A 144,179-nucleotide genomic window follows, 5' to 3' on the forward strand; every position below is an offset into this window, starting at 1 on the left:
CACTGTGCTGAAACAGAATTTAGTCAGAGAACTAAGGACCAGGGGAAAATGGGGCAGGGCACATGTGTGTAGTTGCAGGCCTGAGGGAAAGAGTCCAGCTAGAGTCAATTTTGTCCTACTAGAAATCACTCGGGGAACACTTAGGGCAGCTAAAATTGATTTGCCCAGCAATGGGAGGAAGATGAACCAACTTTGAAGTCTATGTCCTAGTAAAATAATCAAAGAAGGAGTCAGAAAATAAGCAATAAAGGAAAAGAGAAAGGACAACAGCCTATAGATGAGCTTAAAGAGTCTAGATATCTAGGAACATTTAGCTCAAGATGAAGGAAAATTAATCTATGCCTGATGAGGCAGAGGATCCTCTGGATTCTCAAGAGCCACAAGTTACCCTCGAATGATTTAAAAGAGAAATAAGAATTATGAAAGCAGAATGTATGGTTTAGCAGAAATAAGTGACAAAATAGAAAAAAAACTTGTATCCACAGTTCTAAGTTTCACCAAAGATATAAAAGAGAAGATAATTGATTGGAATGCACACAAATAAAAGCAAAGGATAATCTGGAAGAATAGCAAAAATAACATTAAATGAAAGTATGCTTTAAAATTTTTTTTAAATTAATTTTATAATTATAACTTTTTTTGACAGTGCATATGCATAGGTAATTTTTTACAACGTTATCTCTTGTACTCCCTTCTGTTCTGAATTTTCCCCTCCTTCCCTCCACCCCCTCCCCTAGATGGCAGGCATTCCCATACATATTAAATATCTTATAGTAAGTATATCCTAGATAGAATATATATGTGCGGAACCAAATTTTGTTGTTGTTGTTGTTGTTGCATAGGAAGAATTGGATTTGGAAGGTAAAAATAACCTGGGAAGAAAAACAAAAAATGCAAACAGTTTACACTCATTTCCCAGTGTTCCTTTTCTGGGTGTAGCTGATTTTGTCCATCATTGATGAATTGGAATTGCATTAGCTCTTCTCTATGTTGAAGATTTCCACTTCCATCAGAATACATCCTCATACAGTGTCATTGTTGAAGTGTATAATGATCTCCTAGTTCTGCTCATTTCACTCAGCATCAGTTGATGTAAGTCTCTCCAGGCCTCTCTGTATTCCTCCTGCTGGTCATTTCTTACAGAGCAATAATATTCCATAACCTTCATATACCACAATTTACCCAACCATTCTCCAATGGATGGACATCCATTCATCTTCCAGTTTCTGGACACCACAAAAAGGGCTGCCACAAACATTTTGGCACAAGTATGCTTTTTGTAAAAGTAAAATTTAGTGAGCTCAAAGACAGGATGCATAGAGATAGCCAAAGGATTATAGCTCTCCCAGAAGAATACAAGTCAAGAAACCTGAACACCACAATGCAAAAAGTAATACAAGAAATCTACCTAGAATTTCTGGACACACACACACACACACACACACACACACGTCCCATCCAAAGAATCAACAAATTGACTTCAGGGGAAACAAAAGAAAACACAATCTATGCTGCACACTCCAAGACAGATAGTCATTAAGTTTAATAATACCTATGTCAAACAAATTGTCCAGTGACCAGGAGACATTCAAGTGTAAAGGAAAGGAAATCCAAATAACACGAGACTATTCTGTCCTCACAAGCAACTACAGAAAAAAATAGAATGTGCGCTGAAGTGGAAAAACCTCGAGATGCAAACAAATATGACAAACTCGGCAAACCTGAGTATAAAAATTAATAAAAAAGATGAAAATTCAATCCCAAATATCATTTGAAGGATTTCTAAAAAGAAAACCAGGCCCAAACAGACTCTTCGCTTTTTAAAACTCCAGATAAAGAAATGTTAGAATAGTAAACAAATATAACAACTAAGGACAATAAAAACAAAACAAAAGAAAAGGAAGGCAAAAAAAAAAAAAAAAAAAAAAAAAAGTACTCAAGGAACCAAGGAAAGAAGCAAAAAAGGAAAATAGAAATGACAGTGTAAAATCAGGCCTGAAACACCATAGTCTAAACCTTCAACAGACCTCTAAAAAAGCAATGTTTTTCACTAAATGAATGGACTGGAATGAATGGAAGACTTAAAAAAAAAAAAAGAAAAGGAGAGGAGAGAAGGTAGAGGGAAACACTGATGAACCTAATCTAGTGAGAGTTTAACAATAACAAAGTTTAACAAAGAAATGTAACTCTTCTACTCTATCAGGAAAAGGAGTTGAGAAGAAGAGAGCTAGTAGCAAAAAAAGTTATCTTAAAGATTAAGCTAAAGTAACTGAAGAGGCAAAAAATAGTTTTTAATAAAGGAAGAGAAAAATAATATTTGAAAAACTATTAAAGAGAAATGGGATTGGTTGTTGTGATGGAAATAGCATATCCATCACAACAACCAATTCCATTTATATATACAACAAATCCCCCCCCCCACATATATAGGATATATACATTTATATATATAATCAATCATATATATGCACATATATATGTATATATTATTAAAGGCTGGGAAAAATGACTAAGTATCAGGTGAATCCCAAAAAGTACAAGTGACAATCATGCTAAAATATGCAAAAAACATTCCCCAAATAACAAGGGAATGATTTAAAAATAAACAACCTATATTATGCTGAAAGGAACAATACATTAAAAAAAACACCCTAAATGGCACATGTCTTCCTTAGTCTTAGCATCTAAATTCATAAAAAAAAAAAAAAAATGAGATGAAAAAATACATATAGAATGTAAAAAATACTAGCAGGAGATTTCAATATCTGTCTCTCAGCTTTGGATAAGTCTAAAAAAAACATATAAAAGAGAAAAATATAGAGAGATTTAAACAAATTCCTGGGGAAAGGAATATATTTATTTCTTAGCACCACATGGAACTTTTAAAAAAACTGACCATTAAGATGTGGAGATATTACAAACAAATATAAAAAGACAGAAATAGTAAGCATATCCTCTAAAGATCATAACTCATTAAAAAGTATAATCAGTTTAGGAAGCATAAACAAAAGATAGACCTAAATAAAGATTTAACAATAAAATCCTAAATAATGAGTACATCAAAGAAAAAGCAATACATTTCTGTGGAAGAAAATCATGATGAAATAATAAAAAAAAAGTTCTGGGATGCAGCTATAGCAGTCCTCAAGGGGAAAAATATATCCTTACAAATATCAATTAACAAAGAGGGGAAGCTGGGCTCAAGGAACTGAATATGCAAATAAGTAAACAATATGCAAATAAGAATAAACCTAAAATAATTGCAAAAGATGTTAAAATTAGAGAATTAGAAACCAAAATCCCTAAATTGTAGAAATGATAAAGAAAACAAAACAAAAAAAAAAAAATCAGATGATTCAAACTAATAGTAATCTTCAAAAAGAAAAGAGCAGAAAATTAATTCAATAACAATTATTTGGGAAAAATAAAGGTATTTTGTGCTTTATTTACTCTGAAAAGTGAATTCAGAACTAAACATACTATTCTCAGTGTAGTAATAGTAGGGTAATATAGTGCAGTTATTGCCTTCATTATCCAAAGCCATATGCATCCATTAATTTAGATATTAGTGATCTTTTTTGTTAGTTCCTACTGGGCTTAAAGTTTAGATCTTGTTTTATAATAACTGTTGCCTGACTTTGCTCCACCCTCTCCATCCCTCCATTATGCAGTGGCCATTTTGAACCCAAGAGTAGGAATTTGCAATGATCTCTATTAAATTTCAGTTGATTAGATTCAGACTTTCAAGATCATCTAAGATCTTCACTTTTTCATTCAATATATTAGCTGTTTCTCCTGATTTTCTGTCAGGTGCATATTTTATATCCATATTATCTCTGTTTTCATCCAAACTATTGATAAACACATTAAAGAGTCCAAGGGCAAGTCATTGGATTCCCTAGGTACTGCTGATGTGGATCCATTAGTCGACACTCTTTAGATATAGCCATTTAACTACTTGTGATTCTACTGAACCTTACTATCATACAGTCAATATTTCTCCATAAAACAGTGTTGATTTTGGAGAGTATATTCATTTAGGTGGTCATTGGAATCCTTTGTATGGGGTGTTCAGGGAAGATGAGTCCTTCTGTATGAGGGCTTCTAAGCCCTTTTCAGGGTGGCTCATCCATATTTGGGCTTTACCTACTCTATCCAACTCACACTATGGCTTTAACAATCTATAGACTGAACAGTGGCCACACCCTAGGAAAACCACCTCAGAGATGGGCTAAACAAGGTGGAGGGTAAGTGACAGACCTCAAATCCATTGGTGAGTTAAGGGGATGTCTTACCCCAGCACGTGAAGACTTCTCCCAGCAGAACGAACCAACGAGAACGACTTGTTCCAACAGTCATGAAGGCAGGTGAAGCAATCGCCAGGGAGGGCCACTCTTAGAGCTTGGTCAGTATCAATGATCCCAAGGTCATCCATTGCATCCCAGGCCATCATTAGTCATCCTAACTTTTGCCTCATCACTGGAAGACAGACTGAGGCTGATGACTTTGTGCAACTCTGCCTCCCTTAAATACATTTCATGAGCAAGTCACCACCCCGTGTTATTATCGGTCTTCAAAAGTAAGGATGAACACCTATTATATTTACTTATTTATATTCATTTTATTTATTTACAGTTCCATAAGATGAAATGGTGAATGAGGAATAGACAAATCCAAAACTGACGGGTCTTTGGATGACTAAAAAGGATTATGACATTTGATATTTATATATTCTGATATATCTCATATTATAAATAATATATTTATATATTATGATATTTTACATTAAAATTCTCTTGTCTAAGTGTAAGTCAGAACTAAGAATGTTGGATTGGTTGTGCTGATATTCAAATTAAATTATTTAATAAAAACATCTCATTTTTTAAAATAAGCATCATTGAAGAATCATAAAATAGCAGAACTGGAAGGAACCTGGGAGATAGTCAAACCTTCCTGTTTTTCCAATTGAGGAAACTGAGCGTGGAGCAGATGAATAGCATGTTCACGATCACACAATCCATTAGCCACGGAGCAACTAGAAGCTGGCTCTCTTGACCTAAGGGAGAATATTCCCGAACAAGGCAATCAAGAAGAGGAACCAGTAAAATGAGATACTAACGGGGAGCAGCCCCTGAATAATGGGCAACACTGAAACGCATAAGACGGGCCCCATCCATCTGCAGCGGACTCATTTTTCGTTCAGCAACACATGCGCCAAGTGCCCATAACTGTACCGAGAGAGGCTGGGGATGGGCTCTGGTTACAGAAGCAGCCTCTGTTGCCAGGCAACCGGCTCCGGCTCCTTTCTCTCTCCCAGCTGGGGAGCAGAATTGATCCCAGGGCCTTCCTTGGTAGCAGACTTCCGAAAAGCGATTGCCTGAAGCTTTAATTAAGGTTCAGCGGGAGGTGGCCAAAAATGGGGCAAAAAAGTCGGGCAGGAAATTGGGAAGAATGAAGTTGTTAATTGAATATTTTGTCATGTGGCCACCAGGAAATGGACATGAGGTGTCCGGGAGCCTGAGAGCCCAAAGACCAGGGCTCTAATCTCCAATGGTGGCGTAAGTCAGTCTCTGAGCTTCAGGGAACTCCCCCAAAGTATCTACTGACTTGGAGACGGCTCGCAATCTGTTTGGCGGAAGGATGGCCCGCAAAGAACCACAATTAAAAACAATCTTTAACTCCTGGCCCGTGTTCTGCAGCGTACTGTGTTGGTCACTGAATCAGGTCTTCTCCCCAAGAAAAGTTCACTCCACTAGAGAAATCCACTATTACCGGAAAGTAGACAAAGCCAATTCAGGAAGGAGTGAGAGCTCTCTGGGGAAGAAATGGGCCAAGCTGAGTCCGGTGGGGAGGGCAGGAAGGTAGGGTCCTTTGGCTCAAACAGAGCATGTGAAGAAAAATGACCCCAAATTAAGACTATCCGGGTTGCAGAGGTCTAAATGCTGAGCTGAGAAGTGGATTCTAGGCCAGAGTCAGCAGGGAGCCATTGACATTTCTAGAGCAGGGAGGGTGACATACTTAGAGCTCGGCTTAGGAGCATCAATTTGGCAGCTGAGGAGAGGAAGGGCTGGGGAGCAGCGAGGCCAGGAGACCCATTAGCCAGGTGAGCTAATCATGAGGTGTTGAACAAAGATGCAGTGTGGGGGTGGACAAAAGGCCACAGGGAGGAGAGATGTTGGAGAAAGTCTGGCAACTGATGGACTGGCTGAGCCAGAGAGAAAGGAGACCAGCACCTGGAGGTGGTGAATTTGAGTGGAAGGAGGAGGCTGGGGCCCTCCCCAGGAGAGATGGTATCGGGCTATCAAAAACTGAACCTGTGAGTGCAGGAGAGAGGGCGCCCCCAACCAACATCCCCTGCTCAAGAAGTGCTGGCTCCCCAAGGCCTCCAGGATCACCTCCAAGCTCCATTTTGATTATTCAAGTCCTTCGCCATTTGGTGCCCCATGCCCCTTGGCAGACCTGGTGCCCTCCAGGCCCACTCAAGCCCTCCAATTTCCTGCCTCTTGTTCCCCCACTGCCTCCTTGCCTGTCTCCAGCAAACCTACAGTAATATGCTGAACAAGGCCTGTCGTCCCAAATTCTGCACAGCCCCTGGATGACTAGGGAGAAAGGTTCTGCATTTGATTTTATGAGAAAGACTTCCCCGGTGACTTCTGCTGAAGAGTCCCAGGAAAAGTCTGGGTGGCAATCTGTAGACTTCCCTGGGAATTGCCGTCCTTCCTTATTCCCAAATCCGTATTGATGCTTTAACCAACCCAAACCACTTCAGAAAGTCCTGGTCGCTCTGTCCTGCTGCTTGCAGCTGGGCCCTGCCCAGTCCATAAGAAGAAAAGGAACCGTTTCCTGTGACACCTGGTCCACAATTCCTTGAGCACCGGGCAGGAGGGGGGCTCATCCCCTAGGGAGAAGGATCCTTCTTCAGGGGAGAAAGCAGGCCCACTTGACTTGGTACTTGTGTAGCAACCTCTGGCTTGTGGGGTCCTTCTCCAGCAGCTTTCTCACCTGGAGTTCCCTCCATCCTTGTCTCCTTTGATCAGCAACTTCCTCCAGAACTTCTATTTTGGACAAAGGGTCCAGGTCAAGCTCGTCTCAGTTCCTCTCCTACCTTTTCCACTTCCTTTTATACACTGGCTTCCTCCATTCGAACGGAAGCTCCCCACGGGCAGCCGGGGTCTTTTGCTTGGCTTGTATTGAGCTTTGCTTTATTGCATGTCACTCTCCGAGCATTCAAACTTATTATTATTATTATCAAATCCGTTGTGACGATAGGTGATCTTTGATGTCATCAGTGTAATTGTTTGGGGACACCACAAACCACATCCATGCAAGACAGCGAACTTAATAAATGTTCACATGCTCGGATGGCTCCACTGCCTGCCTGCCCATCCCCAGCCTCTCAGCTTCTCCTCAAGCCTCCTTATTTCCTGAGACACATTAATAGACCAATTAATAATCCTGATCTAATGTGAAGGGCAATTCCTTAAGAAACCCGGGGCCCCTAGGGGGTGCCACAGTGCACAGCACCCTGGGACTAGAGGCAGAAATATCTGGATGCAAATCCTGCTGACACAAAGTAGCTGCGTGATCCTGGGCAGATACTTATTATCCATGTGCCTCAGTTTCCTCAACTGGAAAATGAAGATAATAAACAGCACCCACATTCCAGTGTAACGATCAACTGACATTTCATCTTCCTTGCAAGGAATAGTAAATGATAATGATCATAATTATAATAGCTCTAAGATTTACAAAATGTTTTATAAAAATTATTTTATTTGAGCCTCATACTGGGCAAATACTGTCTTATGTGCCTCAGTTTCCTCAAGTGGAAAGTGAAGATAATAAATAGCTCCCACTTTCTAGAGTTGTTGTAAGGATCAAATGACAACTGTAAAACACTTCATCTTCCTTTCAAAGAATTACTATTATATATATATTATATTATATATTATACTATTATATTATTATATTATATATAATTATATTATTATTTTATATATTATATTACTATTGTATTATATATTATACTATTATATTATACTATATATAATTATATATTATATTATTACTATATAATCATAATAGCTCTAAGATTTTCAAAATATTTTATGAAAATTACCTCATTTGAGCCTCGTTATAAACCTGCAATAAGTACTATTGCTTGAACCTCTTTTGGTGGTCAGAAGACAGAGGTAGAGAGTTTCAGTGACTTGCCTAGGTACCCACAGAGTGTCTGAGGCTGCCTTTGAACTTGAGTCCATTGGGTTTCAGACTCAATGGCTCAGTGGCAATAGGAAGAGAGCTGTGGCAAAAAGGACTCTCCTTTGCACCGATCATATGCTCCTGAGTTTTGTTCATCGATCAGTGCCACCTTTGGACCAGGGATGGATAAGTTGGAGGGTCCAAGAGAAGGGCAGTCAGCATGATGAAGGGCTTTGGGGTCTGGCCATATGTGGATCAGAGGGAACAACGAGGATTTTTTTAGTGTGGAGAGGCTGCTGGGAAGGAAATGAAAAATTTAGATTTTACCTCCAAATAAAGAAAATATTAAGAATTGAAAGGATTGGGGCAGCTAGGTGGCGCAGTGAATAGAGCACTGAAGGACCCGAGTTCAAATGTGACCTCAGACATTTTGACACTTCCTAGCTGTGTGACCCTGGGCAAGTCACTTAGCCCCAATTGCCTCAGGGGAAAAAAAAGAATCGAAAGGATCCTTGCCTAGAACTGGCTGCCTCCTGGAGGTCGCATGCAAAGCTCAGGTGCCCACTAGCCAGGGATGCTGTGAGATCCTAGTCAGCACTGGCTCAGACTAGATGGCCTCTTGAGTATACAAATCATCCATACATCAGTGTTCCCCAGGGGTATTCCTCGATGGACCGCTCACTAATCTGCCAGTAGGTAATCGCTGGCTGGTCCACATGGAAAAAGGAGTGAAGTGATACAGAGGCAGAATGAAGAAATCCCACCTTGATGGACCCAAAAAAGGAAGTGGGCTGCAGAGGAGCTTCTGGCAGAAGGCTGGGCCTTCCCTTCCCTTCCCTTCCCCCTCTGCTGGCTGGACCACAGGCTCTGTGCATCTCAGCCGAGGAGCAAAGCATTCAAAATCCCCCGGAGTTTGGCAGCTCTCTGAGCAGTCTGACAATACAACTCATCTCCAAAGGCGCCTCCTTATCTGCAAACAGCTTGCACACTCAATCAGTTGCCTGCTAGATATTATGTAAATATCCCCCAGAATTGAAGCCCGATTTTCAATTTTATTAGGAAGCCAGATGAGGTTTTTCTTTTTTTAAACAGGAAAAATAAATTGGAGTTTAAAAAGGAAACTTGGTCCAAGAGTAATCCATTCTCAGGATAAGGAGTCCTGGGGTGGGCACGGGGGAACTCAACAACTGGCAAACAATTGCGATGGTTTTGTGGGGTCCTCATCCTCTGGATTCCTCACTGTGCTTCAGAGTGACAAGAAGGACAGAGAAATGGGTTCGTGCAACCTCTTGGCTGTACTCATTTCCGGATCACCGCTCTAGACCATTTCATCCAGTGTAACATCAAACACTCCATCGGTACAGCAAGAATTGTTTGGTCTTTCTCCTATTCTGGAGAACTTAATGGCTTTGAAAGCTCATGGAGGATGAAGGAGAAGATACAATCTTTATGAGATTGCCTGGATGGAAGTCCAAGAGAGTGGGGGTGGGGAGTGGAAAGCAGAGATGTATTGTCTAGAAGTCCTAAAGAATCAGACCTGGAAATGATCTAGAGAAGTAGAACCTTGAAGAGCAGGATCTGGTGACAATGGAGGTCATTACCCATTAAACAACGGACTTTGTTTTGTCCCTGATAACTCTCAGAGTTGCATTACATTAGAATGATGGCTTAGCATCAGCAGAGACCTGGGTTCAAATTCTAGCACTTCTTTCTCCTAACTGGATGATCTTTAGACCCTGAATTTATTTATCTGTGAAATGGGGGTTGCCAACTTCAATGAGGTATAAACTTGAAAGTGCTCAGGGAGTGTGAGCGGTAGTGATCAGGAAAGAGAGCTGTCACTCCAATGGAGTGGCTGAATCTTAGTGGAAAATCCCTAGAGAGTCACAAAAGAACAAAAGTAAATTATAGAATTCTCCAAGTTGGCAGCGTGATGGAGTAAGTCAGTCGAGCACACAGAACTCTGTTCCTGCTTGAGAGAAAGTCTAAGTCCTGTCCCGTGACCCAAGGTAGAGGTGATTTGGCAAGGTTGCCATAGTGCACAGAAGGCTGGGCCTGACATCAAAAAGGCCGAGTTCAAATCTGGCTATGTGACCCTGAGCAAATCACTGTTTGCCTCAGTTTCCTCATTTATAAAATGAGCCAGGAAGGGAAATGGCAAATCATTCCGGTTTGCCAAAAAACCTCAAAAGAGTCACGAAAAATCAGACATCAGTGAAATGAATGAACAGCAAAGGTCAAAGGACAATGATGGGATATCCCTTGAGATGTGATTCACCCAGCCTTATCCCTAGCATCCTTCCAAGCCCAGATCAGAAGCCTCCTTCTCTACACAGGTCCTATCAGTTCTCCCTCCTGAAATGACTCTGGGGCTAACCTCAAAAGGATCAATAACTCACTTCTCTGGATTGTCTTCACCTGAAGCTTGCCAGGAAGATTGCTTAGAGAAAGTTTCATTTGAGCTCGAATCTAGGTTTCCTTAAATGTAGCGACCCGGATCCCCAGTTCCCACACAAAATGCAACATGGACATTAGGAAGAGATAGCCATGGACCATAGACCCAAAGAGTTTTCAGGGGGTAGCAATTACGGAAATGGGTTCCATACAGGAACACAAAGCTTTCAAATGGTTCAAGGTCTCTTAGTGGCTGGCCCGACCTTAGGAAAGAAAGCTGGCGGAAGGTCCTCAGGAAACATATTCCAGGAATCACTTTCTCAGGTGTAAAGCATGCACAATGAGCTGCTTCTGTAAACCACCATCATTTCCCTCAGCTGGGGGAAGAGGAGGAGAGATACAGAAAGAGATTCACAGAATTTTAACCTTTGACAGGACATTGGCCAATTCCAAACTGAAAAGAATCACTGCTGCTTCAGAAGAGATCCTCAAAGGAGAGGGAAGCCATCATTTCTTGAGGCGGATCAAAGCACTTTGGGCCAGTGCTGGTTGTTAGCAAAGGGACTCCTGGTGTTAAGCTTTAATTTGCCTCTTTTTGAGCCACTGCATGATACCTTTCATGGCGACTCTCGGGGCATGCAGGGTAACCTGTCTCCAATCCTCCTCCCGATATCGAGTTCAGCCTTTGCTATCTTCAAAGCACTACAGAAATGTTAGCTGCAGGATGGTTTCAGAAAGGCCTGGAGAGACTTACAGGAATTGATGCTAAGAGGTGAGTGGACCCGAGAGAACCTTGTACCCGACAACAAGAATATTACACCATGATCACCTCTGATGGGCGTGGCTCTCTTCAACACTGAGATGATTCAGGCAGTTCCAATATGGAGAGTGCCATCTGTATCCAGAAAGAGACTGGCGGGACCGAGTGTGGGTCACAACACCGCGTTCTCACTCTTTTTGTTGTTTGCTTGAATTTTGTTTCTCTTTTTTGAGCTGATTTTTCTTGTGCAGTAAGATAATTGTGGAAATATATATCGAAGAACTGCACTGTTTAAGATATGTTGGACTACTTACTGTCTGGGGAAATGGGTGAGGAAAGGAAGGGAGAAAAAATGTGGAACAAGCTTTTGCAAGGAAATTATGCATATATTTTGAAAATAAAAGCTATTACTTAAAAAAAGAAATGTTAGTTATCCTTATTATTGCCATAGATTCAGAGATGTAGAACTGGACATTAGGGGCCATCCGACCCATCTTTCTTATTAAAAGATGAGGAAACAGGTCCAGAGCAGTGAAGGACCAAATGCAACTTACCTTAGTGATGGTAGAAATTCCATCCTGATGCCCGAGCACATGCTCCCTTCTCCAAATGGGCAAAATGAAAATGTGAAAAGTGAAGAACTTTCAAGCTGGTGCACTTGAGGTAGCCAAGATGTGCCTTCTTCATCTTTCCTTTCCCATGTAAGCAGATTAACCAATGGAGATCATTGTGGGGTTGAGAAGAGTTGGAGCTGACTAGGCATACGCCCAACATCTGACCCCTCTACAGTGGGGTTTCTTTTTTTGGGGGGTTGTATAGGATGTACAGGCATATGTTTATTTTTAGCTTGTATATATATGTGTGTGTGTGCATGTGTTACTTTGAAGTACAAGACCTTTAAAGGTGCTCTCATTTGATCCTCCATGAGAAAACCATTCAATAAAATCCCAACCATGAAAGGAAAGACTCAAAAAGTATAAGTCAAGGCTGGGACAAAATGGCGGACACAAAGTAGACAAGACATGGGCCCTTAAGCTCATAGGGAACTGGATGGGAACTCAGGGGTCAAGTCCATCCCAATCTTACAGATGAGGAAACAGATGTGGAGGGATGATGTGGCTCGAAGGCGATCATGTACAGGAACGTTTGGAGATGGAAAGGTTCTCAAGGAAGCCCTAGCTCAATCCCTTCATTTTATACAGGAAACAGAATAACTTGCTCAAGTTCACACAGGTAGGGTTAACGAATACACTCTGTTAAGGATCTCAGAGCCCTTCTAATTCAACCCCCTTATTTCAAAGGGGAAACTGAGGCTTAGAGAAGCAACTACTTGCCTGAGATCACACTGGCAATTAAGTGGCCAAGCCCAAATCACCCACCCCAAATCCACTCCACTGCCTTTCACAGCCCTTGACTGTCACACCCAAAATATGACAGTTGTCACCTCATTCTCAAAGGAAGCTGGAAAAATGGCTTCTCGGAGCACTCTTTCTTCCCTTCCCTCTCCCGGCCCTGACAGTACTTCCCCTTGCCCCACTTCAGACACAAAGCTACAACCGATTCATTTGAATTTTATTTAGATTTTGGTTTGGTGGAGGGGAAAAAAAAAAAAAAACTCAACAGGTTTGTAACATTCAAAGAAAGCTTCTGCAACTTGGTGAATTTTGGTTGTGCTACAAGGTAAAGTTGCATAGGAAACTACTCGAAGCCCCTGAGGAAGAGATGTGAGTTTAAGGTGCAAACGGCCATTTTGTTTTCTCTCTGCTCCGAGCTGAAGCCCAGGATGCCCTGGGCCGGGGTTAGGGAAGAGGAAGGTTTTGCTCAGGGACAGAGACTCTCTCATTTTGAGTCAGGAATGAATTCCCTTGTTTGGAAACATCTGCATGGTTCACGGAGAAAAAAATCCCCCTGGCACTAGTTTGGGGCAGACTTTCCTCAATTGTGATAGCAGCTGCTCTGGCTTCCCGTTGGCGCCCAGCAGCAAGACAAGCCGATTAAGAGGGAGGGTGGGTGCTCAGGGAGCAAGGCTTTCTGGGACTTTTGACAGGAGGGGGATCAGTTGCTTGGATTCTGGAGCTGGCCCCTCAGATCCCCCCAACAGCCATTGGAGACCAGCCTCTCCCTTCCTAGACCCAGCCATTCACCAGCACCCAGAGACCCACCACCAGCCTGCACCCACACTCAGCTTAGTTTGCTACAAAGCTCTTTTTTTTCCCCCTGAGGCTGGGGTTAAGTGACTTGCCCAGGGTCACACAGCTAGGAAGTGTTAAGTGTCTGAGACCAGATTTGAACTCAGGTCCTCCTGAATTCAAGGCTGGTGCTCTACTGCGCCCCCTAGCTGCCCCAAAGCTCTTCTTATAGGTTTCAACCTTCATTTCCCCCAGGGACTTGATTTTTGCTGTGTGGGGTAACCACTTTTCCTTTGTGAAAAAATATTCTTACTCCAAATTACATCTCCTCGTTATGCTAAAAACCCTTTTCACCCCCATTTTTTCCAAGGACCCACAGGAGAACAAAGAAGACGATAACCGACGGGATTCCCAAAGGAGCCCGGTTAAGTGTCGTTAATTTGGTAAATGGTGCTCCCAAAGGGAGAGCCAGGGAACGACCATCGGACGGTCCTAGTTAGGCTGCCTTTGGACATCGGTGGTGAAGGAGGAAAAATTTGGAAAAAAGCCAGAGTCCGGAGGAAGGAGTTTCTCTCGATCACATCCTCCGATTATGTGACGAGCTTCTTAAGGACCGATTTGTCTGTCTAGTCTAGGGGAGAGAGATTCCGGCAGTTCCTCCCTGCTGGTAATCCACGCCTGTAAACCATAGGGGATGTACGTCTTTACACCAAATATAGGGCGGGGGTTCTGAGTTAGGTACGACAATCCCTCCACTGCGTTTTCTTTCCCTGGCTGCTTCCTGATCGCCAGGAACACAATTATAAGGTCAGCTGCAAAGCTTCCAGCTAAAGCTCACCGGCTGATTCGCACCACGACAGATCCCAAAAGGAACAAAACTCCCATGGCGCAAAACCCCAAAGAACAAAGCCTGGGCCATTCTCAAATGAGGGTAAACCGGGCTTTGGGTTAAAGACATTTCAGAAGCTCTTACTTCCCTCTCTCAGAACCTTAGAAGCTGGAATCCACTCCATTAGCCTAATCATGCTGGATTAACAGTCTTGTCAGCCTCCCGGAGCTGAAATGCAAAACTGGGGAGGGGAGTCAAAAGTAGAGAGATTTTTAAAAATATATATATTTTACAAGATCAAAAGAAAACAAAGCATATCATAATTTTAAAAAAAAAGTCTTTATACAACTGAAAAAAGTCCACATCTTCCTCACCTCATCTCATCAGTGGTTTTATTTTTTTTTCCTTTTGTCTGTTAAAAAATTAGATATTCTGTATGTTTTCTCCAAATAGCTATAAAAACATGATTTTTCATTTTATACTTTACAAGTAGAAAGTCCGTTTGATTGGCAACAATATACAATAGAAAATCTCTTCAGGATGGTGCTGGGTCGGGAGACTAGCGAGGAAGGGGGAGAAATGGGATGGGAAAGAAAAGAATATGGAGGTGCTTAGTCCTTGGCCATGGTACCGGTCTGGAGCAGAGCATTGTGGTCTGTACCGAATGGCCTGTTTTTCGTGTTCAGTTCCACCCTGGGCTGAAGGCCATTCATCATAAAGAGAAAGCAGCAGAAGGGATTGGAAAGCCCACGTATCAGATGGCAAAGTCTTCATGGTCCACGGGGCTGAAGGCAGCTGCCCTCAGAATATCTAGGGAGTTCACTAGGATCAGGGTCCCTGTGAGATGTTTCCAACGCTTAGTAATGGGGTTCTTCATCTTGTCCAAGCCCAGATGAAGCTCCTGGATGACATCCCGATAGCTGTCCCCAATCTGATTGCTCCATGTCAATAAGAAGTCATAGGCAGGCTTCCACATGGCCTAGAATGTTAGCCCAAGACAAAGGGTGAGAGAGATGAAGTTAGGAAGCAGGAGAACTATTATTTCAACCTATATATTTAATACAAATAAATTACAAAATACTTTTAGCATTTTGGGGATGAAATAGTAGAGAGGGGAACAACAGATAAAAGAAGCTTCTAACAAGAGGTGACTTGCAATAATTATTCACCATCCTCTACTTTATAGAAGAATAAACTATTTCAACAAAGGGATGGGGACTTGACCATAGCCACTTGGTCCTCTGTTTCTTTTGTCCACACTAAAATGTCTTTAATGGTAGGCTGACCGCCTTTCAAATTTAGGGTCAAGTCCATATACAAGAAAATTAGAATACGATGATGGGTCTCGGAAGAGAGACCTCACTGCTGCAATTCAGTAAGGGGTTTCTACTGGGATCCTAGAAGCCATCACTTTCTTTAATGGTACATTTCTAGTCAGGCCCAAGAAGGGGACTTAAATGTATCTCCAAAGGGCCTATTTATGTAAAGCCCGAAGCCCTGATCTAAAGATGGAATGCAAAATAGGCATCTTATCTGCCCAGAAGACTTAGGGAAAGAGCTATCTTGAGCTCAGGAATAAACCCACAAACACCCAGTCCACAACTGGGGCAGTTGGAAGATAAGAATTCTCCCCCCCCCCCCCCCCCGACCCCTCCTCTCTCATCATCCACTGGGCCATCTCCATCCTGTGCCCCGTGGCTTGGCTGCTCCTGGGTCAACGACGGAGCCCCTCCTCACCTCACTGTCGACCACCCCGTTCCTGTCCCGGTGGGGAGATTCATAAGCATCCATCTGTTGCTTGGATACTTTGGCGAGCTTTTCGGCCAGCTCCCTCCATCGCTGGGCCACCTCCACCGCGGTGGTCAGGAGCACGAAGTCCTGGATGAGCCGGACCACAAGGCCCTGACAGTCCATCTTCAACAAGGCCTAGGGGAACAAGAATACAGCGGTGAGGCTCTGAGCACCAAGCCAAGCACGCTGCCCATGGCCATCAGACTTCAGACCCAAGGTAGCCTCCCAGAAACCCAGGGGACCACGTGAAGGTGGCTTAGACTTGAGAATCAGGAAGACCAGCTCAAGTGTGGATTCAGACTCCAGCTGTGTCCCGCCGGGCAAGTCACTAACCTCCCTCAGCCTCGGTGTCCTCATCAGTAAATAATATTCTCCCCCAAGATTGTTATGAGACAACATTAGTCTTTGCAAACCTTAAAGAGCTCCTTGCCTTTTAGCTGTTATTACTATTATCACTGGACTTCAGATAACAAATTTAATCTTAAAGGAAGCACAGATGGTTGTCCGCACGAGGTAGTGAAACAAATGCTGGCTCGACTACCCACTCTCTGTGTGTACTTGGGCGGTCGCCTCCTTATCCCATCACCGTGCTCCTAACATCGCCACCATAATCATTACCGTGGCCACCCCCAGCACCAGCTGCCTTTGTGTAGCACTTTCCTGTTTGCAAAGCCCCGTAGGGATGGCAGCCACTTCCATTCTCTGGGAACCACGTTTTTTTTTTCTCTTTGCAAATACAATGAGGGAGCAGACAAGAGGATGGCCAAGATTATTTCCGATTCTAAATTTATGCTCCCATCATCCTCTGCCAGTACAGCTGTGAGCTATGTGTTCCCTGCTAATGGCCCAATCAATTCAGTGACACTTTTGACCATTCTGGGCCATGGTCTTTCATAAGTTCCCACCCAGATGGGGTCCCTGCAAGCTGCTGGTGCCCTGTTTTCCAAACTATCATTCTAGTTATTTTGCACATAATTACATGTTTATTTTTCTGAAAAGGTGTATTGAGATCGGCGGCTCACACTTGGTCTCCGAGTCCCCAGCATAGTGCTTGGGACTAATGCTCACATGATCAGAGGATTTCAATATTCCTGGGACACATGGGAAAAAACCAATGATAATGCATGGAATACACTGGGCTCACTCGCCCGTGTGGGTGTCAGGAAGTCTATAAAGCAGAGGGCAGAAAGGAGAGCGCCCTCCCAAACCTTAGATGTAACAGCTTCTTTTCTCCTCCAAGTTAAACAAAGCTGCTAATCCCTCTAACAAGTATGTGAGCAGCTCAGATAAAAAGAACTGAACCCGGGTCTCCCGAGACAGATATCTTTCCCCCGTGGCGCCATATTGTCTTTTACAAGCCTTCATTCACATATTTTGGAGGAGTCTTTTCTGAAAGGCAATTTTCCTGAAAATTGTCACAATCAGGGTGTTGGAAGGAGACACAAAGAAGGGGCTGATGATCAAAGAATGGCCAATGTCACACAAGTGATAAATAGCGGAGCAGGACTTAGACCCATGCCCTGAAAACACCCAGAAATAAGGAGACCCCAAATCCAATATCCTTTCTACTACCTCATAATGTCTCCCACCATCAGCAAGCCTTTGTTAAGTAGTTAGCCACATGTTGTGCGAGGCCCTGGGCCTACAGAAGTAAAAGTCTAAAAGTCCCCTTGACCTCATGGATCTTACATCCAATGGCGATGGGAAAGCGTACAGGCTATTCTCAGGACCCCAGGTAAGCACGTTATCCTTGCCTAGCTCACTGGCTGGCTGGTACGAGAAGGTCAAGGAAGGAGCTGGCGTGATTTCTTTCCTCCCCTTCCCCTTAATTCCCAGAGGGATCAATAAAATTATCCCACTTTCTTGGCTCCTATTCAGAGAGGCATTTTGAGGGATAAGAAAAAAAAAGGTGGAGGATGGATGGGTTTCTTTCTACTAATCAGTCATTTCAGAACCAGACGGACCAGATGTAAACTGCTTTCTCTGGTCAATTAAAAAGAATAATACACCATCAAAAAAAAAAAAAAAAAAAAAAAAAGTTAAATATACACACAAAGGACTGTACATAAACAGAAAAAACCCACACAGACCGGTTATTTATTTGTTTTTTGGGGGTAGAAATGTGGAGTACTCTGGATATAGAACGACGATTACATGGAAGCAGAATTTCATTGGTTGGTTTTGCTGAACTGGCTTTCTCGTACAAGAGGAAGTTTCATTGGACAAATAGGGGAAGAAGAGAACTATGTCTAGAAAAGGAACCAATAAAACTTTAAGAAAACAGAGCACACACAAAATCACACTTTGGCCATTTACTATTTGACATAAATGTGCCCATTTAGAAAAAGAAATCTATTCCTGATTTTTCCATATTTGTCTTCTTCCCTGACCGGCCATTTATTTGTTTATAATTTATAATTTAGTTCTATCCCTCTTTGCCTTTTCAGGGGACCCTTCAGGACTCCTATTTCTGACCCCAGAAAGGCTCTATTTTGGGTCTTGATTTGTGGTTTGGAACCGTCATATTCCAACTATGCTGTAATCTTTCTCACTGTACCTGCCCTTTTTGAACCCTTTTTTCAAAAGTAAGACATTTATTTGGTTCCTATGGAGCTTTTTTTGTTTTGTTCAGAGTGAAGTCTTACATTCATATTAATCCTTCATGACATGCAAGGCAGTGGCCAATATTAGGGAAGAAAGTTGAGGGCTGGAGAAAATAAATTACAGTTCAATCAAGGTCATGGGGTCAAGAATTCAAGCATTATAAACATCATCTCCCATCTTTTCCAAGTTCCCCTTGCATTCATGTTAAGAAAGCCAAGATACTAAACTGGAACTTGGAAAGATCTTTTCCAGAGAAAATGGGATCAAATCCATCCCCTCTGTGAGATTTTGATCCACTCTTTACTGAAGGTGAATGTTGTAAATCTTGGAAAAACAAACTCTGGTGAATGTCTCTCGGCTCCCACTTCTGAGATTTCCGACTTAATGAGCACTTATTTGCACGTTTCTGAGGATTCTGGGACTAAATGAGGTGGAGTAAGGATGAACACTGTCTAATGGGTTCATTGCCGCAAGCCCAAACCCAAAGTTCCCCCGTGAGCCAGCTGCTTCGGTAACTGGGGACTGCCCGCACCATTTGGTAGGCCCAGGAGCTGTGTGATAAGGCAAGCAGGCCCGGGTAGTCACTTGGGTGGATTCTGACAGTGCACATTATTATTTCCCTCTGTTCCGGAGCCATTATTCCAGTTTGGCTATAAAAGAGAATATGTCATCCGAAATAAGGCTGGAAAGGGAAGATGTGAAGGAAGAGCTGAATGAACACTTGAGTGTCTGAATGAAGCCATCTTTCACGGGGTGAACATGGAGGAGGGCAGCCTTGGGCCCTCAGGATCTCAGCAGGGGTCTTCCAAGCAAGTGGTCAATGGTTCCCACCCCCCCCTTAAAAGTTCACACTAAATTAAGGGGGTAGAAAAGGCTCTGGGGACATTTTTCCTGCAAGCTCTTTATTTCATTTTCTTCCCAAACGTCTGTATACCTCTGCGAGCAAAATCAGCTGAATCTTCCTATAAAATCTCATTATTTTTATTATTTCACTTCCTCTCCTCCAAGCCTTGAGCAATAAATAAAATCACATTATCTGTGCCCTTCGCTGGAGTCCTTATTGCCAACAGGATCAAATTCAAGCATCCCAGCTCGGCCTTGAAGTCCTGGCATTTCCCAGAAGGTCAACGAGCCATCTCTCTTCTCCCCTCCACCCCCCTTCCTCTGGACACCCTCTCGACATTCCTGGCCTCCTGGACAGCCGGAGCCATGCACTGCCTGGAACGCAGCTCCTCCCCACCCCACCTTCCAGATTCCTCCGACCTTCACCCCAGGACCCCCCCTTCTCACGATCATTAGCTGGAAACCTGCTTTATCAGACGCCCCCCATGGGCCAGAAGAAAACACTAGTAAATCACAGGCTTTGGTTGTCAAGTTGCTAACTGCACCACCTTGGACTTTGAGACGTCATTGGCAGGAGAAAAGTCCCACAAAATAAAGCTGCTTCTTTCTCGGGTCTAGACATTCTAGTTCAATATTTATCCATGCTCTGTGTTTGGAAAATAAAAAGCTTTAAAAATAAAAATGGAACTCTAATTAAAAAAAAGAAAGAAACAGGGGAGTAAGCAATTGTAAATATGTGTCCATGCTCCTCTCCTGAGTTGATCACTCACTGATTATAGATTATATTATAGATGAACTGATACAGATAAATGAGCTGGACAGGGCTTGCTTAGGAAGCCATCTACACTGGTCATGACTGAGCCCAAACTGGCTTCTTCAAGTCCAGCATTAACTGGATGCTGTGAAGTGGTTGGGAACCACGGCACGTGGCCCGTCGAACCATGGACTGTGGGCGCACACGGTCACACAAAAGGGCTGAAGGAGACCCTCAGTCACCTCGTCTAGCGTTACAGAGGAAGAGTAGTCTCAGAATCTGTGAGCCGGCTCCATTCGAGAAGTCCAACCCATGCTGAACAAAATGGCAGCTTGGAGAGAGCTCTTGTCTACTCAGGAAGGTCCAAGTGCAAATCTTGCTCCAGATACTTATTAGGTACCACTGGGCAAGTCATTTAACTTCTCATGGTCTCACTTTTCTCCTCTGTAAAGTGGGGACAACCCTAACACCTACCTCCGGGGCTGTTGTGAGGATCAAATGGGATAAAACATACAAGGGCCCAGGTGGTTCAGTAAATAGAGGACCAGCTTTGCATTTGGGACCCAAGTTCAAATCTGACCTCAGACACTTGACACTTGTTAGCTGTGTTACTTAATCCCAAATGCCTCTCAAAAACAAAAACAAAAAAACGCCAAAAATCCCCAAACTCAAGTATAACAAGATAAAAAATAAAAGATAAACACTGAATTGATCCAATTATTCTGGAAAATAATTTGGAACAATGCCCCCAAAGTCACATTCAGCCGTTTGTATTGCTAGGCTCGTATATTAATGAGATCCAAGATCTTATCTATACAAAAAATAAATACAGCAATGGGAAAGTGCGAGCGAACTCCCCACACCGGGAGGAGAATGGACCACCCCCATTATGTCCACATCACGGATCCTGTATCACTTTCCAAAAACACACAGAAAACAAGCAACGGGCACCTGTCTAAACACTCCAAGACAAACATCCAGGCAGGTGGGTTTCTGGCAGGTGGCGTTGTGTGGATCGGAGCCATCAGCTGCAAACATAAGGCATCACCATGGATACACAAATTGGCCCTCCCCTGAGGATGGGTCACTTTGTTAGACAGGGTCGGGGCCCTCGCCAGCCTGCTCAGGAAACGTTCCAAGCTACCTCTTCGATCTGGCACGGTCTATTATGCCCCCTGGGAAACGATGCACTGTGTTGCCCATCAGTCATGACTTAAGAAAAGCTAAGATGAGACTATTGCGGATCCAGACCCAGCACCCGTGATTCCTTCCAGTGAGGAGGCAAGACAGACAGACAGGCGGTGGGTTAATACAAAATGAGGCACACATTTGTGGACAGGGCCCATGGGGCACTTTGTTTTCTGTGACTATAATTCTATGATACAATGCTTTTTTTTTTTTCTTCTTTTTCTGTTCTTTCTCTCTTTCTTTTTCCTCCAGTGAGTGGGAATGGGCAAGAGGGGAAAAAAGCCTAATTGAAAAAAGTACATTTAAATAAGTTAAAAACAAACAAACAAACAAACAAACAAACAAAAAAAAAAACCACAACCCAACAGTGCGTCAAGAATCCTCCAAAGCTGGAGTTCAATTTGGGTTCTCACTCTGCCATAACAAACCTATAATCAATCTGTTTGCTAAGTCACTAGCCAAGCTCAGTCTCCTTAATCTCATCTCCATCTTTCAGGCCGAGTGAAACTTAATTATTGGTGTGAAATTGTGCGAGCTCGTGGAACAAAGGTTCACAGAGCATTACACTTTCAATTCTGCCATGAGTGGGGCTGGAGCTAATAGGATTTCATTTTCAGCTCAAGACACGGGGCCATAGTTAGTGACGTCACCCTCTCCCCCATTTCCCATCTAAAACAGGTGAAAAGAAGAGCTGGGAATTGATAGATGGCCCTCCCCCAACCACACACACACACACACACACACACACCCCATTTGGGAAGTTCATTCCTATTTGCAGAAGAATAGTGACTCACTGGGATTTTCACACCAATTAGTGGCAATATGGTAACCTTAATCAGTACCTCCTGCTGGCTGGTTCAGGGGTGGGGCTGCTGGTGACAAAGAAGCTGCCGGGGAAGGAAGGAGAAAGACAGAGACCAGGGAAGGCTTTCTGAAAAAGCAGCATTGAAATCTTGCTCAAAAAGAGGGGCAGGAAGTCAAAGGACTAAAAGTGGAAGAAAGACCACTTTCTGCACCAGAGAACAGCTTGGGCCAAGGTACAATGACGGCAGAGGGCAGACAGAAATGATTACGGGGAGCATTTCCCCCTGAATGACAGTGTACGTTATTACTTCCCTTGATTACAGAGCTATTATTCCAATTTGACTATAAAAGAGAATATGTCATTCAAAAAAAAGCTGGAAAGGGACCGTGTTAACTGGAAGGGAAAACAGTTGGTTATCTTTGGCAATTGGGAGCCAAGAAAAAATTTTTAACGAGTTGAGATTTCCAGATTTCTGGAAGGTCAGCACAACCACAAGTCCGGGAATGGAAGGTCAGAAGGGGACTCCTGCTCCAGTCCAGATAAGCACTGAGGAGGATGAGATTGAAGCCTTCTGGAGGAACCCCAAGGCGCAAGGAAGCTGAGACTAGCAGGGAGAGCAGGCCAGAAACTCTCTGCATCTCTCTATGGTCTGGGCTACTTCTTTCTAACAGGCATGAGAGTGGGGGATTAGGGGCAAGGAGCAAGCCAGGGCAAGGCAGAAAGGGAGGCAAGAGAATGAAGGGAAAGAAGCGCTCGATGAACAGAGAAGATAAAATGGATCATTTCACTGACAAAATCCAAAAGCTTTATTTTTTTTTTTGGAACAAGCAAAATCAATGCAGGTCTGAGTGTGCCGAGCACTGAATTTCACGTCCTTTTTGCTTAACTGCTTTTGTTTGACTTTTAAATTTTTCATCAGAAGGGGTGGAGAGAAAAAGACTATGTGGGGAATTATGGTGATGGAAAAACAGGTGGTATGAATAAAATATACATTTGAACCAAATTGATGCAAGTAGAATCAGAAAGGAGACAGTGAGCTGAGAATTTCAAGCATGTTTCCTTGATAAACAGCCAGTAAATGGGAATGGAGAGAAATAGAAGAAAGAGGAATTGCTCAATAGATGAATGATCAAAGGCTACGGAGACAGAAGAGTTCTGACAAGAAAAAAAGCAAGCCATCAGGCAGCAGAGTAAGAAGTGTTCCAAATCACGAATAAGCAGAGAAATGCACCCATCATGCGTGTCTCCTACTAATCAAAACCTACTGAGAGCTCGACTGGAGAAAGATTCAGACTTACGTGGATCACATTCACGTCATCCAGCCCCAATTGGGTTCTCACTATAGCAACTGCTATCTTCTTGTCCCCACAGAAGAGTCTGAATCTTTTCTTCCTTCCTTGATTCACCCACCACCGACTCTGAACCAGTCCAAGCCCTCATCTCTTATTTTAGGGAGAAAACTGAAGTCCATCAGCATGAGCTCCCTCTTCCTGCTTTCTCTTCCTCTCAAAAGCCCCTGGACATCACCTCCCACTCTTTCCTTCTTCTCTTAGTCTCTGACACTGAAAGCCAATCTTTTTTCGTCACTTAATCCCATCTTCTCCAGTAGATTAAACCTCACTTGTCTCTCCTTGGGTATTAACTTCTTGCTGATGCCTTTAAGGTCCCCAAATCTTTAATAAACAACAATTCACTGGATTCTACCACACACTCAAGCTCCTTTCTTTGCCAAGTAAACTCCTGGTCCTTTTACTCTCATTCGGTCCTAAATCCTTTTCCACTCTCACCTTCTCCTTAAGGATCTCTGCCAACTTTCACAAGGATTCAAAAAGGATGGACATCTCCCTTTTTGACTGAAGACAGCTTACTAACTACTGGATGTGACCCATTACCCATGAGCCAAAGGGACCTGGGCCTCGAGCACCTCCTCAAAATGAAAAAGTCTCCAGAGAGCATCCCTCTCTATCCCCAAACAAGGAAACACACCCCAACCTTGGGGTGAAGAAACTACTGACAAGTGAAGAGGAAGCCTGCGAAGGCCTTCTGGGAGCAAAGCTGTCCAAAGGACTGCTAATTAGTACAGTTCACATGCCCAAAGGGCCATCACTGTACATACCCTTTGTTCCAGCAGTGTCCCAAACAGATCATAAAAGAGGGAAAAGGAGCCATACGTGCTCCAACGTTTGTGGCGGCCCTTTCTGTAGTGGCAAGAAACTGAAACCTGGCTGGATGCCCATCAGCTGGGGAATGGCTGAACAAGTTATGGCTCATTAATGTTATGGAATATTACTGTTCTCTAAGAAGTGACCGGCAGGATGATTTCAGAGAGGCCTGGAGAGACTGACGGGAACTGATGTTGAGTGAAATGAGCAGGACCAGGAGAACGTTATACACGGCAGCAAGATTATATAAAGATCAATTCCTTTGGACGCGGCTCTTTTCAGCAGTGAGCGGATTCGGACCAGTTCTGATGATCTTGTGATGAAGAGAATCATCTACACCCAGAGAGAGCCTGGGGGAACCGAGTGTGGATCATAACATGGCCACTCGCTTTTTTTTTTTGCTTTTATTGCTTGCATTTTGTTTTCTTTCTTGTGCAATAAGATAATTGTCGAAATATATATAGAAGAATTGCACATGCTTAACATATACTAGATTACTTGCCATTTATGGGAGAAGGTGAAGAGAAGGGAGGGAGAAAAAATTTTGGAACTCAAGATTTTGCAAGGGTGAATGTTGAAAATTATCTGCATATATTTTGAAAATAAAAAGCTTTGATTAAAAAAAAAAATGAATACGGTTCAGAGCTCTAGGGCTTTCTGGAGCCCCGATACCCAATCCTTTCAGCAGTTGATGGAAGCCGATATGCACATTCCCTTATCTTTGGAGACAGATGCCCTTAAATCACAGTCCCCTGGCAGCGCGCCGAGCGGCCCCAGGTCTACTGCTTGGCCAACTACCGCGGAGGGTGGAATGTCAAGTCTGTTGATGGAGTGCTCTGATAACAGACCGGTAGGTTGGCATTTCAGGGCGGGTCAGTTCTCAAAACACTGAGTGCCATCTCGTAGCAGGGGTTCTGTTCTCCCTTCCAACATTTTCAAAGAAAGGAGCAAGAATCAAGACACGGAATTATGCCATCTAGCTCCAAAAGGCACTCTGGGAATCCTCAAAGGCTTTCCTTTGAGATTAAGGAAGGAGACATGACTTATTTCTCCAAGGACACACGGAGAAGTAAGCCACCAAAAGGATGGCTTTACTATCAGTTCTTTGACCATTTACCCTGAACATGAATGAGGAAGACTGGACCGTCAGCACAACTTACACTCCGGCTCCTCTTTGAAGCACAGAAACTGGCAGTCAGTCCATAAACACTAATTAAGCGCCTATGGTGTGTCCAGGAGTGTGCTGAATGCTGAAGAGAGGAAAAGAGGGAAAAGATAGAACCTCCCCTTCAAACTCTGCCCTCAAAAAGCCCCCATCCTCAATCTAGTGATCCAGCAGGTAGTTCAAGAAGGTTTGCTGAATCCCCGAGAGCAGGAGAAGAAACACTTCCGTACTTTTCAAATTCTATCAAATCCTAGGAAAAAAGCATTAGAACTCAGGGGTATCTAACCATGGAGATCACCTCTGAACCCGCTTACTTTTCTGATGAGAGGCCCACCGGAGAACACGAGGTCTAACAGGACGCATGGAGTCAGCAGTAGAACTGCCCGAAGACCCAAGGCTCCCCACTTTGCCCCCAACATGTACAACCCTTCCCACTCTGGGCTGCCATCAAAGACACATTTATGATGAATCCATTGTAGAGGAACATACTATTAAAATCCATAAACTAATGAATAATTAACTAATGGCCACAGTTTTGGTTTTCAGGGTTTTGTTTTTGTTCTCGTTTACGAGGGGGAGAAGGACCCTAACATTTCCTTTCTACCGGAAGGAAACATATTCCGTAAAATCACAGAATCTCAGAGTTGGAAAGGAGCTTGTCCAACCCTTACCCGAACCTAAGACTGTAGGCTCTCATCAATACACTTAACATTCAGCCTTTTCTATTTTTATTTATTTATTTTTGCTGAGGCAATTGGGGTTAAGTGACTCGCCCAGGGTCACACAGCCAGGAATGTTAAGTGTCTGAGGCAGGATTTGAACTCAGGTCCTCCTGACTCCAGGGCTGGTGCTCTAGCCACTGTGCTACCCAGCTGTCCCCAGAAGTGAGGGAATTTAGTGAATTCATCCTTAGGCTGCTGTGTTCTTAAATGCATCAGGGCAGTAACATTGTCCTTTCCTTTCCTTAGTGTTTGTTACTAAAACATAAATAGTTGGCTATGGCAGCACTTGAGAAGCTTTTATTTTCTCCTTTGTAAAGGGCTCCCACCCAAAGACTCCCAGCAAGACGGGGCTCTAGATTGCCTTGGAAGCGCATGCCGACTTGCACTCCCGGGAAGACATTGGGAACCGTGTTAAGATTTAGGCTGAAAATCAAGAACCATTCAAAACTACGGCTTCATCAACGGCAGCTGCTGCTCCCCTCTCATTGTGCATCCATCACTGACATTTCCATGTTAAAAAGCATGCTAAGGGAGTTATTTTTGCTGTGCCCAGGACCTGTCAGAATGCCCCGGATGGCCCGTGATGGATCCAACAGAGCCCTGGAGATCTCCATGAGACGGGCATTATTCCCGTACTTTGCTGGGATCCGTTTACAAGCAGACATCCCGTGATGGGCACGGAGGGGACTAGCTAAATCTCAAACGTTTCCGGACGCTTTCCAAGTCCACCCCGGGGATCCGATCTGCCGAGCACTTACCATCATGAGCTCCTTCTGAAAAGACTTTCTGTCCTTATTCTCAGTATTGTTACAGTCTTCCTTCAACTTTTCCAGGACGGAGGCCACGCGCTCAGGCTCGCTGTCCAGCTCCGCCCGGCAGAAGAAGGTGAGCGGCAGGTTGACGTAGCCCAAGGCGTCCGCGAACGAGCGCCAGCTGCTGATGTTCTCCATGAGCAGGGTCCGTACGGAGGCGTAGATGTACGTCAGAAACTTGCAGGGCCTCAGGATCTGCTCCAGGAGCACGCTGGTACTGAGGTCGGGCCCGGAGAAAAAGCACGGCCGGATCTTCCCGACGACGAGCACGTTCTTGGTGTGCACGAGCCCGATCTTACCCTGGTAATACCCGATGTACCACTCTTTGGTCCACAGCTGCCCTTTCAACTTGATCTTCTCCTCGCTGAGCAAGGCTATGACATCTCCCTTCTTATACTCCAGCAAATAATGGTTTTTATTCTGTCTCACAACCGTCTTCAGCAGTTTCCCGAACTTGAGGCTGGCCACGGGACGCTCCTGAAAAGTCGGGTACTTGGTGGTCGCGGCCAGCGGAGACAGGATGATCTTCCCGATCTCGTTCTTCTTGAGGAACCTCCGCGGCCCCGAAGGCTTGACGGCACTCTTGGGCGGGGGCTGGGGGGTCTGGACGCAGAACTGGGTGAGAATGGCCTCCTGGTCGTCCTTCACCTGGATCCTCAGGGTGAAGTCGGACAGGTCGTTGGGGTCGTGGGAGGTGATGGGGAAGATCAGGCGGCTCACCTTGCCCAGCTTCATCTGGAAGCCCCGGACCACTTTGGCTTGCTCGCTGGCTCGGACCTCGTAATTGGTCATGTTGGAGAACATGCACAGCCTGAGGTCCTGGGGCCTGGACAGAACAAACTGGTGCTTGCCCCACAGCTGCAGAGCCACCGGAGAAGTCCCGTGGACCTGCCGCGTGACCTCGCTCACCAGCAGCGTCTTGGGCGCGCACTCGTGCCCGAAGAGCGTCACCACCGTCTTGAAGGAGGGATGGATGTGCTTGGGGCCGTACACCCCCACGGTGATTTTTTTATGGATGAAGTCCCAGACGGTGGAGGGGTACAGGATGTTCTGTCCGTGCGCCACGATGGCTATGTACATGCAAGGCTCCAGGTTCTCCAGGTGGACCTGGATCGTGTCGCCGTAGTTGTAGAGCAGGGGGACCGGCACATAGGGCCCCTCCTTCATGTCGCTGCGCAAGCACTGCACGGCCACGGTGCTCTTGCTGACGACGTCCTGCCGGACCTCGGCCGAAACCTTCATCTCCAAGATGATGAAGGACTTCACCTCCATGTTGCTCAGTTTCACCTCCAGCACCGGGCTGATGGTGCTCGATTTGTCGCTGTTGAGCTCCAGGGGAGGGTCCAGCAAGGCTTTCATGGAAATCTGCTGCATCTCCCCGGGAGCCACGTGGCCCTCGGGCACGTGGATGGTGATGTTGGTGTCCGGGAGCTGGACGGCCCCCCCCGACGTGTCCAGCTTGCACACGATGTTCGTCTCTACGGGCTGAGTCTGGCCCCAGCCGGGATTCTGGCCGAGCAAGTCCAAGTCGTGGCAGGAGCGGGCCAGCTTCCGGTGGTTCAACCAGGCGGCCCGAAAGTCCTCTCGGCTCTGAAATTGTTCGGGGGTCGGAGACTTCAACCCGGTGAAAAACGTGGACGACGAGGGGGCTTCCGACTTGGCTTGGAGGACGGAGAGCTCGGACAAACTGTACGAACGTTTGCTTCTGAAAAAGGGGTTGTCCCGCTTGACGGGGTGCTCGGTGTCGGAGAGTCGGTTGGCGGATGGCAGCTCGTCAAAGATATTGCCGACGCTGTTGGCGGTCACCGAAGCGGTTGTGGTATAAGAAGGGGGGGGCGCCTCCGTGTCAAAGAGCAGCAAGTCCACCGTGGTCTTGGGGACCGCTTCCTCCAGGCTGGGCCCGAGGGGCACGTTCCCATTCAGAAACGGGTTTGTCTGCACCCCATTCAAGAAAGGGTTATTATTGTGGGCCTTATTCACCCCCTTCTTCTCCTCCGTCCAGCCCCCTCCCAGCAGTTCCAGTTCCTTGGCTATTTCATCAGGGCTGTCCAGGAGATTGTCGATCATACCGCTGTCGCTTAACGTCGAGTTGCGGTAGTTGACGGGCTGCACGTAGGAGGAGGGGATGTAGCCCATCTCCGTGGTGTTGTGGGCGTACCACCACTCCCCGCCCGAGGTGTCCAAGACGTACAGGCGGTCCCCTTTGGAGAACTTGAGGGTGGTGAAGTTGGTGGGGCAGTAGTCCTTGATTGCTATCACTTCTTTCGCGTTTCCAAACGGCGTGGGATTGTCGCCAAGCAAGGCACTGGGGGAAGGCACTGGAAAAGAGAAAACAGAGTCAGTGAGCCGCCGACCGTGGGGGCTTTGACAGACAGGGGAGGCGTGGGTCTGAGCGGGAAGAGCCAGAAAGGTCTCAGTGAGCAGAGGGTCACCACTGGAGACCCAAGACAGGGGTTCAGATCCTGGCTCTGGCACCGCAAACTCAAGGTTCTGGGCGGATCATTCAGTCTCCCTAGACCTCCGTTTCCCACCAGTCTCAGGCTCCACTGGAAAACAGAGCTGCTAGGGCCTAACGAGATTGTGGGGATTGTGAAAACCAAAATGTCAAGGTGGAATTATTTTATTCTTTTTCCTTGTCCCCTCTGTGCCTAGCAAAGTTCCTGACCTTGATAGAGTACATCTAAAATGGGCTACAAAAACGGCAAGCATCATTATTTTTTAATAGTATTTTGTTTTTACAAATTCATGTAAAGACGGTTTTCAACATTCATTTTGGTAAGACTTTGTGTTCCAAATGTTTCTCCCTCCCTCCTCTGGTATAGTGTGCAATCGATACAATCCTTTTAATCATAATTCCACCTCTATCATGTTGTGCAAGAAAAAGCAGGTCAATCAAAGGGGGAAAAGAATGAAAAAATAAACAAACAAATGAAAACGCTCTTCTTCAATCAGTCAGTCTCCATTCTCCATCGTTCTTTCTCTGGATACAGACAGCAACTTTCATCCCGAACCACTGGAATTGCCTTGAATCACCACATTGTTGAGAAGCATTATTATTGAAAAAGCAAGAGGAAGAGGAAGATGAGTGGCCGGTGGCTTCCGGACGGAGAGTTTCCATTTTTACTCATTCAATACCATTCAGGATGTCAGACACCAGCAGAGGGTGAGTTGGGCAATTCCCAAGTTTTGTAGCTCAGGGACCCAGAGTAAAAGGGAGCCCAGGAGCCATCAAGTCCAAGCTCCTCAGTTTCCTTAAGATGAAGACTCCTAAGCCTAGCCCCAAAACTAAGCAGATGAGGTGGGATTGGAAATCAGGTCCGTGGACCCCAGGATTCATTTCTGATTAATTCAATTTAATAAGTGGTTATTGACTAAGGGTTCTGGTGCTGAATATGTGCTAGGACGGGCGCCATTGGAAAGTGTTCCTTCCCCAAGAAAGATCTCAACTACGATGAAGAAAAAAATCCCAACTTGACCCATGAAGCAACATTTTCAGGGAATGAACAAAAGGCTCCATGATCCCCTTCTATTCATCCCTGCCTGTCCCCCCATGTGGGTAGAAATCAGAAGGGGGAGGTGGTAGCTAGAAAGAATGCTGAATTTGGGGACCTGGAACCAAGTCCCAAACTTGGGGCGGCCGTTCGTCGCCTGCGTGACCCCTCCAACCAATCCCTCCAACTCGGCGTGGCTCGGAAATGCAGAGCTTTGTCTCCGAGATTCTTTCAGGTCTGCACCTAGGAGTCTAGGACAAAGGCTCTTAACCTGGGTCGAAGAACTTAAGGAAAAAAAAATAGGTCACTGTATTTAAACACTTTCTTTGTAATTCTATCTTATTTTAAGCATTTTAAAACCTTATTCTGAGGAGGGTCCATAGGTCCCAGAATGCCAAAGGGTCTGCCTGTAGTACACACATGTATATGTACATGTATATATATGTATATACACATGTGTACAATATACATGTGTGTGTATGTATAATATATATATATAAATAAAACATACAAAGTAAGAACCCTTGCCCTTGGATTTTATTCCTTTTCTTTTCTGCAGATACCTGAACATTAGAATGATCTCGTCAGACGGGGCAGCCTCTGGATTGGAGGTGGTTTTGGCAGTTGAGGTGACCTCAGAGTACTGGCAACCTCTGAGTCACGCAGGCCCTCGGGCCTAGAGATAAACCTGACCAGGAAGCCTCCCTGTCACATGCCCGGCCAGTGTTTATGAAGTGCTGCCCATCCCGGGAGCTCTCTACCTGCCAGGGCCAGCCCTCCCCTCGCCCATCCGCCACCAGAGCGTCAGGACGGCAGCCACCTACCTGGGCTAGGCCTCTGGCACCAGGCGGGGGCAGCCAGGCCCTCCAGGAGGCTCCTGCCCCCTCCCAAGCTTTGCTCTTCTCCGGGAAACGTCCCCTGGCCCCTCCTGAGAGCTTGATAAGAGGGACTGTCCGCCAGACTCCTTCCCCTCTCCCACTTTCACTTGCCACGCCCAGAATTTCTCAAATATTTTTGATGCCATTTTTTTTAATCTTGCAAGTACATGTAAAGCATCTTTCCCCAGCCCTCCCGCAAGGTCACCTGACCTACGTACACAGCCCCATTCTGCCTTTTGGGAACCAATGAGCTTTGGATGCCAAGCTGTCCCATACCATCGTGCTGTTGGACCGGTTTGTTGTCACAGCAGTGGGCACCGTTCGTACTGGCAACAGGCAGTCGGACCCTCCTCAGGAACTGGGCATCTTGGAATCCAAAGCAGTCCAGAGTCCCCTCACTGGAAGCCAGGGTCCCGAGGGCCAGAAAAGCCGGATCGCCCAGGCTGGGCTTCGAACTCGATGCTCGGACTGCAAGGACAGCCCTCTTTCTACTGCATCGGGTCATCTCAGCATAAAAGGGGCCCATCCCTCGCCCAGGACACGCAGGCAGAGGCAAGGCCAAACGTCTGAGACAGAGTAGCGCGGCGGACAGTCTGGACTTGGAGTAAAGAAGCCCTGGGTTCAAATCCCTTCTCCTCCCTGCTAGCAAGGGTGACCCTGGGCCAGCCACCCCGCACTTCCGCTTCCCTAGGACTAAAATGGGACTTTCACCGGGCCCACTGAGGTCTGTACATACATTCCATGCAAATGGCAGCTGCACGGAAGGGGAGCCGGCCACTTCCCAGGATGCATCCAAGTGCATTGGGAAAGGCAGGTGATCTGCCCTTTTGATGAAGAATAGGAGCTGGCCAGGCCAGTGTGGGCGGGGGGCTCATCCTGTGACCCCAGGGACCACGCTGTGCTCAGTCTCTACTGACCAGTTTCCTCTCTGTGAATTAAGGAGTTGGTACAACGGCCTCTCGGTCCCTTCTGGCTTTGGATCGAGGGTCCCCCATCCATCCCTGGGCGGGGGGAAGTGCAATGGAGAGAGGGATAAACTTGTATCACCCACCCCCACAAAGAGAGACTGGAAGGAGAGCGTGGAGGAAGCCACGGCAACTGCAGTCCTTCGGCGAAAGATCAAGGCACCCATTGGTGGACCCCAACATTGATCTCCTTGCTTGACCTTCGTCCTTGGGCGCCATTTAAATGATTGCTTGCTATCTCCCAACCGGGAATACTGACTCCTCCTTCCCCACCAGGAATAGTGACCCCTCCTTCCCCACTGGGAATACTGACCCCTCCTTCCCAATGGGGAATACTGACCCCTCCTTCCCAACCAGGAATACTGACCCCTCCTTCCCCACGGGGAATACTGACCCCTCCTTCCCCACCGGGAATACTGACCCCTCCTTCCCCACTGGGAATACTGGCCCCTCCTTCCCCACTGGGAATACTGGCCCCTCCTTCCCCACTGGGAATACTGACCCCTCCTTCCCCACCGGGAATACTGACCCCTCCTTCCCCACTGGGAATACTGGCCCCTCCTTCCCCACTGGGAATACTGACCCCTCCTTCCCCACCGGGAATACTGACCCCTCCTTCCCCACCGGGAATACTGACCCCTCCTTACCCACCGGGAATACTGACCCCTCCTTACCCACCGGGAATACTGACCCCTCCTTCCCAATGGGGAATACTGACCCCTCCTTCCCAACCAGGAATACTGACCCCTCCTTCCCCACTGGGAATACTGACCCCTCTTTCCCAATGGGGAATACTGACCCCTCCTTCCCAATGGGGAATACTGACCCCTCCTTCCCCACTGGGAATACTGACCCCTCCTTCCCCACTGGGAATACTGACCCCTCCTTCCCCACTGGGAATACTGACCCCTCTTTCCCAATGGGGAATACTGACCCCTCCTTCCCCACTGGGAATACTGACCCCTCCCTCCCTCCATGGGAAGAGGCTCTTTATAATTCTCCCTTTCAGAATCTTTGGCTGACATTTCTCACCTTGAGCCCTGACATGATCAGGTAGAAAGTCAGACAGTGCCTACCTACTAGGTGCAGGCCTGGGGAAATGAATAAGGGGGAAACGCTCCCCTTGCTCTCAAATAGCTCGGAGGCTAACAGGTAAGCAGTAAGGACCCGCACACGGGGAAGCCCCATCCTTCCCCGCACCGGGAGCCCCCCCGAGGCCGCGGCCGTGCCCACCACTCACCTTTGACATCGTTAAAGCTCGTCTCCGAGAAGCCCTCGCTCAGGTCTATCAGCGTCCCCTCGGATTTGCAGCGCGGGAGCCCGTTGGAGTTGGCTGCGCGGATCCGCTGAGCCGCCATCTTGAAACCCTTTCCTTGGGAGGGGCTAGCGCTTCATGTTTCCTCCCAGGCTCCGGCCGCTGGCGCTACGACATCCGTCCTGGCAGACCTGGCCTTCCCAGGGCCGCGCTTTCACCGCGAGCTTCTGTCGGAAAGGGGAGACGAGAGCACGGTCAGGGTGCACCCATGGCCATTTACAGAAGAAGAAGCCCCCCCACCCCAGCTGGAAGATGCTCCGTGAACGGACGGCAGCCGAGAGCCGACGGCTCGCGCCAACGTTCTGCCCTTTGAGTCCGCCCTGGGTGCCATCCCATCCAACCCGGGAGGTTTTCTTTCGCCTGGTATTCATGCCTTCTCTTCCTGGTGGGGCCCCGGCACGGCCACCTGGCCTGCCCATTTATCCCAGTCAATGAACAAGATAAAACATTATTTGTTCTGAATACACAGCTGGTTTTGTGGGTCGGGGGAGATGTGTGTGTACCCGACAATGCAATCATTGTTATTTCATGAATAGCCAATGCCGGCTCCCGAGGGGCCGCCCCTCCTCACAGTCCCGGAGCCTCATGGCTCTCTGCCGCCCGTAAGTGGGCACTGCCGATGGAGCTGCCAGGCCAGAGAAAGGGGCTCGCGCGGGGACGGCCGCCCCGTGATTGCCCGACTCCTAACCACAAGCAGTTACGGACACAGCTGGGCCCGTCTGCCCCCTCCGTGGAGTACTTCTGTGTAGGGCCTTGTCCCATGGCCCAGACATGGAGAGAAACGCCCAGAGGGGGCATCGATGTAGACGAGTGAATGTAGAAAAGAACTGGGTGGCTGGGCTCAGAAAAGAGGCTCTTGGGGATGAGCTTTCGGGGAGCCAGGATTCCCAGGAAGCGCAGGTGAGGGAAGGCACTGCAGGTGCGCCGGGGGAGGAGCTCTGCGGCAATGTGCATCAGAAGCAAAACCGATTGTGCTCTGGCTGAAGGAAGACAGCCTCATTATCTCTGGTTCTATTTGTCATGGAGGAGCACCCAGCCAGCATCCCGTTCCCTGATGGAGGACAGCACAATTCCCTGAATCACACGGGCTGGAAAAAGGCAGATCTGCTCTAAAGAAACCTATTTCATGCTGCATGAAGTCTCCCACAGGCACTGGCACTGTCACCAGACCTGGAAGGTTGGGGGGGGGGTTCCCTGCCAGGGTTTCCCACCTTTATTCCCACCAGGACCAAATCTATTAACTGAGCCAGTGTCCAATACCGGGGGGAGGCAGGGTCAACTGTAACACACACAGGACTTGGGCCTTTATTTCTCACTTGAGACATCCATACAAGGCCCGGCTTAAATATTGGGAAGGAAGCAGAAAATGGGCACGTGCGGACATTTGTACAAGGCTGTTTTTCCTTATGGTTGAAACATGCTCCCCCCCCAAGACTCCCAGGTCGTCTCTCCCAAAGTACGGCCGATGAGCCATCTTCAACATGACGTCCCCCACCTCCTGGAGCCCGACCCGGCATCCCCTCCCTTCTGAAATGACGCGGACAGAACAATGACTACAACTCTGAAAGCAAGAAACGCAAACCAGGCTCCAAGCTCCTGCCGGAGGCTGCCGGACCCACCAGAAGAGCACGTTTCAGAAGGGGGGAATCCGTTTTGATGGTCTATTTTTCCTTTCTTTTCCTGGATTGTGTTGGGGTGGGGGAGACCAAACAAAAGGCTTCTCTCCCTCCTTCCAGCAAAGAAAAGAGAAAGAAGGAAAGTCTGATGCAGGCCTAGATAAGTAATTGAAAGGCAATTTTATTAATTATCTTAAAGAGATTGGCCACTTCATGCCTAATTCCCTCTTTTGGTCACAGAATGTAGATGAGTTTCTGCTAACACAACCAATGTGACTTATCAGTGTGACCCCCGGTCATTTCCCAGCTTTCTCCTGGCAACTGAAGGGATGGACCCCAGAGCCCCCTGGGTCACCTGCTATCTTTGATCCATACTGATCTAGCACCACCCTCCCTCAGTTGAAGATAAACTCTCCCGAGTGCTTTGTTTTTGCCATTACTTTTTGGCCAAACCAATTGTAGGAGAACACAAAAGTCCCATTTAAATAAAACCAAAACAAAATTCTTTAATCTGACCGGCTCCAGACAGAAGTTCCCTCTTCTCAATCCTCCGGGCAGGGATCTAAATTCTGAGGTCTTAAGAGATAAGCTTGGCGTTCTGAAGGTCATTAAGAATGCTTTCAAAGCTATCCCGTCCAGATAGGGGCGAGGAGCTCTCCCAGAGGTTGAGAAAGGGCTTTAGATAAAGTCTCTGGGGAGAAGTGAAGGGATTTGTAGAAGTGAAGCAGAAAGAGCTCACCCCCAAGTGGGAGCCACGTGTTTACAAAGGGAAGAAGCGCGCAAATCATCCGCTGGTGAACTTGGTCTTTTAGACATCCCCGTGCCCACCCACATCCCACCTCAAGGGAGACGGTCTTGGTTGGCACAAGGTACCCACTGCAGAGTTCAGACCTAGTTCATGGAAGTGTAGCCGCCTCCCCGACCCCGTCCGGAGAGCCGGCAGATCCCAAAGGCCTGCGGCCATGCTGGCAGGCACAGAAGGGCTCCTTTTATCCTGAGCAAACCGGCCACTACAGGACCGGCACCCAAGGCCCCGAGCTGGGGAGCCTCCCGCGTGATGTGCTGCAGCTCAGACCGAAACCTTGGCTCCCACCCCCAGCAGCACCGCTCTCACATGATTAACCAGGAGCTCATTTCCATCCCCCTTTTCCCAAACATCACATCAAAAATCAAAAATATAAACAATTCTTGAAGGCAGAGAGGATCGAGCCGAATTCCTGGGAGAAAGCCATCAAGGCGGAAGATGAGAGAGAGACGATCAGAGCAGAACTGCCGGGGATCGTGTTCTAGGGGGCCTCCCAATAAACACTGTGTCCCCAAACAGGCCGGATATTCTTTGGATAAACTGGGACGTTCTCTGCCTTTGCATAGTCACAACGATAAGAACAGCTTCTTTTTCTAAGGCTTAGAAGGCGCTTTCTAGGAAAGAGCCCTCATTTTTGAGACAAAAGGGTCTGGGTTCAAATTCCAACCCAGCCACTAGCCAACCCTAGATTTTTACCAGGCCCAGCAAGATTTAATCACAAAGCATCCGACGCAATGCTGGAATCCCTCGATTATCAGCAGAGATGTTTCTGTAGCCAAAAGCCCCCCATTCTTACCAACAATTTTACAGCAATAAATAACGGAATCGGACGGCTTTGTACACCGAGTCGTGGTGAAATGGGGAACGCCAGGCTGCCGCAGAGCTGTTTTTGAGAGGATCCGCAAGCCCTTAAAAGCAGCTCTTCGGGGTTGCCAACATCTGGGCAGATAAGCCACAAAACCAGATAACCCAGAGCCTTGGTCACTTGGCACCCAAAATGAGGGCAAAGCATCGCTATTCTTTCAAAGGCCCAACATCCCCGTCTTCACGTATCCCTTGTTCCTTTGACTGGGAGTTCAGGATAAATTACCTTTCTAGACACGCTTTGTTCTTGGGTCAGCCAACAGATGCCAAGTTTTTCAATGAGATTACTATAAATCAGCCCATCTCTTACCCAGCCAGGCTGGCGACTGTAAAACACAGGGCTGTGAGGGAGGGAATATACATTCACATCCTTCCTAAGATGGAACCAAAGTGGGCTTTCTCTTTACAATGAAGGAGCTTTCAAAAGCACCAGCCATCAACGTGAGAATGACCTTTCCCAAGGCTGGGCAAAATGTCCAAAACATGCAACACAGCAGTGCAGCCATGGGAAAGATGGGGCCACATCCTTAATGTCCACTTGGGCTCCACAGGACAGACTGGGAAGGGAAAATCACCTCCTGCCCAAATGGGGTCAGTCAGATCTGAACGAACAACCGCAAATGGACCAGACTCGCAACCACTTGGTTGGAATCCTGGGCAGTCCCTTAAGCCCGCTGACCATGTGTAAAATGAGGGGCTGGACCCCCCCCCCCAACCTCCATGATTCCTTCTGGTGCTACAATTTTGTGACCCTTAGTTCTGACAGACGTGGCTCTCTTCCACAATGAGATGGATTCAGGCCAGTTCCATGATCTCGTGATGGAGAGAACCATATAAACCCAGAGAGAGACTGTGAAAACTGAGTGTGGAGCACAACGGAGTAGTTCCACTGTTTTGTTGTTTGGAAATGCAAGCATTTTTTTTTCTTTTCATCTGGTTTTTCTTGTGCAGCAAGAGAACTGTGGAAATACATGGAGTTACACGTGTTTAATGTATACTGAATAACTTGCCATCTAGGGGACGGGATGAGAAGGGAGGGAAAAAATTTGGAATACAAGGTAATACAAGGATGAATGTTGAAAATTATCCGTGCTTATGTTTTGAAAATAAAAAGCCTTAATATAAACAAGCAAGTAAGTGAATAAATAGACAAACAGCTAAATAAGTAGATAAACGAATAAACAAAGAAACAAATAAATGAGGAAAAAAAATTTTGTGATCCTATGACCTCCTTCCAGTGAGCAGAGGTCATCCAATCTCGGTTTGGATTGTAGATGACACAGCCTACCCAGTCATCCATCATCCATCCTCTAGGACTGATTCCAAATGCTAATTGATTAAATCAACGCTTTAGACTAGGAGGTGGGGAGCTCCTGAATTGGTTTCTGGAAAAATATTTTGGGTCAACTAGGTTGGACATTGCGTAGAGCACTAGCAGAAGGATGAACCGAGTTCAAATCCTGCCTCAGACACTAACGAGCTGTGATCCCGGACAAGTCACATAACCCAATTACATCTATTATAATAGTATTATAATAAAATCCACTGCCATCCTCATCATTCATAAGTCAGCTTAGTGTCATTTTCTCCTCAGTTTCTAGGAGGCAGCACAGACCATGGAACAGAAGAACAAACGTGGAGCTTGGAGCCACAGGAGCAGAGGGCGAATCCTGTTTCTTCCACTTTCTCCCTGTGTGACTCTGGATGATTCCCTTCTCATGGCCAGGACTGCTATTTCCTCGCCTGTAAGATTAGGGGAGGGGGAGCAGCCCTCCAAGGTACCCTTCCATTCTTCACCATTCTGACTTAAATTGGGTAACGTTCCCTCCTTGGGGAACACGCTATCATCACGCTGTATTAATAGCCATGTTCACATCTTGAGGAGGAGCAGATTTGAAACCCACTGCCAGGGGAGCGTCTCTCTAGCCATGGGCTGATGGGCTTGGAGCAGCAGCGCGGTCCACGGAGCTGAGGAATAGTTGAAGTATAAGATGTTTGAGCCTTGCAGCTCAAAAGGAGCCGATGAAAGATTCCGAATCTCAGAGCCAGAAGGGACTTCGAAGGCAGCCAGTGCGAATTGTGCTCGAAAAGGGATTCCTTCCACAACAGGTCCCTTACCTCCTGGCATTCTGGGACCTTCTTGGAGGCAGTCCAGATAAGGCTAAGAGAATCTCTTTTGGGAATCACGTTTTCAAAGGCAAACAAAATAAAGAACCACAAAGAAACGAATATTGAAATAATCATCCAAATATTTAAAACACAGCCCCAAGTTCATGGAAGCCAGATGAAGAAGCTGGGATGCGATCCAAGTCACACTTGAACAAGAATTCCTTCTATTAACACTTCTTGGGCTCCAGTTTTTCCTATAAAATGAAGAATTTGGCTGAAATGAGCTCCACGATCAAACGTCTTCTCTACCTCGGAATCGAAAATCTGCTAAAAACCATAATCTGGAGTACACGATGATCAGTGAACTTCAGAGGGGGAAGGCCCTGTCATCTATACAGAGCCAACAACTCAATTCTCTCTCCGCTCTCGGCAAGAGTGGGCCAGAGACCCATCATCAAACATGTTGTCGAGTACTTACGATAAAAGCACTGCTTTACTAGTTAAGGGACAAATAATTACCAGGTTCTTTCACTGGAGACGTCACCATGGCCTGGGATGTTAAAGGGGCCCCGCCAGGAGAAGCGGAAAGCCCCGGTGAGTCCCACCACGTGGGAAGTCGAGACCTGGTCCCGTCTCCAGGGCTGTCTAACTAGGGTCTGAAGGGCTCCCCAGTGTCTGGGAAGGACTCTCCCGGCCAAAGGGAAGCGTAAAACCACTCGTAGGGAGTTGGGTTGGAAGGAATCCTCGATGTCGGTAAAAATCAGGCCTTCAAACTCCAGTAGCCAAGCAGGACTGGGAATAAAATAAAAGGTGAGAAGCATCTCGATGAGAGGTGGGTGCCCCGTTTCTGCCTTTTTCTTCCTGCTTTCTAAAGCAGATGGAGGCTACAGGCTCTCAACAAGACAGAGCACCTTCTGGGGTGGAGATAACTTTAAAAAGACGTGTGATGGAAAAACTCCTGCAAGGGACCAATGCTTTTGGTTGTGGGGACCCCAGCCTCACTTTGAGAGCGAGAGCACACAACACACTTCATAATGCACACAGAGGGATGTCGAGATTCAACTCCTTTTGTACTTGTAAAGGCAACTCCAGAAGCTTCTTTTAAATGAGGGTAAAGGGGCCGTCCTTCTTCCCCAACAAAACCCACAAGGTCGTGCTCCATTTATTTCCATCTCTTACCCCCCAATATCCACCACATCAAAAACTGCCAAATCTACCTCCACGTTCTAGCGCCACAAAACCTCATTTCCACTCCCTTCTCCCCACCCAAGGCCACCACCAGGGTGGGACCTCCCTCTCTTGTCCCCAGATGAGCTCCCTCTCCAAGGTCTGCCTGCCTCCAACCTCCCCCCTCCCAAAGCTCCGCTCCAATCAGATGCAGAAGCGATTTGCTCAAAGCAGGAGCTGACCGTGTCACCCCCATGCTCAAGCTCCTTAAGGAGACGAAGCTCACATCATTTCATCCTTGTCTCATTCCTTTTCCATTCTGTTTTTTAAAAATAGATATTGATAATACATATTAATACAGGGGTGCACACATATAACACACACAATTTGTGAATAAGTAAATACAGGGCATACAAAGACCGCTTCACAGCTGAGCTGTGGGAGTTACTGATGCTTTAATTTGCACTGAGACCTTTGGGACACTGCAGATACATTACGGGGCAAAGCTTAAATGTTTTACTGCTAGCAACGTTCTTGTTAGGTGATCTGCAGGGATTTACATTACGATCTAAATGAAATCGTGTTTCACAATGGAAGCGTTTTCCTGAACCACTCGTCCGTAATTCCTTCTTGGGTTGGTGCAATCCTCTTAAAGAACTGCTCCCTGCCTCCCCAAGGCTTCTCCTCCTTCAGCACGATGGCCAGCTACCTGTGGTCTCGGTGACCGCCCGCTCTACATCACTGAGCACTTATTTCTTGCCAACAAGCGCCTGGCGCGGTGATAGCTCCTGGGGGATACAAATACAATAAACGGGCAGGCTCCCGTCGGGGACCTAAGAACTACACAGGCTTTTTCTGTTCAGCCCTTAGCCTCAACTTGTCGAGATGTTTCTCCAACCTCGTCTCCACTAGAAGTTCTCAGACTAAGAAGAGCTTCATTCTTTGTAGGGTTTTGTTTTACTTTCATGCTGTTTTCTAGGAACATGAGGACTGACCACGTTTCTTCCCGCTACCCTCCATCTTCTCAGTGGGTCGTATGTTTTGGGCTTGGGGTGCTATCCTTAACTAGTAAAAATAAATTTTATCCTATCTTTAAAAAGAGAGAAAAAAAATAAGATGGCTCCTCAAAACTAGCCAGCACTTTGGAAGTGGGACGTTAATTGGAATGTTCCATCCCATAGTTCCCCACCCAGGCAAAGAACCGAAGAGAAGCTTCTCATCTCCCTAGTTTCAGGCCAGACACTACATTTCACAGCCATAAGTTCTGCTTGTTTTACTGTCATTTTCCTTTACGTTGTTTTAATTTTTATGTACCATGGTAGGCTATTCCATCCAGGGCAGGAAGATGCCCCCGAGACACTTTGGCTCAAATGGGGAAGCTGAAGCTCAAGGAGGTCACCCAAGTGACCCGGGGCAGCAGCCATCGGCCGTCCCCCGGGGCTGACTCACCCCGCTGGCTCCTCCACAAACCCCCTCCTTGGCTGCCTCCCCAGCCTGGAGCTCCACTCCCCCTACTGACCTCTGTGATTCATTGAAGTTTTCCCTAAAGTCCCATCTTGACTGGAGTCTGCCCTAAGCCCTTCCCTCTGTTAATTAGTTCCTATCTATCCCCAGTACATCCTGCTCTGTATTTATTTGCTTCTTGTTGTCTCTTCCCGCCCCTTTAGAGTGTCAGCTTGCCCAGGACAGGAACCGTCCTTTGTCTGTTTTTGTATCCCCTGGAAAACAACAGGAACTTAACAAATATTGATTAGCTTATGGGCCACCAAGACCCCCAGATCTTTTTTCCCCAAGACTACGTGCTCTGCAGCCACACCTTCCTCCATCTCTCCCACTTGCTGGTTGATTTTCTGAACCCAAATGTAAGACTTTACCTTCATCTCAGTCATTACCCTTATCTCAATTATATTTCATCAATGCCCCAATATGTCCCAGTCCTTTTCTAAGGAATCCAGAATTAAATGGAATATTCTGGATGTGATCTGGAAGGCTTACGCCTGTCAGCTGCAGTGGACACAGAGAACAAGGAGCAAGAATCCGGCTCCTAAAAACGAGAGACCTGGATTTCATTTCATCCTGGCCCTGAGGCCGGGGTCCCTGGGCGAGGTGGCCTCCAGGAGATCTCCTCTCCTTGGGTCAGCAGATTCCCTCACAGAACAGCAAAGCGGGTGATGTTTCCGGATGAAGTGGATTTTAGAATTACATACTTAAATTTTGTCAACACAACCCTTTCTATTAAATGTAACTGAAAACAAACAAACAGCCCAAATAATAATAAACTTGCTCAAGAAAAACAAATTCCCTGGGCCTTCAGGCAGGTAAGATTGGGACAGCAATGCTAAACAAGGCCTCTGGGGATCAGGGGACTCTTCTTCCCATCAAAGCCCAAGTCATCTGACCGGCTCCTCGAACTCTGAGGATCAGCTGCTGACCGGGACACTGAGCCTCTGTGTGCCTCGAGGAGCTGGGGATCATCACAAGATTGCCTGGGTGCCTCTGCAGACAGTGGGCGTCCCCCTCCCCCCTCCCGCATCCCGAGGGCTCTGGCGAGGAGAGCCGTGGTCAGGTTAAAGCAGGGCCGGCCGGAGCAGCCAGACACCCGTGGGGGCAAGCCCCGGAGGCGGGCTCGGGGAAGCTCGGGTTCAAATGCTAGCTAGAATCCTCCGTCAGGTTCCCCCTCCTGACCGTGGCGAGGATGCCCCCACTTCCAGAACCACGAGGCGGCGAGCGCCCGAATCCATTCAGAAAGGCTCTCGGTCCCGACGCGGCCCATGCCTCTGGAAGTGTCAGAGCCCTTTGTCTGTGGGGACACTCGGGAGTGTCGCAGCCGGCTCTCCAATGCCCGCTGGAGCCCGGCCAAAGCTCCATCCGGAGCTCGCTTTATTGTCTAGACTTCAAGTGATGGAGAAAGGGATGACTTCGTCATGAAGCCGAAGCTTACAAGGGGGTTTTATGTCTATTTTCCCCGATATGCTCTTGCATAGACTGCTTTGTGGGTGTTTATATTATGCTTATAGGTTTTTATACATGTATTTTTATATTGTGTCAATATAACATTTTGTATTATGATTCATAACAACAATATTTTATATTTATAGGATATACATGTATGTCTGTATTATGCAAATATAATATTTGCATTATAATACATAACACATTATTATATAAATATTATAATGCACACACATACATAAATGATACGTGGCCTTCCTTATCCCACAGGCCCTCGTTTTATGGGTCGCATTAAGTGAAACAATATTTTATATTTATGTTTATATGTGTACACTTGTATCATGCAAATATAATATTTTACATTGTAATAATCAACATGTTATTATATAAATATTACATATGCACACACACATAAGTATAGGCCCTCGTTTTATGGGTCACACTAAGTTACAGTTCAAGGGCTGGAAGGGAATCCTCTCATTTTACAGAAGAGAAGCCTGAGGTCCAAAGGGTTCCATGTTAAGTCTGAAAGAGCTCTCAGATCAATTGATCAATAAACACTTATTAAGCACCAACATATGCCCGACTCTAACCCTAAATGCCAGGAAGTGTGCCCAGAGACGACCTAGTCCCGCCCTACCCTCTGCAAATAAGAAAAGAGGCCCAGGAGAGTCCTCCGGGAGGTCACGGAGGCAGGGGCTGGCGCAGGGTTCACCTCGGGGGCTCAGAGTCCAAGCTTCACTTTGGTAACGTGCCCGCCCAAAGATGTTCCAGGCTGGTCCGGGTCAGGAGGCCTGGGGAGCTCCAGGAGCTCTGAGCCGAGCCCCGAAGGGCAGAGGGAAGGAGCCCGGGAGGATACAACAATGAAGAGGAGGAAGAAAAGGAAGAAGGCCGGAATGGAGACAGTGTGAGGGATGGGCCATTCCCCAGGCCAAGGCTGGCTGGACACGGACCTCCAGGGCTGTTACACGGCAAGCAGAGGGGCCGGAGGGAATAGGGAGTCAGGGATAGTTCTGGAGCAGGGGAGGGACACGATCTGTGATCATGTAGTCACTGGGGCAGCTGTGGGGAAGAGCCGTGGGGTCCCTCTGACATTAGTTATGGAGAATGATGGGCGCCCAAGCCAAGCAAAACACTCCCCTCCCGGGCGATGTGGGGTAAATCCTCTTTGCCCCCGACTCGGGTTCCTCCTCGAGGACCCTGAACCCCCACGCCTTTAAAGTCACTTCCAGAAGTTTCCAGCTTGGAGTCCGGGAACAAACGCTACAAATATCCCAGTAACAAACCAGCTTCCTCTGTGGCTCCTACAGGGAGCCAAGCCTTGGAGAACGGCATCCTGGGAAGTTTCAGCACTGGGCCAGAGGGATCCACCTGGGCTCTCAGCTCATCATTTGGTAAAAGGATTTGAGAGGAATCCCTAGCCTGAGGTCGTCTGGGCGGAAGCAGGAGAGACCAGAAGCCAGAGCCTCCCTCCAGCCCCAGGAAGGGGAAGGACAGAGAGCCCCTCCAGGAGAAGCCCGGCTCTCCCGCCAAACTCCGCCCAGCGCCTTCCAGAGCACCTGAGCCTGGCCCAAGATGCCATGCGGGTACCCCCCCTCCCTAAGCCCCCTGGAGGCATTTAATAAATCCTGGGTTCAGTGAAGAAAAGTCCAGCAGCCTAGAATACGGAGTTAGGAAGCCAGAGTACAAATCTCCAGCTTCAAGGTGGCCTTTGTTTTCCCCATCAGTGAAATGGGCCTAACAGAGTGTGTTTCCCAGGTGAGTGACATCATGTCTGAAGGCAATTTGCAAACCTAGAAATGCAATAAAAGCCTAAGCTAATGGAGTGATTCTCTTCAATGGCCCCAGAGCCAACTGGAGATGAGCTCACCGGCCACCCCCCACCCGAGAAACGCTTCCCTCCGGGGGAGGGAAGGAGACAGGTGAGGTCATCCCCGCTTCAGTCCCCACAGCTGGGGCCCAAGAGAAGTTCCCCGGCTAACAGAGGAGCGTCCGAGGCCCAGATTTTAGTACGCGGCTGGCTGACCTTAGACCAGTCGCTTCCCCCCATACAGGAAGGGGTTGGAACCTGATCTGTCCCTTCCAGCTTAAAACCTAAAAGAAGTCGTCAATAAATAACATTTCATGTGATGAGACCGCCTGAGGCCAGGGAGCTCCTGCAGGGAGAAAGGAAGGAAGGAGCGTTTATGAAGCACCTACTATGTGCTCGGAACAAGCCACAGCAGAGACTTGGGGGACCGTGTCACCCCCACACTCAAGCTCCATGTGGGACCATCTGGGGGGTGGAAGGCTCTGATCGGGAGGGCTCTTGGAGCCGGGAGAAGAGGTCGGGTGCTCCGGGGGAAAGGGTCCGGGTAGGATTTGGGGCAAGGACCGGGGCAGGGCTCTGCAGGGAGGAGAAACAAAAGGTCTGTTTCCTTCCTGAGACGTTCAGCAGCTCAGTTCTGCTCTGAGTTAGGTGAAGGACGAGCTAGAAGCAGGGCGGGGATTTGGAACTGGAGGCCGCCTCAGTCCAGTCAGCCCAGGCACAGCATTCACAGGCACTGGCAGGGTAACCCTGCCCTGCAAGGGCCCCCTCTCTCCTAGGACTGGGCCCAAAGGTGGGGAGGAACCTGAGGCTGCGCGAGGACGGCCCACATTTAACAGCCGGGGCCTTCACCTGCTGGCCTCAGTTTCCTCATCTGCAAAATGAGTTGTAAAAAACAAAACTGCAAACTACTCTAGAGGTTTTCTAGAAAACCCCAAATGGGTCTGGAAGAATCGGATGGGACTTGGACGCAAAACAGAGCCCCCGAGAAGCTCAGGGAGGCTGAGGGCAGCCCGACAGCCTGGAGATGGGGCTTGGGAGCAAACTGGGAAGGGAGGTGAAGAGGGAGATGACTTCATGTGGATAATCGTTATCCTCCTGCTTATTTTCCCAGGAGGTGGGGGAAGGGCAGGAGGAAAGAGAATATGGAACTCAAAAAAAAAAAATTTACAAAATAAATGAAAAATTCATTGAGGAAAAAAACAAACAAACAAACAAAAAAAAACAACAAAAAACCCAGAACCCCCTGACATCCACGTCCCTGCCAAGTGGCCCCACTCTATCTAGGGTCTCCTCTCTGGAGAGGCTCCCCCCCCACACACACACAGAGCCCTGGGCGGCCTGAGGCCATCTGGGGACAGCTCCCTAGTAAGGGAGTCCTTCTTTACATCACAGCCTCTCGGTGCCTCCTCGCAGCCATGGTTCCTGTAGGAAGCATTAAGGGGGCAGAAGTATCAGAGTGAGGTCATCGCCACCGTGGGCACCCAGGGCCGGACCAACAAGGGGGAGAGACGGTCTCCCTTTCCTGAACACGTTGGTAGCTCCTAGAGATGCAGACAGACCGGGGGATTTCAGAAGCCCCTTATTAAGGAGCCTCCATTTTTCTGTCCAGTGGAGGACACAGGGTGGTCTGCAGCAGAGAAGCCAGGCCGGGGCTCGGAGGAAGAGGAGGCTCTCAGATGCCCAGATGGAGGCCAGGAATCCATCGGAACGATGGCCTGGCCGGACAGACGGCCAGAGGGCGGCCGCCGGGCTGGGGAAGGAGTCGCCCCGCCTGGGCTAGAGCAGAAAGAGTGCCTGGGCTCTCAAAGCCCGGAACGTGGGACGATCCCCATCCCTCCGCTTTGGAAACGGTCACGGGGAAAGTTGTGGGAGACCAAGACTCTCGTGACGTACAAGAGGAAGCCGCGGCGGTCGGGAGAGGGGGGAGGCCCCTGGGTCTTGTGATTGGGCAGGGAGAGAAACATTTCCAACCACCGCCAGTCTAGACCCCGGAGACCTTTCTGGCTGGGGGGGGCCGGGGCCAGGCCTGAGGGCTCACTCTTTCTCCCCATGACCCTGAGGCTGAGGAGCAGCATCCAGGACACCCAGAAACCCCTAAACAAATCTGCCCTTTTTGGAAAGGGGTCTTTTTCTTTTTAAAACCAGCTTTACTCGGGCGTGCCGGAGGACGTTTGTGGTCGGCCTGGGACAAACCCAAAGCCGAGGGGAACCTTCAGTTACAGAATCATCACCCGTAGAAATCACAGTCCGGGACCGAGACCCAACTCTGGGGTGTCGTGCCCGGGGCAGAAATCAGACTGCTGGGATCCACAAGGAAAGTACTGGCCGGAGGCCGGAGGCTTCCAATCCCGACCCTCACACAACACCTTGAAACGTTCCTCTGGGAGCAGGTCCCCAAGGGAGCCAGTGATCATGGGGAGAGTCTGAGAAAGGGCCCGACCCCCAGACACAAGAAAATGGTGGCCAAGAAGTCTCCTCATTGACCCGGGCCACTTGCAGGGATTGGGGCTACCACCACTGCCTGGTTCCCCAAGGCCAGAGCCCCCCAGATGAACCCCAACGCTCCGCTCGGGCTGTCTCTAATCCGAGCACCGGAGGCAGACTCGGGCGGAGAGACCAGGCAGAAATAGGGCTCTGGGTAAGTGAGCAAGCCCAAAGACCTGAGTTCAAATCCAGACATTTCCTAGCTGTGGGCTCCTGAGCTCCTCTCCCACTGGAAACGGCTTAGAATAACTGCCCGGAGCGCTGTGAGAATCAAGTGAGATGTTCACAGAAGCGCACATCACCACCTGGCACGTGATTGCGCAGAATAAACGCCTACTCCTTTCTCCTTCCTTCCCTCCTAAATTAACGCCTTTGCAAGGTCTACCCACTGCCCCCGATTTATCTCAAGATCCAACCTTAAGAAATGCTCCAGGTGACCAAACCAGGCCTTTTCAATTTAAAATACAGCTCCCTTCTCTTTTCTGTTTCTTTCCATTTGGCCCAAAGACGAGTCAGGCAGTGCGGTACAGTGGGGAGTGCTGGATTTGGGCTCAGGGGCCAAAGGTTCAAATCCCAACTGTCCCTTCCTGCCTGGCTGACCTTCTGCAAGTCACTTAATTTCCCTGTGGTCCCATTAGCTCATATTTAACTTTAAGAGTTAAAGCAGAAGGTCCTTTTCAGCCCTAACTTCATGACATCATGGCTCTGTTTTAGAATCTCTGCTTCATAAATTGGCTCAGGTACAATCCGGCTTCCTCTCGAGAGTTCCTCCCCGGTCACAAATGGATAAATAGATAATATTTGGCTTCTTACTTTAATGGGAAACTATTCACTCCTGGAAAATTCTCATGCTTCCCATCTCCATCGTGCATCTGGGAAGTGCATGTCATCTTCCACGTGTGCGCTCATCCCTGCCTGGGAGCTTTGTGGACTCATGGTCACACCCTCCGGGGAGACAGAGGGAGAGCTGAGCGTGGCTGCCTTGGGGCTTAACTCTTTGTCTGCCACACGAATCCCCCAGCACATGAGAATTCTGGGAAGGGATGGAGGGAACATCTGCAAGTAATTCTACTGTGCTACTGAAATCCCCCCTTTCTCCGTATCTGCATAGGATAGCGTAGTGGATTTTAAGAGCCGGGACTCGGGTGCAGGCCTTATCACTGACTCAGACTGGAGGTGGGACTGCAGAATCCTTCTCAGGCTCTCTGCCCTGTCCTGGCAAAGGCAGCTTCCTCAGCTGCAAAATGGATGAAATCAGGTCCGGCCCTTATCCCTTTTTAAACCTGTAAATGTGAACTTTCCTTTCACACTGAATACGGGGAACGGGAAGGATCGGGCATGACAGGCAGTGGGGACGGGACCCAAATGATGTGAAACTCCCGTTCTCCCAGGAAGGACCGAGCCAGGTCAGCCTGCAGCATCTTCGGTCCTAGTCGTTCGTTTGGTGAATACGGAAACATCCATCCATGGAATGGAGCGTGGCCAGGGCAGCTCCTTCAAAACTGACAAAGTACCTCTCGACTGGGGACAACCAGACAAGAGGCACCGGAACGCGACGGAATACAACTGTACGTGAGGAACGGTGAAGGGGACGGGTTCTAAGAATCTTGGGAAGAACGGATTCGGAGGGGAAGGAAGCGGGATCAGGGAACCATTTCTGTAACAACATCAAAACAAATCCCCTCCAAAGGAGCCGGTAAGTGACAAAGGAGCTGATTTGGGCTGGATTTCGGCAAATCAACAAAGACTTCCGAACCATCATAAACGTCCAAAAGCGGAACGGGCTGTTTTGAAAGGAATATCGTGGGTCGTGTTCAGACAAAAGCGAGACGACTAAATGTTTAGGTTCTCAGTGGATGGATTCTTGTTCCGATGTGGATTAAGCTTGCTAGATTGCTTCCAAAGCCTGCCACAATTATGAGTCTGCAGCTCGGGCTCCCTCATGGCCTAATGTCTGTGTAGACAAGTAACTTCAGAGCTCTGGCATCCGCTCGCTCACCAGGGAACCAAAGAGCTCTTCCTGTACCCCCTTCTAGTTCCATGCCCTGCACCTAATATAGGCTGAACAGGCTCAACTTTCTGCCTTTTTATAAATATAACTCCTTTCTCATTAGAAAAGTTTGGGCTTGAAAAACTTACAGTTAAAAAAAAAAAAACACTTAACCTATCTAACACCTCCATATCTCACCCAACGTGTGAGCAAAGGTGTTTTAGGGGTTGCGTTTGTGTGTGAAAGTAAAACCTGAAGGTGTGCTTCTCTCCTAAAAATTCTATACTAAGACAGCCAAGGGGAAAAAAAATGACCTAAAAAAGGAGACGAATGAGGATAATAATCAGAGCTAGAAACTACATAGCATGTTAAGGTTTACAACGTGCATTATATATGGGAGAGCTCAACCGGTCAGCCCAATAACCCTATGAGTAGATGGTATTATTAAGTGTACTTTACAAATAAAGGGACTGTCCAGGGTCACACAGCTGAAGTATCCAAAGCAGGAATTCCTGACTCCAAGTCCCTCTATATGCTGGATAACTGGAAGCTAACTCCACGCACATGGTCTAGTCAAGCCAACAGAATCAACAGGTCAGTATCATCCATAATGGCAGATTTAATGGCTGTAGGCCCTAAATCAAGTCACGTAATCTTTCTGCCTCAGTTTCCTCATTTATAAAATGAGGAAGTTGGAACTGAGGTCTCTAAAGATCTTTGCGGCTCTCTTGTTATTATCTAATAACCTAAAATAGTCATCCAACCTGATGGGTTATTTCATGGCATGACAAAATTAGAATAAAGAAATTCAAACCCAATTCCTGTTCTTTAAAAATAACCAAGAAGATCCAACTCACTTCCAGCTGATCAATGATGGACAGAAACAACTACACCCAGAGAAGGAACACTGGGAAGTGAATGTAAATTGTTAGCACTACTGTCTATCTACCCAGGTTACTTATACCTTCGGAATCTAATACTTAAGGTGCAACAAGAAAATTGGATTTACACACATATGTTGTATCTAGGTTATATTGTAACACATGTAAAATGTATGGGATTGCCTGTCATCAAGGGGAGGGAGTAGAGGGAGGGAGGGGATAATTTGGAAAAATGAATACAAGGGATGTTATAAAAAAAAAAATTACTCATGCATATAGACTGTGAAAAAAAAATTATATAAAAAAATAATAAAATAAAAGATCTTCCAAATAAAAAATAAAATAAAATAATAAAAAAATAAAATAACCAAACAGGAAAGGGGTTCTTGCTTGGCCAAATCTTTTCCGCAATCTTCTCAATTGATTCTTCCATGGTCTGTATAAGCCCCAAGCCTGTCATTATCTCAATGATTCTGATAAAGGTTTTCTGGCTTAACAATGTCCCAGAGTCACATCGGACACAATCATTAAAACATAAAATATCTGGCAGGGATTAAAATTGCAAAAATCAGCCTTCATACAATATACGAATGCTAACAATCACTACAATAAAACACCCAAGACAAAATCCAATGTTTTGATAGAGCTTCAGTGAAATGGCTTCTCCTTCCAATAGTACAGAATGCAAACATCTCAGCTTTCCCAGCATCTCTTGTCCACAACCTACCACCAGTGCTCCAATGGGATTCCACCTGACGTGTTCTAAATCTCTGGACGCTCCAAGAAAATGACCATGGCACGCAGGATGCTATGGGTCACGCCTTGGTCCCGAAACCCGATTGGCCCCATGTCTCTTAGCGGTTGTACATCCACTTATCTTAATTATACCCTTTTCGCATGCTTCTAATTCTCCGTCGGTGGTACACCGCATCCTATCACTCTGTGGTCCTTTGGGTGACATGATGTCTAATCTTTATTCGGCAAAGCTTACTGGCCAAATTGGAAGGCAATTAAGGATGGCTAAAAAGAAAGTGATTAGAATTCATGCTGAATGCAACAATCAATTCCAAAGAGGTCAGTTATTTAAGTATAATGATGATAATAAGCGCGCTTGTATTCCAAAGCATGGCTCCCAGGGTAGACTTAATTCTGCTCCGTTTGGATCACAGAGCTTTATGGTTTCTTCCATCTGTTAGGAACCTGTAGGAATCGATGTGGGCTCGCGTCTGCTCTGTCTGCACTCCCCTCGGGTTTAGCAGCCCATGAAGGCAGACGAGGGCCTGGAGGAGAGAAGGGGAGGATGGGCAGGAAGGCAGACGTCGGAAGTCTGAATGGAGCCAAATGGAAGTAGAATGAGGGAAGCCAAAGAAGTTGGTGGCCACCCATGGCCACACCCTAGGAGAGGGACGAATGAGGTAGCCATGGGATTGGAAAGAAAGGCAGGAAAAAGAAAAGTTTCAGGTACATAGGGAACGTCACTTAGAGATGTGTGCCGGTTAAGTGCCGGAGCCGGGGGCTTCATGTTGTAGGCATGGTAAGCGGATCCGTCCATAGGAGGCCAGAAGCTCCCCAAAGAAATGGTGTCAGTCTTTTCCTGACTCCGTCCCAGCCTATCGCGTCTCCCATTTGGGTAAGGAACTGAGCTCACAGAAGGCGGCCCGTTCATCCACGACGTGTGACAAGAGGCAGATTTGGAACCGGAGCCCGCCCTGGGCCCCTTTTCCAATACCCGGCACGGTTTCTCTTGCTATTTCCAGGAGCATCTCTCCCGGACATGCTGGGGCGGCCAGCAGGCTCTCCAGCCCGCGGGTATCTGTGCTACTATGGCGGGGGTTCCTCCGACTTGTTACACTTACTCTGGCTCCAGCCACATTGGTGGCGAACCTCGAGTTTCCCAGTCCCACTCTGGCTCTTTGGAAAAGTATCGTCCTCGTCTCTGGGACTTTGCCAGAGCCCGAAAGAAACTTACAAAGCGAAGTTCACCAGCCTGGGCCCGCACGTGGGAGAAGGGGACACGGGACTCCTGGATCTGCCTGGAAGCCCCCGGCAGATCATCTCCAAGCCTGACACTGTCCAGAAGGGGCCAGCCGGCCTGGCGCCGTGTAATTCTCACTTCTGGACCACTCAAGGACACGGCACTCGGGCTTGGGCTCAGAACGTTACAGGTTCTCCTTCAGCTCAAGCGGGCTGGCTGGTCACTCTCCCCAGAGACTTGGGCCCTGGAACCAAGGTGCCGAGTCTGGGGATGGGGGGACCATTTAACCTCCCGCCTGTCATCCTCCAAGCGGCTGGCTTTTTACCACGAGGAAAGGGCGCAATCACCACCCAGATGCACCATCTGTCCAAGCTTGGGATGAAGACGGGGCAGGTTACATAACGCTCTGCCCGCTAATCAAAGTCTTGCCTTATACGCCCTCAGAGGTCTTGACCCGGAATCCCCTTCACCGGCTCCGGCCCCCGATTCAGTCCAGCTCCGATACTTACCAAGTACTTTGAGATGGATGTTACAAGGTTCTGTGTCAGCCCCCAAGGGTGTACACCCCCCCCCCCCAAGGAGCCCCTGCCCAGTGGAACAGGAGGGGAAGGACTACAGACAAATCACGAAATTCTCGCTGACGTGAGAAGAAGGATTAACAGCTGGGAGATCAGGAAGATTCCCATCAGAGATGTCACCTAAACCAGGAGTGAGGAAAGCAATGGATTTGGAGGTGTGACGATAGGGAGGCTGCGGTGTACCGGAGGTGGGAGATGAAATCGGGAGACGGCGGGGGATGGAGTTTGGGAATAAGTCTAGACTGAAGCGTCTGAAAGGGAACAGTATCACATGGTTCAGGAGTCCGGACTCTTACAACATTCTAACCGTCAAGTAAAGCACTTCTATTTTATCCAGCAGGGAGGTGGGAGCCACTGAAGACTCCTGAGAAGGGAGAGGAAAAGCTCGGACCGGACTTTAGCTCAGGCTGTTAAAGTCTGTTCAACTTCTGAAACCACTTTTATTTCTTAAATATTGGTGTTTTTTGGCCCTAAAATAGTTAAGCATCAATGATAGATTAGCAGAATTAGAATGAATTCTAGAGATCAGGTCGGATACAGCAGAAATCAGAGAAGGTCACCACTTTGAGGTAAAGTGACTAGCCCGGAGTCATAGATGAGCAAGGATCTTGGGTGGGATTCGAGCCCCGGCTGTCTCGAGTCCTCGAGCCTGCAGCCACGGCCTAAAGCTCCCCTCGCCGCTCATCCCAGACAAGGGTCGTCCAGGCTCCACTGGAGCTTTCTCGCCGAGGGGTGTGGGACTGGGCAGCCAGGCCGGCCCTCTGGCCACCACTTCCCACGGGAAGCCAAAGACCATTTTCCTATCAACCATCTTAACTGTACCAACGCCTCCATCGTCATTATCACAACTGAGGGGCAGAGCGGGAGACGCTCCACGCCAGAACCCGCCCCCCTCTGGGGACATCTCCGAGCCAGCCAAACATTCCCATTGGTGGGATCCGACTGCTAGAGAAATCAAAAAACTTTCCAATAACAGAGCGGGCCAAATGTGCGACAACAAGCCGGGAGAAAAACCCAGAGAGGGATTCCAAGCGACGACGCCTTAATGGAGGCAAAGTGGAAAACCCCGGAAACGAGCAGAAAACTTGAGATCAAGCAGCAGAGGAACACGGCTGCCCCAGGAACTGAACAGAACCCGAGATACCAGAACCTTCTCCCTGACCCAAATATGGCAGCTTTTGACCCAAGAGGAATCCTCCTTCCCCAACTCCATTTGACCGATGAGTAAACGGAGATCCCCGTGATGAAGGGGTCTGCAGCCACTGCTTTAGGGGGACCCGGAAGGGGCCACAGACGTGCCCTTAGCTGCTCTGAAGTCCAGACGAGGAGAGGAACGGACCGCAGAGTTGATACGAAGTTCTGGAGAACTGCCCGATGGAGGGCCCAGACTTTGTACCAGCGGCAAAGCCGTGTCACGGAGGATCGGGCTTTTCAGGGCAACAAATAAATGCCAAGAACCAAAGGCAGTGACTCAGCTCGGTTGGCTTCTGTGCTGACCCCTGCCTGGGGCCCCTCCCTCGGCCTCCTGGGCCGGAGCTGGACCAGGAAGGGGTCTGCCTCGAGGGTGCCCAAGTCCCCTTTCTAGTCGGAGACTGGTGGAGACCTTAAAAACCTGGCAGCTGCGCACTCCAGGGCTCACCACAGCCTCTCTGGGGCTCCGGGTCCTCAGCTGCCACAGCCACAAAGAGCGGACGTGGGGAGGCCCTTTCCCCTCTCACTTCTAGGATGCCGAGAGCTGGTGCTTCCCCACGTCCACACGTATCTTGGTCTTCCCACAAATTCAGCCAGAGACGAGAAGATCATTGCTTCCAAAAACGTGAGAGACTCGGGCCGAACTACGGCAGTAACCCCCAAACAAACCTCATGGTCAGCCTGGAGGGTCCGGGGAAAAGGGGCCAAGGTAACTACTTCCTGAACCAAAAACCCGGACTTACTGGATCAGAGGTTTGGTGCTGAAGGAGACTCTTTTTAAGCCCTTTTCCTCAAAATCCACCTTCTCCTTGAAAATCCAGGGCATGTGGCCTCCCCCCCGGCTCCGGTTCTCTGTCCCAGCAGCAGCCGAGGTTCCCCGTCCCGGGACGGAGAGAATCCAGGCAGGGGAACCTCGGCATTAGTGGGGGTCACCTCCAGAGCTGGCTCAGCCGGGCCTCGGGGGCTAAATATAGAGCGCGCTTCTCTCCCTTCCCCCACCGAGCCTGGCCCGGCCAGCGGATGATGGGACGACGATGGGTGATGAGGGTGACAACTTAAAAACAAAATCCAATCTGCTGCGTTCACAATGTAGGGAGCTCCCGGAGTGAAGAAGAGCCTTCCTTTGTGAAAACGTGGTGCAGTCATTTCCACGGTGACCGCATTTAATAAAGCCGTAGGATTACTGCCTGCTCCTCCAGCCTCCCAGGCTCCCCTCCCTCCTCCCAGGGCCTGCTCCTCCAGCCTCCCAGGCTCCTCTCCCTCCTCCCAGGACCTGCTCCTCCAGCCTCCCAGGCTCCTCTCACTCCTCCCAGGCTCCTCTCCCTCCTCCCAGGGCCTGCTCCTCCAGCCTCCCCTCCTGAAGCCGCAGCAGCCCAGGAAGCCATAAAGGCAAGCTGATAAGATCACTGCCCCGTGAGAGTGGCCACTCACGGGCTGTACCCCACCCCCACGACACTTCCCTGGCTGTTTAGTGTTGTGCCTCACTCTCCATGGCCCCCGTTGCGCAGCCTGAGTGGAACCCACAAGGAAACGCACCACACAGAGTGGCCGAAGGATGACGCCAGAGCTGGGCCTGGCTAACTGTAGCTATTCCTGCCCCCCCCCCCAGTGGGAACGGGACCAAACCCCAAAGGCCTGAGGATGACTTGGGAGAGAAAGAAAATGGATGAAGACCCGCGCTGATGCTCCCCTTAGGGATGCTGCAGTCAGGGGTGGGTGTGGGGGGAGATGGCAAACCGGGGCCACACAGAAGGCCTCCCTAGAGCATCACAGCATCCCGGGGGCAGTGGGTGCCGGGGAACAAAAACAAATTCACCGAGTCACCGAGAGGATGGGAGAGGGAAGCTCGACAAGCTCAGCCCGGTACAACGGACAGAGCCCTAAGGCCGAATCCGACCCACATTTATCATGCGCCCACAGAATGCCGGCCGGTGCCGAGTGCCAAGGATAAGAAAACAAAAATCCCGATTTTTCTGCGGTGAGGGGCTTACAGTTCACTGGCCTGGGGGGGAGAAGAGATAATGAAACTTCATTTGACAAGCGGTTACCCCCACACGCTGGGGTGGTGTTGGGGATCCCGAGACCAAGCCCACCCCTACCCCCAGCCCACAACAGTCTCTCCTCTCTCGCAGTTGTAATAAATCTTTCGGCGCTCCCTTGAAATCAGGCGTCTGAAGACTTCCACCACTAAGGGGAAAGCAGCCCCAGTCTCAGCACCTGAGCTGAGACATCAGGTGAAGGAATACGGCGGGGGAGCCAGGAAGAGAAAGAGCTGAAGTTTTGTAGCGGCAGGGCCTGGGAACTGAGCGGGGGAACGACGGGATATATTAGAAAGGAGGAGCAGGAGGATTGCAGAAGCCTGGAAGAGAATCAGGAGAACCCCCCCCCAGTAAGGAGAAGCCCCCGTGATGATCAGCTGGGAGGCCCTTTTTAGAACCACAGACTTGGGATGGATCTCAGAGGCTGGATGTGGGTCGAAGCGGAGAATTTTCACCTTTTTTGTTCGTTTGCTTTTTCTTTCTCATGTCTGTTGTTTGTTTCCCTCTTGTTCTGATTTTTCTTTCACAACACGACAAATCTATTTTTTAAAAGAGAGAGAAGAGCTGACCCAACCTAGACTTTGTCCACCTCTGCTCGGGTAGAATGTAACCCCCCTGAGAGCAGGGGCTCCTGGGAGTCTGTCTGGTGCCCCTAGCCCCTATCATTTCCTTGTTCTCTTCCAGTTCAATGATCTTGGAGGAGGCTGGAAAGCCACTTTCTAAAGAGCTTAAAATGCCCTTAAGGCAGCATGAGTTGTGTCCTCAGCCATCCTATCTTCGCCCCACAGTGAGACCCCGGCTTCTGTCCCTGCATTGCACCTTCTAAAAGGTCAGAGCAGGAGGAGCCTTTCTGCTGAACATACCCAAGGGTAGCGGGGTTCCATACTCTTAAAGTAATTCAGGACACCCCAGAATCCAATTTCCCGTAGCTACCTGTTGTACTTTCCGGGGCCAGGTGAAATCCAACTGGTCTTTTTACTGGACAGCCCTCTCCATCCATGAACACAGCTCCCTGGCCCACACACTGCCCAGGCTAAGTGTGCTCGGTCCTTTCCACCGACACTCGTGGAGGCCGCTCCCTCCACTCCTTTTCCCGACTGACTCACCAGGCTTTACCATTTTGCTTGCCCTCCCTTATTGGTCTCCTCCTTATTTTTCAAACCTGTCTCTCCTCCAAGGCCTCAATTCTATGTCTCCCCTTCCTCCTGCAGGAAAGTCTTCTTCCACTGGCCCATCTCTTTTCAGTCAGCAAACACTGGGAATAAAATTTGAATCTTACGTTTCCAGCAAGATTGTGAGCTTCCGGAGGACAAGGTTTGTTCCCATCTTCTCTCCCAAGGGAGAGCTCCCTGTGCAAGCTCTGAAAACCTTTCTTCAGTGACTGGTTAAAGACAAAAGACCCACCATCTCATCAGAACTACCTTTTTCTTGAATTCTTTACATCCTTTCAAGGTCGCTCAACCTTTTCATTGGGCATTCTTGCCTAAACATCCCATCAGCACCCACTCGGCCCGTCCGCTATGCTGGAGCAGGAACAATTCCGCGTGAGCTGCTCTGCCAGCCGTGGCCCCCTCCCCAAAGAGGATCTGTGGTCTATGACCCCTTTGCCGTTCCTTGCCCATAAGTGCCTATAGCAGGCCCCACACCCTCCCCATTCGCACCTCCTGGCTTCTTCCAAGTCCCAGCTAAAGCCTCACCTTCCCCCAGAGCCCCTCACTGCCCCTTCGGGCTAGCCTTCCCCGTGATTACCTCCAAACTAACCTGTCCATACCTCGTTTGCACATCTCTGCAGCCCATGAGCCCCTGTAGAACAGTCCCAAACTCGTGCTTTTAGTTTATCCCAGTGCCTCGCACACATTGGGCCCTTAAGAGACAGTCAGTACTTTAGTAAAGTGGTTCTCCACAGGCTCATCTAGAGACAGGCTGCGCTAGTGGAAAGAATTGTGGATTGGAGTCAGAGGTCCAGCTCCAGAAAGAAAATCCCTCCTCGCCCTCCGCTGTCAAGTGACATGGTTTGGTGACTCAGCTTCAAGTCCCTCAGCAACAACCACGAAACGCTCCCTCAGCTCCCGTAGTCCGTCTGAACGTCTGGGATGGAGATGTCTCTAGAGTCAGGCGTCCTGAATTTTCTACTGCAATTCCGCTTTGCTCACAAGAACCCAGTGCTTTCTTTGGGGTGGAAAAGTTTCCAATTATTCTCTGCATTTTCCTTAAAGATGCAACCACAGAGTCACTGCTCCCTGAACTAGATTTCTGCCCCAACGAAGGCTGTGCTCATGATAGGAGAGGGGTGATGCTGGGGGATTTTTTTTTTTTTTCAGACATCTCCACATACTAGGAAATTTTTTTTTGACTGCTTGTTTATAATATCAACTTATCTCTTCTGGGCAGCTGGGTAGTACAGTAGATGGAGAGGATGGATGTTCAGGGGTTCAAATACAGCCTCAGACACTTCCTAGCTGTGTGACTCTGAGCAAGTCACTTAACCTTGTTGGCCTCTGTTTCCTCATCTGTCTAATGCTGTGGAGAAGGAAATGGCAAACCATGCCAGTATTTCTGCCAAGAAGAACCCAGATGGGGTCACCCCAAAACTCTCTCCTAGCTCGGAATGCGGGGAACAGTAGTAAACCAACAAGTTCTAGAAAGCAGGGATTTTTGCGCTCTCCTCGATGTCTGCACCCTGCACTGTGTCTTCCACAAGTAAGTGGGATTCAGTTCTTCCCATCTCCATGACGCCGATAAAACAAAGAAATAGTGAATTCGGCTCACAACCAACTGTCTTTCCTAAGGGAGTTAAGAAGAGCAGAAGCAGATGTACCAGATGGTAAACACAGACCAATCCATCCCAGATAGACTAACTCGCAAAATCGAAACGCCCCGAACGGGAGTCAAACATGGCGGCCGGGAGCCGTCATTTGGAATTGTCTCGGCTCTAGTGCAAGTCTTTAATTCACATCCTATCCTCACCCTAGCGATGGTCAGAAACCGAATGTCAGATTTAGCCAAGAGAAAGAAGCACACGTATTGTGAGACTCCATCAAAAGAACCAAGTAGACTGCGAGCAACCGAAACATCCCATCGGGTCCCTGGAGCCGAACGGCGCTGACGGTATATTCACGGCAGGAAAAGATTTTTGTTCAGTCCCTTACACTGGGACCTTGTCACTCTTCACAAGAGTCCGTTGTCTTGGATCCCGTCCAGTGGAGTTTAGACTAAAGTACCAATTAAAAAAAAGACTTCGTTTCCAAGTGATAGATAATCTCACAACGAGGTGCCAAGGACAGCATTGTACAGAGGCTGGCGTCTCATTAATTTCCTCTGTTCCCATCTGGCAACTACAACCACTCCCAAATGTTTATATGGCATTTGTTCATGGGAGAAAAATTCAGCAAAACCATCACCATCTGTGGATTCTAACATGCAGGAAACCTTCAAACCTCAAATCTGGAACGAAACCAAAGAATCCCCACCTTCATCTGATTCAAGACTCCTATCGAAGAAGGAACGCAACATTCTCACATAGGAAAAGTCAGCGGGTTCCCCCTCGGGACGGAGTCTGGGTTATTTTTCTGTATTTGGTGGATGAGACCTGTCATTCCATTGAGGCCATTCTGGCTCCTTCTCCCCAGGAAATCCTTTCTACCTCCAGTCTATATTTTGAATAGAATATAACTTAAGTACGGTGCTGGCTTAACGGACGCTCATACCCTGGGATCATGAGCAGAAACACAGGACAGAAGAGACACTCCATCAATCACTCAACCAACCTCCCATAGCGGAGAAAACGGAGGCACCGAGCAACCAAAGACCTTACCCCAAGTCACCGAGCGGGGATGTAACCCCAGGTCCTTTGACCCGAAATCCAGGCTGTGATGCCACACCATCTTCAGGCAACCGTTACAAAATTTTTCCAATGGAACCAAAATCTCTCACACTGCAACTTCCACCCTCTGGTTCTGATATTCCTAACCATAACAAAATTAAAAAATAACTTCCTTTCCCTCCCTTCCCTTCTGAGTCCCATTCTTTTCAAATAGGGCAAAGCAGTGAGCATATCATTTTTTTTTTTAAATCCAGATTAAACAAACCTAATTCTAACAACCATTTTCCCTAAAAGATGGTTTCCAGATACCTAGCCAGAATATACTGGGAAGGGTCAATGTCCCTCACGCTCGAACAGCCAGAATTAAAAACAGCTCTTCTGCTACCTTCTCACTAAATCCACCTACCCTGGGAACTATTGATTTGTGAAGCAGGGACACTCAAATCCCATTAGCTCAACACAGAATTATGGGAAATATTTTAGTCTCCATATCAGACCCCTGGCACGAAGCGAGCTTGTGGTCAGGGCAAGATCTGGGCATTTCACTTGAAAAGCTGTCTAGCCAGATTTTCCACATCCTGTATTTGTGACACTGATTTTTAAAAAATCCTAAACATACAACTTTACTGATCATCCCTGTTAAAATAGATCTACCGCGCCCGTCAGTTGGGGAATGGCCAGCAAACTGTGGCACACGAGTGCAATGGAACGTTACCGAGCTCTAAGAAAGGTTCATTAAGAGACAAGGGGAATGGAGCAAAGTGAACGGAGCCAGAGACGATTTACACAATAACGCTGTAAAGGAAACAACTTCGAAACGCAAGAATTCTGATGGGAGAATTAGTTACAATCTCAGAGTTAACAGGAAGCTCGCTGCCTGTGTCTCATCAGAGGCGGAAGCTCCGCCGCAAGACTGGCAGGGATTTCTGGACAAAGCCGACGGGCAGTTACCTTGTTTGACTATGAGGATCTGTTACAAGGACTTTCTTTTTGTTTCTTTTTGGTTGGTTGTGTTCTCATAATGGGAAAAAGGATCCAGGAGACAGAGAAGGAGAAAAAGAAAAAGAAAATCACTGAGACGTCCTTTAAAAGGCAGAGAACGGGAGAGAAGTCTAGAGGGGAAAAGGCCCCCAAAAGACAGCTCTCAAAGCCACAGTTGGACCTAATTCTCTACTTGCTTTGCACATACACATATATGAGAAGTAGCTATATATGGGGATCTGTGCTTTCCCCATAGAATTCTCTTTTTTCAACAATACTCACACAAAGATCTATTGTATCTGGCATCTGTAAGAATAGATCTTTTTAAAAGAGTAAAGGAAAGCACTAGACTTTTGAAGTGATCCAGAGCGAAGAAATAAGCAACATGCGCAGTGACTACATCATAAACGAAGGGACAACACGATAAAAACGAAATTCTAATTATAACGAACAAAACCGCCTCTCAATAACGATGGGAAAACAGACCTCTGGCAATAATGCTGAACAAGACTAGGCGCTGGGACCCTCCTGAAGGGAGTCCAGAGCCCCACCTTACACAGCAGAAGCAAAGTTCCCACGAGTGAGCATCTCTGTGACCATATAGCGCAATACAGATGTGGAAACATTTGTTTTTATTTTATTTTTCACTTCCTTTTACATTTATATTTAGTTAAATTTATTTTTTAAGTTATATATAAAACTAAAATTATATTTAAATTCCTAATGATTACCAGATCCCTCATCTGGCTGAACAGCATCACAAGCCCTAGAAAGAGATCTATAGGAGCTAGGGGCTTAATGCCCATTCAGGACAAGGCACAGGAACCTCAGGGGCCACTGACTGCAGCCTCTCATTTTACAGATGAGGAAACTGAGGCACACAGGGATTAAATGTGCTAGCTGCGGTCACAGAGCTACTAAGTGCTTGCGGCTGGATTTTAACTCAAATCTTACCGACTCTAAACTTAGTGCCTCCATGATGGTTTTTATGAAACGGTGACTTCAGTTTTAGAAATAAAAGACCTAGAAAGGTCACAAGGGGAGGGGACAAGTGGCAGGGCGGGGGCTTGGTCCATCACCCCTCATCCCTTACTTTTGGGACCTCACAAGGCCGTGGACAACAGGGAAAGGTTCACGGGCATGTGTGAGAGAAATCCAGGATGCTCGGCCCAGGACGGGGGGAGAAGGCGAACTCCTTTTTTTCTGACCTGCTTTGCTGCAAGATTTGAAGTAGGAGACATGTTACAGAACCCTGAGGGAGAAGCATGAAAAGTACGTCAGGCGGCTCCCCTTGTGGACGCCATGTTTGGAAGGACTTTGAGAAGGACAGGGCAGTTGGGACGGTGTCTCAACTCAGCCCAAGAACCCTAAGTCCTCAGCTTGGCGTTAGGGTCTGACTCCCAGCACTGGCCCCCAGAGTACTCTTCCCTGGCTTTTCACCGTCCTCCCCCCCATTCCTCTGCATTCCGGGGTGCAGCTCCTGCTTCCTGTGCTCTGCAGCTCTCTCCTCCCTTCCCAGCTCCCTAAGCTTCCTCCAAGACTCCTGCCTCCCTCCCCCAGGGCTCCCACTCTCTCACCCTCCTCAAATTTCCTTCCCTTTCTCTGCCCCACCTCCAGCCCCAGAGCAGGATCAAGTCTTTGAAAGCACGGGCTGTTATTTTTATCTTGGCTGCGTTTCCAGGCCCTTGCACATAAGTAGGCGAGTAATTAATACTTGTTGGAGAAAACTCAATCAAACGTCGGCAAGAGCTCTCCGTCCTGCCCCTCGCCTGGGAGCCGCCTGGTGCCAGCCTCGACCCGTCACCAGTCCAGAGCGAGAGGCTTTCCTCTTACGGGGCCGGTAATAATAATACTAAATAACGAGGATAATAACAGCACTGGCGGAACACTCTTAAAGTGCTTTCCATGTCACCTCATCTGATCCTCTGGAAAAGTGCTATTCTTGTCCCCAGTTTACAGATGAGAAAACAAATTAAAGGGAGCTGAAGGAAGCATTTGACGCAGCTGGAGAATTAACTCCATGAAGATGGGATTAGCTCCGCCTTGGACTTTCCATCCTCAGCTCCCAGCAGGTGCACGATGGACTGAAACAAGGGGCACCTTCAGTGTCCCCGCCTCCTGTTGGGCTGTACCATCCATGTAACGCAGCCAATGGCTTCAGACCCAAAAGCCATTGCGTGGTCACCCAACAGGAAGAGGAGACGGGCTTCTTTTCTGATTCCAAAACCTTCGTATTTCCTGACCTCCGTCCCAAAGGCTTTTGGGCTTCAAGGGCTAAACCTGAAGATCCTTTACCACAAGCGCCACATTTCACAGATGTGAAAACTGAGGCCCTGAGATGGGAAATGACCTCTCCAAGGGGAGGAAGTGGCAGAACCAGGACTGGATCTCAGGGTCCAGCAACCTCCCCTTGGAGACCGAGGCTCCCCAGGCTCCCCAAAGGTGAGCTGCTTAATCTGGACTCCCCCTCCTTTCCTGCCCATGATGATCCATAACCCAAGTCTTTGGGACTCTTCAGTCCCATAGAACTTCCTTATTTACACAACACTTCTGCGCCTCAGAGAGCCCCACTGAGCCAGGGCACCGGGAGCCTTCTGGTCCGGATGAGAACGGCTCTACCACCTCTGTGTGGGCTCGCCTCTTCCTTCTCTGGGCTTCAGCTTCTATAACATGAGGGGCTTAGATGGAGCTCCTGCTGTGATCATGGGAGTTGTCAGACAAATCGATGGGGATTTCAGTCCAGTGCCTCAACTCCATCCAAAACCGTAGCCTTCAGAAAAAGTATTAAATCCTGAGGGCAGGAACCATATTTTAAGTTGTATTTGTTTAGCGTATTATAGGCACTTATCAAAGTTTTACTGATTTCTGTTTCAGATTAAAATACTTAGAAACCCCAAACAGGCAGGAGTGACCTGTAAAAAGCCAATTTCTAGAGCCCGGTGTTAGTGAATGGCCTCCAGCTGTGCCCCAGAGGGTGCCAAGGCTCTGGCAGTTCAAAGGCTTCTCTGAGCCACGCCATTCAGAAGGCATCTGAAGGACTCTCTGATGCCCCTATTTTCAAGGAGGTGGATGGAGCTCAGACCCAAATCCAGAGGGCAGGATGGAGCCCAGACCCAAATCCGGAGGGCAGCCGGAGCCCAGACCCAAATCCGGAGGACAGGCCGGAGCCCAGACCCAAATCTGGAGGACAGGCCGGAGCCCAGACCCAAATCTGGAGGACAGGCCGGAGCCCAGACCCAAATCCGGAGGGCAGGCTGGAGCCCAGACCCAAATCCGGAGGGCAGGCGGAGCCCAGACCCAAATCCGGAGGGCAAGCTGGAGCCCAGACCCAAATCTGGAGGGCAGGCCAGAGCCCAGACCCAAATCTAGAAGGCAGGCGGAGGAGCCCAGACCCAAATCCAGAGGGCAGGCTGGAGCCCAGACCCAAATCCTGGCTTTAAACAAGGTGACGCCCATTTTTGCCAAAAGGGCAGCCAGAAGCCAAATCCTGGCTTGTGCTTGTTCCAGATTCCTTGAGCTTCCCTCCCGTGGTTGATGACCTCAGCCAAATTCATTACAGTTCTGTAATAAGGCAGCTGCCTTGAGTCTATATTTAATGTGCAGGTTCCCAAAGAAGTTTGGCTCAAGTTCACAGTGGCCCGAGGACTAGGTTTGACCCAAGCATCGGACCCTCCCCTCCGAGATGAAGGAACCTGGAAGTTCCAGGTCAGTAAAGCAAGCAATGGGACCACAGCCTGTTTCCCCTGGCTGGCTCCAAGACCAGACAGACTCCGTCATGAACCCTAAAACGGGGAAAAAAACCAAGCAAACCAAAACCCCACCATGTTCTTTGTCTCTTCACACAGCCACCTCCCCTTCACCTTCCTCAAGTAGGCTGCTTATTATTTATTAAACACCATCGGTATACTATGCCCTATATTGAAGACCAAAAATACTATGACAAATGAAAAAGGTCCTACCCAAAAATAGCTTTCTACACACACACACACACACACACACACACACACACACACACACACGCACACGCACACACACACACGCGCCGCACACACACATACACACACGCGCACACAAAGGTTAACAATTTAAAATAAGAAAGCACTGATACGGTTCTTGTTGCAGTTCAACATACCAACCAGCTTTTAGGAAAGACATTGCTCTATTTTTGAACTTTGTAAAAGCTTTCATCAGCTGTTGCTCGGTGGCTAAAAGGATATTTGTAATCTTAGCCTTAAAATCCTAAAGAGAACCATTTATGGGTACATCTTCCACCATTCTGATGTGACTTCACAAGAACAGATGACTTGACAAGAGAATTTATTCTACCCACTGGGTCATCCAGAAACTCAAACATGCAATAGCATAGGGGTCTCCAACTTCTTAAAATTATACATCTTAAATTATTAAATTAATTTAATTTACTTAATAAATTAAAATAATAAAAATATGTAGATTAAAAATTAAATTATTAAAATAAAGCTTAGATTTATTATTCAAAATTCACAAAATGCTCTAAATGAGTACAAATTAAACTTAAATGAACTTCCAAGGGATGTCTTTCCTAAGTTTGCAGCAATAATACTTATGAAGTTATTGAAGTTTAAGGCAGGACCAAGACTTAGGAACACTCTGTAGGAGACGAGGGTACACTAAGTCAACCAAGCAGTACTTATCAGGGGCCTGCTATCAGGCCCTGGGGACACAAAGAAGCAAAAGAATGACAATTCCTAGTAGGAGGAAGCATTGAGGAAGGGGCAGGTAAGAGAGGTTCAAAGAACTAGCAGAAGGAGGGAGGACATTTCAGACTTGAAAGAACAGGGTGTACAGAGGCCCGCAAAGTCAGGAGAAGCACGATCAGAGGAAGGGAGCTTGGGGTCACTGGCTGGAATGGGAACCACCTGAAGGAGAGACCTGAGTGGAGAGTTAAGTTCTGTACTGAGATCTGGATGAAACAAATTTCCTAGTAGAATGGATGCCCCTTAAGGGCAGGACCTGCGAGCCCTTGGTCTTGGTATACAGTAAGCACATAATAAATACTGATGGCATTACACAAACTAAAAGGCTTTGAAAGGTCCCACCAACCTCAGATAGTAGAGAGAGCATTCCAAAGTTCTCAGTGAGTTTTAAGCTTTTAAAGCTTAGAGATGAGCACTTTTAGGACATCATGTTTATCTTATAATAAAATAAAATCTGTAGAAATGGAAATGCAGTTGTCAAGATGTTTTTCCCCCAAGGAGGAATAGAATGTTTGTGGACCACAAATATCTGAACTAGATAAGCAATCATTTCAACCTGAATTGAAAAGCCTCGACTTTGCAATAGCCCCTTCTCCCCAAGGTCAATGCAGACAAGGTGGCCAAACCGGGTAGAAAGTGAAAGGCCCTCCACAATAGGCTGCCAGTGTATCTCAGAAGCGAAAATGCTCCTCTAATCATGGCCATTAGAGGTCATGAAACGCAGGCTCGATTTCAAAATGCAACAGCAGACAGAGGAAAGATGTTTCAGATATGAGCTAAAGCCCCCCTTTAGGCCAGAAGTGGTAGGGTTACTTGGGGAATTATGGGTCATCCTGCTTGGCTGGGGCATAGAGAAAATATAGGAGATTAGTGGAAAGTATGGCTGGCCAGACTACAAAGGTCAGGGCTATTAATGGAACTAAATAAATTAAAAAGCTGAGATTTGGGGGAAGATCATTCTGGCTTAGCACAACCTGACAAGGAATCAGGATACTCTGGCAGAAAGGGGGCGGGGGGGGGGGGGAGGAGATGGGGGGGGGGGAGACTGAGGTCCTGGCTAGATACAGACTTAGGAGGAGAATCACCTACTTTATGGAAACAAAGAAAATGGGTAAGGTAGATCATGAAGCCAGAAGCAAAAGCTTGGGGAACAGCTCTCCATTAACCTCAATACAAGGTTGGAGAAATGGACATGAATAAAACCAAGAAGGGACAGTTAGAAAAGGAAAATAAGAGAGAGAGAGGGAAAGGAGAAACCGAGGCCAGCTCCCAAACTTGGGAAGAACCCGGACAGAGGAGACTTCCCAGACACTATTCTTAGCAAATGGCAACAGAAGTAAACTCAAAGACTTGCAAACCAAATAGATGCTCACTGAATAGATTCCAATTGGAAGTTGTTCACTTTACCTTTTTTTATCTCAATTATGACTCTCACAATCAACAACTCTCCATTTCTGCCCCTTGGTCCAAGCTAGTCCACCCTACTTGGAAGGAAGCCTCTCAGCAGGTGCTTTAAGCATGCTTTGTCCCACTGCTGTCACCATTGAGAAATATTGGAACACACAAGCATGGCAAGGTTAGTACTAAGTGTGGCCTTTGTCTTTGGGGGGCTTAAATAGGAAAACCAAGAAAAGTGACTAAAGTGGGTGAAGCTGGAGCTCCCCAATGAACTTTCCAGCATTCCTAGGTTCTTTTTAAGCACCTCCTGAGGGAATACCTCCTCAGGCTTTTTCCTACTCTCTTTTCTTCTGGAAATTACTTTTGTAAACATTATTCCTTATCTCTACACTGATCACCCTGAAAGAAAGTAAAATCTTTGATAACATATGGTTCTCTTTTGTGGACGCCCAGCCCTGACATATACAAATACACATGTGTTACATGTAGCAGACATTTAGTTAATGCTGAACAGAAGGGGACAAGGCAGAAAAATCTGTACTCTCTGGAAATTTGCATTTTGTCTGCATTCATAGATAATTGGGAGACAAAGGTGTAAGGATGGGGGTGGGGGGTGGAAGAGGAGGCTCAGCTAAGGATCAATCCAGAGAGGCAGAAACTGTCCTTTTCACTCATGTGGCTGTTCCCTCTCATTTACCACTTTCCAGTGTCTTAAAAGATAATTTTTTGGGGAGAGGGGGAGAAGAATAAGTGTAAAAACATTCCTCACCTCAGTCAGAGTTGGTTCTAAACCAAAAGTGCAGTCCGGTGCCAGGCCAATGGCCGGTAAGAACTGCGGGAGCTTAGTCAGCCAGCACAGTCTCTGAGACCTCGGGGTCACTTCTATGCACAAGAGGGGCTTCAGGAGAGCTGTCTTAGCAGAAGGCTCACCATTTCCCAGAAGCCTTCCTGGAAGCTCAATTGTGGAGCCAGTGTGGCTACTGTCAACTCTCCCGCCCCCAATCAGGTTCTTACTTTATTGTTTTCAAAACTGCTGAATACCCACAGTACAAGAATAACGTCTTTGTCTTGGAACAAAAGGCACAGCCATATTCACCTGCTGTCAACACAGAAAAGCCTCCTGTGTCCTTTCGGGCCCTTGCAAGAATAACCCTCTTGGTGGGAACTGGGAAAAAACGCCTCCAATGTAAACATCGAGGAGGGGTTTTTGCCTGGGAACCCACAGCAGCCAGATCTCTCTGCCCACACTGCTCCCTCTGGATCTCCCACATCTCAGCAGCAGAGATTTTCTGAGGGCAGCCTGGCCAGCCACCGTCACCTCCCTCAGAAAAGGGTCCCTGGAGCCACGGGATCCCGCCAGTGAGCCATAAGCCCAAGTACCATTAAGGGCCACTTCTGCCTCCTCCAGCTGTCCGGGTCTGACCCTCCCTGGTCTCCTGCCAGTGGATCATTATGTCTGCAATTTTCAGATGGCTTGCCCGAAGTCAATGGCCCGGCTCTACCCTCACTCCGGCTTCCAAACGCTGCTCTCTTACCTGAAGGCAACGGGTCACTTCCCTGCGATGTCAGAGAAGAATGGGGCTGTCCCTGCCTTGCATCCAGAAGCTGGAAAAAAAAAAGCAAAATCATCATGAAAAATGCGCCTCTCACTGAACAGCCTAAAGAGATGACCTTTATTTCTGGGATTTTTTCTTCTAGTCTTTGATAATAAAAAACTAGAGACAAAGTAGCTGCCGCTCTCTCAGAGAATGGCACAACACATCGCTGTACTGGATTGTAATGGAATTATTACTAGGGGATAGATTCTCTTCCCCCGTGGGCTGGGGTCCCAGGCAGCTGCCGCCCTCAGCAAGACCCAGAGCGGGGATGAGCTGAACACTAGGAACAACTCCCACTGCTTCCCCACTCGCGCTCCCCCATCCCGACCCAGAATGAAGCCGTCCTGAGAAGCACGGGGAGACTCATTGTGACCGACAAAGATGAGGAAGCAGCACCAGGACCACGAGGAAAGATCAGGAGACCAGGGCAGTTGTGGCCACGTGATCCCTCCCTCATCGCCCTCCTGAAGTTAGCGAGACAGGGCCCAGCCCGAGGGTCCCGACGGCCACAGGACAGATTCAGAGAACCCTAAAGAGACTCAAGGGGGAAGAAAGAACAGACCGCGACGAGGGGAGATCGGAACTCGGCAATCCAACGGGCGGGAACTGAGAGCAACCTCTCCTAGCCCCCATCATCTACCGGTAATCCAGGCTTTCTCAGTCCCCACAACAGTGCGGGGGATCCCTGAGCATGGAGTCACAAGTCTCCAGTTACTTAACACCTGGTTTGCCTGTTTCCTCATCTGTAAAATGGGGGCATTAACACGACCTGCTTCCCAAGTTTGTTGTGACCATAAAACACTTTGCAGATATGAAAGTGCTACAGAAATGCTAGTAGTTATTATAGTTTTATTTATTTATTTAACATTATTTCTCACTTGAGCATCAGACAGCTGTAACTACTCTTTCTTCCCGTCCAGGAAAGGGAGTTCTCCTCCAGGGAGAGCCGAGTTAGTGTACATCATGCTGTCCCAGTTACCTTTCCCCTCCCCCCTTCCCCAAAAGCTGCCAACAAGATTCCTTCTCCGTATGGGTCCCCGTGACTAATTCTCAAAGAAAAGGCATTCCAAAAAAAAAAAGGCAAAACAAATCAAACCCATCCAAAGTCCAGGAGTCCCTAGGGCTGGGGAGGAGGGTGGCGGCTGACCTCGTTACTTCCATCTGTTTCTGAAGTCTAATCCTGAATACTTAGGAAGCCGGAGAAAGGGGGGAAGTGCGGAAGGCCCTGGGAGCTACCTCGGGGAAGCCCAGGCCAGTCTGACACAGCTGACCAGAGCCGCGGCCGGCCAGTCCCCGCCGCGGAGCTGGAGCCGCTCTTGGCAGGGCCCACGGTGGACAAGGGCAGCCTTGTTCTCCACGCTGGGTAGAGTTTCCTCCGAGCTCCCAATCCTGCTTGGGGGATGGTTATCAGATCCGCTCCCGGGTGGCTCTCCTCAAAGGCCCCGGGGGTCCGTGGGGGAACTTTACGAGACTCCCTGTTCCCTCCCAGACTTGCCCAGAATTCAGTATTCCGGAAGAAAATACCGGACTTAAATATCAGGGGGAAACATTGAACTCAATGTCAGAGGCTCTGGGTTCCAATTCTAACTGACCCTCAGTAGATCATTTGGAAAAGTTTCAGTTGTCTGCATCTCTTTTCTCCTGTATAAGATGCTGGACTAGCGGCCTGCCATGGCTTGTGGACAAATATAAAGCTGTGGGCCGGGCCGGGCAGGGCTGGGCCCCATTGCCCAACTCTAGTCCGGCCTCAGCTCAGAGGGAGATGGCCCACAAGGCCTGGGGACTCGGGCTTGGGTGGCCCCGTGCCATCTGGACAAAGAGTCGGCACGCTGATGAAATCTGCCCACGATACATGAGGGGGATAATGTCAGGAAGGACACCAACCCAGGCCGTGAAGGCCGAGGGCCCGAGCGCTGGGAGGAGCCCAAGTGGGAAGAGTTCCACGGAGACGAACGCCAAGGTCCGGCTAAAGTCAACAAGCACTGGACCGGCGCCTGAGCGGACTGGTGGATACAAGGCGGTAATCTGGGCAAACGGAGGCGAGGAGGGCGTTCTGTGACCGTCCGCACCCAGGCTGTGGCTGTGCGCCGCCCGTGCGCCATATTTGGGACGTTCTCTCTTCCATCCCCAACCTCCTTCAGGACCCCGGTAAAATCCCATCTTCTAGGAGAAGCCCTTCCTGACGCAGCTTCCTGCTGGGGCCTCCCTCCGTTAATTATCCCCCTTCACCCTGTGTACAGACAGTTTTCATGTTTTTTCCTTCCTCTTTAGATTAAGAGGGAACCCCCCCCGTTCTATAACCCTGGCATTAAGCAAAACGGCTCTTACAGAGGAGGGGGCTCGCCTACGAAGCCTCTGTGGCTTCCACCCCAGGCAGCCCTGGCACGGCAGAGCCAAAGGTGCCCCGGACGCCTCATCCATTTCCTTAATGCAGCCAGAACCTCCCATGGTGTCATTAGCTCACGGAGAGAAATACCCACGAACCATCATCACTTATGGACAAGACGCTAATCGCCTAACGGTCCGTTCACTTCAACAGTTTGATGATCTAAAGCATCTTTGCTTAGGGACCTGAGGGGACTGAATCCATCTGAATTTCTCTGGGCTCCAGTGTCAGAGCTGGAATCACTTCCCAAGTTCAGACCCAGCCATGGACACTTGCGAGCCGTGGGACCCAGATCAGTACCCAGCGAGCTGAAGGTCCCCTCTGCAGGCTCCCCCTCTCAAGGTCCTCAAGCAGAGGGAGGATGGTCACCGGAAAGTTAGGTTGTTGTGGGCCTCCTGGTCAGGATTATGGCTGGATCCTACAGCCTCCGGATCTTCCAGCTTGGACACTGTGATTCTGCAATGGCAAGCATGGTCTTTGGGGTCCTCCTGAGCCCCAGACTGTGAGAAGATCAGGTAACAGCCCGCTCTTCTGAGGGGGAGACACCTCTCTCTAAGTGGTTTTTTTGCCATGGACTTGTCAGTTCACTCCCTCTTCCTCCATTCCACCAGAAAAGTCAGTTTATCTGAGCCCCACCCACAATCATGACTCTTTGGGGCTTCACGGGACAAGCCGAAACGGAACTATTGGCTGTGGACAAAGGGCTATCGGTCAGGAGGCACCTCAGTGCCCAGAGCTGCTCTCAATGATAGCCTTTATTCGCATTTCCTCTGTAGCAGGTTACAAATCATCCCTTAATGACAGCAGCCGAGAGGTATGTTTATTTTTGCCTTCTTAATGATAACCATCAATTAGACATGAAAGGATTGGTTTCCATTCGGGGACTGGTGTTTTGCTTCCCAATGCTGGGATCAGAGCTCAGGAGAGCAGGGCAGCTCCTTTTCCCTTGATGCTGAGAGTTAGAAACACGTCTGAGCTCTGAAACGGAGCCCAATAAAAACGGTCGTGTCCATCAGCCCTTTTGCCGATGACCCTGACTTGGGTTAGAACCTCAAGTACAGGAGAATGGGTAATGTTTTGTGAAATTCGACATTCTCTTCTACTCTGAGGTCAAAACCTCCTCTAACACTGAAACATACGGAATGTGTCACTCACAACCTGTGAGAAACGTGACACATCATGGCTCTAAGTCAACTGGAAAGGAGGGGGCTCCTAACCCTTCACACTTGGGATTGGTGTCTTTAGTCTTCCCCACACACCATCAACATGGCCGCCCACCACTAAGGCATCGACCCTCCACCGATCCCAAGGCAACGGATGGATTGAAGCTCCGGCTCTCGGGCCCTCCCTCCTAGATGGAAGTCCTTCTCTCTCCCTCCCTCCAAAGATCAATGCCTCTTGTACTTGAAATCCAGCTCCCTGGTGGTCCCAGCTACTGAAAACCCCCAAACCAAAGATCCAAGCCCTTAGCACCATCAAATGGTTCCAGATGCAAAACTGACATAGGGACCAACGCTGAAGATCATTCTGTTCTGCTGCTGTAAAACCAAGGGCTCCTTCTAACTGCCTGTTCCTGTGTCTCCTCAGTGGGTGGAAGCTCCCAAAGGCTCGATTTCTATCCATCTCGAGTTTAGCAACTTCAAGCACATGTGCTAATAAATGTCCATTCACTCATTCAAGACTTCCCAGTTGTTCATATTTACCCTAACCTATTTCCTTATTATTATTATTATTCCTATTATTTCCTTATTTGTGAACATGTTCTAACCATCTAATAGAAATTATGCTCCAGTGGGTTGAATAGAAATTATGCTCCAGTGGGTTGAAACTATGTTGTCTTTGACATGTAGTAGGTACTTAATGCTTATTATTCAAATTGTTGTTTTATGTACTGTGAGCTAAGAACAAGCGGACGTGTCCATTGGCGACTCAGTTTTCTCCATCATGTAAGAACCTGAGGTCACGCGAGCTTACAGTCTCCCATTCTAATATCTACTTGACCCTTTGCCTTTAAGCAAGCGGCTGGTTAGTTGGAAAAGCATGTGTCCCAATGGAGAGGAGAGCCCCAGAGGAGGAGGGCTACTTCCCCCATAATCCGCCTTCTTCCCAACTCCCAGAAATGCGGCTTCCCTTCACAATTGCAGAACATGTGTTCTCCCAGGGTTGGGCAGGCCTTGGACCAAACAGTGCCCCAGAGCTGAGAGAGCACCTCCACTTAACCAGAAACAAAACTGGGTGTGCCCTGGGCGGGACCTACAAATACAAACCAACTAGAATAGAATGGCAGGAAATGGAGCAGCCCGGTTCTAATAGTGGGTTTCTGTAGTTCCCACTTAATGAGCTCAGTTTTGCCCCGGGCCTCTGGGGAACTCTGGTTTTAGGACACAAGGTGATCCACCCACAAACATGTACCGGAAGGAATGGTGGAAGGAGAAAGCAAAGAGATCCACCAAGTTTTGGCTTACCACAGTGTCTGACCCAGCAGGTGCTCAAAAAGTGCTTGTTGAGTACTCTTAACAAATCTTTATTGATTAACTGAGGTTTAGAAGGGGTTCAGAGAGGACTAGCCCCTCTGCTGAGGGCGGCTCATCCACCTTTGGTACAGGGGCCATATCCAAGGGTAAACAAAAGGCTTCAAATTTGTGCATGAATTAGGGAAATGTCTCCTCAGAGCAAGGAAGACTTTCGTGGTGGAATGGGCAGATGAAAACAATTTGCTCCAACTGCCACAAATGACAAACAACATCAACTAAATAATATTGATTCAAGTGAAAAAAAGTTTCCCAACAAGGAAAATGGCTCCCAAGTGGCACAGGCTGGTAACTGCCCCCTCCCCGAAGGTCTAAGGGCCACATGTTGGGGATGACTTGGAAGGGATTCTAACTCAGCTATGGGCGGGATGGGACATCTGGTCACTTCCAATGTGGAGACCCGGGGATCCTTCATTATGGAGAATTGTGGCAGGTACTGAGCGAGACAGTCTCTCAGTCAATGGAGAGTAGGAGGGATGGAAAAGGAAATACAGGCGATTTTAAAACAAAATGTGTCGATTAGAATTAATTTTTATCTACTTCTACCCTCAAGAAGCTTACTCTCTGGGGAAGATTGTGAAGGACCTTGGCGGCTTGAACAAAAAAAGGTGAACCATGTTAGGCAAGCAACGGAGTCATAGAAGAATCAGGGGAGCTCCATGTAGAGAGGTTATTTTGACAAGATATGGGAAATATAGCGGAGGAAGGAAGATTTTTGTGTTGAAGTCACTTTCAGTTCTAAGATCTTAGGATCTATATAAGCTAAAACAAGGGATTGTGGCAGAAGTGGAAACTAAGGCAAGGAGGAAAATCAAAGATGTTTCAGGCATGAAATCAACAGGAACCAAGACACGGATGTGACGTACTGAGTAATTGAGAACCAGATGGGAAAACTAGCTTTGAGACCAGTAATAAATAAAAAGTCACCTTAGCCTTAGCCTAGAACTGTTCTTGCCTTTCTTTTTCTCCCCAGACCTGAAACAAAGCAGATCCTTTGTTTTTTTTTTTTTTTTTATTATTCTATTATGCTTAATAAATGCTTGTTGTTGATTTGAAGGACCCACGAGGTCTTGAATCCTATCATCATCATCATCATCATCATCAAGACTAATCTCTTCCAGAAGAAACCCATCCAACAGGACTATCCAGCGGAGGCCAGCAGACTTCAGCCAGGCCGGCCTTCCAAGGCCACGCTCAGCCTGTCAGCCAGGCCGCCCCACCAGCTCCTCCCAGCCTGGCGGAGTAACATGGCGCAGGGGAAAGATGAGTGGCGGAGGCTCGGACTCCACGTCACGTTGCCCCGTGGGACCCGAGTCTCCTCACCGGGGGGACTACTTGCATTGGTAGATTCACACTCATGAAATCACAGATGGGCACCTACCTTCACTACTACTATCTGGGCTCAGGGTTCATTGATTAAGTGACTTGTCCGGGGTCACACGGTTTGTGTCAGCGATGACCCTGAACTTCCTAAGTGAGTCTATATAATCCAGACGCCAATTCTCTATCCACTCGGCCATACTGTCTAACCCGGAATGGCTCCTCGGTGGGGAAGCTCAGATAAAGGCCCACATTAAAGCTCTCTGTAATTATCAGATCTTGGCAGGATCAGCCATTCCTGTCCTCTCTGTGCCTCTGTCCCACACAAACCCCCCGGGACATTCATGACCCTCTACAGAAGCCCTCCCCAACTTACCTTCCCCCTGTTCACTTCAGAGGCAAAGACAGGGACATGCAATTCTCCTCTCCATCAATATTTAACAACATCACCAAGGACGGGCCCTTGGGGCCCTCTGAAGAAACAGGATCTGGAAAACTGCCCAGATTTCTGCTTCTCTCAATCCCAGGTTCCTCCTCTGCTCCCTTTGCCTCCCTGGTAGGGAGCCCTATCTCTACTGAGAGAGAAGTAAAAGCAAGGACAACTGACACGGACCAGGAAAACTGCCCAGATTTCCACTTCCCTTAATCCCACGTGCCTCCTTTTCCTCCTCTGCACACTTTGCCTCCCTGGTAGGGAGCTCTATCTCTGCTGAGAATTAAAACCAAGGACAACTGACATGGCCAGGAAATCTGGAACAACATTCAGTCTGGCAGAGGCCAGAGCTGGGCTCTCAGGGCCTGGAGAGGCCACCCAAAGGTGCCCATGGACAACAGTCCCTCAGCTTTACCCATTCCAGCTCTGAAGATTTCCCACAACTACCCCATGAATGGCTCTGTGAGGGATGCAGCCCACAGGCAATAACACTGAGATGCTTCTGAGGGCTACAAGCTGGGTGACGAGGTGATACAGAGTCCCGTAGCTTAGCCACAACATTCCAGGGGAGACACCACCTGTAGCGGCTCCCTCACAGGGTTAGGAGACTCCAGGAGATTGCACAAAGTTTAAGGAGGGCTTTTCCCAAACTTTTAAAGGTTGTGTAAGGTGTTAGGGTCCCTACAATAATGAACAAGACATGGAATTTATACAACAGCCCTCTAATGCAACCCGGTCATTTGTGTTTCATGCTGCTGGAGGCTTCTCTTGGGAAGAAGGGCTTTCACAGAAGAGCCTTTTTGCCTTATTCTGCCTCGAACAGCAGCCGTTCAGACGGTGGTTCAGGATAGATGCTGGACGTGGAGTCAGGAGGACATGAATTCAACTACGGCCTCAGACGCTGAACAGTTGTGTCATCCTGGGCAAGACTGGCCCAGAACTGAACATAGAACTGCAGGCGGGTCTGACTAAGGCCATCACTTCCTTATTTTTCATCACCAAAGCCTTAGAGATCACATCAGGCTCCTTAAACATTTTTCACTCACCACCCCTTTCCAGCAAAGAAATTTTTAGGCAACCCTGGGTATAGAAATATATGAAAGATATACTAATCAAACACTTACTGATAATAAACTATAATTTTGTTTCCCCTACATTCACAAGGGACCTCATATGGGGTTGTGACCCACAATTGAAGAACTTTTAACTTAGAGATTTTTTTTTTCCTGTTCCCATAATCATTCTGTCAATCCGTAGGGAGAATGCAGTCTCCTAGGACCCTCCTGTCTTTTTTTGTTTCAGCAACAGCTGAGTGTCATTAATTGAGCCTCTCAACAACTTCAGGAGATAAGGAAAGCATTCACTCTCTCTCTGACATGCAGCATTCCTCTATTTGGGCGACTTTTTTGGAAATAAAGTTTAGGTGATCACAGCCCTTAACGCATATCTGAGTAACCCCCTGTCCATCTCCCAGACCTGGGACTTGTTCATCCTGCCACTTACAGCCCCCGTCAGGCTCCTCGAGTTCTCGGATTGGAAGGCTATCCTGAAGGCTCAGACCCAAACTTCACATTAAGGGCTCACTCGACTTTCCCAAGGATGCCATCCTTACCTCCCTCTCCACCCTCCCCCCCTTCAGTTTCCTTTTGGTGTTTTCTTCCCCCATCTGATCATGAGCTCCCTGAAGGCCCCCAGAGTGAACGGCCCGCGGTAGATGTTTACGCCCAGGAAGGCCCCCCTCTCCCAGCACCAGAGACCCCCCTGGCCCAGGGCCAGGATGACAGCAGCAGTGAGATCAGCGCTGGGGGCACAAGGGTCTGGTATCTTATGAGCCAGAATTTACATCCTAATAAAGCATCTACAGAGAGAGGGAGAAGCGACACTGATGGGAACTTCATTAAGGCCGGTTTTAGCTTTCACATAAATCTGAGCGGGCTGGGCGCTGCTGGAAGATTTATGCCCCCTGCAATGGCATTCCAGCACTGCGGAGCCAGACACCGTCGGCGAGCCTCCCCACGATGGAAGAAGAGGGAGACGCGCGCCGGGCTCCTCTGTGAGGGGTCTGCTGGGCTCTCAGAAGGGGGCACCCAGAGGAAGCAGGGAAAAACTCAGTGGGAGCCAACAACAGCACCCGAGAGTGGAGCGGACCCAGTGAACACCACGGCTGCCACCTGCAAATAACCCCAGCAGCCTAATCCAGCGACACCCTACAAGGAAACCTGAGTGTAACCTCCTCCCTCCCAAGCAGTAGAGGGGATCCCTCAGTGCTGAGAGGGACACAAATGGATCACAATCAGCTTGTGTGGTTAGACACCTCAAAAAAAAAAAAGAAAAAGTAATCTTACACTTAACACTTCCTGGCTGTGTGGCCCTGGGCAAGTCACTTAACCCCAGCTGCCTCAGCACAAAAACAAAACAAAAAGAACAGGTGGATAAGCTAAATGGCTAAATCGGAAGGTCCTTCATCCAGGAGGGAGGTTTAGGGCTCTCTGCCCTGCCTTTGCTCACAGCAGAGTGGATGGCTCGGGATCTGATTTGAATCGAAGGGCAGGTAAACGCCAGATAACAGAGACGATCAGATCCTTGGGAAGGGCCCAGCAGGTCCCCTCGTTTGCTTCGCTGCCTGCATGACAACCAGGCTCGGGCCCGGCTCTGGGACCATCTGGCCCTGCTGATAAGTGAGCCACAGCTTCCCAGCCGGAGCCTCCGAGGAGGCCGCCTTCCTCCCACTTGGAGGATAAGGCATGAAAGAAGCCATTGTGTCCCCGGCTCCCTGCTCTCGCTTCCGGGTTGGCAGAAGGGCCCTCGGTGTTTGCTTTGAGAAACTAGCCTGGCAACCGCCCACGGCTTCCAAATATTCAGCCGGAGAAGCAACAGGCCGTGGATTCCAAGAATTACCGGGACCAGAGTCACCGGGACAGAGAGAGCTCATCAGCAGCCCGGCGTCCAGGGAAAGAGCCCCCCATATTAAAGCTGTAAATCACGGTTCTGGATGGGCACTGGGAGGAGGACCCAGTGGGGCTGGGAAGTGGCCAAGCCATTCTGGGAACAAGGCGGACCTGAACAACAAAAGGCACCGTGGGGGCTCACCCCTGGGAGCCAAAGAGAGAAAAAAGGGCTCAGTGTGTTTGACCGTTCTGGACACTCCCATTCTCAGCACGGGCCGGGCACCCAGAAGGCCCCTCACAAGTGTTTGTTTATTGACAGGTCGGCTCCGAGAGGAGCTGAGGAAATGTCTCTCCCTCCCCAGGTAAGAGAGGTGGGGGACTCCGGGGGCCGAGTGTCTCCTTCATTCTCAGACAGTGGGGTGGGTTTTCCATTCACACGGTGGGCGCAGGGGGCTTTTAAAAATCGAAACGAGATGCCGCTGGAGCCCGAGAGGATAAAGATCGGATGCCGAGACTGACCGGGGGACGGCAAAGCCCAGAGAAGCGCCAGACTTCCTGGCCCTCGGCGGAGGGGGCCGCTGACAGCTGCCGTGTCCCGAGCATTCCTGAGCCAACAGCTGACTGGGACGCCGCTGGGCTGAGCACCTCCTAGTGCCCGGGCCCCTCGGGGGACGACGAGGTGGACGCTATAAAAGGCCCAAAGTCTATAACTGGGACGGCCACCGGAGCCCCGCGGCTCCTCCCTGGCTGTCCCAGTACGTGCTGATGGGCCTCTGGTCCCCCAGCCCCCATTCCACCCTCAGAAGCAGGTCACACCCCTCCCCCCTTTCAAAGCTGGGCGTTTCCCTAACTTTGACCAAAAGGAATCTATCTGCGCAACCTGCCGGGATCCCCGGCATTTCTCCAGAATTCTGAGTTTGGACCCTCTGCTGACCGTTTGCACTTCATCAAAGCTCCATAACCAGGAGGTTCAGGTGCCCTGATGCCCATTTCACAGATGAGGAAAATCAAGCCCGGAGGGCTGACGTCACTCTCCAAGGTGACACATACCTTCATCAAGCAGACCCCAGGCATTCCTGACTCCACGCCCAGAACACTGGGACACCATTAGTCCCAACCAGGTCACCTACAGCTAAAACTGATCCCTATCCAATTTCCTTTTCTTTTTTCTCTAGCAGAGAATCCCAAGAAGTTCTATTTAAGACTCCAAGTCACACCTGTCCCATGGTTAACCCTCTCACTCCCAGGGGATCTGGGAGCTTCCTGCCCTGAAGCATCCTCACTCCAAGCATTTTTTTTTTTTTTTTTAAACAACCGCAGGACTAGATTAAATATGGAGAAGGCAACAAGAAGCTTAAGCTTCCAAAAGAGAGCTTCCACACCCCATAGAAGGAGATCCAGAGCCGGAAGGGAGGAAATGAGAAAATCCCACAGCCCTTAGCTGATTTGTCCCAAGAAGACACAGGGTCAGAATCCACATCCCCTAACTCTAGAGGCAGGGCCCACCAAACTCCTCCTGGACCTCCTTCCCTGAGCATCCTGACAAATACCAGCTCACTTGGTCTTATTAGACAACGATCTTCAGAGTGGGCAGAAAAGAAGAGTCGTTAATGGGGAACAGGAACCCCTAAGAAGTAGGAAAAGGGGAAGGGAACCTCCTGAGGGAGACCCCACGGAACTGCACGTGCAGGATGTGTATGAATGAATGGAGAGTGCAAATGCTCAGCTGCTGATGGGGAAGTGACAAATCCAGGGAGCAGGAAACGGGCCTGCCGGCAGACCTGGAACCAAGGAATCCAGTTAGGATTCTGAGAAAAGAAAAGACATCAGAACCTTTGAATGGGAGCTCAGAGATGAGCTTAATGGCAATTCCCTGTAAATTTCACAGATGAGGAAACTGAGGCTGAAAGTTCCCAGAATCCTAGACTTGGACCTAAAAAGGACCTCAGAGGCCTCCTGGCCTTGTGCCATCTCAGGTACACAGGGGGAGACGGAGGGCCAGAGGGGGCCCAGAAATAAACCGTTCCCTTCTTTTGTCAGAGCCAGCTTCCTCTCTGAAGCAGGGATTTTCAGTCACTGCTCGAACAATGGCACGAAGTTCTGACTGCATATTTATGAAGCTGACATTCTACTGTTCTTGCTATCCTGTTATTAAAAGCACATTTCTGTAACAGCCAAATATGCAAAGCATTTTCCTTCTAACAGTCCTTTGAATTGGGCAGTGGAAGTTATTACCGCTCCCCTCCCCAATTTTCCAGATCAGAACGAGAAGGCTCAGAAGAGATCGGGGTCACCCGGCGAGGGAGGGGATTTAGAATCCCACCTCCCTCTCACCTGCAATCCAATTTCTCCAGCTCAGGAATCACTGAATATTTAAACAGTATCACATTTTCCACTTGGCTTTTTTCACTTAGGAGGAATAAACAACTTATTTGCCCATCTGGTCCTGGGCAAAAACAAACAAACAAACAAACAAAAAAAAAAAAAAACACAACTTATTTGCCCATGATCTTCAGTGACATGATGTTAAAACAAAAACAAAAAATCTCTGTGTCTCTGTCACACCACCTTCCCTGTAAGGCAGCTTCCCGGCCTCCACTTCCCCTGCCCATCTTCCCGGCCAATGCAGGAACTCTTTCTTGGACCAGTTCTTTCCCTTCGCTCCTCTCCTGCACTGCCCTTGTAACCTCTGCTTCTGGCACAATTCTTCTGTGACATAACCAGGCCCCTAAATCAGAGACCCCTAAAAGAAGCCTCAGAGGCACCTGATGCAATCCACCTGGACAAGAAGCCACCTCCCCAACAGCTCAGCCAAGTCGATGGAACCTTGGTTGGAAGAGGAGGAAATGGCTCCTTCCTGGGGCAGCCCAGGACTTGGGGCCTCTCCAGACCAGCTCAACTCTGCTGCTGGCTCTCTCTCCGAGAGCCAAACAAATCCCTCTTCCATGGGACAACCGTCAAACACCCGGAGGATTGTGAGCTTGTTCCCCACTTTTGATCAACGGAAAAAGTTACCCCAGGGAAAGCAGTGCAATCCTATTTGAGAGCCCATATCGAAAAATAGGGTTTCCAACCTCGATGTTGGATTAGGACATCCAAATGGTGCAATCGCTATTAATGGTTGGTTTGTTACACAATTAAAATCTTTCATGATCCGAGTTCAGACCTGAGACATCCCTCTTCCCTATCAGGTTGAGCGTGCTCCATTCTCTCAGGCATCCTCTTTCCATCTCCAGAGTCCAAGCCCTTCTCTCCACTGCCACCAAACCCTCCCTCGGTCAGGTCCCTGGCCTTTAGGGTTACAGTCAGGAGTCGGGGTACAAGAGATGACCACAAGAATTCTAGCCTCCTACCAGGCTCCCGCCCCTCAAATCTCTCCCCACCCAAACTATCCTCCACTCAGAGGCCACATGAACTTTTCTGAAACCATTCCTCAAGGTCTAACCACATCATTCTCCTAAAGAATAAAGTCCAAGGGCAATGAACTCTTGGTGATATTTGCTAGGTGGTATAGTGGTTAGAGAGCTGGACTCCAGTTTTCTGAGCTATTTACCATATTTAGAAAAGTTCTAATAACAAATTCAGAAATAGTCTTTAAAAAATAAACTTCCAAAAATTCAGAAAAGAACCCCATGGCTTCGGTTACAAAGCACTCGGAACATTTCCTCCGTTGTCTTCCTCCTTTGTAGTGTTAGTGTCATTCTTTCCTTTCCCCAGCAAAAATAAATAAGTAAATAAAATTGTCTTCCTCCAGCTGCTGTGCTCCCAGGAGGAGATAGCAAGTTAAAGGTCTCTGAGCCCCCTCCCTGCCTCTTTTCCTTCAGTATTTGGGATGGAGGGTCTTACATCAATGGATCTGTTGACATTTTCTACAGTTTTGCTTCAGCTCTGTCTTCTCTCTCCTACTAGGGAGTAATAATCTAACAGAAGTAAGGAACCCTCTCCATTTCTCCCTCTGTGACCCCAAAGCTAATCAGAAACTGCAGAAATTGGGGGAGGTGGAGAATCCTGGCTCAGGCCGGTGCAGAGAAGGCCCAGAAGGGAAAATTACCTGTTTATCAGGGGAGTTGAGACGGAGCAAGACTAAATCAACAAAAGTTTAAGGATTAAATCGAGCTAAAATGGCCAGAAAATTTACAGTGGTGGGTGGGAATCAGAATCTACTGGACTTGGGAGGGCTTTCTTCAGCAACAACGAGTAAATCCCTCGACAAAAGTGGAGAAACCAAGGTTTCTTTGGATTAACCATTAGCAGACTGAAAAAACAAAAAAGTCAAGGGGAGAGAAAGAGCTTCCAGGGAAGTGGCGGCGGAAGAGTTCAGCTCAAAATAAGTAATCGAAAGAAAAATTTCAGTAAAATAGCAGGATATGAAATAAAACTACCAAAGTAATGGGGCCTTCTAAATATTAACCAGCAAAAAGCGCAGCAGGAAGAGATGGAAATAAAAAATTCCATTCAGAATAAACAGAATACATATCTAGGGTTGCAGCCACTAAAACCTACGTGGCAACGAGGAGAAGGCAACTACAAAACCGTCTGCGGAAATCAAGGCAGAACTAAATGAGCGGAAAAGGATTTACTGCTTGTGGTTACTGGACATCAACACATTAAAAGTGAGATCACCCAGATGAATGCACAGATGCAGGGTTAGATCAACTTCTCCAAGGGCTAATTTAGAGAACTAGAAGAAAATTAATCAGCAAAACAATCTTAAGGGGAATAATGGGGGGGAAAAAAAGGGGGGGAGGAATACGGAGGGCCTACTAATATACCCGTGCGTGCCATGTGACTCAAAGATACAACTAGTAGGCTTATTACCCCCCATAAAAATCAAAAATGGAGGGGAAAAATATGGAAGATTTACAGACGTCCTGCTTATTACCCCCCCCCACACACACACAGATCAAAAATGGAGGGAAAAGATTCGCATAAAGATTGACAGAAGTATTGCTTACTACCCCCATACAGAGATCAAAGATGAAGGGAAAAGATTTACAGAAGTACTTTGTTATTGAAAAGAACTGGACTCTGGGCCCAGGGGCCCAGGCGCCCCTCCCTGTTTGCCCGCCCTGCCTCCACCTCGTGAGACGGCTTTCCCAGCTCACTTCATTCACAATATTTTGGGGAGAGGAGGCCAGGGAAGCTGGGAGGATGGCGATCCCAAAGCCGTGGTGTGGGTAATGCTCCCTGGGACAGGGAGGCTGAATCAGGGAGTGACAGGCAGGGATGTGAATTGGGGAGGGGGCAGGCTGTCGGGGGCTTTAAATGCCAAACAGAAGAGGTTTTAGATTGGACTTTTAAGGTTAAGTAGGGAGTCCCTGGAGGTCCCGGAGCAGGGGAATTGGGCAATCCAGGCTTTGGGAAAATCCCTCTATCAGCTGCTGGACAATAGACTGACACTGGGAGGGACCTGAGGCGGGGACACCCTTGAGAAAGTGGAGCCAGGGAAAAGGAGATCAGGGCTATCCCAGAGGCAACTGTGCGAAGGAAGGAGATGTGGTCCAAGTAGAAATGACAGAGGACTGGACGGTGGGCGAATGATACCAAGCTTGAGAGCTGGGGTGTCTGGGGAAAGGGGGGCCCTGGGCACTATTATCCAAAGTCAGGGAGGGGGCTATTCTGAGGGGCTTCCCCAGACTCTTTCAGCCCTCATTTCCAACCTACTGCCCAAGACTCTCACCTTGGGACACTCCTTTCTCTAATCAGGAGAGTGAGCGATTCCAAAGGGGGTTTCCCAGACTCCTTTTTAACCCCCATTTCCAACCCAGGCCCAAGACTATCTATCTCACCTCTGTACACTCTCTAATCAGGAGAGCGGGCAACTCCCAGGGGGGTTTCCCAGACTCCCACAACCCCCATTCCCAACCTAGGGAACTAAGTATCTCCCCTCAGGACACTCCCTTCCCTCACCTGACACGGCCCCACCCGGGGCAGACCCTCCTCACCCCCAGCTGCTGGGGGGAGGGGCTCCTGCCCACTCCAAGTCTCTCTACCTCCAGGCAATCCTTCATTCAGTCCAGGAACCTGTTACCCCCATTCCTTAAATTCTAGGGATTCCTCCAGGATCAAATAGAAAACACCCTCCCCCCCAGCCTGCCCCTGGAACCTTCTCTCCTCCACTCCCGCCCTCCGATCCCTGGGCCCAGCCCCTCTCCACAATTCCCCGCCTGGCTGGAGAAGGAAAGCTCCCTGAGGAAGGGGGAAGGGGCAGCCTTTGGCCTCCTCACAAAGCGGGGCACAGAGGGGGGAATCATTGTTTTTATTCCAGCCTCGGGCGCCCCATTAGAAATGACTAATGGCCTATAGAAATTCAAGCCTGAAGTTCAAGAGGTAAAGCAGAGAGATGCTAATCCAGTCCTGGGGTGGAGAGGGAGGACGGCCCTGGGGACGGCCCCAGTGCAGGGGGTGGCAGAGAGGAACACCCAGCGACAGAGGCTGCCCAGAGGGTGCGAGAACCCGCAGAGGAAGGGCAGGTGGGGCTCACTCTCCGCCCCCTCGGCCTCTCACTAATTCACCCCTGCCCTGGGACGGAGGCACCGTCCTCCCCCAGTCGGGGCTCCCTGCTCTGCCCGAGCTGTGCCCAGGTGTCCCAACCTGCCCCGCGGGGTCGGGCAGCAGGACGTCCCCAAGGCGGCTCCCGGGGAAGGTGACAGACCCCGAGCTTCCATGCGGCCCTCCCACCCCCACCCCAGGCTTTCCTAATCTGGGTCCCCGCCAGGATGCAATGGGGGGAGGGGAGGGAGGAAAGGAAATGCCTCGCCTCTGAGACAACTTTTGGCCAGACGGCAGAGGTTTATTTTTTCCTCTTGGGTTGGAGAGGCTGGTTCTGAAACAGCATCCGGAACCGAGATCCCCGTCCCGCGCCGGCCACGTGGCCTCCCCGCCCCCTCAGGTTCGGTTCTGGGACTGGGATGATTAACATGAGGAGGGTGGCCCGAGGATGGACAGGAGGATCAGCTTCATCCGGGGAAAGACCAGGCCTGCGCTCACCAGAGCTGGGTTCCAGTCTCCCCCTCACACTTCTTCAGGGAGGAATGGGGAGAGAAGGCCGGAGAGCCCATTGTCTCCTCATCTGGCCCTTATGGAAGGGGGCCTGGGGGGGGGGGGGAGGAGCGGGAAGGGGACGGGCCATTGGAGGGCGGCAGCGGGCAGACCAGGCGTGTAGGCCCAGAGAAGACCAGAATGAGAAGAGAAAGGTCAGCGTAGATGGACTGGCCTGTCATGGGCCTCAACCGCCCAAGCAAAAGAACCTGGACCTCATCCCGCAGGCAGCGGGACTCGGGTCACCACAGACCGGGAGCTGGGCCATCCGACTCCCCAGACCCGGCTTCATGTGCTCCTGCCCCCCTCCAGAGAGTGGAGCTGAACCGAGGAGGTTAAACTGGCGGAGAGGGGGACCAAGAAGGGAAACCTGCGGCTGGAAGATGCCGCCTTCTCAGGGGGTGAGAGAGGCCCAGGAAGGAGGGAGAGAATTTGGAACTTGAAATTAAAAAAAAAAAAAAAGGGGGGCAGCTAGGGGGCGCAGTAGATAGAGCACCAGCCCTGAATTCAGGAGGACCCAAGTTCAAATCTAGTCTCAGACACTTAATACTTCCTAGCTGGGTGACCCTGGGCAAGTCACTTAACCCCAGCCTCAGGGGGTAAAAAAACAAAAACAAAAACAAAAAAAGAATCTTAGTTTTTAAAAAACAAGTGGGAAATATTTAATGGAATAAAAATGTATTTTAAAAGATCATCAGTCTGGTTTCCCAGGTCCTATAATAACCCGCTCCCACCCGCCTCCCCACGGCCCGGAGGGATCCAAGAGCGAGACCAGGGAATTTTTGGCTCCAATCTGTACATTTCTCTCATTGTTGTTTTTCCAGTGGGGAATGTAGGAGGGAGAGAAAGGAAATGCTTGTAAATTGGGAGAAAGGGGAGCAAGATATTAAATTTTTTAAATAAAAAAATTAAAGGGTCACAGAGAGCTATCAACAAACTCCCCACACTTTGGAGCAAAGGGAATGTCTGGATTGCAAGGAGCTGGGGGATCGGTTAGAGAGATCAAACATATACTGGCTTGGACCAAATCTAGGCCATGTTTCCCCTGCAGAACAACAAACACACTCAGATGTTCACTGTTTAAGATTACAAATGGCTTTTGTTACCGTGATTCAGGGAGGGGGAGGGGAGGTCACAAATCATGAGAGGAAAGGACCCTCTAAGGGTCATCTAGTCTGACCCTCCTCCCCCTCCCCATTCTACAGATACAGATACCCAGGAGCAGAAAGTTTGAGCAAGATCTTTGGGTTAGGCCTGAAACTAGAAGAGCCCAGGTGCAGAGGCTCCAAGGTCAGGGCTCTGCCCATGGAACCACATTTCAAAGAAATGCAGCTGAAAATCAGGATTTTCCATTAAGATTTAAGACAACACTTGTGAATCTTAGAAAATTTAGTCGATCGATTCCAATAGACTTTGGATGGAGAATACCATCCACGCCAGAGAGAACTATGGAAACTGAATGGGATTGAAGCAGGCTTTTTTCTCCTTTTTTGTTTTTTGTTTTTTTTATTTTTCCCCTTTTGGTATTTTTCTAGCACATGATAAAATCTGAAAATACGTTTAAAAGGACCATACCTATCCAACTTCTATCAGATTACTTGCTGTCTTGAAGAAGGGAATGGAGAAAAAATTTGGAATATAAAACTTTACAATAATGAACGTGATAATTACCTTTATGTGCATTTGGAAAAATAAAATACTATTGAGGAAAAAAAAATAAAGTTTAGTCATTTTATAAGAATGGAAACTCCCTGAGGGCAGGAATCATTTCAATTTTGTCTCAACATAGCCAGAGTCTAGCAGTGTCTAGCACAGAGTAGACAATGATGTCATCCAGTCAGTCATTCCTATAAAATAACCCATAATGCAACTTTTTTAACTGATGACACCAGTTGACCAGTGACATTATTTCAGAGATGAATCTAAATGTCTATCGTCGACCCTGTGGGCAGGAAATCTGGGGGAGCCTAGGGACCCCTTCTCCAAATCATGTTTTTAAAAGCACAAAATAAATATGGAGGAACACAAAGGGAGGCAATTATATTGAAATACAGTGATCCAAGGATTTGTAAACTTCAAGTTCCCAAACCCAGGTTTAGAACTGTTGGGGTAAAGTTTGTCCGGTCCTAATCGTGAAATCCCCCAAAAGGGGAGGTTGGCTGCTATTCAGGTGTATTTTTGGCAGTTAGTGGCTACAGAATAGTGGCAGATGGGGCCAGGGCCGCCAAGCTCCCGGGCAAAGCCGAGGAGGGTTTGTGCCATTCCAGAAAGGACTCTGGGCTCCAGGGAAGGGGCCTGGCTTTGGATTCCACTTCTGGACATGTGTGAGCCCGAACAAATCACTTAACAAGTCACCTGCCTGTCGCTGCTTCCCAAGGTCCTGCGGCCTCTCCATCCACTCTGCCTCTGCCATCCCATCGCCATCGCCATCTGCCCCATGTGGGGATCTCAGAATCCCGGGGCCCTGGCTCGCTGAGGGTTTCCAAGCCTTTCCTTCTGCTCCATATGGGTCTCCCCCAGGGGCGAGTTGAGACCAGGAATCATCACCCTCACTCTGATTGTTTCCACAAGTTTAGGTGTTAATAGAACCTTTCTACATATTGGTTTTTTTCTGCCCACTAAGCTCTCTGCCCTTCATTTACTTCACCTTCCAAATGGGCACAATACCACCTCTCCTCCCTACTTGAGTGTTACAATGAGGAAACAAATGAGACAGTGGTCAATGATTCCCAAGCCTTGCAAAGGCTACTGTCAAGGCACTGCTGGGACAGTCTGTTGGACAGAGAAAGGTCACCTGCAAAAGGCAGGACTAGAAGCCAGTCCATCATCAGCTACCACTCTACCTTCCTCCAGGTAACAATTTGAAAGATCAGGAAGTCAAGGAAAGCAGCAATGCAAGAAATGAACAAAAAACCTTTTATCTGAATTGTAAAAGAAAACCTCACAGGCAAGCTTGTTAAGAAGGCAAGACTTTAGCAGTGGATTGTGTGTCTGATTATTTCTTTTAATAGATCTGCCTTTAGGTCTGCGGCCAATATCCAGGAATGATCTATACTGGAGCTGATACCATCCAAGCACTATCTAAGCAAATGACGGGTTCTATGGGGTTATTTTTGTTTAAAGGTCCCCCTTGCAGATGCAAAGTCCCTCTTGGTTGAAATATATACACCTTGAATTACTCAAAAAGCTAACTGAAGCTCAATGTCGCAGTTAGATCCAAACCTGGCAGCTGTCTGGCCCAAAGTCTCCCCCGGGGGCCTCTGAGGCGACCATTGAGCACCCATTGACAGCAAAGTTCCCAAGCCTCATCTGGCCTCCAGGCACTTCTCCCCACCCCCACCCCAATGCCCTGGTTCTGCCCTCTAGGGCTTAACAAACCCAGCCTGTGGCTCTTCCACAAGACAATGATGCAAGCATTGGGGAAGTCCATCCTCTTCCCCCCTCCCCCCCAGCTACAGTTTTCTCCTCTGTAAAGTGAGGGATTGGACTAGAAAACTTCCAAAATCCCTTTAACCCCAAATCTAGAATCTTATGATTAGATAAGCTGTCCCACTCAGGTCCTTCCAATCATGAGATCCTTCCCAGGACTAGATGGAACCACTGAGAGAAAGAAGGTCTCAGCAGCAGCTCAAAAGCAGTGGATAGAGCACGGGCCCTGGAGTCAAGAGGATACTTTTTTAAATTATTTTTTTCCCTAGTTATACATGTATATTCAATTTTTAAATACACATTTCTTTGTGAATCACGTTGGGAGAGAAAAATCAAAACAAAAGGGAAAACCACAAGAGAAAAAAAAAAAGAAGTGAACACAATCGCATTGATTTACATTCAGGACCCACTGTTTTCTCTCTGCATGTAGACGGTGTTTTCCATCCAAAATGTATGGGATTGCCTTGGATCACTAAACCACTTGCTTCTTCTTGAACCAAGTTTCACAATTGATCATTGCCCAATCTTGCTATTACTGTGTACTTGCTGTGAATACTGTGTATTCTTTCTTGTTTCACTTGCCTCAATTCATATAAATCTTTCCAAGCCTTTCTACAATCTAAAATCATCATTTTTTATAGAACAATACTATTCCATAACATTTATATACCATAACTTACTCAGCCATTCCCCAACGAATGGGCAGCCACTCAGTTTCCAGGTCTTTGCCACCACAAAAAGGGCTACCACAAACATTTGTGCACATGAGGGTGGAGCAACTGATACTGAGCCAAATAAATAGAAATCAGCAGGGACCTAAGTAAATCTCTAATTTCAAGTGCAGAAATTACATTTTCATTCTTTATTAAAAGGGACCATGTTTAAAGAGATGGACTTGAAAGAACCGATGTAACAAAACGTATCAACCAAACTGTCCCAAACGCATGGTCTAGGCAGGGAATGAGGATGCGTAATACTGAATACACGGTTACAGTTTGTAGCTGAAGTTTTATTAAACTGCCTTTTCCTCCTTTTTCTTCTTTCTTACAAGCGATGGCTTGCTGAGCAAGGAAGGGATACATTTGAAAATGAAAACAAAGTATGACTCCTATTTTTGTCCTGATTTTGGATTTCCTTCACAGGCTAATTGTACACTATTTCAAAGTCCGATTCTTTTGTACAGCAAAAATAACTGTATGGACATGTATACATATATTGTATTTAATTTATACTTTAACATATGTAACATGTATTGGTCAACTTGCCATGGGGGGGAAGGGGAAAAATTGGAACAAAAGGTTTGACAATTGTCAATGCTGAAAAATTACCCATGCATATATCTGGTAAAGAAAAAGCTATAATTTAGAAAAAAAGAAAAAGAAAAAAGAAAACAAAGTATGAGCCAAAAAATCCAGTTTGTATCACTTAAAGTTATAATAAACCATGATTGTAGGTTACAGTCCAATGGAAAAGACGTCATGTGTAAATCTGAATAATGCAACCACTTCACCCCAATCATTATTCCTACTAATTGGGAACTCACTATATTTCTACAAAAAATGGTTTCCTTTCTAATCCTGTGTTTTACTTTGTGGATTTGAAAACCTGCTTCTGAGAAGGGGTGGATAGGCGTGATCAGAGAGATCGGGTTAAGTCCTTAACCTTGGGGTCCACGGAGAAGAAAAAGGTTGTTGGCCATGACCCAGGGACCCACATTCCCAAAGTCCAGGAGCCTGAAGTAAGGAGGGATCCAAATCTCCCTTCATTCAATCAAGTACATTGATTGCTCCGTTAAGACTGAGAAAAAGGGACTCCGGTGCCCACCTTCCTCTCATTTCATCCTCAAAATCACCCTAAGGTGGTTCCACAAAGTGGCCGAGACTCAGGGATGGCTTGCCCACAATCCCACTTTTCTTCACTCTTATTATCTCCCTTCCCTCTTATCTCACCCCGATCATCATCATCATCATCATCATCATCACCTCCAGGCAAGAGTTCAGCAGTTCGAACTTCACAAATAAGTCCACTCTCAGAATGCCAACATTTTTCCCGGCCTGCCCCACAAACAGCAGAACAGCCAAGACCTTGGCACTTCGGAGAGGCAGCCGGCCAGATGGCACAGATTAGGGCCCAATTGAAGATAATCTGGGGCTAGAATCCACGCTGGGGAAGGCCGCCAAGCACTTCGTGACTGTCCAGCCTGGAGATTTCGGTGGCCAAGTTGGACCTCTCCCCTAATTCCCTCATCTGTGGGCAGGGGATGCGGCTCATTTGTCAGAGCCCAAAGCCCATCAGCAGCCCCGAAGAGGCAGCCTGGGCAAGCTTTGCCAGGATTTGGTTTCTGAAAGGCTTTCCACCCCCACAGCTGCAGGTCTGTTTTTACAAAAAATTCTTTGGGTTTGCAAAGGCAGATGCGGCCTCAGAGAGCCGGCTTCCTTCACGTTCTTGGAGAAGGATGTTCCCAAAGGTTTCCTCGGACAATGGGAAGGCTGGAACATTTGAAAAGTCTCAGCTGTAATCATTCCCGAGTCCTTTCAGCCAGAAGCAGGCTGGGTGCATTTCACTTTTAAGGAGAAAATTCACGAATCGCTTTCACTGACCCCTGGCTAGAGTTGCCCAGCACTGCCAGGAAGTCTGGCCCAAGGTGAACCCTGCTGCCAGGGGCCAGCCAGAAGGCTCCCGTTTATATGGTGCTCCAAGGTCTGCAAAGCCCTTTACCTTCCTTGGGGAAGCCATCCTGGGAGCTGAGGACTATGAATATAATAAACACCATCTTACAGAGGAGGAAACTGAGGCTCAATGAGAGAATATGACTTAATAAGATCAGGAAACTGTCATCAGGGATGGAATTTGAACACGAGTTCCCAGAATCCCCTGCCTGGTCTGCCACCATCTAACAGAAGTACATTTATTCAAGAAACAAGCATTTATTAAGTGCTCCCGTGGGCAAGCTAAGAGCTGGGAATACAAGAAAAAGAAAAAAGAAAAAAAAAAAAAAAGCCAGCCTCTGAACCTCAGGAATGATTGAAAAAGTACTTTGCAAGCCCTCAAGGTCGCCTACAGCAAGTTCTTTACAAACATCAATCCTGGCAACAGTCCTTGGAGGCAGGGGCTACCATTATCCCCATCTTACAGTTGAGAAAATTAAGAGCGTAAGTGACTCATCCAGAGTTGATATGGGTGACATAGAGCCCTGATGATGGTAGCCAAAAGTTGGGGTTTGGTCATGTGAGGAATTTACACTGGCCATTGTCTTTGGCAAAAGGTAGATTTATCTAGGGGAATGGCTTACAGACAAAATGAAGGGATTCAAGAGACACCGGGAATGGTAACTGTAAAGAGCTAGAACTGAGCAAATGCACTTGGATAATGGAGCACGTGAGACCAATTGCCAATTGGACAATTTTCTATTAACACGTTTGAAGGTTGACCCTCCCCAACTATTCTGTGCTGACTTGATTGGTGGGACAAAGAAGGAGAAGTGACTTGTGTGGGTGGAGGAGGAGGAGGAAAGAGGCATTCTCTTGGCAGTGGAGAGAGAGGAAAGTGGTGTGGAGATTACTAGATCTAATCTCCTGCCCGTGACCTCAAGAGACCAAGAATAAAGACTTTTGATTAGCCTGACTCCGGCTGATTTCTGGGAAGACAGTTCCAGCATGCTGGTAACTATAAAATACAATGGGTGAGCATAGAAAGACAAAGTTCCTCAGTGGAACTCACAATTGCCCAGCAGAAAGGAAGCGCGCTCCCCCCCCCACCATGAAATTGGGCATGTTCTTAACTGGCAGACAAAATCCCAAAATGGACTCGGCACCCTAAAAGAGTTAGCTAGCTGTAAGGAGAAGCGGGACTGGTAAGCATGGTGGAGTTAGAGGAGATACGAAGGGGAAGGAGAAAGATCTCAGGAGGCAGAAGGGAGAGGTGGACTGACCCAAAGGAAGGCAGCAGCCAAGGGATGTCCACGAGGAGATCTTGTAGGGAAATTTTAATCTCAGGGACACGACTGGGATTTCTGATGGGGCAAAGCAAGGTGAGGCTGCTCTCAGGGCTTTGACATAACAGATTTCAGACTGGATGATCTTCCCAGAGAATGGGACCAAGAGCTGACCAGATCTCTAGCAGAGCCTTCTCAGGGATGAATTCTTTAGTTTCTCCCTGCTCATCTGCAAAGTCACACAGCTTGTGTCAGAGGGAGGATTCAAATATAGCTCAGGGAGAAGAATTTCCTTCTCACAGCTCCAGCACTTAATCCGCTGTGCCATTTACTTGTCTCACCATAAATATTTATGCACAACAATCTCAAATGTACCACAGGCAAAGCGGGGACTGCAAAAAGTCCTCTAAGAAACAAAGAAAAAATCATTTTCAGCATGGTTTCAGACAATTTGGCTCAAATCATTAATTTAAAGACATTTGCTCAGGGTGGGAGGACAAAAGGGGAAGGGAGACAGGTTTCAGTGAGAATTCATCAGGGGGGAAATTTGGTTTTAATTGGCCACAAGCAGGCTTACAAGCTTGTAAAATGTGCCTCAATTGCCTCAGTAAAAATAAAAATGTGCGTGTGACATCAAGCTATCCTCGGGGTCCGGATGAGGAAATGAATCGGCCTTCCCCTCCACAAAGACATACGGCAACCTGCCCAATGGTTACCATCTCTTTGCCACTTGGAAGGTCAGACAGCAAGAACGTTTCAGCTACTTCTGGGCTCCTGGCTCTAAGACTGAGAAGCAGACAAGGATGATGGGATCAACCTCATCTTGGCCAAAGGGATGGAGCTGGCCTGAAAAAGTAGAGCGAATTTCAAGAAATAAGCACCGTGTTAAGCGTTCTACAAACCATTCATAAAGAAGGATTGCAAAAAGCGTGGGCATTTGATCGAAAGAGAAAAGGATTAAGAGAAGCTATAATAGCTGTTTTCAAAAACTGGAAGGAAGGAGACTTTTGTGCCACTGGCAATCGGTGAGACAGATTTCAACCCAACCGAGAGAAAATACCAGAGCTAAGTCAAAAAGGACTCGAATCTTAGAGGTTTGCTGCCTCGACTCAGCAAATGGCCAGTGCAAGGATAGAAAACCAAAGTCTGGCCCTAAAAAAGCTTACATTCTGATGGGGGAAATAACAAAGGGCAAAGTTGCTTCCCCAAGGACGGGTCCAGAAGGTTACCAGAAAGTTGGGTGGGGCCTAAGGTAGGTAGATGAGTTAGTTCAAATCCATCCTCAGACATATCCTAGCTGTGTGACTCTGGACAAGTCACTGACTGCTGTTTGTCTCAGTTTCCTCATCTGTAAGATGAGCTAGAGAAGGAAATGGCAAACCATTCCAGTGTCTTTGCCAAGACAATCCCACATGGGTCCCAGAGAGTTGGATAGGACTGAAAGGACTAAACAGTATCCACCAACCCAGGAACAATGGCAGGGTGGATATGACCAGAACTCATAGTTCTACAATAGGGGAGGGACGGTGTAGAATGAAGGGTACTTGTGCTTTGGCAAGGATGGCAACTCAGACTTGGAAATGGAAATGGGCAGTCACCAATCAGGACTCCCCCACAAGGAGGGGACAGATAGAGGAGGGAGTGAAGATCTCATTAAGAGCAACCTCAGTGTTTGGATGATGGACCTCTCCTGCCAGGGACACTGAGGAGGGAATCCTGGACAAGCCAGAAGGCCCATTATTGCTCACCTTCCAAGGGGGAATTGCTCTGGAGGTAGGTCAGGTCAGCAGGAACTTTGGGATGTTGCAAACGTACTTCTTGCCTGCAGTTACAAATGCAGAGCCTGCCGCCCAACCTCATTGAGATACTCAAAGGTGGGAAAGAGACCCAGTCTGACTCCAGCAGCGATTCCAGGGAGCTGTCCAGCTAAGAAAGCCAGACTGGTCACCACACAGGGACTCAGACTCCAGACAGACAATGGACAACAAGGAGAATCGGGGGAAAACATAAGCACCGAGCGCTCTCACAATCAGCAGAGAGACAGACTGGAGCTTGGTTTATATAACTGTCCACAAAGGTCGGCGTTTCGGGATGAAAGAGGACAGCCCACCATGGCTGAGCCGGATCCAGCACAAAGGGGCCCGATGGAGATACTGGGAAAGGATTCCTCCTTGGGAATGGATGGGGCTGGTTAGCTGAGGTCACAGGTCTTTCCCGACTCAAATTCTGAGGATCTTTAATGATTTCACATGAAATACAAACTCAGATTTCTATATAATATTTTCATCACTCGACGAATGAGTTCCTCCATTTTGCTGTTTAGTCCTTTCAGTCCTCTCAGACTCTCTGTGATCCCTTTGGGGTTTTCTTGGCAAAGACACCGGAGCAGTTTGCCATTTCCTTCTCCAGCTCATTTTACAGATGAGGAAACTGAGGCAAAGAGGGTGAAGTGACTTGTCCAGAGTCACACAGCCGGGATGTGTCTGAGGATGGATTTGAACCAAGGAAGATAAGTCTTTCTTGGCACAGCACACTATCCACTCCATCACCTGCCACCCTTCCTCTCTATTTTACAACTGAGGAAACTGAGGTTCAGAGGGGCTACAAGATCACACAGAATGCTAGGAAATCACCACTTGAACCCAGGGCTTCTAATCCCCAACCCAGTCAGTGTCCTTTCCCCTGCTGACTTGCTCCCCTTCTGGTAGAGTTCTCTACAACTGCTTAGTGAATACATAAAAGGCAAAAGCCCCCCTGGCCCTTCAAGACCCAGAATCCCTAAGTACCCCCCCACCACCACCAGAGAAAGGGCTTCCACACTAGGACGCAGCCGACTTCTCTGGACTCCGTCAGCCAACGCGGCCCATTTTTAATAGAACTCTTGTATCAGGAGCTACAGGTAACAGATTACAGTGAGGTTTTGCCCTCGAGAAATTCTCAATCTGTTGAGTTAAGAATCCTAGTAACTTTTGGTGCATGAAATGGATTTGGAGTGTGGGAGCCAAGGAGGAAAAAAAACGAAATAGAGCTGAATAAATTTGAATGCATTAGGGCGTTATTCAATATCTTATTCCACCAGCAGGACCAGCCCCAGGCAAAAGCTCTTCACACACACCCCCCCCTCCTTCTCCTCCTAGCAGGGGCCCAATTCCTTTCCCCTCAAGCGACCACCTTTCTCCTGCTGCCCCCCCAGGACAAGAGACCTGATAAAATCCCCCAACTAAAGCATCGGTGACTTGAATCATTAACAGTCCAAAAGGCACACCGGGTTTAATAGAAGACCCCGGGGAAGGGATAATGATTAACCCAGGAGAATAATGTGCTAGTCCATTTTCGTGTTGGGGCAGGGGATGAAGCCTTCTCGGCTGTAAATCAGGACAGCGGCGAGCCAAGGCTGCGGCCCCATCCCGATGACTAACAGGAAGCGATGACTAACGGGACAATCTCGACATTTCCCCCGGTGTCTCGGGCACAGCCGGACCACGCACGGGTCATCGCTTTCTGCTTTTGTGTTATCTGGAAACCCCCGATCGCTGCCAGCACCAACCTGGAATGGCCTAGATTTGAGACTCAATGGACATGATGACCAAGCAAAGCCAAAGGGCTCGTGCCCATCGATTCCAGAAGAGCAGCACAATAGGCCTTAACAACAGACCCTTGGGCCCAGAAGGGACCTCAGTAGCCATCTCCCTGGCAGCACGAGCAAGAACCCCTTCTCCAAACTCCCTGACAAATAGGGAACCCCCACCTCTGATCAAATGCCCCCCTCCAGTGATGGGGAATCCTCCACCACCCAGCAGCCCGCTCCATTCTGGGATGGCCTGAAACTGTGAGGGAGCTGAGCATTCCATGGGGGAAAGTGGGGGTTCATTCACTACGTCTCGGAGCAGTACCACACACCCACACCCACGGAGGGCATTCGCAAGCTGGAAATGAGGCCTTCTGGGGATGGTGACTCAGAACCCACTTACGAACGTCTACTCTAGAAGAAATCCCATTTCCCTCTTGGACTATTCTCATTTGGGGAGTTTTTCTTCCATCCAGCCTAAAATCACCAAAGGAGCCGGGCCGAGACAATGGGATTTGAGTGACAATTCATCTCCTGGATTCTTAAATGGGATGATCTCTGTGCTCACCTCATAGGACCATGAAAATCAAGTCAGAAACCAGCAGAACTGCTGATGCCTTAAGGCCCAGATACCCGCCAGCTCATTCTCTGAGGGTCTCTAAGCAGCTCTCAATGCATCGAGGCGCCCACAAAGACCCAGAAAGAAAATACCAACAAATGCATCCAAAGTAGTCCAGGGAGCACTCTCCGAGAATGGCTTTCACCTTGGCTGAGAGCCACTACAATAGCCTAAACGTCAAGGACAGCTTCACTCTATCTTAAGGGACCCATATGGAAACCCTCAGGGACCCCCCTATAATGACCCTGAAGAAGTCTTTTCTCCACGATCCAGAGAACCCAAATCTCACCCCCCAAAATCAACATCGCACACATACCCTAAGAATCGGTTCTTGGAAATCCAGTGGGATTTATGGTCCACAGTCACAGTCCTAGTTGGCAGGTAGGGGTTTCATTTGTTGCTTGTTTGGGGAGTCTAGACCTGTGTCCACACTGGTGAAGATGTGGGAATCCCCATGAAGATACTGTCAATTCGGGCCAGCACCTCTTCTGTCACTCAGAGTCTCAGTGAATTGCCTGGGACATTGAACAGTTAAGTAACTGGGCCAGAACCACAGAACCTGTGTCAGGACCTGAACCCAACTCCTTCTTGACCCAGGCCGGCTCTCTACCCACTGTGCTTCTTATGACCATTCTATAGCTGAAGATCATTTAGTGAAAGCCAGGGAACATCAGCTCCAAGTAAAACTAATCCAACACACATAATATTCCTGCTTCAGGGACTACGGACAAATATTTGGAGACAGGATCTGGATGTGAATCCTACTTGGTCCTTTGTTAACAGGTGACTCTGGGGGAGTTTCCCTCCCCCCCTCTGTAAGCTGAGAAAGCCTCCAAGGTCTTTTCCAATTTGCATCTACACTCCTCTGACTGCTGGGCCTGGATTTGAACCCTCCACTGCAGGCACTTCTAAGGTCTCATTCCCGGGTCTCTCCATCTTGATGTGTTTTTCAGGGAGCATGAAGAAAAGCGTGATGTGATTACAGGGGCTTGATGGATGACTCTGAAGCTCCCGGCTCCATGAAGCTTCCCCAGAATCAAGTTACCTCGATTTATAATGGCTGCTAACTTCAGGATGTCAACTATTAGATTGCCATACAACAACTGGGAAAAATAGGCGTGCTGTCAAATGCGAACTCTTAAGAAAGAGCAATACAAAAAAGAAAAAAGATTTAAAATATGAGAAAACAAGATTTACGTGGTCCTCCACACATCAAAGTTTATTTCTCAGACTCGTGTTGATTTAAAATATGGGCACAGAAAGCACTGTGGAACAGCCAAGAAAAGCTCATCTCTGGCTTTGGGGGAAGGAGTCCTGGGGGTTTCATTCCTTCTTTCTCCCCCCAGTTCTTCAACTGAGAAGAAACCATTTATTTATGAAAAGACCTCACTTCCATTAGATAGACACTTCAGATTCCTTTAGAGCCTCCATGGAAAGTGGGGGGCTGCCCCAGCTCTGTCACTGACAGTGGGGACCCCCTCCTGCACAGACTCAGGACTGCCCGTGGTCACACGGCCAGCAAAGTCCTCTCCCCATAGGGCAGATCTGCTCATACCATCAAGTCTCCCTTGTTAAGTCCAGGGGCTTCCCATGACGTCCACGATTAAGGATCAAATCCTCTCCTCAGCTTTGACAGCCTTTCAGAACATGCCTCCTTCCTCCCCTTTCAGTCTCCTTACACCTCACTCCTCTTCCCCACATAAGAGAAATAAAATTCTCTGGTGACCTGGCCTTTTGCTGGTCTATGTGCCAGATGATGCCCTCTCCAGCCCCCCAACATTTCCACTTGTGGTCCCCCATGCCAGTGACTCATCCCTTTTCTCTCTCAGGGTTTCTCTCAAGCCTCCCTTAAATTCCCACTTTCTGGCAAAAACTGTTCCCTCTCCCCCTTAACATGAGTTCCCTCAGAGATTATCCCAATTTATCCTCTAGAAATCTGGTTTCCATATAGTAGTTTGCATGTTGCTTCCCTTACTAAAACGTGAGCTCCCTGAGGGTCAGGATTCTTTGCTTTTCTTTCAGGCACAAATTACAATATCTAGAACACAATAGGTGCTTTAACGCTGATTGGCTGACTTGGTTTATCTTGAAGGGGGAGGCGGGGCTTGAACCCTGATATCTAGGCTGGTTTTGTAGTCTCTGAGAAATCTCTAAGAAAGTAGAGCAGAGGGAAGTTATGGCCTGGCACTCATCGGTTAGAACTGGCAGGGCTGACCCTTTTAGTGGGGTGGAAAGCTCAGTGGTCAAGATCGCCCAATAAAGAGGCAGAAACTACATTTAAACCCAGTCCCAATCCCTTGGGCAGCCCCCTACTCTTACTCAGGAAATTGGAGTCTGCACTTTGTACTCCAGCCCATCATTCATTTCACAAACTGAAGTTTCTGAGAATTAGAACAATAGAAATAAGGCTTTTCCCAAATAAGAACGAAGCTTGACTAGGACCCTAAGGTCCTTTCCCTGCTCTTGGTAGACTACAAATATAAATAATTGGAAGTGACAATCTTCATGAAAGGCTCTTTCCAATTCAAAGCCCTATTATGCTAAGAATTCAAAAATGATCAAAGAAAAATGGATTTCCGAATCGTTGTCAACGAAAGTCAGAGTGGGAAGGAAGAGACCTCCTCAGCATCTCTCCAGGGACAGGGAGCTCACTACCTTGGAGGTAGCCCAATTCACTCTGAAACACCTTTAATTTGTGAGATTTTCTTCCCAAATCTAAAGCTGCCCCAGTGGCTCCCAGAGAACAGAATCGGCCCACTCTTTATGACTGAAATCGGAAATCGGAAAGTGACCAGATTTCCCACTTTTCTCTAGGATATTTTTGGGAAGGAGACAACTCAGAACTGGGGCCCTGTCACCCCGTCCCCCAAATCTATCATTGGTTAGTGCTTGTGGTGGTTGTACTTTGTCCTCTGAGAGGATCAATGACATCAGGAAGTCAAGATCTTGACTAGCAAGTGAATTTTGATTTTGCAAGTGCTTACATTGCCAGGGTTACTGAGATGTTAAGAGACTCTCCCCCTCCCAACCTCTCCATTGCCCCTCACCACCCAGGATCCCGCAGACAGCATCAGAGAGGACCTGACCTCCGGAACCAGGCTCCCTCTCCACTCCAGCATAATGCTTTCTCCTCCAGACCGAGCAGCCCCAAACACTCCTCACGATGTCTGGATGAGAGATCCTTCCCCATCTCCTCCACCCCTCAACATCAGTGCTTTCTACTCATTCACTAAATCATTTTCTTCTGCATCAGAACCCGACCCTCCTTTTATCAATGTCAGTAATAATGGAGCCCCTTCTGCCATCACAAAGCCTAGTTTAACATTGGGGAAACCCAAGACCAGACAGGTGGAATAGAGCACGGTGGTGGGAAGGTGAAAAAGACACCAGATTGGGTGCCTCTGTGACCCCAGACAAGTCACCTCAATCCTTCCGAGTCTCAGTTTCCCTTGGTGTAAAAAGAGAGCCCTGTGAACTAAGTGATCAAATGAATAGATGCAGAATTTGGGAGCCAGGAAACCACGAGTTTAAGTCCTGCCTCGGACACTTCAAGGGGTGTGAATGTCACTGCATCTCTCCAAAACTCAATTTCCCCATCTGTAAAATGAGGATAAAAATAGTACCTCACAAGATTGTTGTGAAGATGGAATGAAGTAGCATGTATACAGAACTTTGCAAACCTTAAAGTATTCTATAAAACATTTTCTCGGGTCCTTTCAGTTCTAAAGCTATGATTTTGGGAGGTCAATTATAAGAGCAACTCTGGTATCCACCAGCATTAGAAGATGCATGGAGTACCTTCCAAAATTCCCTGGAGCACTTGCTCATGGAAGGAGCTGGACAAGAAGCACAAAGATAAAGACTGGAAGGTCAAATCTCCGTGGGTGAGAGGTGAGTCCACACTCAAAGAGGCCATCAGAGATCAAACACCCTGGAAGTATCTCCCTCTTGGCAAGATCTGCCAAAGGGAAAAATTTCTGCTTTGTTGTAAGTTAGTCATTCAGTTCAGTCCCCACTCCTTGGCCATTTCCTTTTCCAGCTCATTTTATAGAGGAAGAAAATGAGTGATGTGACTTGCCCAGCCCCCATAGCTAGGAAGCACCCGAGGCCAGATTTGAACTCATGAAGGTGAATCTTCCCATCTTCAGGCTGGGAACTCTAGCAGACAGCCATCTTTTCTCCTTTCCTTCCCTTTATTTTCATGATGAAAAGGAACCAAAAAACCAAGGGGCCAGAAACATCAAGTCATTCCACAAACCTCAAAGGCTCGGTCCAATGGACCAGCTATTGGGACCAGAATAACTACAGCCCAGGGATAGAATTCCTGCTCTCATCTTTTTTCACTAGACTGGAAAACAACTGGAGATCTTCACTGCAGCTTTGAGCAAAAAGCTCAGGACTGTCATTCCCGATCCTTTTCTTTGATCTTCTATCCTCAATATTAAGATCTAATCATTATATATTTCAACAACACTACTATATGATGATCAATTCTCTAACAATGAGATGAACCAAATCAGTTCCAACAGAGCAGGAATGAACTGAACCAGCTCCACCCAGCGAAAGGACTCTGGGAGACGACTATGAACCACTACCTAGAATTCCTAGTCCCTCTGTAAAAACAGAGGGACAAAAGTCCGCCTGCATTTCTGATTTTCTTCACAGGCTGTTTCAAAGTCCGATTCTTTTTGTACAGGAAAAAGAAAAAAAAAAAAAAAAAAAAAAAAAAAAGGATCTAATCCAGTAAGCATTTCTCAAGTGGCTACTATGTGCTCAGCACTGTGTTAGGTACTGGTAATAAAAAGACCAAAAAGAAGAAGAAAAATGATTAGCAATTCCTGCCCTCAGGTAGTTTATATTCTATAAACCAGTATGAGAAGGGAACTCAGATATTATCAGCTTTCTCACCTGGCAGAAAGGGAAACTGAGGCTCCAAACATTCAAATGACTCATTCAAAGTTACCCAATTATTAAGTTGTTGACTTAGGATTTGTGGCTATTTACTTTATCGGGAATTTTAAGAGGCTATCAGGGGAAGGAGAGATAGCACAATGAATAGGGTATGGGATTTGGGAGTGAGGAAAGCTTGCATTCAAATCAGTAGGACCACACCTGGCCACTTGGACCCTGTGAGCAAAGTTCAGCCATGGGAGGTGTTTGGAGCTGAATCTGGATATCTACAAGGAGACATAGATAGCCTAATTCTCCCATTCTCTCTAGGAACATCTTCTGTAGATTATTGACTTTAAACTCCAAGAGAATATAAACAACCCTGAAATTTAACCTCACATTCAGATTGCACAAAAGATGTCCCTTCCCCATGAGGAAAGGAAAGGGGCTTAGGCACCCCCATGATCTGAAAAATCCACCTAAAATGTTTTGCCTTTCCCTTCCATACTCAAGAAAAAAAAACATAATTTTCTTTTATGGGATGTTTACAGTATCTTATTTAAAATTTGGGTTAATGTTTAGTCATGGGCCATATGTTAAATTAAAAATACCACATGAAAAAGAAATTTTAAAATTGCGAAAGATTTCTTCTGCTGACCCACTAAATATCGAAACCGAGATGGGGAAAGTCTCAATGTGGAAGGGATGATTTCAAGGTGATGGCAAGAGAAAATAGGATCATCCAATTAATAGAATTAATGATCCAACCATTCCACAAAACAATTTGGTTTGATTTTATTATAATAATCGTGATCACGACAATAGCTAACTTTGCTTTAGAGCTCTAAGGTTGCAAATGCTTTTCAAATAGTATCTCATTAGATTCTCACCACGGCCTGGGAGAGAGAGTTGCTATTATCATTCCCATTTCACAGATGAGAAAACTGGCAGAGACTTGTCCAGATTCCCACAGCTCACTGCCAGCCTGCCATCCCGAGTACTTGCTCTTTGACCAGCTAATGAGTATGTAGCCACCAAGGAAGTCAAAGAGCAGACTCCAGGTCCAGGCTCCCTGCACTGCGGTATCATCTAGCTGCAGGGGAAAAGGCTGCTTGATTTACATAGAGAAAAAAGAATCAGAGCCACAGGGTTCCTCGTCCCAGGGACACAGCACTGTGTGATCTCTGAGCAAGTCTGTCAATTTGGCACGGCCTCCGAAAAAGGCTAACCTGGAGATCTGCACCACTGAAGGGATTTTCAACACCAGAAGTTCCCTTCACTAATGAAATCGTTGCACTGGCCTGGAAGCAGGAAGACTTGTCTTCTAGAGTTCAAATCAGGCCTCAGACACTTATCTGGGGAAGTCACTTCACCCCGCCTGCCTCAGTTTCCTCATCTGTCAAATGAGCCAGAGCAAGAAACAGCAAGCCATTCTAATCTTTGTCAACAAAACCCAAATTGGGTCACAAAGCCTCAGAAATGATTGAACGACCACTTAAAAATAACATCATGTATGTAGACATGATGAACTTGTATTTCCAGAAAAAGAAATTTTTTAAGTGTGGACAGAAAACATCAAAAGTACTTGCTCTTTGACCTACTGATGAGTAGAGTATGGAACCACCAAGGAAGTCAAAGACTGAAGGAAAGCTGCCATATGGACCAAAAGTGTTTATAGCAGCGATCCCTGCGAGAGCCCTGTCGCCGCCCACAGGGGAACGGGCGACCATGTAGAGGTACACAAGTCGATAGCGCTGCTCCTCAGAAAACCGCCAGAAGGCTTGCTGATGTCTGTCCTTCCTTCTCCAATCAGTAGGACCACACCTGGCCACTTGGACCCTGTGAACAAAGTTCAGCCATGGGAGGTGTTTGGAGCTGAATCTGGATATCTACAAGGAGACATAGATAGCCTAATTCTCCCATTCTCTCTAGGAACATCTTCTGTAGATTATTGACTTTAAACTCCAAGAGAATATAAACAACCCTGAAATTTAACCTCACATTCAGATTGCACAAAAGATGTGTCATGACATCGGGGATGTGTCGCGTTGACATGCAGGTGAATCGGATTTAAGTGGGCAAGGTCACCTGTCTCACTTTTTCCTCCAGAGCCATCTTGGGCCCAGTGGTCAGAAATAAATCGGGGTTAGTGGATCTGGCCCTGGATGCAGTGGGAGCAAAAGGCTTGTACACATTGAAGAAAGAGGCTGGCAGAATCTGGGGATGATTAACATGAGCACGCTAACCCCAAGGTAAAGAAAGGACCAGAGAACTCTGCTCAGAGTGCAGTGATGCCTTCTGGGAGCTGATGGACAGAGCATGGCGCGGAGGAGGTGGGCAACTAGGCTGACATTTTCAAGGCACCAAGGGGGGGCCTTGCCTTTACTTCACTGCCTTTACTCACAAGCATTTGAGTGGAGTGGGAGAATCTTGAGAAGATTATGATGATGGCAAGAAAGAAAATAGAACATAAACCAAAATATCCTAAAAAGAAAAAGAAAGTTTCTATTCTAAAGGAGGACACAAAAATAAGACCCTGGAGGGATAAAGGCAAAATATACTATTTCATTGCTGGGATAATGGTGAACCTACTCCCCTCCCCATTCACCCCCCCCCCCTTTATAACTGCCTGGGACAACAGACAGCAAGGTTAATTAATTATTAAAATACTTTCCCAACTTGTCATTTAAATTTTGTTTCATTTTGTATTGTTTACAATGGTAAGATAAGAGTTTTTCTATGCAGTGGCTGCAACATTGTAAAATAAAACAATTTTTTAAGTTTAAATATACATATACACTGTTTCACTGCTTCACAGTAGTACATGGTAATGTATGTACTATACATTAGAAATGAGAGGAAGGCTGCATTAGAAAAGAAGTGAACAGCACAATGAGTTGTGTTAAGCCCAGAACCGGACTAAACAAAACTAGTAAACAGCGATGCTTTGCTCGATTCCATTCATTTCCCATCTCACTATGATCTCTGCATGTGAGAATGGGAAGATACCGGCCTCATCCTAGTGACAGCAGCCTAAGGCCATTTCACCTTGGGATCCTCTGCTAGGATGCTTCCCCAGCATCCCTGTCTCCATGGGCCAGGGAGGAGGATGCAAGCGAAGGTGCTTGGAGCCCGTCTGCACAGAGAGGCAGGAAGCTGCTCCTGCTGGAGGCCACGCAGGCCACCCCAGCAGTGTGGGGAGACTCCCCAGTCAGCAGAGCAGCACCCCAACTCTCTCCATGCGGAAAGCCATCACCAGAGCTCTCTGGCACAGAGCTGACATTGCAGCAGCCCTAATGAATGGGAGCAGAGACAGAGGGAAGCTTCTAATAAGGAAGTCCCCGGGGGCCTCGGGGTCATTGTTCTCAAGCATCTCATTGGCCCTTTCTCATTCACCAAGCAACCATTCCGAACTGAAGGAGAGAATCAGACTCTGAATCCCATTCTCCAACATACAATTAGTGCAGTCACAGAATGTTGGAACTGCCAGGGCCCCTTTGAGGTGGAACCTATGGAGGGGCTGGCCAAGCTTGCTGGGAGAGCTCAGGGAGAAGCCGGCCCCAGCTCCAGAGCAGCTCCCTGGCCGGAACCACTTCCAGATGCCTAGACGAAATCTTGCGGGCACTTGGTTGGCGAGGGGGTCAGAGTGCCTGGAGTTTACATCTAGCTGTGTGACCCCAGGCCATTCAGTTCACCGTTTTCCTCAATTCCCTCACCTGTCAAAAGAGCTAGAAAAAAACGGCAGCTCCCTGTCTCTCCGCCAGAAGACCCCAAATGGGTCCCCAAGATCGGCCATGACTGAATAGCAACAGACTCAATTTCAAGATAGCGAGAGTTCCTGGCCCGGCGGGTGCCCAACATGTTGGACTCCAGATAACCACAGCTTAATCACTCAGGGGCAAACACCCTTTCCCTTTTGGGGATGGAAATCTCCTAGTCCCAAGACCTCCGGGAGGGAGGGGAAGAGAGGCCAAGATAACAGGGGGCAGAGACCTCTCACCCGTGTCAGGTCAGGCCCATAACCTTCTGGTGGATAAAGGGGGTGAGTGTCTTGATGAGATGAAATCTTCAAGCCCATTATGGTGCACAAAGCCAATCTCATCCAAGGAGGGGAAGACACAGCCCCTGCCTGAGTCCTGAAAGAGGTAAGGGCTTTAAAAAGGCCAGAGTAGAAGCCCCCAGGACACCACCTCTGGCACTTTTTATGTGGCTGTGCACAATTGGGTCACCTGCTCCCTGCCAGGAAAGGCAAGAAAAGGTTCTCAGAGATCCTTCCAGATGGAAAGGATACTGAGATCACAGGACCCCGGGCTCTCCCACTGACCTCATCTCCTTGGTAAGATGTGGCCCCGAGCCCCTCCAGCACTCCGTCTGACCCTGGGCCTCGGAGCAGCCTGAGACAAGGGCCTCCCAACCTTGAAGCCCCCATCACACTCTGCAAGCCACCGTTCTCTGGAGTGGAGACGGAAAGAAAAGAGGAGCGGGTAACCCAACCAGCCAAGCGACAGACCCGCAACCAAGTTTCTCTCTCCAGGAAACACCACACACCCACAAAGCAAAGAGACTGGGGCTTTTACACACAATAGCAGCTTCAGGCGCTGGGCCTCCCATAGTTATTCATCCATTCCCGGGGGCAGCTACCTCCTCCCAGAGGAGAGAGCCACAGCCCAGCAGCTCTGGGACCTCTTTCATTGGGGGAAATGATTCTTTAAAAAATGAATTTCCAGCCATAAGGGCTCAGAGAGCCCGACCTTTCTGAGGCAGGTTGTGGAATCCTGGGAACCAGTTTTGAATTCTGGCTCTCCACTCCCCAACCCGGATGAGCCTCTCTCTCTGGCTAGGTGATGGAAGTTCCCTTCCAGATCCAAGCACCTACTGTGTGCCCCGCACTGTGCCAAGCAGGTTAGTGACTGACTGGGAAATACAGTGACAAAGAATGAACCCCCCCCCCCCAATCCTCAAGAAGTGGGTGACAATCCTCCAGGCCTTTTAAAGGGTCAGTCACTGGTTTTAAACAGGGGTTCTCTGAGGCTGGAGCCACAATCACCCGTGGGAGCTGGCACATGCCAGCCACCAGCCTTGACTCCCAAAAACCAGAAATGGCAAGAGGAAGTGTGCCCTTTTGTACAGCTTCTCACACATGTCCCCTGCCCCTTTGTATAACTCTCACACACACACACACTCTACCCCTTTGTAGAGCACACACCCACACACACCCCTGCTCTGTTGTAAAGCTCACACATACTGCCCCTTTGCACAGCTTACACACAGCCCCTGTCTGCTTGTACAACTTACACACACAATCCTGTCCCCTGGCCCTCTGTCCAGCTTTCACCCTCACACCCGCCCCCTGCCCCTTTGTGTAGCTCTCTCTCTCACACACACACCAGCAGAAGGCCCTAGGACTTAGGAACCTCAGGCCCCCTGGGGGAGGGGCAGCTTCCCCGCTCTGGGCCCCGGCCCCCACAGGCCTCGTCGATCCCCATTGTTCATTCCGTAAACAAGTCAGCCATAAAGCAGGCCGAGGAAGCCGGCCTTTATCAGTCGGGGAGCCGGCCTCCGGCCCGGGACTCATTGTTCTCACATTCCTCCCATTGGGAGTCCTGGGGCCGCCACTCAAGGGCACTTTCTCCGTTTCCATGGGGCCGGCCTCCCTGCCCTACCGCCACTTATCCCTGGTTCTCCCCTGGCAGGAGGGCGCTGCTGCCAGAGACACAGCATCCGCTCCGCCCTCTGGGGCACCCTCGTTTTCTGCAAAAGATGGACCTTTCGGCCTGCCTGTGGCCCTGCCCCAGCCCCGGGGCCCTCTGGGAGGCGGCAGCGGGCACCGGTGCGTGAGCGTCCCCCGCCACCTCGGGGCCACAGGGTGGCGGTTAAGCAGTAGCTTCTCGGCTCATGTCCGTGCAGATGCTTTCCCAACCATCCATTAATTTTGACGGGAGCTTAGGGAAAGCCTGGGCAGGCCGGGCCTTCACCAGGAGGGGCCCAAAGGGCCAGGTGAGTGGCGACCAGGTGTGTGGGTGTGTGGGGGGGTCCTCTCTCTGGCAGATTCAGGGACTGATGAACTGCCCCCCTCCCCACTAAGAACTGGACTCAGATCCGTCAGCTTCTGGCTCCTGCTACTTCTGTGACCCCCAGTTAGTCCATGTGGCAGCCATTGTCTGGCCTCGGAGGGGTGGGCGTCGGGGGGCCTGGCCCGGCCACTAGCGGGAGCTTCCCGGTTGTCAGGATTCGCCTCTCGGCAAAGCTGGGGCTTTCTTCTGCCTGTGAAACACTTGTGGAGGGAGGGACGGGACGGCCGCCGCGGGGGGGGGGGGCACTAGGCCCCCAGCCCCCCCCCCATTCTCCTCAGATCACAGGCTTAGAACGAAAGCCTGGGGAACAGCCCCTCTCCGAGAGCCGGGGTTCGCTCCTCAGGCGGGGCGCGCCGGGATGGAGATGCGAACCGGAGAAAAGGGAAGGAGATTCTCAGCGGACAAACCCGGGCAACCCCCCTCTCCCCCGCTCTGGCAACGACCGGAGGCCGCCGCGGGGAGGCCAAACAGAGGCGACAGTGCGGGCGGAGGGCGCCCCGCGGGCCGGGAGGGCGGCGGAGCCTTAACTTTGCGGGATGGCCGCTCCCCCGCGCTCCGCCCGCGCTCCCACCGCCGCCGGCCGCCTGAGGTGCTCCGCCTCCCACCCACGGGGCCCGCGGGCACGAGTGCGAGCGCGGCCGGGAAAGTTCCCAGAGACCCCCAGCCCGAGGCTTTCCAACAATGCAGACGCGCCGCGGGGCGGCGAGGCCGGGTGGGCGGTCCCGCTCCCAGGGCCCGGGAGCTCCGTCACCCGCCGAGACGAGCCGGGCAGCCGGGCGCCGGGAGGCCAGGGCACGGACCAGGAGCTTCCCAGCGTGCCGGTGTGCGTGGGGGCCCTGACCCTCCCCCAGGCCCGGCCGGAGCGCGTGAGGGGATGTTTGCGCCGAGGGCTGGGGGCGGTCGCCGCCCGTCTCGTCCCGGCCCCTCCACCCGGTGTCTGGGACCCTGCCCCAGGCGGGCCCCGCTCCTCGTGCCCAGCGCCAGCCCGAGGCCGGGCCCCGCCGGACGCCTCGGGCTCGCGGGGGGAGGGGGCTCACCGGCCCGGGGCGGCTGCAGAAAGAAGGGCCGGTGAGCCCCCTCCCCCCCGCGAGCCCGGACATACACGGCGCCCACCCGAGGGCAGAGAGCGCCTTCCCCGAGCCGCCCGCGGCGTCTACACGGGCAAGAAAGTCGGGGCGCGAAGGATCCGAGCCGGGCGCGGAAAAGGCGTCCCCACGGGGGAAGGCGCGCGGGGGAAACGGGGAGGGAGCACGGGGAGCCGCGGGAGGGAGCGGAGGAAAGCGCGGAATGAAGAGCGGGGGCCGGGGGGGGGCCGGAGCCGGGCGAGATGCCCGAAACGTCCGGGGCGCGGGGTCCGGGAGCCTGCGGGCTTCGGCAGGAAGGACCCCGGGAGAGGAGAGCGGCCGGAGACCCGCGGGAGCCCGGGGAGCGTGCGGGGTTCCGGGGGCGCGGGGACGGAGCCTACCTCGTTCCCATGGTGTCTGCTCCGGGCCGCCGCGGGGGCTCTTCCTCCGGCCAGGGAGCGCCGCCCGGTCCCCGAGAACGCCACGGCGGCGGCGGCGGGCTCTCTCCGGGGCGGCTCCGGCCGCGGCCGCCGGCGAGGAGGGCGGGAGGCAGCGGCGGGTCCCGCTCCGGAGCTCGGCGGGCGGGAGGCAGCGGCGGGTCCCGCTCCGGAGCTCGGCGGGCAGGGAGGCAGCGGCGGGTCCCGCTCCGGAGCTCGGCGGGCGGGAGGCAGCGGCGGGTCCCGCTCCGGAGCTCGGCGGGCAGGGAGGCAGCGGCGGGTCCCGCTCCGGAGCTCGGCGGGCGGGAGGCAGCGGCGGGTCCCGCTCCGGAGCTCGGCGGGCGGGAGGCAGCGGCGGGTCCCGCTCCGGAGCTCGGCGGGCAGGGAGGCAGCGGCGGGTCCCGCTGCGGAGCTCGGCGGGCAGGGAGGCCGGGCGCTCCCCGGTGCGCGCGCCTGTCTGAGTCCCCCTCGGCTCCGCCGCCCGGCTGGACCAGGCTGGGCTGGGCTGGGGAGGAGCGGGGCGGGCGCGCGGGCGGAGAATGGAGCCCAGATGGGGCTGGGGGCGGGGCGGCGGGATTCGAATCCGCCCACGTCACGAGGCCCCGCCCCCTCCCCTGGGCCGGGGACCCGCCTACTCCAGGCCTTTGCCTTCGGCCGGCGAGCGGAGCCGACTCCCGGCGCTAACAGAAACCACGTTTCCCTCCCCGGGGGGCGATCGGAAACATTCTTTCTCCTCCGACGGTGGAGGACCCGGCGCCCGGCCCCTCGCGGGGAGAGGGGGGGCCAAGCAGCCTTCGAAGGCCCCTGGCAGTGGCCGGAGGCGGCCGGGCGGGGGAGGCTCTCGGGAGCGGGCGGCCTCGGGAGGCGGGGCCTATTCCCGGCCTTCCCCCTCCTGGAGGCAAAATGATCCGCTTTCTAGAAAAGAGCCTCGGCTTTGGAGGCGGCGGGGAGGGGGGGGGACTCGGGTTCCCAGCCCGGCTGTGCCCCGGCTTCCGGGGAGATCTTGGGGTAAGCTTCAGTTCCCACGGGCTCGGGTTCTTAATCTCTAAAGTGAGGGGAGACTCGGTGAGACCCAAACCTCTTCTGGGTCTCAAGTCTAAATACTGGCTCCGGAGCCAAACCCGAGCGCCCCGAGCGCCGGACTCCGATCGCCCGCTGCAGCGGGCCGGACCGCCTCTTTCTGGACTCGCGCTTACACCTGTCCGACCGGGAGGGTACATTTCATGACCGGGGGGGGGGGGCCTGACGGGAGTAGGAGGTCAGGAACCACAAATTTTGGTTGTTTCCTTGTTATTTCTCCAGCCCCTCCCCCCTCCCTTCAGTCCGAGGTCCGGAAGGGAAAACAAGCCCTGAAAATCCGAGCCCACTCCCCGCTCCCCCTGCTCAGTCGTGGAACCGGCGAGAGCGGGGGGGGGGGGGCTCTGCTTTCTCACCTTCCCACTGAGAGCTGAGGCTGCAGAGACACAAACAGTCAGTGGCTAGAATCCAGCCCCCCTTCCCATTTCCTGCCTCAGTTTCTCTTTCCTATCCGCAGCACCCCAAATCCAATAGAAAGCCCGAGCCACAGGACACCAGGGAGGGGAGTCGCTGAGCTGGGATCCAGAGGCGTCTCCACTCAGAAAACGCTTTAAAAATTCTCTTCAGAGCACGATAGTTATCTACAAAGTAGACCCCGCGGAGAAAACCCCAACGAAAAGGGGAGCCCCGGCCTCTCCCGGGGAGCAGGACCGACTTCCAGGGCACGGGCCGCTCGCTACGAAACAACGCCCACTTAGCGCTCCTCTCAGAAACCGAGTCCCTGCCCAGCCGGATCCCCGCTTCGGGAGGAGTCGGGGAAAATGTAAACAAAGAGCTCCCTGGGAAGGGAGACATCAAAAGGAGCTGGGAGGAGCCAGGTGGGAGCTCTCCCCGGCCATCCCGGCCCAGTCACCGGGAATTTACGGTGGGCCTCGGGGCGAGTTTCTAATACCATCCGCCCGCTTCTCCCCCCGATCTTCCGGGCCTTTGGAGCCCCCGAGGCCCACCTGGCTTTTTAAAATTGATTGCTGGGCTTTTTCATTGGGAAATAATAGCAGGAAAACCACAATGGAGCTGGGGCGAGAGCTTGGTGGTGGCCTTCATTTTCTCCCCAGGCCTAAGGCCGCGGGGTTTCATTCCCTGAACAAACCTGCGCAGAAAATCTGCTTCTCTGTCCTCCTGGACCTTCTCCCCTAATGAGGGAGGGTGAGGCGGCTGGGCAAATCCCAAACAGAACGGGAAACGCTGCAGGGCTGTGTCTCAGAGACACGCGCTTTCTATCCCTCCGCGCCACGTCTCAAGCACGTCTTACTTTGGGTCCGCTGGACAGGCAACCAATAATTGGTGCCTACTGTGTGCTTGGCAGGACCCAAAGAAAGGCAGAAATAGCCGCCCCCCCCCCCAGAAGGCCACAGCTACACAAACAGTGTGTACAAGATCCACCTGCGCTAAATGCACGTTTTCTGAACTGGAACCCCCAGGATTTAGCCTCTGAATGGAGGTAGGAATTAAGGCAAGTTTTCCCTCATTTATTTATTCATTGATTCCAGAAAGGTGCAGACCGGTCCCCTGGGGCTTCTGGAGGGAAAAGCGCTCCCTGACTGGGGGGAGGAGGTCCTGAAGGGCCAGGCCTGGTGACTATTAAGTGTTTATTAGGTGCCTGGCATGGAGCTTGGCACTGAGGGTACAGGTGGGGGTGAAGCAGCTTTTGTCCTCAAAGGGCACTCGGGCTACTGGGAACGCGCGCCCGGTGCCAAGATGAATAAATAAATAGAAGTGGTTCTCCCTGTAGTCTGCAAACTTCCTGGAAGCCAGGCCGCTTTCTTAGGTCTCTGTGTGCTCAGCACCCAGCCCAGGGCGGCCTTCATAAATGCCCGCTGAAGAATTAAAGAATATGGTGCCTGAGGAGCACCCATTAGTGGGTCAGCAAAAGCCAAATGGAGTCAAGGGCCTGCAGCTGAGGTTCAAAGGCAGCCCGGGAGCCCCATAAGCAGAACCACAGCCGGGAGCCCCCTAAGCAGAACCACAGCCGGGAGCCCCATAAGCAGAACCACAGCCGGGAGCCCCATAAGCAGAACCACAGCCGGGAGCCCCATAAGCAGAACCACAGCCGGGAGCCCCATAAGCAGAACCACAGCTGGGAGCCTGTTCCAGGTGGTTCCAAGCCCAGAGACCACGAGCCAGTCCGAAGAACAGCCCATTGGCCAGGCCACAGAGGGTGCTGAGGGAATATGTATGATCACTAGGGGAAGAAGGATGGTTAGGTAGGTCATAGGATCATGGGCTTTAGAAGTGAGCTCAGGCCATCTAAGCCAATCTCTCTCTTACAGATGAGAATCTCAGCCCAAGGGAGGTGAATTTGTCCCAGATCTCACGGGATTACAACACGCAGTTACAAACGTCCCCCAGAAGCAAGATTCCAACGCCCAGTGTCTGCCGGTCAACTCCGGGGTGCTTCCCATTCCAACAAGCTACCCACCAGAGGCCAGCTCATGGAGGCCATTAACAGTAATAGGGAGCCACAGACACTTCCAGAGCAGGAGTACGGCCCAGTCAGATCCATGCTTTAGGAATAGTCTGGCAGCCACCTAAAGGCTAGACCAGTTTTAGCGGGGGTGGAGGGGGAAGGAGGAGGGGAAGGAGGGTTGCTATCAATAAACAGATGTATAGGTCAGGAAAATGTTGTCAGTTGCTAAGTTTCCATAGCAGAGGCAAGTGTACATCAGGAAGGCTCTTGGGGATAAGCCCTGAAGGCAGCCCTTTCAATGAGCCACTGAAATTTCCCAGGATGTTAAGCAGGCGGCAGTCTTAGAAATGATCTGGCCTCCAATCCTACCCCCACCGATCTCCCACTCTGGATTGGGCTTCCTCTCCCACCCTTTAGCTCTTAGAATCCAAATTCAAGGCTTATCTCAGCAGTTCCCCTCCAGAGGCTTTGCCCTATTGCCCAAGTTGTAGTGGTCCTTTCCTCTCGGCTTACTTTGCATTCATTTGGAGTCTAATTTGTGTTTGGAGTTCCTGTTATTTTCCCCAAGTAGAATGGAGCAATCTGAGGGCAGGATTGTTCTGCTTGTAAAAGAATGTGGAGGAGGGAATCAAGTGGAGATCTTCCTTTTGGATTATTTTGGGTAGTGTGAGGGGGATGGGATCAGGATTGGAAATGTAAGTACAATGCAGAGCACATGACTTGGCTGGGAGTGGCCTTCCACTCTTTTTCTTTGTTTTTAGGTAACAAAAATATCAATTATATAAAAGAGAGAGGCCATGACATGCTATTTTGGGGAGTGGGGAGGGGTTACATAGAATGGGAGTATAAGCTTTTCTTTCCTTAAATATACTGGCAGAAATGTTATTCAGAACAGACAGCTCCATCCAGCATGGAGAGTGGTTTGCCCTCCAGAAATATAGATTCATCCAGAATAAAAGTAATCCAGAACAGACACTGCTTAGTCCTGCTCTTTTTAATTGTATGCCATAGCTAAGATGATAGGAAAAAATAATGATGAATGTTGGAGGGGATGTGGGAAAACTGGGACACTGATGCATTGTTGGTGGAGTTGTGAAAAAATCCAACCATTCTGGAGAGCAATCTGGAACTATGTCCAAAAAGTGATCAAACTGTGCATACCCTTTGACCCAGCCTTGCAGCTTATATCCCAAAGAGATCTTAAAGGAGGGAAAGGGACCCACGCGTGCAAAAATGTTTGTGGCAGCCCGTTTCATAGTGTCTTAGAGACTGGAAACTGAATAGATACCCATCAATTAGAGAATGGTTGGGTAAATTATGGTATATGAATGTTATGGAATATTATTGTTCCATAAGAAATGACCAACAGAGAGGCCTGGAGAGACTTACATCAACTGATACTGAGTGAAATGAGCAGGACCAGGAGATCATTATACACAGCAACAACAAAACTATATGATGATCAATTCTTAGGGATGTGGCTCTCTTCAACAAAGAGCTGATTCAGGCCAACTCCAATGATTTTGTGATGAAAAGAGCCATCTGCACTCAGAGAGAGGACTGTGGGACTGAGTGTGGACCACAACACAACATTTTAGCTCTTTTTTGTTGTTTGCTTGCATTTTATTTTCTTTCTCATTTTTTCCTGTTTGATTTTTCTTGTGCAGCAAGATAATTGTATAAGTACATATGCCTATATTGGATTTACATATATTTTTGCCATGTTTTATCCTGCATTGCTTGCCATTTAGGGGAGAGGGAAGGGGGAAAAGAGGGGGAAATTGGAACTCGAGGTTTTGCAGGGTCAGTGTTGAAAAATTATCTTTGCATATGGTTTGAAAATAAAAAACCTCAATTACAAATAATAATTAAATGCCATAGTAGGGAATCCCCTTTTAAAGAATGTTACTTTGGGTTGGCTGACAAAACACGGCCACTCTGTAAGGAGACAAATAATAGATTATTAGAATGAAACAGTCTTCTGTGCCCTGCTTAAAAATTAATGAGACTGACAAACTTACTGTCATTTTGTAGGTTTTTCTAATATTTACAATTGGATGCTGCCTTAATCTTCCTTCTTTGGCTCTGAAAATAGTTGGGACTCAGTGGTTGCTTTTCCCTAGTTCTGAAAGGATGGAGGCCAACTTTTTACATTGAAGTCTTATCTATGGAAGTTGATAAAGGAGTTGAATAAAGCGTGACTTTCCTTAATCAATTCAAAGGGTAACCTTCTACCTACCCACCCCTCTTCTAAAATGCTAATAACCAGATCGGAGCCCTGCTGACTGCAAAGTGAGTCTTTTTCTTCTTTGAATCATCCTCCTTGATGATTATTAAAAAATTATAAATGGGGGGCAGCTAGATGGCGCAGTGGATAGAGCACCAGCCTTGAATTTAGGAGGACCCAAGTTCAAATCTGACTCAGACACTTAACACTTCCTAGCTGGGTGACCCTGGGCAAGTCACTTAACCCCAGCCTCAAAAAAAATAAATAAATAAATAAAATAAAAAAATAAAAAATTATAAATGAAAGAAAAGATAGAAAAATGCTGTTTTGGGGAAGCAGAGTTTATTCATTCACCTACTTGCCTCTCCCCTTTACTCCCCAATGTAGAACTCTCCTTAAAAATGGCAATCAGTGCTGGCTGTACAGAAACATGGTGACCAGGTTTTTCCTTTAGTGATTAAGGTCTGCCCCTCCTCACCCTCACACTGTCCAAACAAGTGCCCTCCTGCTTTTCCTTTATTTCCTGTCCAACACCCCTCCCCCATCCTCTTTCTCCCTCTCCCCAAAGGAGAGAGTGCTAAAGGTCAGAGTTGTAGGGGGATGAGCCCCTGAGCCCTTCTCCACCCAGAAAAGTTCTGCTTATGATGAAAACAGTCAATAGGACCTGGAGAGGACTCCCTTTGAAGTCTGCAGGATGTATGGGAGGAACAGAGACACAAATAGTGACCTCACTTGCCAAGTTTCCTTTTTTGGAGTTTGATAACTTTCAACATTATGTCCCCAAACTCCACTTGATAAAGGCAATGAACCGAAGGGCTGAATCTGGATTGAAAGGGTGCAAACACTTCTGATTTGCTTCTGCTTAATGCCAGAGACTTCCATTTCTGTATTTATCTCTGGCTCAGAAAGTCCAGGGAACCAGTGGGACTCAGTATCACAGCAAGTCTTGGACACCCCCTGGCCTGAGAGAGGCTGAAAGTCGCCTCAGAATTCCACCTGGAATGGCAAAGCATTCTGGGAAGGAAGGGCATGTGCCCAGCCTAATGGTATTGGATGTAGGAATATCCCTAACCTGGCTCATCTCTACCCTCAGCCATTTTCCTACTCAAAAATCATAAAATCTTAGCTTTAGAATTGGAAGGAATGTTAGAAGGAATTTGAATCTTAACCCCTCACTTTATTAATGAGGAAATGAAATCCCAGAGAGGAGGTGTCATATAACTGTAGGAGTAGTAGTAATAGTGGTAGTGGTGGTGGTGATGGTGGTAGTAATAGTAATAGTAGTAGTGATAGTAATAATAGTAATAGTGGTGCTGGTGGTGATGTTTACTATGTGCCAGGCATAGTGCTAAGTGCTTTACAAGTATTATCTTATTGGATAGTAAATGTCTAAGTCAGGATTTGAACTCAGGGCTTCCAGACACCATGCCCTATATTCTATCTACCTTGTGTGTGTGTGTGTGTGTGTGTGTGTGTGTGTGTGTGTGTGTGTGTAATGATGCCTCATTCTAAGATGAGCAGTAGTGGTGTTAGTAGTAATAGTAGATGGTTCTGAATAAATCTACTTTTTGGGGGGGCAAACCAGTCTCCATGCTGGATGGAGCTAAGAAAAAAACAGACATCTTTTATTTTAATTACCCTTTTAAAAATATTCACACACACACACACACACACACACACACACACACACAACTATTGTTACTCAGTAGTGTCTGTTCTGTGATCCTGTAGATTGTAGCCTGCCATTATTATCCATGGATCTTCTTGGCAAGGACTCTGGACTTGGTTTGCTGTTTCCTTCTTCAGTGGATTAAATCAAACAGATGATGTTACTTGAACAGGGTCCCACAGACAGTATGTGCCTGAGGTCAGGTTTCAGTTCCGATTTTCTTGAGTCCAGGTCCAGTACCCTAACCTTGAACCCCTGGCTACCTCACATCCATACAAGCACATACAAGTACACGGATGCATAAAGATGTGTTCTGTGCATTATTTTACATATACATCTGAGTTTATATGTGTATTACATGTGTCTATGTAGTACAATCTGTGTGTATTTGTGTGTGAATGGGAAGAGAGACAGAGGGAATTACACAAAGGTAGAGAGACAGCAGAGACAGACACAGAGAGAAATACAGAGACAGAGAGACTGAGACAGAAGCAGAAAAGAAGATACAGACACAAAGACAGATATACAAAGAGACTGCAGAGATAGAAACTGAGATAAAAAGAGAGAGAGACAGAGAGAGACACAAAGAGAAATACAGAGACTGAGATCATGACAGAGACACACAGAGATAGAGAGAGACAGAAATAGAGAGAAATACAGGCTCCGTCTGGCTCAGAGGGTTGGGGCTCAAAACCTTGGGACGACACTCAGCTCTCCAGCCCTCAGTTTCCCTCTCTGTAAAATGGAAGGGCTAGGATAACTGCCCTCTCAGTTCCTTTCTCACTCTAAAGTGGAAATGCTACAATCTCTGCAGATCTCAGTTTCTCATTCTGTGAAGTGATAGTTAGACCAGATGCTCCCTGAAGGTCACTTCTGGCTCCAAGCCTGCCCTCTCAGTGGTCTCATCATCTCTCCTGTGTAGGTGTGACCCTAAGGGATGTGATAAAAAGTTAAAGAGACTTTCTTGGGTCCCTTTGGAGATCATGTCATTTCCCCTTCTCTCCCTTGCATCATACACTCTGTACCTCATTTCTTCTTGGTGCTTTTCCCAATCATCATTTCCAATGGGCTCGGAGGCATTTCTCCCTGGACTGCAGCCATGACCTCAAATTCCATTTCTAAAGCTGAGCTCATCATCTTCTTTTCTTCCTCCTTTTTTGCAAAAATAAAAACCAGCTTCTCACTTCCCTCCTTCCCCACATTCAGCTCTGCCCCTAACTCCTCAGAAAGACAATGTGGCGAAGTGGATAGGACACAGGATGTAACATCAGGAAGTCATGGGTGCAAACCCTACCTTAGATTCTTACTAGCTATTTGACCCTGGACAAATCACTTTACCTCTCTGCCACAGTTTCCTCAGCTGTAAAAATGAGGGGGTTGAAATCAATGACCTCAAAAGTCCCTTGCACTTCTAAATCTCCATATTCCCCATCCAGTTCTTCTGATTTTCCTAATTCCAAATGTTTGAGTCATCCCCCTTTTCCTCCCTATTGACTCACCCCTAGAATCTCCCATTCTTAGCCTCAAGAGCCTAAGAGGAACCTCTAGCTCTTCTGTCATCTGTCTCTCCTTTAGCCTGAGTTCTCCCAATCATTTCCCTCTCCTCAAGCCCAGCTCTGATCTGGGTACTCCAACTGTTGTGCTTCTCTGTTGCCTAAAGCTTCAACTACAAAACCCTTCCAAGACCCCCTCTCATTTCCCCAGGGATGGTCTTCTAAATATGTCTCCTGAGGGGTTCTGAGCAGAATGTAGAATAGGAATGATGTGGGAGGGGGTAAGGAGAAGGATAAAACCCAGAATATTGGCAACTGTCCTGAATTTTATTTCATTGATCCAGAATTCCTTCTAATATGTACTGCTTCTAAAATAATTTATTCATTTAGTTTAGACATTCATTTAAAAATTTTTGAGTTTTGAATTCTCTTCCTTCCCATCCATTGAGAAGGCAAGCAATATTATACATGTGAAGTCATACAAAAGCAATTTCAATATTAGCGACTTACATGTATTTCTTAAATGATTATCACATGCAAAGCACAAAGCCAAGTAGGGACAGCACAACAGAAGAAAACTAAGGTTCCTCAATTGTACATGAGCAGGTTGATGTCCAGAGGGGGAAGTGGCTTTCCCCAAAGTCACACAGGTAATCCATCAATCAATAACCATTTATTTGATACCTAGTCACGGGAAGAGAGGATTTGAACCCAGCTTCTCCAAATCCTGCATGCTTCCCACTAACAGAAAATCATTTGAATAACCCAATTAGTCCTAGCTCTGTCTGTTTCTTGGCTAATGTTTTTAAGTCTTTCCATTGGGGACTAAATCAACTGTTTCTTCCTTGTCACTCTTGTCATTAAAACAGAGCAGACCCATAATAAATACTATGGACTATCCCTGCTTCTAAGTGATTTTGTTTAGCTGATGATGACAGAGTGACAAGGTGATGTGTGGCGGGTGGTGGAGGGACATGCTTCTCGATAGCTTCCAGAAGGAGGGAAGAGGGGCAGGAGGCAATCCCAGTCCAGAGCAGCTGCTCATCAGCCAAGGACAGCTCTCAATCCAGGCAGCAGCCTCCTTGGCGTGTTGCCATCCTGAGCTGGACATCATCCCTGGGAAGGGAAAAAGCAAGGTCAAGGAGGCGCCCACAGAGCCACATCTCTTAATGATTGGTAGGATAGCTTCCAGAGGGGACCCCAGGATCATCAGGGGGCAGAGCAGAGTGTTGGGAGCTGAAGATATCGGGTCCCAAGTTTGATTCCGCCTTTCATTACCTATTCACCTTCCTGACAAGCATGGCCCTCTCTGGGCCTTCTCAAAGGGAAGGAATTGAACTACATGACCTCAAAGGCCCATGGCAGCCTGAAATCTATCATTTTATGAGGTTTGTTTCTTCACTTTCTAAAAGCTGTTCTGAGAAAGGGACAAACTTCCTCCTGGGATTTTCTTTGAATTTCCTTATGTGTCACATTCAGCCAAACCAAAGGATAATCTGATTTGTATATAATTTGCATACAGTTTCCTGTTATCAATGCAGACCAATGCAGGCTATATAGTCCATTCTCAAGCAACTTTCAGTCCAGGATTGAGTGTCACTCTGAAACTTCCTTTTTCTTGATTTTTCCTTATGCTGTCAATATCTATCATTCATCCATTATATTCACACGGTTCTTATCTCATGTGAGGAAGTTGTACTAGGAACTTCAGATAATCAATGAGACTGAGCACAGGAAGCAGGTTGTAAACACTACATCTCAGTTACTATTATCTGAAAAACAAGATGCCCATTTTACAGAAGAGAATCTGGTGGTTAAAAGATGAGATCTAAGATCTGAGAGTCTTAGGAACTGTGCTTATAGCCTATGGCAGAAACTCATGACTGGTAATCTTGGGAAATCCCCTGGGCTTCGGCTTCATATCACATAAAATAAAGGGGGTGAATTCAAGTCACTTGACCAGATGAATCACATTTAGGGGTCCCGGGAGAACTGGCAGCAATGGCTGTCACCATCAGTGTCTTTGAAAGCTCATGGATAAATAGCAGAAGTCAGACTGGATGATGACAAAGATAGTCCTGGATATTCCAAAAAGGGAAAGAACAGAATCTAGGAATTATAAATTAAGGGAGCTTGACTTCAATTTCTGGGAAAATTCTAGAGTGACTTATTCATAGGGATAGCTGGCTAGCATCAAGAAAGGAGACAGTGATCAGAAGGAGCCAGCCTGGCTTAATCTGGAATAAGCCACGCCAGGCTCACTTCATCACCTCTGTTGATAATATTACTGCACCAGCAGGAGAGTGTTATGGAGAGAACTGACCCGGCTTTTGGCAAAGCCTTGGACCTAGTGCTCCATCACTCTTCTGCAGGAGAATATGGGGAGCTATGGTATTATTAGCTATTAGGTTAGATATTAAACAACGATCCCAAATGCTAAGGATTGAGCCTAATGGAGGACTTCTCCCCATCATTGTGTTCTAGTAGGACCAGGCCCTCAGCCATTTTCCCTTAATGATGGGGAGAAGTCCTTTTGGTGGATCAGAAGCGGGGTTATCTCCTCCAAGTAGACCACCTTCTGTTCTTCGGTCTTATCAATATGATTTTTTAAAATTATTCAGTGTTATAGAAATGCTTATTTTATTCCATAAATTAAAAATTAAATAAATAAAAATGTAAACATATCTATGTATATATACACAGCATTGGTTATTTTTTCCTATGTAGAACTTTGTTCTGAAATGTTAATAATAAGTTCAGTTTTATAGAAGGGAAAAATCACCATCTCTGAGTTATTGAGGCCTAAAGAAGGAATCTGGAGAGATTTCTAGGTCCCTGATTAATGTAGTCTTCTAGAACCAGAGCTAGAATCATTCAAATAGAACCCAGAACAACTTTTTCCTGCATGTCAAAGAAAGGAGTCACTGGGTAGAGAAAGATGGAACATCATTGCATTTCCATCAGAAAGGTAATTTCTAAGTAAACATTCTCTGGGCCACTGGAGCTATCAGGGAATCACCTCCAGCTACCCATGTACCCGTGGTACCATAGCTTTGATACTCAGCCTCCTGGAGGAGTCAAGAATTTTTTACCTTTCTGGGTTAAGGATGGGCCTCCTTGGCAGACTCGGGAAAGGAGGGGAGCCCCCCCCTCTGAGTCATGGGTTTCAATGTACAAAAACAAAGGCAATGGACAACATAGGAAATTAATTATCTGGAACTCCAGTAACCAAAATATTAAACAAACATCAAAATTAAGTCTGTGACCCAGATTAAGAATGTTTACATCTCTCCTCCAGTTTCCTGCATGTTCAGAATTGAGGGTCTAGTCTTCAGGTGTATGTCCCAACCCCCCCCTTTCCTCTCTCTGACTTTTGGAGATCTAGATCTCAGCTTCAGTGATCTAGGCTTACCAGCCCTTCCTAATTCTGAAGCAGCCAGGCAATGCAAATGGTAGAGTATGAAACTGGCATTTAGGAAGGCCTGAGTTTCAATTCTGCCTCAGAGACTTGGAAGCTTTGGAACTTTTAACACCTCTCAGCCTCAGTTTTTTCATGTATCAAATGGGGATAATATCCCATAACTGTTGTGAGCAGCAAACAGGATAACATGTTTTCTGGACCTTACAGTGCTCTTTAAATGACAGAAATTATTATTATTCTCTCAAGTTAGCTCCTTTCCCCTCCCCCCAACTCTAACCCAAATTTTATATTTATTTATCTACATAATGTTGTTTTCCTCCAGCAGAATGTAAGGACCCTAAAGGTAAAAATGGTTTTATTTTTGTCTATGTATAATGATAAACTAGTATAAACAATCATTAGATTATTGCAGAACTTTACTTAAACCATCTCATTTGAGCTCCTGGCCTAGTACAGTGGTTGGCACATAGGGGCACTTAATGCTAATCTAATTGGATTGGATTGGATTGAATTGATGCAAGTTCATTATTCAGCAGCAATGAAAGACTCATCTTTGACTGGAATTTAGCTCATCTTGTAAAAATAGATAATTACGATTATATAAAATTAAAAAGTTTTTGCACAAACAAAGCCAATGCAACCAAAATTAGAGGGAAAGCAGAAAACTGGGGAATTTTTTGCAACAATTTCTCGGATAAAGATCTCATTTCTTAAATATGTAGAGAACTAAGTCAAATTTGCAAAAGTGCAAGTCATTTCTCAATTGATGAATGATCACAAAATATGAACAGGTTGTTTTCGTGTAGAGAAATCAAAGCTATTTATAGTCATATATTTAAAAAGAGATCTAAATCACTGTTGATTAAAGGAATGCAAATTAAAACAATTCTGAGATACCACTTCACAACTATCAGATTGGCTAATATAACCAAAAAAAAAAAAAAAAGAAAATATTGGATGCTGGAGAGTATATGGGAAAACTGGGACACTAATGCATCCTTGGTAGATTCATAAACTGATCCAACAAATCTGGAGAGCAATTTGAAACTATGGCCAAGGGGCTATGAAACTGTGTATAATCTTTGATCCAGCAATACCACTGCTAGATCTCAATCCCAAAACATCCAAAAAAAGGAAAAATGACCAATTTGTACAAAAATATTCATAGCAGCTCTTTTTAGTGGTGGCTAAGAATTGAAAAATCAAAGGGATACCCATCAATTGGGAAATGGCTTAACAACTGTGACTTATGACTGAAATGGAATAATACTGCCCTACAGGAAATGATGATTTCAAAAAAACCTGGAAAATACAGAAAAATACAGAAATTGATGCATAGTGAGATGAACAGAACCGGGAGAACATTGTGCACAGTAACAGCAATATTTTTTGATAAAGAGCTATGCATGACTTAGCTGTTCTCAGCAATACAGGGATTTAAGGCAATCCCAAAGGATTAAGGATGAAGCATATTATCCATCTCCAGAAAAAAAGAACTGATATTGTTTGAATACAGATTGAAGCATGCTATTTTTCATTTTCTTTCTTTCATTTTTATTCTTTTATTCTACTATGGAAATAGTTTACATAATTGCAAAAGAAAAAAAGGAAAAAAGGTTCTGTAACTATTTTCTTTTCAAAATATTTATTAACGGACAGTGTCTTAACAGCAAACATTCTCTTTAAATATTTATTCCTCAAGAGTTCCCTGGCAAAGGACATATATCCCTGTGCCAGAGGAGAAAGTGAAGGCATTAATGACCTGATTATCTTTCCCCCTAACCCTAACCCTTCTCCTACTTTCCTTATTAACTATAGAGGATACCACCAGTCCCAGGTTCTCATAGACCCCCAGAATACCAACCTAGGAGTCAGCCTGAACTCCCCATTCTTTCTCAACTGCACAAATCCAATATAGTGCCAAGACTTGTCGATTTCACCTCTGCAACATCTCTTCTTGATTTCACCTCTGCAGTATTTCTTGTTGATTTCACCTCTGCAGCATCTCTTGTTGATTTCACCTCTGCAGCATCTCTTGTTGATTTCACCTCTGCAGCATCTCTTGTTGATTTCACCTCTGCAGCATCTCTTGTTGATTTCACCTCTGCAGCATCTCTTGCTGATTTCACCTCTGCAGCATCTCTTGCTGATTTCACTTCTGCAGCATCTCTTGTTGATTTCACCTCTGCAGCATCTCTTGCTGATTTCACTTCTGCAGCATCTCTTGTTGATTTCACCTCTGCAGCATCTCTTGCTGATTTCACCTCTGCAGTATCTCTTGTTGATTTCACTTCTGCTGCATCTCTTATTTTCACCTCTGCAGCATCTCTCCAATACCTCCTTCTCACCTCTAACCCTGTCCCCACCCAGGTACAGCCCTCATCATCTCACTCTTGGACTACTGCAGTACCTGCTGGGAAGGTCTGCCTGCCTCAAGTCTCTCCTCATTCCAATCCATCCTCCTTTCAGTCACTAAAGTGATTGTTCTACAGCGAAAGTAACTCCAGGGGTCTCCTATCACTTCCAGGAGCAAATACAAAGTGCTCTGTTTGCATTCAAAGCCCTTCATAACTTGGCCCCCTCCTCCCTTTCCAGTCTTCTTATATATAATCTTCAACTCAATGACCCTGGTCACCTGGTTTTTCCTCAAACAAGACGTTCCATTCGTTGGCTCTGAAAATTTTCTTGCCTGGAACACTCTCCCTTATCCCTACTGAGCTCTCAGACTTCCTTTAAGCCCAACTAAAATTCTATTGTAAGCCTTCCCCACCTCCTCTGAATCTTAGTGTTTTCCCTTTGGTCATTATTTCCTATTTCTCTTGTTTGTTCTCCTGGACACATTTGTTTGCATGTTTTTTCCCCCATCAGAGTGTAAGCCCTTTGAGACCAAGGCTTTTCTCCTGGCTCTTTTTGCATCCTCAGTGCTCAGCATGGGGCCTGGCACTTAATAGATATTTATTAAATAATTAATGACTTCAAAGGACTCAAGTCTGTCTGAAAACCAGCTTAATATTGGTTTTAAGCATCATTAATACAATTTGCTTCATCTTAGAAAACTTTCAGAAGAAGCTGTTCTGGACTTCAAATGGAGAAAACAGAGACAAGACACAATCAGTTGCTGCTATTACATTCTCCTGAGGGAGTACAGTCTGTCCTCTGGTAAAGTCGGAAGCACTAAGTGACAGACACCAAGGAGAGGTCAGTCCTTTGCTGGAGGAATATTTGAGGAATACTAAAGAGTGGGAAGCTGGGGAAGTTTCTCCAGAAGTTGATGATAAAGTTGAACTTCCAGGAATTTCTTTTTTAAATAGCTTTTTATTTCTTCCAAATACATGCAAAGATAGTTTTTAAGATTCACCTTTGCATAACCTTCAGTTTCAATTTTTCTCCCTTCCTTCCTGGAACCCTCTCCCATAGAGAGCAAGCAATCAAATATAGGTGGAACATATGCAATTCTTCTAACTGTATTTCCAAGTTAGTCATGCTACACAAGAAAAATCTAATCAAAAGGTGAAAGAGGAAGAAAAAAAAACAAGTAAATAAGCATCAATCAAAAAAATTTAAATACTATCCTTTGATCCACATTCTGTCTCCAAAGTTCTCCCTCTGGATGTGGAGTTTCTATACCAAGTCTCTTGGAATTGCCTTGAATCACCTCATTGTTGAAAAGATCTGCATCCAATATAGTTGATCATCACATAGTCTTGTCCTTGCTGTGTACAATATTCTTGTGTTTCTGCTCACTTCACTCAGCATCAGTTCCTGTAAGTCTCTCCAGATCTTTCTGAAATCATCCTGCTGATCATTTCTTACAGAACAATAATATCCCATTCCAACTTATTCAGCCATTCCCCAGTTGATGGGTATCCCCTCAATGTTCAGCTCTAGCCACTACAAAAAAAGGCTGCCACAAACATTTTTGCACAGGTACTTCCAAGAATTGCCTAAGCACTTACTTATTAGTTGCCAGGTACTGGACTAAATTCTGGGGATGTCCCTGTTGTCAAGGAGTTCACAGCCTAACAACATGTAAACAACTATATACAAACACAATATAACCAAGCTAAGTTAAAGATAACCAGCAGAGGAATCAATCAGAAGGACCAAGATTAAGGAGCATTAAGGATTCTCACAAAAGGAGGAACAGTAGCTGAAACTTTGAAGCAAATTCAGAGAGAAGGCTCCTACAGGAGTGGCTGAGAAGGAAACCCTTTCCAGGCTGGGGCTGATGCACCCTAGAAATGGAAGACTCCATTGGAGAGTAGGAGACCAATTTTTGGCTTGAATGTAGGGAAAGTAAACGGGAGCGATGCAAAATAAGACTGTATAGGGAGGACTCAGCTAGATTGTGGAAGATTGATTTAGTTTTAAATTTACAGGTGACAGGGAATCCCTGAAAGTTTAGACCTGTGTCTTCGAGTGGATTATTTGATATTTGCTTAGGGTAATGGATAAGAGAGGAAAAAGGCTGGAGGCAAGGATGTTAATGAGGAGGTTTTTACAAGAGCTGGGGAAAGGAGCATAATGTCTCACCTTGGAGTTTGTCATGCACTTCTTGGTCCCAGAGATAGAAGAAAGAATAGATGATGAAAGTTAGATGAAAGTAGATTCTGGCTCCATGTCAGAAAAAGCTTCTGAATCATTAGGGTTATCTCAAAGTGGGTTAGGCCACTGTCTCCCAACACAGAAGGTTCCCCCCCACTAGGGGCTGCATGTCCATTTGAGATAATTTGGCCAAAGGGATTCTCATCAGTTGCTTATAGATACATGATGTTTCATTGCAAAGAACACTTACCTGGGAGCCTCATCACACTGTTGGAAAAAGGATGCTATTTTCCCCACCTTATAGATGAGGAGACGGAGTCTTAAAGAGGGTGAGTTGACCAGGGCCACGCAGCTAGAAAGTGTCAGAAGGGGCTCAGATCTGGTGCTCCTTCCTACCAGCCCAGCATTCTGCTGGACAAACTGACCTGCCTCTCTTATCAGTCAACAAACATTTATCAAATGTTTGTTTAAGCTGGAGAGGCTGACTTTGTGCACACTGCCCAGTTCCGAGAGTTTCTGATTGGAGAGAAAGGGGAAGCTTATGAGATGCAAAAGCCATGCTGATGCTAATGGGAAATGGACACCGAGGGAGGGAGAAGGGTCAAGGATGATTTCAGACTTATGAAGCTGGATAGCTGATACTAATCGCCGTATTCATATAATGCTTCATGGTTCCCAAACACTTTCATAATATTGTCTCCCCCAAGACAGTCGGGCGGTAGAGTGGATAGAGCAGCTGGGGTTGGAGGCAGGAGGGCCTGAGTTCAAATCTGGCCTCAGACACTTCCTAGTTACGCGACTCTGACCAAGTCACTTCACCTTGTTTGCCCCGGTTTCCTCAACGTAAAATGAGTGGAAAAGGAAATGGTACGTCACCACAGTAACCTTTTCCAGGAGTCTTCTTACCAAGAGTCAGACATGACCGAAAGATGGCTGAACAACAGCAACAATGCAATTGAACTTAATATCTGGTGGTTCAGAACACAAGGAGGAATAAGAATTGCTCTTTACAGAACCCTCTGAAGTGGATGCTGTCATTAACCCCGGAGATAACCGCAGAAAGAGCCACGTTTGAAGAAGGGATTGGTTTGGAGGAGAGAGAAATAATTCTGCTTAGGAAATATTGAGTTTAAGACTGCTGAGAGGAGCTTAGGTAGAAATGTTATTCCAACAGCAGGTGGTGATGTGGAAATGGAGCCCAGAAGGGTGATGGAGGCCAGGACACAGTGATGGGGACCATCGGAGAGGGACCAAAATCAAGTTTTTTGACTTATTTGGGGCACATTCTGGGTGGTTTTGATATTTGGAAAAAAGATTCCCAAGCATAATCATGTAGGAATAGAAGAAAAGGATATCTGAGTGTGTGTGTGTGTGTGTGTGTGTGTGTGTGTGTGTGTGTGTGTGTTCTGCCTCTTCCTAATTGTGTGGCCTTAGGAAGTCACCTCACTCACTCTGGCATCCTTCAGGCTCCCCCGTAGTTAGAGGAGCAGATTTCACACCAGTTACCTGGAGCCCCTGTGCTGTGTCTGCATGGCCTGACATGGGGGAGGAGGAGACAGAGAAGGCAGCACTTTAATGGAAACAAGAGCATGTCATGTCCCTGGCCTGGAAGACAGTAGAATCCCATGAGCTTCCAAGAGGAAATGTGCTTTTGGGGGGCTAGTGGGGGCTGGCCTCTTCCCAGAGGAGCTGAAAGGAATACAGCGAGAGCCCCCCGATGATGAAGAAGTCTGAGCAAATGAGAAATTACAGGATCATTGGGCAGACGGGGAATGTGAGTGGACTTGATTAATCCTGGAATTCAGATGGAACTACCTGCACAGTAATTAACATTTTCAAATTGGTTTGCTGGTTAGAACATGGGAAATAGATGGAGAAAGCCGGTCGGCGAGCCCTGACCTGCCAAGGAGCATCTTTGGGAGGAAAGGTGTTCATCGTGTAAAGGTGAGCCTGCTCCATGAAGGAGACCCGGCCCATTCCCCAAATATTAACTCTGATCTCTTCGAGCTCCTTAATGATAATAACTGAGATTTATGAAGCATTGAAGGCTTGCAAAGTGCTTTAAATATGCATTCTATCACCGGGGCTTTACAACAACCCAAGAGAAGGGTCCTTGAGCCATTACTCTCTTGGTTTTCCAGATGAGGAAATTGAGGCTTGGAAGGATTAATCTGCCCAGGGCCACGCAGCTTTGAGCATCCCAAGTGCGACTCAAGTGGGTCTGTATGGCAGAAAGATGCTGCCTCTGGTTTCAAATCCTCACTCCCCCATGGAGCTTCAGCAAGGGACTTCTCTTCCCTGAGCCTATTTCCTCTGTGTCAAATGAAGGAATACGTCCTGGATGGCTGCTAATGTCTCTCTCAGTTCTAAATCTACGTTGCTATGCTCCAGGAATAACTCTATAGTTACTGTCATCCCTCCCTCCCTCTTTCCCTCTCTCCCTCCTTCCTTCTTTCCTTCCTCCCTCTGTCCCTGAATTCTTCACATCCATCATGCATCAGGGCATGGAAATGTACCGTTATATTCATAGATCACGGATTGTTCCACCTTTATTCTGGGCAGCCAGGTGGTTCAGAGCAGAGAGCGCCTGGCTTGGAGTCAGGAAGGTCCACGTTCCTAAGTTAAAATCCAGCCTCAGACATTGCCTTGGACCCTGGACAAGGGGTCACTTAACCTTATTTACCTCAGTTTCTTCATCTGTCAAATGAGCCAGAGATGGAAATGGCCAACCATCCAGTATCTCTGCCAAGAAAACCCCAATGGGGGACACAAGGAGTCAGACCCAGCTGAGAATGACTGAGCAGCTACAAAGGCAGTGAACATCAGCAGCATGTTCCTGCTGACGGAGGGGCTCAGGACTCTCCCGGAGGGGCAATGGCGGGCTGCTGCCTCGAGCTGACCCTTCCATGCCAGAAGCGGCTCCCCCTTTTGGGCACAGCCCTATCTCCTGAAGGGGCAGCTCTGCTCCGTGGAGGCAGGCGGCCCCCTCTGTGCAGCCTCCCACTCTCTGGGGCCACCTAGACTCCCTGGGGACCTGTTCTGTGTCCCAGACCCTTCATCTCCTCCTCCCCAGTCTGTGTTGGTGGCTGGAAGCTGTCAGTGTTGTGTAAGCACCGGAGAATGGCTTGGACCAATCTGCATGCTGGGCCGGAGGCCAGGAGAAGATGAGGATATCATTGAAGTAAATTGCCATTCCCTGGACCAGCAGGCCTTGGGAGGGAAAAAAAAGCCCAAGCTGAATCTTTAAAACTGCAGAGTCCGGCGTAGGCCAGCCGGAGCAGCCTGGCGCTCCCAGAACCTGGGCCAGATCTCCAGAGGCCCCTGGCATTTCAGGTCATTGCCCTAAGCATCGGTGCTTCCCGGTGTAGGGCCTGCCTGTGTCCCTTTGGATCCATCCTAGATCCCAGGCTCCCACCTATCCATCTGGGGGGAGATTGCTGCCTATTTGAGCTGGCCCTAAGACTGGGCACGAGGGGGGAAGCAGGGGAGAGTGAAGCGCTCGGAATCAGGAAAACTTAGATTTGAATCCTATCCTAAGAGCTCCTCAGAGGTGTCCGTGATCAACCTCAGTCCCTCCTCCCTAGTCATCAGAGTCCGGCGGCGAGCTGGCCCTGCCCTCGGACGCAGTGGGAAACTTTGGCCCTTTTCTGGTAAGAGTGCAGAGGGAGGCTGGGTCCGCAGGAGACGCCCCTGAGGTTGGGCTGAATTCCCCACGTGCCTGTTTGCAGCTGCGAGGTACAGAACGTGTGTGGATGGATAGTTACCACTGGAGGGAATCTCCCCAACGAAATCCTTGTAAACATCCCATGAGCAGCAAATGAAAAACCAGGGAGGCACTAGTCCCGCTGTTAAAGGGAGAGAATCCAGTGGAGGGAACCCCAGTGGGGTCGGATTGTAGACTTGAAGCTGGAAGGGACCTTGGAGGATTCCCAAATCCTCATTTTACAGTTAAGGAAACTGAGTCCCAGTGGGACCCTCCAACAATATAGGAGAACCTGAGGCAATGACGGACAACTCGGCCTCCCTTAAATGCAATTCATTTGCAAGTCACCCTCCTGATGGCATCCGTCCTCTTGGAGAACGAAGGACAACGACATAATGCTCTCACTCTTTTTGTTGTTCACTGGCATTTTGTTTTCTTTCTCATTTATTTTCCTTTTTGATCTGATTTTTCTTGTGTAGCAAGAAAATTGTTTACATATATTGGATTTAACATATATTTTAATGTGTGTAACATATATTGGATTGCTTGCCATCTAAGGGAGAGGGTGGGGAGAAGTAGGGGAAAATTTGGAACACAAGACTATGCAAGGGTCAGTGTTGAAAATTATCCATGCATATGTTTTGAAAATAAAAAGCTTTAATAATAAAAAAAAAAGAGAATGAAGGACAAACAACTCAGATCTTTCTATCTAGTCATCTCTCTCTCTGTCTCTCTGTCTTTGTCTCTGTCTCTATCCCTCTGTCTCTGTCTCTCCCCTCCCTCCCTCCCATGCTCTGTCTCTCTCTCTGTCTCTGTCTCTGTCTCTCTCTCTCTCTCTGTCTCTCTCTCTCTCTCTCTCTCTCTCTCTCTCTCTCTCTCTCTCTCTCTGTCTCTCTCTCTCTCTCTCCATATCTCTCTCTCTGTCTTTCTCTCTCTCTCTGTCTCTCTCTGTCTCTCTCTGTCTCTCTCTGTCTCTCTCTGTCTCTCTCTCTCTCTGTCTCTCTCTCTCTCTCTCTCTCTCTCTCTCTCTCTCTCTCTCTCTCTGTCTCTCTCTCTCTCTCTCTCTCTCTCTCTCTCTTTCCATGGCATAGAAGCTTTTTGAGGGCTGGGACTCTTTGGGGTTTGTTTGTTTGCTCCACACTGAGCACACAGTGGCTGCCTAATAAATGCTCAGTGATTACTGACTGAGCCTCAGAGAGTCTAAGTGGCACATAGATAGTGTCAAAGGAGGCTTCTCGTCCCCTCCCCCCCTGCCCCAGCACATTCACTGCCTCTCATCCTCTTGCTACTCTGTACCAGACACACAGCAAACTCGTTCCGGGAAGCCTCCATTTCTTGGGAAGGACATTTACTCTTGATGCGGTGACAGAAGAAAGACTGACTCCTAATACATAAAAACAGAATCCCAGAAGCAGGAAACTGTTGTTGAAAGTTAGGAAGGAAATCTGAGGCTAGAGGAGGGCTGGAACTGAACAGCAGCTGTATGAGAGGGGCCAAACTGCCCTTCAAGTGATGGTTCCTGAATTAGAGGGGAAAAGCTCCCATTATGGGGTCAAAGTGGACTCGAGTAGTGTCAGAGGAAAGCACACGAGGAGAGTTCCATTCACTGAAACCACCTCCTCCCATTGCAGCTGGAAGCCCATCTTGCCCTGCCTCTGGCTCTCTGATGCTTGGGGTTGGCTTGCTGGTGGGGCTGTACATCCTTGGTTTTCCCAGAAAGCACCTCCCAGGCTAACAAAGCAGAGGAATTGCATGGGGGGGGGGGGGCTCTGTGGCCACAGCAGCAACTCGAGTTTCTTATCCACAACGGGACTCCATAAAGTGTGAATACAGTAAGAGAATACAGTGAGTGTCCCATGGTGACTTTTCTTTTTAATAACTGGGCAGGAAAAATAGCATTGCCTTCTCGACTCAGAAAACAAAAGGCAGAAAAATGAAGCTTCTTATTGGGAGCACAAATCGTCACCTAGCCGGACACCCCATGAAATCCTGATTCAAGCCCACAGTTCCACGTCCACTGGGCTTCTGACCAAGGCACTTTCTAGGCACATCGTCCGGGAGTCAATTAAAAAAAAAAAAAAAAACAAACCCAGAATAGGAAGTTGTTGAGTTGTTGAATTCCTGTAGGTGGGTCAAGGTCTCCTCAAGGGCAACAAAGCTCCAGAGGAGAAGGTTAGACCCCGGACCCGGCTAACGCAGCTCAGTCATTGTCGTTCTCAGCTCTTAGAACATCTTGGATGTCATAAGAACAAGCAAGATGGTCCCAGTAAACACCCTCCTGTGCCTTCCCACCTTCTTCTGTTAATTGAATGTATTTCAGCGGAGTTTGTGAAACCCGCAGAAGCTCTTTTCTCGGCCAGACCGATAATCTCCCTTTCTACACCAGCAACCACCTGGAAGGGAAGGGAACGGCTCTGTCAGCTCCGCACACGACAGCTGGCAGCGTGCTCTTGGATGGCCGCCCACCTCCTCCGAGTTTCGTCCACGTGTTAATCATTGTATAGGCAGTTTCTGCCCGTGATGAATGCCTGTGATTGCTACCTCACAGAATCGGTGGGAAGCTCACAGGAGGCAAGGGCTAGAAAGCACTTTTAGAACGGAGAGCTCCTTGTTTTAAGTAAATACTCAGATATTCCAGTGGGGCTGCGGGCAGTCTTTCCTCCTGGCAGATGCTAGGAGGCCGTCCATGTTGGACCATCTTTGGGGAAGAGACTGACCTCTGACATTTATTGGATAGGGACCTTGAGCAGGCTGACCAGAAGCTTTCTGAGGTTCCTCCTGGTTCTACGTCTGTGATCATTTGGTACTTTGTGGGATGTTGGCTTAATCTGCGTTTCCTGGCTCCACCTGAGAAGGAGTGGCCAACCACTCAGGATCTCTGCCCCCAAGCTCCTCACGAGCAGTATTAGTGTGCAATAGTCCATGAAGAGTTGGACACGACTGAATGACAATGACGTTGGCAAATCACTTTGTCCGGGTCTCGTTTCCTCATCTGTAAAATGAAGTACTTAACTAAAATGTCAGTTCTGAGTCTGTGCCCTTCTAAACCTCCCAGACATTCACCAAGGGTGCCCAGCCACCACATGGGCTCTTTCCTTGCCATCTCCCAGCATTCTAGTGTCAAATGGATCCCACTTATTGCCCACGGGTCAGCCTTTGCTTGCCCCGTGGGCTGACCATCTCAGAGGATGCTCTTTCCTTTCGTTGTCTCCCAATTCTTATTCATTGTGACAGGCAACCTGCTAAGTGCCATCATCTGTTCCCTTCTGGACCTCTGGGGGATTCTCCTGTTTAATACTTCAGAGATGGTAGAGCTCTGTAACTCACAGAAATGCAAATATAATGATGCTAGAAACAAATAGAGTTGTATACTACACCTGCCTTTTAATGTACTGATCCTGTAAAAAAAAAAAAAAAGTCGGATTGTGCTTTGATAGCTTGATGTGACTTAGAAATGCCCAGGTCACAGGACCGTACAATTTAAAGGAAGAGGAAGGAGGGACATTATACCTTTCTTTTGACAGATGGGAAAACTGAGGTCTAGAGAGAGGAAGGTGGATTATCTAAGGTATCATATGAAGGGTTAGCCAAGGTTCAAAACAAGGTCCACTAAAGCCACCTTGCCGTTTGACTCATGGAGAGTCAGTGATCCAGACTGATGAGGCAGTGGCAGAGTGAAGGTTCTGGTCGGCATCTTGTGGGGCCCTCGGATCCCCCGAAGGCTGTCGGGGTCCATTTCTCTTTCTGCTTCTCAACAGCCCAGCCAACCTGGCTTGGGGAGACAGTGTCAGAGCGGAGGTCTGAATGCTGCTTCATTTCCAAGTTAGTCCAGGTGTTTGAGGTAGCTGAGAACACCCAATCCTCCCATTTCACAGGGGAGAAAACTCAGGCAGAGGCAAAGGCAGCCAGGTCAAGGTCAGCAGGACCCACATTCTCCTGGCTTCTGAGCCAGGGTTATTTCTACAACTCGTGATCTCCCCTCCAGGTGGCTTCCTGTTCCCTGAATACAATCTTTGTGTGGATGCTTCTCCTATTTGTTCCTGTTTATCCAGATCATGGGCTCTGTTTGGACAGACAGGAAGCAGCCAGATACAGAAGGAGCCATTGTTTTTGGTCATCTGTCCGTGGGGAGGGATTTTAGCCAGCCAGCTGATCAGAGGAGACCCCAAATGTGAGGAAAGGCAAAGGTGATGAGATCTAGTGGCCTATAATGATAGAAGCTCTTTCCAGCCTCTTAAACAAAGGAAGAACTCGAGACATTTTTTTTTTTTCCCAGTTCTTTCTGACTCTTTCCATTTGGGCTTTTTCTTGCCAAACATTTTGCAGTACTTGGCCACCTCCCTTTCCAGATCATTTGACAAATGAGGAAACTGAGGTAAACAGGAATAAGTGACCTGCCCAGTAAGTGTCTGAGGCTGGATTTGAACTCAGAAAGATGTTTTTAAAAAAATTTTTAATGTCCTAACTCCAAGCCCGGTTCTCTATCTATTGTGTCACATAGAGGCCCTTGCTTAAATAAGCAACCTACATATTAAAAACATGGGAAATGGGAGTGAGCGTGGGGAATAAAGATACTGATTTTATCATCAGTTTTTAGGGATGTTTAACCAGTGTTTGCCATAATGAAGAAGGCAAAAAGATTAAAAAAAAAACCCTTGTTATTATTATTATTCCTGCCAAACAGAGACGCTCAGCTGTCCAAAGAAACCCTGGTTTGGAAAATGGGTTATTTTTGTAAAAATCACAAAGAAGAAAGATGTAAAATGAGGAACTGCATCATTTCATAAAATAGTTGGGACAAAATGAATCTACAGAAAGCTTGGAGTAGATTCCCACTAAGAAAGATCAGCTAGAGAGGGCATCTGACTGGCACAGTGGATTCAGGAAAACCTGAGGTCAAAAATGGCCTCACTTACTAGCTGTGGGACTAGGGACAAGTCACTTAACTCTGCCTTCATTTTTTCATCTGTAAAATGAGTCAGAGAAGGAAGTGGAGTCACATGTCTGAAAAGGCTGAACAACAAGAAAATTACCTAGGATTAAGCTATAGATTAAATTAGAAGGGCAACAGATACATTCAAAATGGAACAGATCAGCTTTTTGTCTCCAGGGAAAGTTTCCTTCCACTGATCTTTTCCAATCTCTCCAGAGAGTAAAATCACTCTCAAATTTGGCTTTTAATACTTTGGTACCTGATTTCATGCACAAGAAATCAATTGGTAATGGTATTTGATGAAAACATTTTTAAATGTAAAATAAAAACAATTTTAAAAGGCCTTATTATATGCAAAGCACTATCCTGTGTGCTGGAAACAAAAATAGAAATGCAGGTCACTCCTTGTTTTCCAGAAGCTCATATTCTCGTAGAGGGACAAACATATATGGGAGGCAAGTCAGATGGAAAGGATGTGTGGTCCTTAGAGTACAGCATAAAGCAGATGCTGTTTTTTTGTTGCTTTTTTAAATGGAATTTCCATTTAGAAAACCATTTCAGCTGGTGATGTTGAACATTTGACAGGGCCAAGGACTTGGATGGCCAGACCTTTCTTTTCTGGGTTTTCAGTAGCTGCAACTATTATAATGATGATGTCAGGAAGAATGCTTCTACTTGACTAAATATATCCAGAAGAAATTCATGCTGGAGGCAACACATTTCAGAAGTACACAGGAATAAATTTCTTTTTCCTTTTTCTTTTTTTTGAATAATATTTTATTCCCCCACCAATTATAAGTAAAAACTGTTTTTGATATTTGGGTTTATTTTATTTTTAGCTTTTGAGGTCCAAATTCTATTCCTCCCTTCTTCCCTTTTTCTCTGTCAGAGATAGTAAGCAACCTGCTAGACGTTGTACATGTGCAATCATGTAAGATTTCCATACTGGTAATTTTGTGCAAAAAGACTTAAGAAAGAAAAAAAAAAAACAAAGAAAGGAAGGAAAGAAAGAAAAAAAGGAAAAAGGAAGGAAAGAAGGAAAAAAGGAAGGAAGGAAAAGTGGAGGAAAAAAGGAAGAAAGGAAGGAAGGAAGGATGGATGGAAGGAAAAAAAGGAGGAAGGAAGGAAGAAAGATAGGAGGGACAGAAGAAAGAAAGAGAAAGGAAGGAAGGAAGAAATAAAGAAAGAAAAAAGAAAAGAAGGAAATGGGAAGACAGGGAGGGAGGAAAGGAAAAGGGAAGAAAAAGAAAGAGTGAAAGAAAGCAGTGGAAACCCTGGAAACAATATGGAGCTTATGCTAAAGTAGATTTTCAGACCTGAGTAACCTGCTTAGCAGAGAAATTACACTCAAGCAGAACTTTGTGACTAGCATTTTTATATGCTTCAAGTTTGCTAAGAACTTTATAAATATATCATAAGCAGCATCTATTTAAAACTACCAGCGAGCATTACATGGAATGGGAATAAGCCAGAAGCATTCCCAATAAGGTCAGGGGTGAAACAAGCATGCCTATTATTATCACTATTATTCAAGATTATACTAAAAATGATACTTTTAGCAATAAAAAAAGAAAAAGAAACTGAAGGAATTAAAATAGGCAATGAAGAAATAAAACTATCACTATTTGCAGATGATATGACATATTTAGATAATCAACTGAAAAATTACTTGAAACAACTAAAAATCTTAGCAATGTATAAAATAAACCCACATAAATCCTTGACATTTCTATATATTACCAACAAAGTCTAACAGCAAGAGATAGAGAAATCCCATTAAAATAATTGTTAACAATATAAAATATTTGGGAGTCTACCTGCCAACACAAACCGGGAATTATATAAACACAATTACAAAATACTGTTTACACAAATAAAATAAAATCTAAACAAATGGGAAAAATTATCAATTGCTATTGGGTATGCTGAGCTAAAGTACAAATAACAATTCTATCTAAATTAATCTATATATTCAGTGCCATACCAATTAAACTGCCAAAAATTATTTTATAGAGCTAGAAAAAAATAATAACAAAATTCATGTGGAAGAAAAAAGGTCAGGAATATCGAAGGAAGTAATGGGGAAAAAAAAAAACAAACAAAGGTGACCTTGTAGTACCAGACTTAAATCTGTATTATAAAGCAATAATCACCAAATATTTGGTACTGACTAAAAAAATAGAGTGATAGATCAGTGAAATAGGTTAGGTACACAAGAAACAATAGTCAATGACTAATATATTTTAGATAAACCAAAGACTCCAGCTTTTGGGATAAGAATTCACTATTTGACAAAATTATGGGGAAAACTAGAAAATGATATGGCAGAAACTAGGCTTAGACCAACATCTCACACTCTGTGCCAAGAAAACTTGGAAAGGATTCATGATTTAGACATAAAAGATGATACTACAAGCAAATTAGGAGAGCTAGGGACAGTTTACCTATCAAGTCTTTGGTAAAGGGAAGAATTTATGACCAAACAGAAACAGAAAATGTCACAAAATGCAAAATGGAAATTTTTGATGATACTAAATTAAAAAGATTTTGCAAAAACAAAACCAATGCAGCCAAAATTAAAAGGGAAGCATAAAGCTAGGAAACAAATTTTTTTACATCCAGTGTTTCTGATAAAGATCATGTTTCTAAAATATTTAGAGAACTCTGTTCTCTAAATATTTATAAGATTTACAAATTTATAAGAATACAAGTCATTCCACAATTGAGAAAGAAGTAGGAATTTCACTGCTGTGCATTCCTAGCAGGAAAGAGAGACCCTTCCAAGGAGTGAAAGGCAAATCCTTCAGGAGAGCTGAGAGAGGGCATCCCATATTCAGATCTCACTGAAGAAATGCTGTCAACCCCATTTGTTTTGCTTTTTGCTTTTCACAGTCAGCAAATCAATAAGATGAACTGAGCACAAAATCATTGCAAGAATACCTTCTGATCCATTCCAGGTCCTCTGGAAGTGTTTGGGAATGAGGAGGGATTTGGGGGACAATCTTAAGAGAGGAAGTATTGATGTGATGCTCAAATGGCTTAGAGATGCCAATCAGCCATGGAAATCCTATTTACAGAAGATTTCTTTTTTACTGTATCTCTGGAGCCTGGTACATCTCAAAAAGATAATCCAAATCTAGAAAATTGTCTCTAAGGTCTCATTCTTCAGGACAGAATCCTTATAAGGAGACAGTATTTGAAAAATATTTAGTTTAGTTCCTGGCACTTATTAGGTGTTAATAAGTGCTTGATCCCTTTTCTTCTCCTTATAGGCCATATCTGACAATAAAGTCAACAATAGAGACAAAAGGCATTTCTAGCTGGGAAAGTGCCTTCCTTTTCTGTTCAGTGTTTTCTTCAGTATGATACACTTTGAACCTTTTTGAAGGTCAAAAAGGCAGGGACAATGTGATCAGTATATCACAGATCTCATTCCATAAGAAAAACCCTCAGAGTAAGACTAAAAGGAATGGTGTGGGCTCATGAACTCTAGCATTAGGGGTGTGTCCTCTGGAGCTCCAGAGTCACAGTCACTCTCTAGAGAAGCTATAAGTATAAGAGCAAATTTGGGGGAATTGTCCAGAGCTCGGCTCAAGTACTATGTCTTCTATGTGAGGGCTTTCTTGATTCCCATAGATGCTAGAGTCCCTTCCCACCCACACAAAAGTAAATTATGGATGTCAATAGCCTTTCTTGTTACTATACTGTTAGAGGACATTTAGTCTTGGACAGTTACAGCAATTATGATCTCTATGGAGAAGCTATTAAGCCTGATATAACATATATACACATATGTCTAGTATAATACATATATACATAATGTATATATGCTCTCTTCAAAGACGTAAGTTCCTTGAGAACAGGAATGTTGTGTCGCTTTGTGTCCCAAGTACTATGTACAATTTCATGACAAATAAAGGCTTAACAAATGATTGAGGGTTTTTTTTTGAAAATTCATTTACATTCTTATTTTTCAGTTCTAAATTCTTTTTCTCCTTCCACTTCTTCCTTTGCTTATTGAGAAGGCAAGAAATGCAATATTCATTTTGCATTCAAAATTGTGTGAAACATATTTACACATTATCCATGTTGTGGGATGGGGGAAGCAACAAAAATAAAGAAAGAGAAAAAAAAATGCTTCAATATTCATCTGAGTCCATCTGATCTCCATCTGGAGGTGATTATCATTATTCATCATGAGTTCTTTGGGATTGTTCTTGGATTATTGTCTTCATCGGTTTCAACAATTGCTTATAATTTCACCAATTATCACAACCGTACTTGTATACAATGTTGTCTCTGTTGTACTCACTTTAATTTGCATTAGTTCCCATAAATCTTCCTTATTTTTTGGAATTAGTTCCTTTGATCATTTCTTATAGGACAATAGTATTCTACCACAAGTCAGATACCAAGCTTTTAACAAATTATTGTTGTTTAGTTGATGGTTCTTTTCCAAGAAAACAACAATAAATGGCGACTAAGATGATGCAAGCAACTTTGAGTTTACGTGTCTTCTCCACCTTCCATATATAATTTTTATGAATTGTTGGCCAAAGCGATTTGTGGGGGTGTCCTAGCATGTAACAAGAAGACAAGGCTCCTTGGAAAGGGGGACAGCGGAGGATAAGATGAATGGATGTCATGGGAGAAATGCACATGAGCTTGGGCAGAAGTTAGGAGATAATGGAGGATAAAAGAACCTGCTATAGTCTGCAGGGTCACATGACTGAAGGACTGAAGAACCGCCTTGCTAAAAACCATGTTAAATATCAAACAAATCCTTCCCCTTGAGAATACATGGAATCTGGCTGGCTGGTCCTGTTTCTCCATGGCTCTGCCAGTGACGGACAAGTTCTGGTGGTCCTAGCAGACCAGAAAGGCTTCTTTTCTAGGTCTCATGACAAACCTGTTCTCCGAGGACCATTCTGGCCATCTTTGGTTAACCCTTAGCCCAACTTAGCTGCGAGGTCTGGAAATCTATAGCTGCAGAAACTCTCCTTGTTCCCTTGTGATCCCAGGTCTGTTTTCGAACATTCCGTCACTGGCAGCGGCTTTCCTAATTCTTCTTAGAGACCACAGAGATCCCAGGGAAGTACCGTTGGCTTTTTATTTGGGAAACCATGTGGAGCTTAGGTGTAAATGAACGATGGGCCAAAGCAAACGAAGAGAGAAGGAGCTCTCTTTAGTTGGTCACTTGACCCTAACAAATTGATTCTGCAATATGGAGAGAACCGGTCCATGTGAAGGAGGATATTAAGTTGGAGAGTGTTCAGAGAAGGAAGCCAGGATAAGAATGGTACCGAGTCCATGAGAGAGGGCACAAAGGATGTTTAACCTGGACAAGAGGTGACTCAGTAGGGACATGATGGCAGGCTTCTCGTAGCCAAAAGAGTTGATTTAGGGAAGAGAGATTTGTATTGCTCAGTTTGGCAGCAACAGAATTAGGACTAGAGGGTGGAAAGTGCTGGGAGGCAGATTTTGGTGCAACATAAAGAAAGAACCCAACGGAGGGAGACAAGGCTGTGCCTTTAGGGAAGGAGCTGGCCATCCCAGGAATTCTGCAAGGGGAGACTGGGTCACCCCAACCAGTGCCAGACAGCCTTGGAGGCCTCTTCCAACTCATGGAATCTGTGATGGTCCTTCCTGCCGTGCAATCCCCCTCTCTCTAAATGGAGGAGTGAGCAGGTGGGGAAAAAGGTAGGGAAATGCAATAGCTTCTTTGCTTACTGAGGCGTATACGGTGTGTTTTCAAGTCAGAAACTTTAATGGTTTCAATTTAGTTTTATCTAGGACAGGGAATTGGATTTTAGTGAGATGGGAGAATGCGGCTGCTTGAAATTGTTGCTGGTGAGGAGGGAGGCACCGCTTCCGTCTCAGTCATCTTAGCCAAGTTCCTTCCACTGTCTTGGGGTCCATTTCCTCCCCTCTAAAGCCCAGGGGTTGGGCTGGATATCCCCTCCGAGTTCTCCAGCTCTAATGTGCTAAAATCCTCGCATGCCACGAAAAGTTCACCTGCTGGTCTGTCCTGTGGGACCAGTGTCAGGCATCCTGCCCCGGGATGTTATTTCCTTTTACACAACGGATTGGAAAGTTCTTTGCTAAACAGGAAAGTACTTAATGAAGCTAATGGCTAATAAAAATGACTAATTATTTCAGGAACATTCACTATTTGTCCCGAAGTTCTAATTGAGTGGGTGAAGACCACTTGGAAGCGTTAACTTTGGTGAGCCAAGTTCTGTAGTCCAAAAAGACCTCTCGATTTTCCGGGCTGACCTTTCTGGCGACAGGCCGTCTCTGCTCCAGGCAGGCCTTTCTTCTCTGGCCGGTACGGATGCCCTTCTCTGTACGCTGGCATTAGGGCTAGAGGCTCCAGCCTCATCAGGGATCTTCCCAAGGTGGAGTCTATTGAAGCCTCCCCTGATTGATTGGCGCCTCCTTTCCTGTGACATTACGGATAGGAAACCATTCAGAAATGGCTCAGTGAGACTCTTAGAGCACCTCTCCTGGAGCCCTGAAGCATCCCTGAGCAGGCCAGAGACGGGGACGGCAGCTGCCCAGCTACCCACCAAATTGGCACTTGAGGTGGCCACTTCCTGGCTGGAAGACCCTCAGGGACCACCTTCTCCTCTTAGAGTCTTGCCCAAAGTACCGTCATGAAGTCCCGCACTGCATGTGTCCCCTACCTTCCCCCAGCCTTGGTGCTAATAAAGAGTGGGAGATGGGCCAGGAGGCTTTCCCCCTTTGGGAAGTGGTGGGCGCTGCCCTACTTCTCTTGATGGAGAACCCAGTAGGAGCATAGAAGAAGCTTGGGCAGTGAGCAGGGCTTGAGAGCAGCTGCAGAGGATTTGAAGGGCTGTCACATCAAAGGATTCCCTTTGAGCTCTTTCATCCCAGAGGGCAGAGCCCGGGCAAAGGAAGGAAGTTGTAAAGAGGAAAATTAAGGCCTGAGGTAAGGAAGAACATCCTACCCCTCTGGGCAGTTCCTGAGCCCCACTAGGACGCCTGGGAGGAAGGAAGGGAGCCTTCCTCATTGGACTTCTTCAGGCAGGGAATGGATGGTCACTTCTCCACAGGGCTCAAGGGAAGATCCTTTTACTCATGTGATTTGGGAATTTTAAAATTGCTTCTGATCCAATTCCAGGCTGATGAGTTTGTGTTTTATCCTAGAGGCAGTAGGGAGCCATTGAATGATGTTGAGGTAGATAACATGGGTTTAAAAATAAATATTGATAGCTTTTATTTTCATACAAATTTTGTTTCCAGATATATCTTTTGCCTGCACCCTTTCCAAAACTAGCCTCTTCATGACCCCAGGAGATGTTTTCTTGTGATGCTGGAGTGGTTTGTTATGTCCTTCCCCAGCTTATTTGACAGATGAGGAAACTGAGTCAAACAGGGTGAGGTGACCTGCCCAGGGTCAAACAGCTAGTATGTGTTTGAGGCCAGATTTGAACTGGTGAGGAAGGAACTTTCCCGGTTTCTGCCCAGTGCTCCATCCACTGTGCCACCTAGCTGCTTCTGTAGCAAAGAATTAAAAAAGAAAGAAGGGAAAAATGAACCAACTCAACTAAACCTGATTGTAAAATGAATGTCCCTCACTTCTGCAAGAAAGAGAGGGGGGGAGCCCCTTCCCCATCCCCCCTGTACCGAGTGAATGATGGAGCAGCAGCATTGGGAGTCCCAAGAGACCCCCATGGAAGTCCTGAGAGTGTAGAAAGCAGAGGCTGGTGACTTGCTGGCTGTGCCCATTGGACAGTCTTGGGAGAAAAGGAAACACACTCTATTTACCCAGCCTCTAGTCCAGCCAAAACGTCCAGACTTCCAGGAGGCGCCCACCCCAATTGCTGAGCAAGACAAAGCTAAGTATTACTCTGTGTGTGTTGGGGGGGGGGGGGGAAGAACAAGCTAGAACTGGGATAAGGGAAGACCCGAGCCAGAGCCTCCTTCTTCTTTCTAACTAGATTTTCTGGGGTGAGGGATGGGGTGGCTGGGAGACTCTTAGTGTTGATTCGTTAAGGCCTGGGGCTCCCTGAGGACCCCAAAGTCTTTCTGCTTTTGTGGCCAGCGCTCTCTCTCTGTGTATATGTATGTATGTGTGTGTGTGTGTGTGTGTGTGTGTGTGTGTGTGCGCCTTCGGGGCATAGGATGGAAGGCTCCTGGCGCCCTTCTGAGAGCATCCATCTTGGCTGGTTCTTTGGGAGACGGGAGAAGTCAGGTCGTGACTAGCTTCTAGTTTTCTAGAAGGACGGAGATGAACATCCCAAGAAAGGGTTTAGCCTCCAGGAGCATTTTCTAGTTCCTCCCCCATTGACCCTCCAGCAGCTTCCTTCACAGAAGAACCTTTCCCAGCCTGTGCCAGAGGAACCATCATTGGTCCTTCCATTTTCCAAAGGTTCCTTGCGGGAGTTAGGGCCCCAGTCCCAGAGAACAAAGCTTCAGGGAAAATCAAGCTTACGTTCAATCCTGCACAACCACTGGGTTAGTCTCAAAGAATACCAGGAAACAGGGATGTAAATGTTTGCATCTCAAAAGAACACAGCTGCGTGTGTGCAAGCTTGTACATGTACACTGTATGTGTGTGCAAGTGCGTGCTTGTACCTGGATACTGAATGTGCAAATGCATGCTTATATGTGAACACTGTGTGTGTGCAAGTTCATGCTTGTACATGCATGCTGTGTATGCAAGTGCATGCTTGCAATCCACACTGTACGTGTGTGCAAGTGTGCATGCTTGTACATGGATACTGTGTTGTGCAAGTGCATACTTGTATGTGCATGCTGCATGTGTGTGCAAGTGCGTGCTTGTACCTGGATACTGAATGTGCAAATGCATGCTTATACGTGAACACTGTGTGTGTGCAAGTGTGCATGCTTGCACATGGATACTGTGTGTGTGCAAGTACATGGTTGTACATCGACACCTACACTGGAGTGCACCACCTGAGCCTTTGCTCGGCTCCCCCTCCCCACACATTTGCTAGATTGGGGGGGTGCTGCTCTGTGATGTCACTGGGCCTGGTCCCGAGCTCAACTCTGTAATCTTTAGGCAATTTGGGTGCAAAGAGATGGATTGGATTAACAAACTATTTGAAGCTGTTGTAAGCCACGTTCATGCGCAGACCCAGGCCTGTCTGAAGGAGAATGAAAGAGCTTCATCTGAAAACTCCCCGGTGACCCGGGCCAAACCCGGCAGCTCCAAACCAGATGGGATGTTGGGCCCTCGGTGGATTTGACTTTTATTTCTCAATGAGCCTCTGGGCTGCGGGGTGAGGGAGGGCAGA

The 144,179-nt window shown here is 47.7% G+C and overlaps 1 protein-coding gene and 1 long non-coding RNA gene across 4 annotated transcripts; one reads left to right on the plus strand and one right to left on the minus strand.

Annotated features, from left to right (window-relative positions):
- Nucleotides 1–12,920: 12,920 nt before the first annotated feature.
- Nucleotides 12,921–109,924, minus strand: SH3BP4 (SH3 domain binding protein 4). 2 transcript variants are annotated; one of them, XM_074264421.1, is made up of 6 exons: nt 109,385–109,924; nt 68,744–68,813; nt 33,735–33,976; nt 27,107–29,478; nt 16,052–16,240; nt 12,921–15,293 (listed from the first exon to the last, which is right to left on the minus strand). In XM_074264421.1, the coding sequence occupies exons 3-6, from the start codon at nt 33,850–33,852 to the stop codon at nt 15,069–15,071; spliced, it is 2,904 nt and encodes a 967-aa protein (XP_074120522.1). In that variant the 5' UTR covers nt 33,853–33,976; nt 68,744–68,813; nt 109,385–109,924; the 3' UTR covers nt 12,921–15,068. The 2 variants fall into 2 exon arrangements, with proteins under 2 accessions (XP_074120522.1, XP_074120523.1); XM_074264422.1 differs by lacking the exons at nt 68,744–68,813; nt 109,385–109,924 and adding an exon at nt 67,978–68,698.
- LOC141540408 (uncharacterized) lies at nt 107,619–113,879 on the plus strand. Of its 2 annotated transcripts, XR_012481541.1 has the most exons (4): nt 107,619–107,842; nt 110,955–111,315; nt 111,804–111,950; nt 112,768–113,879. It is a non-coding gene; the product is annotated as an uncharacterized LOC141540408 (long non-coding RNA). The 2 variants fall into 2 exon arrangements; XR_012481540.1 differs by lacking the exon at nt 107,619–107,842 and having other exon boundaries at nt 110,746–111,315.
- Nucleotides 113,880–144,179: the final 30,300 nt, after the last annotated feature.

The sequence above is a fragment of the Sminthopsis crassicaudata genome, chromosome 4, assembly GCF_048593235.1.
Source record: "Sminthopsis crassicaudata isolate SCR6 chromosome 4, ASM4859323v1, whole genome shotgun sequence".
Taxonomy (NCBI): Eukaryota; Metazoa; Chordata; class Mammalia; order Dasyuromorphia; family Dasyuridae; genus Sminthopsis; species Sminthopsis crassicaudata.

Bases quoted from the DNA above. Each gene is read 5' to 3' on its own strand.
- SH3BP4 (XM_074264421.1), bottom strand. From the start codon at position 33,852: ATGGCGGCTCAGCGGATCCGCGCAGCCAACTCCAACGGGCTCCCGCGC. The intron at 29,479-33,734 runs GTGAGTGGTGGG...TCTCTTTTCCAG, and splicing joins GAGCTTTAACGATGTCAAAG to TGCCTTCCCCCAGTGCCTTG. The intron at 16,241-27,106 runs GTAAGTGCTCGG...TTGTTCCCCTAG, and splicing joins TTCAGAAGGAGCTCATGATG to GCCTTGTTGAAGATGGACTG.